This window comes from Telopea speciosissima, chromosome 9, assembly GCF_018873765.1.
Source record: "Telopea speciosissima isolate NSW1024214 ecotype Mountain lineage chromosome 9, Tspe_v1, whole genome shotgun sequence".
NCBI lineage: Eukaryota > Viridiplantae > Streptophyta > Magnoliopsida > Proteales > Proteaceae > Telopea > Telopea speciosissima.
The window spans coordinates 8,651,312-8,794,817 of NC_057924.1; the positions used below are offsets into that span (position 1 = coordinate 8,651,312).

The 143,506-nt window shown below is 39.0% G+C and overlaps 10 protein-coding genes, 1 long non-coding RNA gene and 2 pseudogenes across 14 annotated transcripts; 4 read left to right on the forward strand and 9 right to left on the reverse strand.

Annotated features, from left to right (window-relative positions):
* Window positions 1-2,513: 2,513 nt before the first annotated feature.
* On the forward strand, window positions 2,514-13,284 carry LOC122640757. 3 transcript variants are annotated; one of them, XM_043834005.1, is made up of 4 exons: window positions 2,514-2,701; window positions 5,951-6,119; window positions 9,674-12,220; window positions 12,257-13,284. In XM_043834005.1, exons 1-4 carry the CDS (start codon window positions 2,588-2,590, stop codon window positions 13,213-13,215), a joined length of 3,789 nt encoding a protein of 1,262 aa, XP_043689940.1. In that variant the 5' UTR covers window positions 2,514-2,587; the 3' UTR covers window positions 13,216-13,284. The 3 variants fall into 3 exon arrangements, with proteins under 3 accessions (XP_043689940.1, XP_043689939.1, XP_043689938.1); XM_043834004.1 differs by having other exon boundaries at window positions 9,674-10,865; window positions 10,896-13,284; XM_043834003.1 differs by having other exon boundaries at window positions 9,674-13,284.
* A 1,500-nt stretch (window positions 13,285-14,784) lies between these two features.
* LOC122640760 (organelle RRM domain-containing protein 2, mitochondrial-like) lies at window positions 14,785-21,461 on the reverse strand. The gene is made up of 4 exons (XM_043834008.1): window positions 21,098-21,461; window positions 16,789-16,857; window positions 16,605-16,711; window positions 14,785-15,104 (listed from the first exon to the last, which is right to left on the reverse strand). Exons 1-4 carry the CDS (start codon window positions 21,381-21,383, stop codon window positions 15,000-15,002), a joined length of 567 nt encoding a protein of 188 aa, XP_043689943.1. The 5' UTR covers window positions 21,384-21,461; the 3' UTR covers window positions 14,785-14,999.
* LOC122640761 lies at window positions 18,297-25,469 on the reverse strand (annotated as a pseudogene).
* Window positions 25,470-27,048: 1,579 nt separating this feature from the next.
* On the reverse strand, window positions 27,049-29,531 carry LOC122640759 (60S ribosomal protein L8-like). Of its 2 annotated transcripts, none has more exons than XM_043834007.1 (2): window positions 29,037-29,531; window positions 27,049-27,451 (listed from the first exon to the last, which is right to left on the reverse strand). In XM_043834007.1, the coding sequence occupies exons 1-2, from the start codon at window positions 29,470-29,472 to the stop codon at window positions 27,102-27,104; spliced, it is 786 nt and encodes a 261-aa protein (XP_043689942.1). In that variant the 5' UTR covers window positions 29,473-29,531; the 3' UTR covers window positions 27,049-27,101. The 2 variants fall into 2 exon arrangements, with proteins under 2 accessions (XP_043689942.1, XP_043689941.1); XM_043834006.1 differs by having other exon boundaries at window positions 27,050-27,447; window positions 29,033-29,530.
* A 13,155-nt stretch (window positions 29,532-42,686) lies between these two features.
* Window positions 42,687-58,151, reverse strand: LOC122638603 ((3S,6E)-nerolidol synthase 1-like). The gene is made up of 13 exons (XM_043831467.1): window positions 57,912-58,151; window positions 57,708-57,737; window positions 55,043-55,060; window positions 52,641-52,846; window positions 49,483-49,503; window positions 48,943-49,000; window positions 48,752-48,841; window positions 45,245-45,512; window positions 44,294-44,666; window positions 43,992-44,210; window positions 43,577-43,715; window positions 43,077-43,331; window positions 42,687-42,983 (listed from the first exon to the last, which is right to left on the reverse strand). The coding sequence occupies exons 1-13, from the start codon at window positions 58,149-58,151 to the stop codon at window positions 42,687-42,689; spliced, it is 2,214 nt and encodes a 737-aa protein (XP_043687402.1).
* A 6,763-nt stretch (window positions 58,152-64,914) lies between these two features.
* On the reverse strand, window positions 64,915-65,684 carry LOC122639521 (nuclear transcription factor Y subunit B-10-like). The gene is made up of 4 exons (XM_043832387.1): window positions 65,561-65,684; window positions 65,369-65,374; window positions 65,156-65,230; window positions 64,915-65,050 (listed from the first exon to the last, which is right to left on the reverse strand). The coding sequence occupies exons 1-4, from the start codon at window positions 65,624-65,626 to the stop codon at window positions 64,928-64,930; spliced, it is 270 nt and encodes an 89-aa protein (XP_043688322.1). The 5' UTR covers window positions 65,627-65,684; the 3' UTR covers window positions 64,915-64,927.
* An 11,496-nt stretch (window positions 65,685-77,180) lies between these two features.
* On the reverse strand, window positions 77,181-79,533 carry LOC122639517 ((3S,6E)-nerolidol synthase 1-like). Its single transcript, XM_043832383.1, has 6 exons — window positions 79,286-79,533; window positions 78,788-79,166; window positions 78,482-78,700; window positions 77,932-78,070; window positions 77,568-77,822; window positions 77,181-77,474 (listed from the first exon to the last, which is right to left on the reverse strand). The coding sequence occupies exons 1-6, from the start codon at window positions 79,503-79,505 to the stop codon at window positions 77,181-77,183; spliced, it is 1,506 nt and encodes a 501-aa protein (XP_043688318.1). The 5' UTR covers window positions 79,506-79,533.
* A 6,246-nt stretch (window positions 79,534-85,779) lies between these two features.
* On the reverse strand, window positions 85,780-88,421 carry LOC122638604 (annotated as a pseudogene).
* A 10,007-nt stretch (window positions 88,422-98,428) lies between these two features.
* Window positions 98,429-99,891, forward strand: LOC122638605 (putative beta-glucosidase 41). Its single transcript, XM_043831468.1, has 7 exons — window positions 98,429-98,503; window positions 98,629-98,744; window positions 98,844-99,067; window positions 99,158-99,189; window positions 99,279-99,381; window positions 99,453-99,561; window positions 99,689-99,891. Exons 1-7 carry the CDS (start codon window positions 98,429-98,431, stop codon window positions 99,867-99,869), a joined length of 840 nt encoding a protein of 279 aa, XP_043687403.1. The 3' UTR covers window positions 99,870-99,891.
* Window positions 99,892-102,781: 2,890 nt separating this feature from the next.
* Window positions 102,782-104,247, reverse strand: LOC122639518 (pentatricopeptide repeat-containing protein At1g55890, mitochondrial-like). Its single transcript, XM_043832384.1, has one exon. It carries the CDS (start codon window positions 104,194-104,196, stop codon window positions 103,039-103,041), a length of 1,158 nt encoding a protein of 385 aa, XP_043688319.1. The 5' UTR covers window positions 104,197-104,247; the 3' UTR covers window positions 102,782-103,038.
* A 5,728-nt stretch (window positions 104,248-109,975) lies between these two features.
* Window positions 109,976-111,398, forward strand: LOC122639520 (xyloglucan endotransglucosylase/hydrolase protein 9-like). The gene is made up of 3 exons (XM_043832386.1): window positions 109,976-110,210; window positions 110,531-110,631; window positions 110,742-111,398. The coding sequence occupies exons 1-3, from the start codon at window positions 110,033-110,035 to the stop codon at window positions 111,342-111,344; spliced, it is 882 nt and encodes a 293-aa protein (XP_043688321.1). The 5' UTR covers window positions 109,976-110,032; the 3' UTR covers window positions 111,345-111,398.
* A 5,293-nt stretch (window positions 111,399-116,691) lies between these two features.
* Window positions 116,692-129,573, reverse strand: LOC122639519. Its single transcript, XM_043832385.1, has 4 exons — window positions 129,132-129,573; window positions 120,816-120,954; window positions 117,287-117,380; window positions 116,692-117,191 (listed from the first exon to the last, which is right to left on the reverse strand). Exons 1-4 carry the CDS (start codon window positions 129,512-129,514, stop codon window positions 116,818-116,820), a joined length of 990 nt encoding a protein of 329 aa, XP_043688320.1. The 5' UTR covers window positions 129,515-129,573; the 3' UTR covers window positions 116,692-116,817.
* Window positions 129,478-136,156, forward strand: LOC122639522. The gene is made up of 3 exons (XR_006329524.1): window positions 129,478-129,549; window positions 131,932-131,941; window positions 136,147-136,156. It is a non-coding gene; the product is annotated as an uncharacterized LOC122639522 (long non-coding RNA).
* The last annotated feature ends 7,350 nt before the right edge of the window (window positions 136,157-143,506 follow it).

Sequence of the window (143,506 nt, forward strand, 5' to 3'; positions counted from 1 at the left end):
TATGTTCATCCAGTGCAAACAGTTTTTATTCGTTTTTCTAGTTATGAACTGAATCGCACCATATAGAGACCTATGAAATCAGAACCGTCATTTCTTTGCAGTCCAATTCGGTTTGATCGTAAACAATGTGGTGCTTTTCCGGTTCCATTTTGGCACCCTTACGTATGACTAAGGGTGTCAATCGTTGGTTTGATCTGGTTTTGAGCGGGCTAAATTTGTTTCAGTCAGTTTGGGTTTCGGTCCGATTTCTTATCAGTTTTTATTATTGATTTGTAATCTGATTACTATTGGGTTTGGTTCAGTTGGTCCGATTCTTGGGCCATAGAATACCTGGACAATCTTCACTGATATCTTACATGTGTAAGATCCTTCTTCATTTGTAGTCTTGGTGTGTGTAAGATCTTAGAACCGAACACATATGTATTTGGTTGGTCTGATTTGGTTTTGGTTTCTATAATTTAATAAAGGGAAACAGTTTTCTGTACGGGAGTGTGGCCTACGCCATCACTCCCATGTGTCTATCTCTCTCCTTCTTAAAACAAGGGGCATAGATGTCTTTGCATAAGGGTGTCAATACCCAATCTGAACCAATGAAACCGGCCCGAATCAGATCGGACCGAACTCTTAATGGTTCGGGTTCGGTTTGTTGATCCAGAGAGGTAAACAGTTTGGTTTGGTTTGGGCTAGCCCAACGGTGCATCGGTAGCCCAAACCGTTAGGCCCGAACCCAAACCGTTAGGCCCGAACCCAAACCGAACCGACCTAACCCGATAAATGAGTAAATCAGTAAATGCCTAATGCCCCATTGCCCCCTAAATGTGTTGTGATAGTTTCTCACTTTATCTCATATCCTTTGTTAGTGATTACCCAACCAATTGTATCCATAGGCCATAGGACATAGCATACAAAGATGCATTGTATTTGAAATATTTTATGTACTTAAAGGAGAAAGAGAAGAAAAATTAGCACTAACCGGACCTTACTAGTTATATAAAACCGGTATCAAACCGAATCCAAACCGATATCAACCCGTTATCATAAATCGAAACCGACACGAAACCAAACCGCACCGAAACCGAACATTTCTTAATGGTTTGGTTTCGATTTCTATAAAAGTTACACCGAAATCGAAAAGCCCGAACCGGCCCGTTGACACCCCTATCTTTGCACATGGGGAAGAGAGAGACATAGACTCATGGGAGTGTTGGTGTAGGCCGCACTCCCGGACTAAGATCTTTTTCCCTTTAATAAAATCTCAACCCGAAACCAATTATTAAGGGTTCGGTTCAGTTAGATCTATATGACTAAGGGTGTCAATTGGGACGGTTCCTGGTATTTGGGATGGGACGGTACCGGTACCGGTATCAAAAGTGCCAATCCCAGTACCGTCCCATTTAGTTAACGGGACCAAACCTAGATCCCAATCCAGATTACTAGCGGGATGGGACGGTACCGGTTCTTAAATGGTTCTAGGCACTGTAGAAAAAGGGAGAAGAAGTTTAATTGTTTCTAACAAGGCAGGTTTATTGGTGTTGTGGAATTTTTTCACTTTCATGAAATCTAAGTTGTCTACTACTTTTTATAAAGCAACTTAAATTATGAAATCATAGTTTTACTTCTTCAAACTCCCTAAGATCACATGTAATAAGTTTTTTATTTTTTTAAATCTAGAGAAGTCCTACAAAATGGAAGAATCTCGTTGTGTTTCCTCTTTGACTTTCCCAAACAAAACTCTATTTATCACACATGTCACATGGTATCTAGTATGGTATGAAGTACGAAGTGCCAAAAGGAAGAATCTGGTAAATGTAGTTGGTCGAGGGAGGAGGGAGTAGCACTGTAGCAGGTTCCGTGAGGAGAGACTTCAAGCTATGGCTGTTGACCTGTTGTTCCTCTTCATATTCAAAAGGCAATTAGTGAAATCTTAATGAGTCGCAATTCTAATACCCTTTCTTTTTTTTTTAAAAAAAAAGGATCTTATATACTCTTTCTTTTTAAACAGTACTAGTAGTTTCGGTACCATCCGGTACCTAATTGGTATTTCGGTACTGGTACCATTGGGAGTTCTGTCCCAGAACCGTCCCATCCCATTTATCATTCGGTACCCAAATCAGACACCAGTACCGTCCCATTTACTAATGGGATAGTCCGGTACTGGGTTTTAGCGGGATGGTATTGGGACGATTCCTGGTTCTGATCCCAAATTGACACCCTTATATATGACATCGATTTTCGACCGACCCATTGGCGAAGAGATTCTCTCTTTAGGTGAAGGAAAACTTAATCCGTATAATACTCACAACTTTTTATGTTGACAAAAATCGCAAATCAGGGGATTGTTTTCTCATTCCCATCCAATGGTTGAAGGCACGTTCGTGCACCACATACGGCCGTGCACGAAAACTTTTGTCAATCACAAATGAGTAACAGACGAAGAAGCCACAAAATAGACGACAAGGTACGATTTCACGGAGAAGAAAGGTCGTTCGCGAAGTGATTTTCGTTTTCTCAATCTTTGGGCTTTGGGTATTTATTTTTCTTCATCACCCTCGTTTTCCCGGCATACCATTTTTCTCTGCCGACGAAGATGTTGGAGAAGATCGGATTGCCGGCGAAGCCTTCTTTGCGAGGAAGTAATTGGGTGGTCGATGCATCTCATTGTCAAGGATGTTCTTCTCAGTTTACTTTCATTAATCGGAAGGTTTGTCCTTTTTTACTTGTTTGATCTCACGATTCAGGGAACCAACTAGGAATTGTTTTCTGATTACTCATATTTCCTATGAAACCCATCTTGCAAATAAAGTTGTTTCTTTTCCTTCGTTTTGTTTAGTGGACTGATTCTGATTAGGAAATCGAATTTCTCTCCATCGTTTTGATAACAAGTATAGTTTCTATAGACCATAGCATTTAAAACTTGGTTTTTATATCTTCTATTGGTAGCCTTCCTAATTTCGTTTGTTTTTTTCTTCTCTGTGAATCGATTTCAATGAGCATCTTTTGCATTTTCTTTGTATTTGTACTTGGTGAAAGGTTTAATTTTGCCTGAGGTTGAAATCAGTCGAGGTTTCAACATCAATATATAAATCTCTAACATCTAAGAAATTGTACAGTTAAATTTATTAAGTTTTCCACAAGCTTTTCTTTACTAAGTAGACAATTTTCATGTTTTTAAGAAATATTTCTATGCAGTGTAGACTTGTGATCCGTGGATAAAGATTTTCTTCATGTTAGACCTGTTGTGAACCATTTCCAGTGACTTCTATGATACTCATAGCATCCCAAATGGTTTATATATAAAACATTAGACATATTCCCAAAATTAATCATCCCTTAGATTGCATATTGAGGAATTCACCTGTCATTGAGTTGCTCCTTTGTTGTGTGGTGGTCCATGGTATGGCTTAATTGAAAAGTGGAGAGGAATTCATTGAGCTGTTCTGTGAGTGGAATAAATTAACAGTTTCATGATTTTGGGAAGTAGATTTGATATAGAATGACTCTGCCATATTTTTCTTTTTAACTTTTGAATTTGAGTAGATTTGTTGCTGACATTATAGTGCTTTTTACCCCAACTAGTTGGGATAAGGCTTTGTTGAGTTGAAAAAACTTTTCACAGATCCTATACTACAACAACAACAACAACAAACTCAGCCCTATCCCAAAACTTAATGGGGTCGGCTACATGGATCCAAACAAAACAAATTAAGTGAAAACTGAGTTCTAACCCAAAGGGAAAAGAGAGATGGGGAAAGAGAAGAGAAATGAAAAATAGAAAACGCCAATAAAAGATGGAAATAAATAGAAAAATGAAAGATGAAAGATAGTAGGAGGAAAGAGGCACAACCCAGCACGACAGGAGTACCTCAGCTAAATGGGGTCTGTTACATGGATCCTTGCCCTCCAATAGGCTCTACCCAAGGTCATACTTGGTATAAGACCTAGACTATGCATGTCCTTTCTCACCACTTCTCCTATGGTCATTTTAGGCCTACCCCTAGGTCTTTTAGCTCCTTCAATCGGAATCATATCACTCCTCTTTACTGGGGCTTCCCTAAGCCTCCATTGAATATGACCATACCACCTTAAGCGACTCTCTCGGAGCTTGTCATTGATCGGGGGTGATTCCCAAATCCGCTCTAATATGTTCATTACGTACTTTATCCTTCCCTGTTTTTCCACACATCTATCTTAACATCCTCATCTTTGCATAACTTATCATTATGACACTTCTTAAGTGCCCAACACTCTACCCCATACATCATAGCCGGTCGTACAACAGTCCTATAAAACTTTCCTTTATGGTTTAAAGGAATACGTTGGTCACACAACACTCTGGACTCACCTCTCCACTTCATCCATCTCACTTTAATTCACTGTGAAACATCATCCTCTATGTCACCTTCTTTACTTATGGTTGACCCCAGATATCTAAAATAGTCACTTTGCAGTATTTCTCTTTCCTCAATTTGCACTATATCCGTATCCATCATAGTGTGATTAAAATTACACATCATATACTCCGTCTTTGTTCTACTAATCTTAAAGCCTCTTGTTTCCAAGGTTGACCTCCAAAGCTCCAACTTAGAGTTAATCTCTTCTTTTGTCTCATCCACCAAAACGATATCATCAGCGAAGAGCATACACCATGAGACCTTGTCTTGAATGTTCTTGGTTAGATCATCCATGATAAGCGCAAATAGATAAGGGCCTAAGGTTGATCCCTGGTGTAACCTAATCGTAATTGGGAATTCTTTACCCTGACCTACCATAGATCTCACACTAGTCACCACGCCCTCATACATATCTTTAATTACATCCACATATTTACTTGATACTCCTCTCCTCACCTGAACATGTCTGATTAAATCTCTAGGGACTCGGTCATAGGCTTTTCCTAGGTCAATAAAGACCATATGGAGATCCTTCCTACTATCTCTATATCTTTTTGTGAGCCCCTCAATAAGTAGATAGCTTCTGTCGTGGATCTAATTGCCACAAAAGCCAAATTGGTTCACCGAGATATGAGTCTCTCTTCTCATACGGGCTTCAATAACCTTCTCCCAAAGTTTCATAGTGTGACTCATAAGCTTAATGTTTCTATAGTTATTGCAGCTTTGGATATCACCTTTATTTTTGTAGATCGGGACTACAATGCTTCTCCTCCATTAACAGACCCTATCTTAGCAATAATTTTCAGCACATAGTTTTAAAAGACAATCCTACAGGAATTGATTCAATTAGGACCATTTTCAAGGATAAGTGACAACTCCTTATAGCTCAGGTATTGTTGTGGTTTAAGGTACTGTATGATGAAACTTTTTGGTCGAGAGTTTACAGTGAAGTGGTAGATTCTACTACTCTCTAAAGTAGAAGTTTCGTGGTAAATTTATGTGGTAATATGACAATATTCTCTTAATTTTTTCTGTGTTCTACTTCTAATATGCAAACAGTTAGATGCACAGTGAGACGTTACATGGGTGTATTGAAAACCTGAAGTACTTGGTAAATTTGGTACAATAATGTTGTAGCTTTAACTTGGATATATAGCCATCTATTATGCATGTGTTTACCCTAACTTGCATCAACACTACCTTATTTCTATTCCTTATGTACTTGGTTATTCTGGCTCAAAAACTGGTAATACTTTAATTATGAAGGAATCAAGTTAAAGAAAAACTGAAACTCCTGTAGTTGATTTGGGGATCACAAAAATGCATAGATGTTGAGAGGAGTCAATGTCCTAGTCTTCTAGAAGTGTTAGATACACTGTTCCCAACAGTATTTTATTTGGATCAGTTAGGTCCAACATGGTTGTAGATGCTTTACTATCAAATGTGGTAAGGATTCTCTCACTGGTTTAGGCTTTCAGCCGGTATTTTAAGAGAAAATTTAGGTTGGCCTTTTTAAATTTTACTTTTTATTTCTGGATGTTAATATTCTGGATTTTCAGCATCATTGCCGCAGATGTGGGGGCCTGTTCTGTAACAGCTGTACCCAGCAGAGAATGTTTTTACGTGGCCAAGGTGACTCGGCAGTTCGGATATGCGATCCTTGTAAAAATCTTGAGGATGCTGCACGATTTGAGATGCGACATGGCCATAAGAATAGAACTGGAAGAGGTCTGTTTAAATAACTTGATTCCTGAGTTAGTATAAGTCATGCATATTGAAGCCTAAAATCTCTGTTGAAATGTGTTTTAATATTTTAATTTTCACCTGTAAATTTTATAATTTTGTTTCTATTACATCCTAGGTACTTCCAAGTTCCAACACACATTTTAATGTAGTTGTTCATATAATAGATTTGGGGGGGGGGGGGGGGGAAGCATTTGAAGGAGATAAAAATCACCAGGCTTATTGTCAGGCATGAGTTGCCTTTATTCTTCATTGAGTATGAGGAGTTTAGGGACTTGATCTCTTCTTACCTTTTTCCAGATTACTCCCATATTAGCCGAAACATATAAATGAATTAGATTTTGAAGTTTTACAGTATGGAGAGTAAAGGAATCAAGGATTTGCTTAAATCCTTTAATAGGAAGTTATCTCTAACTAGTGACTTGTGGACATCCATCACCAATGATGAATATATTTCTTTGACTGCTTTTTTCCGAAAAGAAAAAAAGAATTGTTGTTTCATATTAAATCTAATTATTTAATGGTTGTTTTTTGAGCCCAAGCAGTAATCTAAAGGTGGCTGGGGGTTTGAGATTTGTCTGGCTATGCCGTCAGGGAGAGTAAATTAAACCTCTGGCATCATTCAGAAACATAAAAAAATTTCAAGTTGGGCTACAGGCGCCTCTTTTATTAATAATTCAAGCAAAACAGCAGACTGGATCCCTCCTTGTATGGGGAAGGAGTTCTCTTTAGAATATAACAACAACAACAAACTCAGCCTTATCCCAATTTAATGGGGTTGGCTACATGGATCCAAACAAAACAGAGTAAGGAAAACTGAGGTCTAAATGAAAAAGGCGGATGAAGAGGAGGGATGGGAAAAGGGATGAGAAATGTAAAATGGAAAATGACAGATGGAAAATAAAAGAAAAAGAAAAAGAAAAATGAAAATAAGAAGAAAGAGGCACAGCCCAACAAGTCAGGAGTAATCTTTACAATATAGTAATCCTCAAATTAGGAACTGAATACAAAATAGAATCTCATTTGGAGGTACTTAACAAAATAGAAACAGTCACTAAATTAGAAACTATTACTATATAGAGGAGAATCTAAAGAAAAATAGATGTTATTAAAGTCCCCCACGCAAGGACTAAGAAGATGGAGTAGTTTGCCTCATCTGGCCCACGATAGTGGACCAAAGGCCTGGCTTTTGGCTGGCTGGCTGGTTGAGTGGGCTGAGCTTGATGGGCTTGCTGGACCTTTCTTCTCTTCCTCTGATAGATTGACGCATGAAGAAGAAAAGGACCAAAATTGAATTCAGTAAAATTTATTGTTCATGAGTTACTGTTCACGTGAACTGTAAGATGGGCCCCCATATGGACATCTGGCATGCGAAGGAGTATATAAGCTGATTTACCTCCTATTTTAGTTACTTTCTATTTCAATGTAATAGCTAGTTAGCTAGATTTAGTTTCTAATTTCAGTTTTCCAGATTTAGAAAATAGGATTGTGATGCAGGACATTTGGTGGCTGCTCCTACTAGCCCTAGCTGAGGCCCAATTAGATACTCCCAAGAGATACCATCTCAGGCCCAAGCCCAAGCCCTACCAGCCCTGCATTTAATTTTTATTTAGTTATTGCAGTGTAGTTAGTTTTATTTCAGTTTATTTTACAGGACCAGTTTCTTTTTTTCTTTTTTACATGTATTTCAGTTTTCATTTTCAGTGGCAGTGTGGTGGGCAGTTATAACCACCCCACAGCAAGTATGTAGACATTTATTTTCTTTAGAAGGGCTACTACAGCCTCTTTGAGGAGAGATGAATGATGGAATAGAAAAAAAAAAAGGATTCTGAATCTTCTTCTTCGCCCCCCTTCTTTTATTGGGTTTCTCTCTCTTTAATTCTTTTTCCTTCTTTAAATCCCAAATTCTGCTACTACATCTCCTTTCTTTTTCTTCTCCCTGTTCTTTTAATCCATCCCATCAGATTGTCTTTTATTTTTTAGAAGTTTCCAGTTTTCCCATGCAAGGGAGGCTTTTGATTGTAGCTGATTTTTGTTATTGTAAATAAAGAAGGGCTGTATTCAGCTTCTAATGAATTTGAAGAAAAGAAATTAAGCTTTATGCTTGGCTGTGAGATTTTGCTGAGAGTCAATTGCTCTGAGAGAGAGCTATGGTGAGAGGCCATGGGTGAGAGACCCTTCTATCTTCTCTCCTCCATTGCCCTTCTTCCCCTTTTCTGTTACTTTCTGGATTCAATAAGGCCAACTGAGGCCTGTTCTGAGGCTATTGATTGATCATTGATCTCTGAAGTCCTCCAAGTGCTGGTTCACAGAAGCAGGAACTCCACACCTGCAGACTCCAGATCTGGAAGATTTCTCTCAGCCACTGCTGCTGCTGTAACTCTGCAACTAACCATTGAAACTGAGAGATATTTGGGGCACAACAACCCCTTATTTTTACAAGTCTGAACCAGTACCTGTACTTGAGTTGTGCCTGTGATCCTGACTGGGGTTGGATAGTTCTTATCTAGCCTTACATTATCCTCTCCCTAGCTACATCAGCTCTCCTGGGCTTAAAATGACAGATTCTAATGTAGGACTGGTTCACAAATAGACAACTAGGAACCTATATCTCATAGGATCACTCTATACTGACAGCAGTAGGTTACAGCATGTAAAACCAGCAATAGGAAAGTAAGAACAAACCTAACAAGCAGCTAAAATAGGGTCTTTGATACTTAGGTTAACCCTAGGCCTGGTAAGTATACTGTCAATAATAATTAATGCAGTTAAGATTGTCCAATTGGGTCCATTGGGCCTCAGAAGACTGTGTTTGAGTTTGTTAGGATACGTAATAGCTAGATAGAATTCTGTTTTGAGTCTATTTACTTTATCTTTGCACCTAAGGGTTTAAAAAAATGGTTCTCGTATGATCTGGACTCCAACAAGAAACAAGTGGAGCCCATAAAAATATGTACTGCAACCTTATGCAAATTTGTTTTGATGTAAAACTTGTTAATTTGACTTCACTTTAGGCTATTTTTACTCTCGCTTTCATAACTTGATCTCAATTTATTTGATCGATTAAAATTTTACACTTAAGGTCAGCTTGTCAGAAATGAAGTAAGTTAAAACAGCCAAAAGTGAACATAAGGCAACAAAATTTTACCCTTTACTTCCTAACAGTTCATTGAATTGCTTCTCTTTTTTCTTTTTCCGTATCACTTTTCATTTCGAACCAACCGGGCCTTGACTACACTTCTAACCAAACATAGCCTTAAGGTTCTGTTCTTCTGTGACGGAACTTCCATGTGATTACTTTTTACTCTTCGGCTCCTTTTCTTTTCCTTCTCTACCATTTAATCACCTTTTGACTCATTTCTTGGGAATTTTTTTGAAAACCTCCTTTTGTTTGATAGTAAAAAGTTCCTTATGTTCTGATGTGGAAAAGTCCCCTCTTTATTTCTCTGGTATATAGATAAACACCAAAAGTGATATGCTAAATCTTCATATTAAATTGGTTCAACTTCTAATGTTCTCTTCTCCTCTCATTTCTTCAGGTGGCCCAACACTGACACCAAAATATGAAGATGAATTTCTAAATCAGATTCTTGACAGTGATGGAAAGAACTCATTGCTATCGGGACAAGAATCCATAATTAAATCGACCTCTATGGGAAGTGCATCTTGTTCAAGTCTAAATGATGAAGCTTTCACTCAGGATGGGGAAGGAGGTTTATCTAGGAGTCACTCTGTTGATACACATGGTAATGCTCTGAGTGAGACAGGATCTACCAGCCCAGAGGAGTTGCGTCAACAAGCACTTGAAGAGAAAAAGAAATACAGAGTTCTCAAGGGAGAAGGAAAACCTGATGAAGCTTTAAGAGCCTTTAAATGTGGCAAGGATCTTGAGAGGCAAGCTGAAGCTTTAGAAGTTACATTAAGAAAGAAACGCAAGAAGGCCGTTTCTTCTAGTAGTCTGGCTGATTTCCAGAAGGTGAAAGATGACTCTAATTCTAAAGAATCTGGCAGAAAGAGTAAAGTTTCTCCTCAATTAGTTAAAGAAGGAAAGGTTGACCTTACTGCTGAACTCAGAGAACTGGGATGGTCTGATACAGATCTTCATGATGCAGAAAAAAATCCACCAAAGATGAGTGTGGAGGGTGAACTGTCTGCTCTTCTTCGAGAAATGCCTCGAAAACCTAATTCAGGTAAGGCAGCTGGTAGCATTGACAAGTCCCAAGTCCTTTCTCATAAGAAGGCGGCCCTTATGTTCAAGCGAGAAGGAAAGCTTGCAGAAGCCAAGGAAGAACTAAAAAGAGCTAAAGTCTTAGAAAAGCAACTCGAGGAACAGGAGTTATTGGCTGAGGCTGATGATTCTGATGAGGAGTTATCTTCTCTGATCCATAGCATGGATGATGAAAAACCAGATGATTTCTCAATTAGCATTGGGCAGGGTCTTGGTTATGGCTTTAATGACGTTGTTGACATTCCTGATAATGTTGGTCTTGATGGTAACTTTGAAGTGACAGATGAGGATATGGATGATCCAGAGATGGTTGCAGCCTTGAAATCATTAGGTTGGGCAGAAGATTCTGAATCTCATACAGTGCCACAGACTACTCCGAGGGACAGGGAACTTTTACTAAGTGAAGTGCTTTCTCTGAAAAGAGAAGCGCTTAACCTAAAACGGGCAGGTAATGTTGCTGAAGCAATGGCACAGCTAAAGAAAGCTAAAAATCTTGAAAGGGAACTTGATAAGTCCCAGTTTCAAGATGAAATGGTAAAGGGTTTGACCTCGAAAACTGCTGAAAATCCATTGAAGACAACGGAGGTGGATGCAGGAACTAAGGTTTCACACGATATAAATCCTAAATTCCCGCAAAAGAGTAAATTAGTGATTCAGAAAGAACTTCTGGGTCTGAAAAAGAAAGCCCTCACTTTGAGAAGGGAAGGACGACTAGATGAGGCCGAAGAGGAGTTGAAGAAAGGAAAGGTCCTTGAACGCCAACTTGAAGAGATGGAGAGTGCATCGAAAGTGAGGTCCACTGAGACGAATGTTGGTGGCAGGGACTCTGAACCAGCATACAAACACCAAGACATATCTTCAACTTTGGTTCTTGGAGAAGAAGGAGATGAAGAGGATGTGACAGATCAAGATATGCATGATCCAGCATTACTTTCGCTGCTAAATAATTTGGGATGGAAGGATGACGAGATTGAACCTGTGAGGTTGCCATCGAGACCTGTCAAACAGATTGTTGGTCATTCTGAGCACATCACTGGTCCATCTGAAACTGAAGCCCCTTTTAGAATCCCAACTGTGGGCCCAAGAAAAAGTAAATCTGAAATGCAAAAGGAACTCCTAGGCTTAAAAAGAAAAGCCCTTGCTCTTAGACGCCAAGGAGAGGCGGACGAGGCTGAGGAAGTGTTAAGAATGGCAAAGGTATTGGAGGACCAAATGGCAGAGATGGAAGTTCCAAAGAGTCAGTTGCCTGGTGACCTTAATAAGGAACCTGCTGGTGCTGGATCTTTGATTTCTGAAGAGAGACATAGAAACAATTACTCTGTGCCAGAAAATAGAACCACTAAACTCCCCCTGAGGAATCTTGTTGAGGATGAAGATAGTATGACAGGAGATATGCATGATCCAGCATTTCCTTCAGTGTTGAAGAATTTGGGATGGAATGATGATTCTGAACCTGTAAGGATGCCAGCGGAAGCTTCAAAGCAAATTGTTGATCATTCTGGACATGGCACTGGCTCTCCAGTAATCCAAGTCTCTTCTGAGATCTCTGTAGTGGCACCAAGGAGAAGTAAAGCAGAAATCCAAAGGGAGCTCTTAGGGTTGAAAAGAAAGGCCCTTACCCTTAGACGCCAAGGAGAGGGTGAGGAGGCCGAAGAAGTCCTGAGGATGGCAAAGGTATTAGAGACCCAAATTGAAGAGATGGAAGCTGCAAAGGAAGTCCCGGTCAGCCCTAAAAAGGATAAGGAACAGGATGGTCTAGTTTCTTTGGCTGTGCAATCGCAAAACCAAAATAAAAAAGCACAGGAAACTTCTAGGCCAATATTAGATGAGTCTCCCACTGTGGAACTTTTTCATCTGGCTAATGAAGAAGTGGCAGAACACTTGTACCTTTTTCCTCAATCAGGCAAATCTCTAAACCCAGTTGATTTGCTCACTGGGGATAAGTGGGAAATCTCTCAATTACCTGCTGAAGAATTGGAAAGTAAAAGAACCATTAAGAGTACTGACAAGGAAGTTGGAAGCAGGGATGCAGTTGGTTCAGAGATGAGAGAGAAATCAGTTCCCTTAAGACCAGCCCATGAAGTGAATTCTGTTCTTGAGCCCAATCTTTATAACAATAACAGTCATCTGCAACAAGAGATAGTGGCTCGCAAAAAAAAGGCAGTTTCTTTGAAGAGAGAGGGGAAGTTAGCAGAAGCTCGAGCTGAACTGCAGCAGGCCAAGCACCTAGAGAAGATTCTAAAAGAAGACCATACCCAGGCCGCTGCAGGCCCTTCTGGTCCTTCAGTTTCTACTACAAATGATGCTTCTGTTAGGCAAGAACAGCGCAAGACATCAAATCAAGGTCCAAAAGCAATATCAGGTCGTGATCGTTTCAAGTTGCAGCAGGAATCCCTTGCTCATAAACGTCAAGCTCTGAAGCTAAGAAGGGAAGGTCGGATACAAGAAGCAGAAGCTGAATCTGAATTAGCTAAGGTTCTAGAGCTGCAGTTGGAAGAATTATCTGGTCAAGATTCATTGAACAACAGTAAATCTATCAAGGAGCCAGAATCAGTGGATGATATGGGTGTAGAGGATTTTCTTGATCCTCAACTTTTATCTGCCCTCAAAGCAGTTGGGTTGCATGATGCTCACGTTGTTTCTCAGGTCCCAGCAAAATCAGAAGCTACTAAACTGAATTCTAGTACGAGGGAAAGCTCCTCCAACCAAGAGAGAAGTCAACTGGAGGAGAAAATCAAGGCAGAGAAGGTGAAGGCACTTAATTTGAAAAGGGCTGGTAACCAAGCTGAGGCCTTGGATGCACTTCGGCGGGCCAAACAACTTGAGAGGAAGCTAAACTCTTTGGCTTCATAGCTTAATAAAATCCTATTCTGTAGTGTAATTTAATGTTTTTAAACACTTAAGAATCTGTCGAAGAAGGAAGGGGAATTTCCCCTGAGCTTTATTTGTAGACAAAAGAAAATGGGAGAACGAATGTATGAATAGTTACAGGTTTGACCAATGTTTGCTTTTTAATCGAAAATAGATGAAGTCACCATCCATATCTTCATGCCGCAAAATAAAAGAAAAAAGACGAAATGATAAAAGGGTTGAACCGTATTATTCTATACGAGTATATGACCATGTTTGGTAACATGAACTAAACATAGAAACGAGTAGGAACCTTTACACACAAGACCATGGTTTTAACCTTTTAAGCATAAATCTAGAACATCTATGATATACCAGTATGCCATAGTAACATTCAAGTACATAAACGTGCTCTATACTCAAATTAAGCAAATAAGACCAGGGTGTTAGGAACCGGTATCAGTATCTGATATGGTATGGATGTGGTATGTCTTGATGAAAAATGTCGTTTTGATCTGGATTCGGTATTCATATGGTCAATATGGATCGGTATGGGCGATGGTATATTAGTATCAACGACGACCGATACCATGAACTAAAAGGGTTCTCTTCTACTTTGGCGAAAGTTCGAGCATCGAAGGATTAAACGAAAAAAAACATAAATTTAAAAGGGTTCTCTACTTTCGTTTTGAATGAAGGAGGAGCCATACAACAGTGAATCTTGGAACTAATCAGTGATGAATGATGGATCACGTTTGTGGACATGAATTCAGTTATCCAAAACCAAACCGGGTTTTGAAGTCGAACAGTATTGGGTTAGTTTCTTTGGGTTTTGAATTCAGCACGTTTCTCTTCCATTTTCCAATCCAGATTGAACCGATATGCCAGGTCTGGCCCAAATAAACCTTAATCGGATTAGTTTCTTTGGTGTTCTTTTCAGCTTACAACGACTATAAAGAGGCATCCCCAGAGATGTTTATTCGGACTGGTTTCTCTGACATTCTATTGAGTTTTGAATGACTACGGTTGATGTTGCTAATCCAAACTATTGCATGTATACAAGCCTCTATAGACCGGTCACATTTTGAATTTCAAGCAGCAGTTCAGTCATATGGCCAACTTTACATTGCAATATTGCACTCTTTCCTTTGTAGTTTGTACTTGCGATGGCCTAATCAGTCAATGGAGCTCTTGTTTTCAAGGAAAACTTAGAAACCTCCATTTAATTTGAATCTTGGCTCCTTTTTTAGTTTGAACTTTGAATGGCATAACCAAACACGATAAAAGGTGCCATTATAACAACCAGAAAATTTATTCTTCTCAGATTTCAATTGCTTCCAAGTAAAAGACACAAATAAAAAAACTATAAATACAATCAACATAATTTGACATTTTATTTAAAAGTTTTCCTTAAAAAAAAATTAAGTAAAAACAAACAAGATCCTAAGAAAAACCAATTGAGTATTACAAGAAGATAAAGAAGTAACCCAGAAATAAAAGACCAATTGTTTTTCTATTAGAATTCGTATGCTCTCCCGTTTTTCTAGCTTAGTTTCACGGTGTAATAGTATGTTGTAAAAAATGCTAACCCCACAATCATAATAAATAGCAAACACAGAGTCCCAACACAATTGACAATACAGTTTGATGGAATGCAATCCTAGTCCTCAATCAGTTCAACTCGTTCAATGCCGTCCAGCAGAAGATACTATGCCAGGTGATAGGAGACATTTGAACTCTCATAATGCAAAACATGGGGATGAAAAGCTTGCTCACTTTCAACTGCGTCAAGGACGGCCAAATGGAGGAACTCCAGCATTCTCCAAAGGTGGCGACGAGGGTGGTTCTCTAGGTCTTGCATACTCCGCAAAAATAACCCATCCATCAAGAAACTAGCCAACACAAATACCAAAAAGATGATAATTTGATAATTGTTAGTAAATCCGCACATATTGTAAAACTAAGCAATATGCAAATCATAAAAATGCATCACATTTAGATCAACTTATTATGGCCTGGCTTTCATAAGATGGTTTGGGTTAGGGTTAGCAATATCCGCTCTCATCTGACAGCCTCTTTTGATGTGTACATGTTCAAATATAAACTTAGTGGCAGACTAATTGGGTTAAATAAGGAGTATCCAGATCTTACTCCAATAAACCACTCTTCAGTATTTTATAAGTTTTCAACTAATTAACATCTTTAATGTTACTAAGAGCTCAAATTAGGGCTGCAACAGGGTCGGGTTGGGCCGGGCTTTATAGAACCCTAGCCCAACCCTGAGTCCCCTTTGCTGGGCCCAGATCCAACCCGACCCAACCCTGACTCAGAGCCTGAAAAATCCGCCCTTAGGGTCGGGCCGGGCTGACCCTGATTGGCCCTAATCATGGGGAGGGGGAAGGAAATGCATGGGCTAGAATGGGCCGGGGAGAAAATTATCAATTTTACGTAAAATAACACTATAATAAAATGTATTATATCTCTTATTATCTTTATATATAATATATTATATAACAAAATGTGGGTGATGTTTAAAGTTTATAATATATATATTATATCAATATATATATTTTATAGTACAACTTAAAACAGGGTCGGGCTGGGCCGGGCCAGGCTTAGCCCAAGGCCTCAACCCTGACTCAGGGCCAAATATCTCAGCCCAGACCCTGTTTGGGCTCAGGGCAGGCCAGGGCGGGTTTGGGCCGACAGGGCCAAACTTGCACCCCTAGCTCAAACCAATTTTGGTTGGCCTCAGGTTGATCATACAGTCCAAGTTTTCTTACAACTACAACTTGCTCAATTATTTAAGTGCTGCTAGCTTTACCATTTAATTTTACTAAGAGCTCAAACAAACTTTGGTTGGCCTCAGCTGTGATCATACAACAAAGCTTTCTTAAAACTACAGTTTGCATTAATTATTAAGTGCTGCTAGCTTTACCACTAATGTTCTTTAACAACATTCAATTACCAATGTTTCTACAATTGTTTGAAACTGGTATCAATTGACAGGCTATTGAAAAAGACATTCTTGACCTTTTCTTTCTCAAAGACCTACTTCTTGAATCTATTTAAATAAATGTTAACATTTCACTCCTTAACAGAGCTTCCAAGAGACATACCAACCACTATTTTTCAAGTGGGTTTCTAAAGTACAAAATGAGGGGTGTACAGTTAAAAACTATGGTAAAAGAGGAAATAAATCTAAAGATCCCCAAAAGTCCATGGTATATCCTGTAATCAGATTAAAGGCACATAGTATCTTCAGCCAAGAACAGATAAAATCTTTTTTCAGTCTAGCCTGTAACTTCAGTTGTATGAAAATGAAAAACCTAAAGAACGACATTATGCACTCATCGCCATCAGTGAAGTAGATGTTTTTTATGTTATGTTACCTTGCCATCCATGCCTTCTATACCTTTTGCAGCCTCTTCTAAAGTGCCATAGCGAACAAAACCAAACCCCTTGGAATATCCTGAGACACGGTCCGTCACAACTCTGGCTGCAAATCACAGATAGATTGAAGCTCAATATTCAATTGACCAATCTAAAGAATACTTTAGGAACCAAAAAAATTACCATGAATCACTTGACCAAATTTTGAGAAGGCATCTCTAAGTCCTTCTGAAGTAGTACGTTTGCTAAGCCCTGCAGAAACATCATCGATGAGGTTAGAAATGTGAGTTAAAATCACTTCATAAATTACAAGCTTACTTTAAATGGGAGAGGAGGAAAAAGGTCATGTCTTGCCATCATATGACATATTCATGTCATCCCAAGCAATTAAAGATTAACACATGAGAACAACGAATTCTGAAAGAGCAAGTTAATGGCCATACTACAAGAACATACAACACAGTGGAATAAACAAAGAAAACAGAAATAATGAAGTCCCAGATGGATTAGGAGAGAGAAAAGCAGCTGTTCTGGTTATATAAGAAATCATAGTAGCACTAGGCTTGCAGAAAAGTGGAAATTTGGGCACTGGGTTCCGAGTTTGTGGGATAAAAAACATATCACTGAAGGCAGAAAAGATAGAATTTAAGGGTTCCTAGTTTGAAACTGTAAGAAGTTCAAGAGGGGAAACAGCTAATCTGATGAGATGAATGAAAACATTGATTAGCAGTATGGAACTTAGGTTATGGGTTTGAAGAAGATGAGCATGTTTTGGAGATAGTTCTTTGATGTGTTGAAAGAAAAGTAAAGGAAACAAGCTGATAGTGAAGGAATATTTGAGAAGAGAAACAGAAGAGGGGACAAATATCTTTTCGAAATCTACCTGGATACTGCAGGAGTCCTCATACACACAACGAGGTTATGAACCTGAAGAGAGAGCTCTTAGCTGTAAACTTCAATTTTATTTGGGTGAGAAAAAAGCTTTCTACTACACACAGCTCTAATTATATGTCACTACTAACTCCTAATAAAAACAGGACTGATTCTTTTAAACTATAATTCAAAATCGCAAACTACAACTTTTACTCAGACTCTAAATAGCTAGACACATAAATAAACAATCCCAATACAAAATTGGATCCCATTATGGAAAATACATTTAAAAACCACTAAGCCCCATGGCCAGAAATATTACAAACTATCCTGTAAAGGTAATCTTTGAAAAACTCCCTTTTGACAGAACCCAATTAAAGAACTATTTTAACCCAACATACTTCAAACTAAATCTTATGACCTGAAATAAAAAAATACCCTACTGGTGAGGCCACAAAGAGAAGGGAAAAACGCAACACCAACTCCACCCCCAACACACCCCCCCCCCAAAAAAAAAAAGACGGCCAAAAGTACATGATCCACCATCTTAATTCTCAGCAGAATTTCAAATGGTTGTCTACCGTCTAAGAAAGAGGTAGCATGTACCTGGGGAGTGCTATGGTTTAGGATAATGGAAGGAGCGAACTTGTAGGGGAAAAAGGGTTGGCTTTACAGAGGAAGCCTAGCCTCTTGGCTTAATTGAGGAAGCTGTGCCTCATTTCAAGAGAGATAATTTCGGAGTTCCCGAAAGCAACTTCTTCCTTCTTTACTACCAATAAATAGAGCCTTACAACTCCTACTCCAATAACTTCTGTAATTCCAATGTTCATACAAATTACCTACACGTTACAATAACTAATCATAACTTCTCCTAATAACTTATCCTACCATAACTACCCACAACTCAACTTCCCATCTACACGTAACATTCCCTCCCCATTTGAAAATGTCGTTGTCCTTAGGGGCGAACAAAAGTGGTTGTGGTGAAGCCGGATATGCACCCAAACTACCAAGATCGCCTTCTAAATATTGGGATGAAGGGGCCCCAACTTTATACCCCTGTTAAGGCCAGGATCATATGGGAAGGACAGGTTGAGTGATCGATAGGGCTTTTCCCAAGTATCATTCTGAAATTGATGATGTGGTGGTAGTGCAATGGCGATTCTACCATTAAAACCAGAAAACAAAATCTGATTCTCTAAGTCGCTTTGGATAATGAACCAACAGGGAAATGAAATAGTAACCTTGAGCTAAATTGTTCTTGTCCGTGAAATTGTTGAATACAACATCAAGAAGTCCTTCATAGCCTCCATCTTCAAGAAGCCATCCATAGTCATTCTGATTAGAACGCTCTTCTAAGGGTTGTTCAAAGGACGTTGCAACGTTGTCAAACCTTGTATGTAAGAGTTGGCGCATCTACATTTGCTTGAACATCCATTATTGGCTGGCCCTTATACTACTCATCCGAGCTTCAATCAGTTGAAGACATTGCTTATTGGCCATGCTTGGCTCTATATTTTGAGTGGACGCTCTCAAATTTTTGCCGACCATGAACTCAGTGAGTCAGTGTTGGGTGGTTGAGTACTCAGCCTCTCCAACAACTCATCGAATCTCGAGAGAATTTTCTGTTGTCCTTGAAGTATACGAATATCTCCTTCCAGTTTCTCCACCCTCTGATCCATAACCTGCACTGATTCCAAGCTGATATGTATGCAGGTGTTCCTTTCTTACCTATCTTGATAAGATGAATGATAGAGAGAAAGTGGGGAGTCAATACAAGGCTGAGGTGTTGTAGGAAAGTGGGAAACCTGACCTCTCTACTCAAAGAGTAGTTGATTAGGGATCAAAGTCTCAAGAGAAAAAATTTAGATAATCAAGCCTATTTCTCAATTTATTCGTTACTATCCATTTAAATAAAGCATCACAAACGGTTACAATAACTATCCCACTTCAAAATAACTACCTTAACCCTACTCCCATGTAACTTACCCACATACAATAACTTTTCTCACTACTCCCAATTAGTTACAACTCCTACTAACTTGATCCACTACTCGCATGCAATAACTAACTTAAACACACGTAACATCTTCCTTCCCCCTCAAGATTTGGTCTTGTCCTCAAGACCCTGATCTAGGAATGGCCTTGTTCTGGGCTTTAAATCTTCCCATGTAGCTTCTACAGGAGTAATTGCTTCTTCATCAAAAGCCTCAAGTAAAAACAACTTCTTTTACATCGATGTCCAGGAACAAACTTCTCATTGCAGCTATAGAACAGACCCTTCGTGTGTCTCTCTTGCATTTCAGCAGGTGACACTCACCGAACTAGAAGAGTAGGGCCATTGGAGGTTGTCTCCTTGTTGGGGCACATTGCCGTTGCAAGAAGTTGTGAGCTTCGTATAGACGGGCTAACCCAATAGCAACAAATATGGTTAAAGGTTGCCCAGCCAAAACGTCTGCCTTAATGTTGTCTTTTAATCCATTGATGAAGCAACTAACTTGGCGATTGGGAGGAAGATACCCCACCTTGGTTAGTAACCTTTCAACTTGGTATTTGGTCATCACTCGAAGAAGCAAGAATCGTTAAAGAGAAGATTGTTAAAGAAAACAAAATTTTTAATCTTGATTCGATATATCATGGAAATTCTTTGTGTTGGGTTTTAGGCCCGGTTAATGTGGATTGATTTATTGGGTCAACATTGAACCGGGTCCACTAATTGTGGGATTAACTAACCCAGTTTATTGTGGGGTTAGACTAGGGTTAGGGATTACTATTATATATAGTAGCCCTAGGTCCCTGTCGTCTGCCAATTCAATTAATCGTAACTTTGCTCACGGAGTTACAGAGGGAAATAATTATTGGGGAAGACGGGAGAAGTCTTAGGGCGCAGTAGAAGCGATGATAGATCTTTGGAAGATCCACTGTTCATAAAGCTTGGATCTACTAAAAACGAAAGGGAAAGGAATGCGATGAGTTTTTTTTTATTTATTATTCTCATGGATTGTATTCTATCATTCATGAAAGAATTAGATTAATCATGTAATTCGTTATGGAACTCTAACACTTTGGGCTACAAAAATAAAAAAATTCTTTGGGGTGGAACAAAATATCTCTCATTTCCCCTTCGAATATATTTTACTTTTTAATTTCCAAAAGAATGTTGTTCCCATGATCCTGATTCAGTGTATGCTCCTATCTACTGATTAAAGAGATGACTATCACGAACGAAGTAATCTTTTATTTTAATCACATACACGTGAATATTAGATGCCTAACCCAACTAACCCTTATCTTAGCTATTGGATTTGGTCACGAATCCTATTCATCCATTCCATTCTACAAATGCACGACTTAGCAATTGGCAATTAATTAGCACCGGAAGTTGAAGGGGAAAAAGAAAGATAACATAATTCTTTCCAACCAAAACAGCAGAAGATACTGACAAAATTGCTAAAACCAACATGGATACGAGCAACACTGATCACGTAACTGACACAGTAATTCAATTTTCAATAAAAACCAGGGAGATCAGATAATGATCCTGATACGATATTTAATAAAGACTGTAAAAGAAAATCAATAATGAAGCACGGTTAGGGGAAGAATGAGAGGAGCGTGCCTGAGACGAAGAGGTTCGTGGAGGGCTCGGCCGCAGGAGGAGCTGTATTAGCAGCGGTGCTGGGCGGAGGATTGAAAGCGAAGCTCGAGAATAGTTTTCTCATTCCATAAGGTGCCGCCGCATCTGCTCTCATCGCCATTCCTTTGCCTGAGACGAAGAGGCTCGTGGAGGGCTTGGCCAAAAGAGTAGCTGTATTAGCAGCGGTGCTGGGCGGAGGAGCGAAAGCGAAGCTCGAGAATAGTCTTCTCAGTCCACGAGGTGCCGCCGCAGATGCTCTCATCGCCATGCCTTTCTCTTTCCTTACCACTAAAACCTCTCACCCTCTCCTTCCCCCGCAACCAAACCAAGCCACCCAAGTTGGGATTTTTCAGAGAGGAAAATAACGAGTGAGAGCAGAGACCTCTTCTTATATGGCGAGACTGGAGGAAGATTTTAATGGGATCGAGATCAAATTACTTATTTACCCTTGATTCTAGGTATAATTGATCATGCTGTTAGTGAAAAGACAAAAAAACCCCAAGAGTCCCAAAAGTGCAACACATATGGGCCTGGGCTTCAGCCTTCAGCTGATTCCGGATTCTCTAACCATGTGGAGTAGCAGCCCCACATGCTCGAATCCAGCTCCTCTCTAGGGAGCCCAACGCCGAGGGAGTGCCTAGGGGGGCAGTCGATCATCGGGATGTGTGCAACACAACCCAATGGGTGGAAATCCCCTGAGCACTAGGCTCCCAGGAGAAGAGCTCAATCCCACATGCTCCACCCTTTCTGACATAAAAGTCAGAGGGGGTCAGATGGATGGAGATTCTATTTCATTGGCCCTCCCTCATATGGGATGCCATCTCACATGGATACAGGATCTAGACTCGGTTTGGTGGATGTATTGGTCTCGACCCATATCAATATTGTTCGATTGTATCCGATGCGATTAGACCATTTTACCATCAAAAGTATTGGTACCATCGATTTTAAATCATTTTACCCTCCAACGATATCGATCCATCGATAAGATACTGATACCTTGAACTTGTGCGTGCGTGTTTCATCGTTTTAAAAATCAGAATTGGATTAAACGAATCAGTCGATTTGAATCAGACGGAATCTGGCCAATTCTTGCTGATCCAGATCAGAATTGGATTGGAATCGGCTGAACAGAATTAGGAGTTCAAGCACAACTGTTATCATATGAAATCAAAACAGAGAATGTAAAGAGATGGATGAAGCTGCTTATATCTCCCAACTGCTAGAAATCACATTGACAACTCAAAAACTGAAACCTTCCAGTCCTTGATCATCTGTGATATAAGCGAAAAAAAAAGAGAGTAAGGAACCGATGCAATGATGCTGTTTATAATACTTTGTCTATGTATACTGTTACACATTTACATTTATCCCCAATAAGGTTTGTGTAGCTGAAGCCATATCACATTTTTATTGACTCTCATGACACTGAAAGTAAACCATCATCAACATGCTTTGAGTGAGTTACAGGGCTCCCAATAGTAATAAGTTTAACTATCAAGGACAATTCATGATCCTTGCTTTTGTTGCTCTCTGAATCAAGTCCATCTCCATATTGGTATACACAAAGTGATGTTCGGGCAAGATTTAAACAGAATTGGACAAATTTGTGGGAGAATGGAGATTTAGTGATGGGTTTGTTCATCAATTTCCATGTCTCCATGATTCTGTCTCTGATGATTTTGTGGGAGAAACTTTATGCTCATGCATGTAACAATGGATTGATGATGAAACATCGCCTCTCTCTAGCTCGGCCTGCATTGAACCCAAAAATTTATTTTCTTTTGTGATTTACTTTATCAAGATTTCTCAAGAATGGAGAGAAATAGAGGGAAGAGCAAGGCACCGATGAAGTGGCTAGATCATTCGATAGCCGAAAGATCATGGAAGGACCAAATATTAGATCTGGGTTGCTCCCCAAGCATTCACGTACTTCCTCTGTAATCTCTTGTCCTGTTGCAAAAAAGGCATGGACAAGAAATACTATCCCAGAAGATGAAACCCATCCATTCTTCAAGTACTCCTCTGTAGATGGGGTTGTTCTTGTTTGATACCACTTGGGCTTCCACAAATATTGCATTAATGAAATCAGCTCACTGAGACAAAATGAAATTGGTTTTTAGTAAATTAGATCACAAGTTCCATAGGATATCCCAACCCTGTTCCTTGAGAATGTCATAGGCCATTTCATTCGTGGTATTGAAGAGAGCTAAGAAAGACATCTTGATGTAGTCAGGAAGTTCTTTCATTGCCGGCAAATCCCATCTGAAACAAAATAAAAAGGAAATCATTGTTGTAATCATATATATACTTGTGATATCATGACCACAGAGCATATCAATCCAAAAGGATGTGGGGGGAGGGGGGAAGAAAATCAGTCTTGAAAATGATAATTTACTCAATTTGTTAACTAATACTAACCACTCAACTGCAGCAGTGAAGAGCTCAAGTTCATCTAGAGAGCCATAGACATCATAAATGTCATCTATTATTAGAACAAAATTCAAAACTTTAATTAGCCAGTTCCTACAACGCTCATACTGAGGCTCATAGGTAACCCCCATGCTCCACAAGAAACTCTCCACTAGCCGGTCCCTTGCAAAGCTCAATCTCTCTACTAAACCCAGATTTCTCCACCATCTAAATATCACATCAAATTATTCAATTAGTACATGCCACAGTAAACAGAGAAGTACAATGACAACCATTCTACAGCTTCATTGTTATTTCAAAAACCTCATAAATTGAAGAGGAAACATTTCATGGAGTTTCTCCATTATTAGTACTACAGGTAATACCTACATGAATTGCATGGTATTTTAACTCTCTACCATCATCCACTATTTCTTTGGAACAGCAAATCACATAATTGTTTAAACTAGGTTCAGCTTTGGGTGAACTTGGATCCAATGCTCAAACTCTTTAGACCTATGGCTTTCCATAAGGCTATGACAATGAAAGGTCAAATCCAAAAGATAGTCATAGGGTTTTCTCTTTCTGTGAAATTACCAATGCCTTGGGGAATATTGAACAGGATTACTAGGGTGACTCAAACAGAAATCCTTCTCTTTTAAGTTTTAATTGCTCTAGTATATTAGACCCACCATGTCTTAGTCTTACCTTGATGCATGTCTGAGATTTCTCTGATGAACTGCTTACACCATGTTGAAGTTCAGCTTAGCCAATTCAAGAATGATAAGATTCATATCCTCTTCTCCCTGGTATGCATCAATATACCACCTAGTTTCTGGCCTAAGCATTCTCCAGTGCAGGGTATCCTCCAAGGAGTGTTTCACTAGATCCTCAAGATCAGAGTCTTTTTAGTCCTTTATGTCTTCAAGATGTCTATTAGTGAAGTCTCTAGCCTCATCCAAGATGCTCTCACCTTCTGCACCCAAGTATGAAGCTTCATACCAGCTCAGCATTCCCATAATGTCATCACAGAGTGACTCCTTCAACTTTCCCTTCTCGTCCAAAGACTACATTGGGGGACCAGATACCCATATTGCCTGAGGAGCCTAAAATGGAGAGCTGTTGCATATAAATCATCCTTGATCCATGAATCTGAGTTGCTGTCGTTGTAAATCCCTTGCCGGCTTCGATCAATATCTTTCTTGAAGAGGTATTCCAACCCTAGCCTTTGAAAGACATCGATCAACTTAAGCTGAGCCTAAGGTTCAACCTCCTTGTTGAGCATAACCCTTATATCTTCTATCAGTTCCTTAGCTCGCGTTTTGAATGCATCATCCTACATAATAATGGACTGTTCTGTGAGTGTTAAAACTTAGGCAGGGCATACCAGAGTTGCCATGCCCCACCTCTAATAGGAAAAAAATTTCCTGCTACACTTGTAGCAGGAATGTTCCTTCTACAAGGCTCGCAGCCAAGGAAATGGAATAATTCACTTCCCCTTTGGATTCATAAATACCCTCCTAGGTTTTAGTATTTTCTAAAATACCCTTTAAGATTCCATTTCCTTGGCTACCAGCCTTGTAGCAGCAAAATTTCGTCCCTTCTAATACCACTTGTTAGGATTTGGGTAAAATTTATCCATAAAGGCTAGCTTTTAAAGAGAGGGTGTCCGCCTTAGAAGTCTTCATAGGAAACCAATGTGAAGAAACTATGAAATCTAAATGGGTTAATGATAATAACCACATAACCAGTATTGTAACAACTCGATGAAATCGTAGTCCCAAATGGTAGGTTGGTAGACAACTGATGGCTTAGTTTCTTCTGCTTGGAATTGGATGCTAGCAACACATTGGACCTGCAAATTCGATCGCACACTGCATGGATCTCTGAGTATGACATACCGAATAGGTTGCAGAGAAACAGGGGAGGAGGGAGGGTTCAAAGCATGAAGATGAAGAGACATTAATTTTTGGCTATTCTTTTGTTCTGCTTTAGTGCTTTAGCCTGAAACCTGATTTGGACCATATATCAAACATGTATGTATAGAGAAATATTGTTGAAGAAAACAAATTAAAATAGAATTTATTTCTGCTAGAGAAAATAAAAGAAGGTTGAACGTTGTGAATTGTGATGTTGATGGGGAATTTCACATTTACCACAAAAAATTTTAGATGAAAATGCAAAACCCATATCAAATCAACAATAATTCTTATAGTTAGAATGATTAAGTAACGGATGCGTATTAGTAATGGTGAGAATACAAGCTTTTGAGTGGTGATATTTACCTTTATGTTAGATGTGGCTTAAGAGGAAGGAGAGAGCTACACAAGGGACTGAGATTTAATGGCTGATTGGAATTTAGAAGTGTAAGAGTTGAGGTCCACGGAGTATGAGGAGCCAAAAATGTCACCCTCCGAAGCTAACTGTGACTTGGGTTCATCTGGAAGCAAATGATAATTTTTATGGTCATTAACTGATCTCTTTGATCAAGTCAGTCTGAACATGGATTTAGGTATCGGTATTGTATTGATCATATCGATCATTAATATCAGTATCATATCCATATCGATCATCGATACTGATACATATCAGTTGATATGATTGAAAATTGTTTTTTATACTAGAATCGGCCCGAAAGAGGTATTGGTATTAGTATCTATACGATGACGGATACCACCGCCAATGCCATGAACTAAAACTTTGATTATGAGGTTTCAAGAAGTAAAATTGAATTTAAATCTGGCAAATGTTATTAATCGATTCTAGAACATCTCCTTTATAACTCACCATATGGGTAAGCCACTAAATTTTTTTTTAAAGTAACAAAATATAATTAAGAATAATATGAGAAACTCATGGCTAGAGCATTACACAAAATACACAATCATGGATCAGAAATAGGCCACACCAGCATAGACGTCACTGATAGAACCCTCCTCGTCAGCGAGTCAACCAAACTGTTATTCTCCATTGGAGCCAAAGTGAAAATACACTTTGGGGAAGATGAGGGAAATCTGATCACTTGACTCTTTAATTTTAGTCGGTTTTGTCACGAGCATTTTGATCATTAGATTCCTGAAACTAATGTGTCCAACGTTGTAGACTAACTGATCAACTAAAGTGTTACAATGTTGGGGACACATGTAACGTTGTAAAAGTTCATTTGGACAAATGGGCATTTTGAAAGGAGAACTTGACAAAAACCCAAAAAAAATTCTTCGTTTTCTTGTCCTCACGAAAGCACCTTTAAATACCTACCCATAACCCTCGAAGAAATGGCTCATATCAGTATGCTGGAGGCAGTAACAGGGAAGCAAGGTGAAAAAGGCCATGAAAAACTCTCAATTGGGGCTTAACCATAAAATAGTACAAATCCTAGGTGTCACTAAAGAAGGAATCAAAATTTAAAAAAACAAACCTTAATCATAAACTAAAACCATAAAAAAAAACACTAAAACCCAACACCTCAATATATCGTTTCAGATTGCTAGCTGCTAGCCGGAAAGAGTAAGAAAAAGGTGTCGAAAACATCACAACAAGAATAACATGGCAAAATAACCGAGAGAATGATCCACTAAGTAGTCTTGTCTGCTTTGGCAGCTGTTGCAGCAGCCTGTCCTCGGAGACGACCAGTCCTCCTGGCTGCAATGAGACCAACCTTTTGCCCAGGAGGAGCATCACGCCGAACAGTACTGGCATGACCAATATGTTGGTGGTTACCACCACCATGGGGATGCTCCACAGGATTCATAGCAACACCACGAACCTTGGGCCAGCAGTTCCTCTTCACTCGGTACTTATGATAAGCATTTCCTGCCTTCAACATTGGCTTCTCAGTCCTTCCTCCACCAGCAACCTGTCCTACCATGGCCCGACACCCACTCGGTACAATCTTCTTGGATCCAGAAGGAAGCTTGATCCTAGCAACACCAGGAAATCCAGAAATGAAGTACTATGGAGAGCCAAATAACTCAACATCAATATCACATGAAAATCTGTTGCCCTCAGGATCAGGGTGAAGCAGCGAAGAAAACTTAAGGTTTTTAGCACTTAACTAAAGTTTAGAGTTGAGGCTTTCTTCACATGCATGGTGTCGATCTCCTTGGGTGCAGAGTGAATCCTATGTTCATATCATGGGTTCAACATACATTTAATCAACAAAGCAAGATGTGTGTGTTATGTCAATGTAACATAAAAAAATGGTGCGAAGATCCCAGATCCTTAAAGGACTTCAAGCCCCAAGTCCCCATGAAGGTGTGTGTGTTATGTCAATGTAACATTCACCAAAACCTTAGACCAAAACAATTTATTGTTTGGCATCAGCATACTCCTCTAAACAGTTATTGTTTCCATCACACACTAGTGCAGGATATGCCCTCAAGAGTGAAATGGAACAACATTTCTGTCGTCAACACCAAGCAGATACTAAATGTTCAAGAAATTTTTGACTATTTCCAATTGAGCAAACATGTAGGTATATCTTCCAGAATGGAATCCTTCAAACAGAGCATTTCATGGGAAAACTACTGTTGTTATTCAGGCTGGTATCAAAACTATTTCTTTAGAGCAGAATTACCATTTTTCAGCAAACCAAATCACTATTACAGTGTCCAAACTGAGATCAAACAACCAGCCAGAAGGCACATCGCCTAGAAATTTAAGGGTAATAACATTATCAATTATATAATTTTAGCAATACATGTGTGGGCAACTGAAGCTGACATAAGATTTCCTGTTTCCTAGCTCCCAGGCCAAGTACCCAGATTAGATTATCTTCTCAACATAGTTGTCCAGGCGGCTAGGCGACCTATGAATCATGGAGGGGAGAGAACCAAGGTGACACCAGCAATGCGACTAGGCGATGCCTAGGCGACCAAAGTGCCCTTCAAGAAAAGGGAGCCTGGACAACTATGCTTCTCAATCAGTTGAGTATTTCAATTGACTACACCACCATATGTTTCATAAAGCATGTAAACCAATAATTTTAACCTACTATGCCATGCTAATGTTAGATACTATTTGTTTTTCACTTTGAATCTAACATTTACCACCAGAAACAATATAACAAGGGAAGAATTTCGCAGCACTTGCACTTCCAGCCTCATGTTCATAATGCAGCAATACAAAATTTTGGCCAACAGATAGCTCCGTTCAGATAAAATCTCACCAAGACACCAATTATAGGACACATAATAATTCCCTAGAACCATGTATCAACAGCAGCGCCATTAACTCTTCCAAGGATACTCAATATCAACTAATCATACCCTCTAGTGGATCGGTTTGGAGAGAAAATGACTCAAAACTAACTAGAGTAAATAAGCACATCAGCAATAGATATTTGAAGAACAAAATAACTAGATTAGGGCTTAGGCGGAGTTAATACATGTGGATTTCAATGAATAAGAATCAAAATGAAGAACAAATAACTAGAGTCAAGCATAGCAGTAGCACAAAGAAATGGAAACAATCCGAAACAATAATAGAACAAATTAGGTACCATACCTACTCGTCCCGTTATCAGGGTTATGACTGATAACAATGGCGTAATCCCCAGAGGCCCTAGCGATGACGCCTCTGTCACCCACATGATGTTCAACATTGCAAACAACGGCACCTTCAGGGATGGATCGAAGAGGGAGAACGTTGCCAACCATGAGATTGGCCTTCTTGCCACAGTAGACGAACTGCCCAGTATACATACCCTCGGCGGCTATGAAGAGCTCCTTCTGGTGCTTGTATCGGAAAGGATGGCGGAAGGTGACTTTGGCGAGAGGGGCACCTCGACCTGGATCGTGGATGATGTCAGTGATGACACCCTTGAGGTAGCCATTCCGTTCGCCGAAGTCGAGGCTTCTGAACCTAGCCGGTCCCTTACGATGGTGGGTGTGAGATTTGAACACTGATCCAGCACCCTTACGCTGGGCTCTGATAACTCTACCCATCTCTCTCGCTCGCTCTCTCCCTCTCTCCCTCTCTCCCTCTCTCGTCCCTCTCTGCTAAGGGTTAGGGTTTAGGGTTTCGAAGAGGCGAAAGGGTAATGGCGAGACTATATAGGACCATAGGAGGGGTCAAGCGGCATTGGCTGAACTCATTATTCCCATTTTGTCCTTCACTTACCATTTCATTTACATATGTAACTGGGTCGAGCAAGGCGAACCAAAACGACCCCGAAACGGCAAACCCGACCCAGGCTAGAACAAAGACTTCAAGGCGAGGTTACTTTATACGGAGCCAAGTTTGGCCAGTCCAATCTGGTCAATGCTCATGTTAGGGAGTTCTGATCTTTCGCACATACATGTGGTTGCCTCTCAGATGCACGTTTACTTGCACGTACATGTAGATGATACACTTTCCATTTAGGAGTCGGGAGTCAGATCAACCAGCATAATTAGGGGTTTAAATCATGATATCGGTACCATAGCAATCATTACGATACAGATACCAATATAGATATTGATGCGGATATCAACGACAACAACAACTCAACTTTATCCTAATCAAATGGGGTTGGCTACATGAATCCTTTCAAAACAAAATATGGAAAGGAAAGTATGAGGGATGAAGAATAATAATGAAGAAATGAGATGAGGAAAGTGAGAAATGTAAAGTGAATCATTGCCCTCCAAAATGCCCTATCAGAGGTCATACTTGGCACAAGACCTAGACTATGCATGACATTTTTCACAATCTAACCTATGATCATTTTAGGCATGCCCCTAGCTCTTTTAGCCCCTTCAATCGGAATCAGATCACTCCTTTTTACTGAGAAAGTCCATGAACATGGCTAAACCACCTCAGACGATATTTTTGGAGTTTGTCCCTGATCGAGGCAACTCCCACATTAGCTCTAATACGTTCGTTCCTCACTTTATCCTTCCTAGTTTTTTCTTACATCTATCTGATATAACCTTTTTTAAAGCCTTAAAGGAATGTGTCGATCGCACAGTACTCCGGTCACACTTCTCCACTTCATCTATCCCATTTTAATTCTTTGTGAAACATTGTCATCCATGTCACCTTCTTTGTGTATGATAAATCCCAAATATTTATAATAGTCACTTGGAGGTATCTCTCTCTTCTCAATTTTCACTATGTCATCATCTCTCATAGTGTGCCTAAAGTTATACATCATATACTCCATTGTCTTTGATCTACTAATCTTAAAACATTTTGTTTCCAAGGTCGATTTCCACAACTCTAACTTAGCGTTAATTCTTGTTTTAGTCTCATCCACTAAAACAATATCATCGGCTAAAAGCATACACCACAGTACCTTGTTTTGAATGTTCTTGGTTAATTCATCCATGATAATCGCAAACAAATAAGGGATTAGGGTTGAACCTTAATGTAATTCAACAGTAATTGGGAATTCCTTGTCATGGTCTCTTTGAGATCTCACACTAGTTGTCATATCATCTTTTTAATTATATCTATATATTTTCGTAAAAACATACAAGATTAAATCTTTAGAGACTCTATCCTCCCCCACCCCCCCAAATTGACACTCTTACTCCAAGCCAATAAAGATCATATGGAGATCCTTTTTCCTAGCTCTACATCTTACCATGAGCCTTCTTAGTAGGTAAATAGTTTCTATCGTGGATCTACCTGACATACAACCAAATTGATTCGTCAAGATATGAATCTCTTCTCAGATGGGCTTTAATAACATTTTCCCAAAGTTTTATAGTATGACTCATTAGTTTTATGCTTTTATAGTTATTGTAGTTCTGGACATCACCCTTATTTTTGTAGACCGAAACTACAATGCTTCTCCTCCAATCATCTGATATTTTCTTTGTGATCATAATCTTGCTAAATAGTTTGGTTAACCTATATACCCCACATACTCTTAGGGCTTTCCACACTTCTATAGGGAATTTCATCTGGGCTTGGTGGCTTGCCTACTTTTATCTTTCTTAAGACTTCTTTAACTTCCATTACACCAATCTTTCGTACATATCTATGATGTGTGGTGTCTTGATAAATAATTTAGTTAGCCGTTCAGTCATATTCGAACTATCTCCATTTAGAAGGTCACAAATATACTCATCCCATCTCCTTGCAATGCCCTCATCCCTTATTAACACTCTTCCATCCTCTCCGTTTATATATCTCACCTGGTCAAAATCTCTATTCTTTCTTTCTCTCATTTTCGTTATTTTATAAATATTTTTTCTATTTTCATTTTGTTTAGATTAATATAGAGATCCTCATATATTCCTTGCCCTAGCCATCCTCACCATCTTCTTGGCCTCGTTTCTGGCCTCATTATACCTTTTTTTGTCTTTTGTTTCATTAGTCCGTTGCCATGTCTTAAACCTCTCTTTCTTGGTCTTGAAGGTTGCTTGGTCTTGATCTTGGTATAGGTCTTGATACCTCTACTACTATCAAGACCTAATTTTGGATAAGATTCAAGATCAAAAAATCATTATTTATTGAGTAAAATGTAACAGTGCGATCCAACCTACACCTTAAACGCACACCTTAAATGCACCATCCAAATCTAAACCGTTGATTTATAATATAAAATCCTAATCGTTCATTCATTTTAAACTGTAAATCAATGAAGCAAATTTTACATTAAGGGTAAAATGTATGGTAGACATTCGATCGTAACCATTCATTCATCATCATCTTCTTCTTCGTCCTTTCTCCTCCCTGCGTTGCCTTCACTATTTCTTCCATCAAAATCACCAATTACTTCGGGGAAAGACGAGGTTCAACTCTCCCTCTCTCTTCTCTCCATTCGCTATTTGAAGAAAATGAATAACCACAAAGGAGACCGATGGACTTAATTACTATCATGTTCATTTCTAATCAAGTTAAAAAGGAAAAAACAAAAATCCCCGATTAGCTCCAATTATACTCCTTTCATTTTTTCCTTTTTATTAGATTTTTTTTTTCGAGACAAGAGTTTCTTCTAAATGGACATTTCTTTTTTAACATGGATAAATTTTAGGGAAATTTATACCACCTCTGCTTGCCAAAATGATTAATAAGTAAACACACTCCGTCAGTTTTAGAGATTTTATAACCAATATACCCTTGATATGATAGAATAACATTATTGTCCTCCTCTTCTACTTCTCCTTCTAAAACCTAATCACAACAACCATCTTTCCCCACCATCTCCATTTTCTTTACTTATCTTCTAATCTGTGAAAAACCAAAACCACTTATTCTCAAAACTTATTTTTTTCTTATTGCATTCCATCCACCTCCAGTCAGGAATAGAAACCATGATAGAACCCCTACTTTCTATTCCCATTTTTTCTGAATCCCAAACCGTGAACAAAACCCCAGCTCTCGTGCTTCAATTTCTCTCTGCCATTCTAAAAATCTGAGTTGTTGCTCCAAGTTTAGTCGGAGGGAGAAAGGGTTTGAGCGCGCGATTCAGGAGGTTCAATCACTGTGATTCTACCTGAAGCAAATCTGTCTTCCATCAGTGCCGCACCATTTTCTCCCCAGATCTGAAACGAAAGATCATTATCTTCTAAACAAAGAATGTCCCCCATTTTTTTCCAGGGATCTTTCTGTCTTGTGGCATGTTGTATCATTGGATCATGCATGAATTAAGAGGAAAATCAGAATAAAAAGAAATTCAGAATTAAAGGCCAGAATGGGTAAAAGGAATACTCTTTGAACACATTTTGAAGATGCCAACCCGACAAATTTCCCACTTCTGTAAGAGCTCTCCTCCAATTATTCACTCTATCCATCTCCTCCTTGAAACACTCTTCGTGTCTAGCGAATGCCTCTGCTAAGCTCTCACTCTGTTTCCTAACATCAGAAGGATCCACATCATAGAAAACAGGAAGAACAGTCTGATCTATATTTCTCCTGCAATCCATCATCTTCACCAGCTCATCGAGGCACCAACTTGAAGAAGAAGATGATGGAAACCCTTGATTCTTCTATGGATTTCACCATGTATGACTTCATACCCTCTGATTTTGTCCCGAGTTCATCATCATCGCAAATAGTTTGGATCCCAGCTTGCACCAAATTCGTATGGAGTTGATCGGTGAAGTTCTTGTCGGAATCCTCACCTATGAAGCTCAATAAGGTCTCGTGCTTCCACCGACGGGAGAGGAAAGTAGCAGAATTTCCTCGGCTCCTCTAGGCAGCCATGAAAAGCGAGCAACAAATATCAGAAATAAGATGCAAGACTGCCACTTAACAAGTTGTTCGCAGCCTCTATCATTTGTTTTGCTTTATTTTCATTTACTTGGGTCTGTAATAATCCCTCATCCCCTTGTTATTTGGTTCATTCTCTTGCACTAGTCATCCATTACTCATCTTCATCAAGAACCATTACCGCTGGAAACGAAGCCAAGATTGTCTCCCTCAGGTAATTTCTTCCATTTTCTCTGTTATTTTCTTGAGCACGGATCATGTGTTTGTACAAGTACCGTCCAATGCCCTCCAAGTCCAGTCACATGGAATCCACTTCTCCAATGGGTTCCACAGTGGATTCTATGTGACTGGTCATAGAGGGAATTGGACGGTACTTGTACAAGGACACGATCCGGCAGCCTCCGTAGCAGACTAGCAGATCTCAGTATCAGCTTCTTCTTTTGGTTTATTCTTGCAAAAAATTAGAAATAATGGAAGAAGAGGTTTGTTTCAGCGGGAAGGGCAATTTGATCAATATATGTTAAATTCTAACGTTTTTAGTCCTAGGTTAACAGAGTGGGTTTATTTATTAATTATTTTGGAAACAGAGATGGTATATTATCCCCACCACCCCCCCAAAAAAAAACAACACTGGTATGCCTAAATATCCAAAAGTCACAGGTGGATCTGTATTTAGGCCTTACCTTAAGGGAGGTATATGAAAATTTTATTCATAATCAATGTGTGAAACTCATGGTAAGAGTAGAACACTTCTTCAGCGCACTCCTTGCCAGGGAGTCAACTAAGTTGTTAATGGGCACATAACTGAAAGTACAAGTAACTAAATTAGAAGATAAATACAAGTTGTCTTCTAGAATAGAACGAATTATCAGAAGCAAATTTGTAGCATTCCTCTGGAGATATGTTACCACATCCTTATTATCTGATTGGAATAACCATAGTTTCACCTATCATGGAAGTATTGAAAGAGTTAAGGAAGAAATAGCAAATAAACATAGTCCAAGATGCACCATAATCTAAAAGGTCAATTGTTCTATTTAACTCTCCCTCCCTAAGAGAGAGAGAGAGAGAGAGAGAGAGAGAGAGACAGTGAGGAAACACAAGTATAGCTTCATTTCCATATGAGGGACCAATTACTGAAAATTGATAGACAATATTAAGGTAAATAATCTCAGCAGTATTCGTATCACCTTTGCACTTCCCAAGTCATCCCATAAACGAAGAATTGTGGCTGGGCAAGGGCAAGACATGAGAGCTGGGCCTGGACTCTGTTCCACACGATCTACAGTCTCCTTGGTTATACCTTCGCCCAGGAGAAAGAAGCCATGAAGTAACACCACATGGACTCCTGAGCTCACCACCCCATTCTCCAGGTAATCCTTCGCCTTGGGTTCTCTGCTTTGAAGCAAACCATTTTGCTTCCACAAGAAAAGCATCACAAAGGCTCCTCCACTACACGAAAACAGATAGGCTAAGGTTACACATTAACATTATTGCATTCAGGGTTGGGTGGCGGTGAAGAATTAATTGAAGCTCACCGCCTTTTTAAGTGAGTGAACAGGGTTCCACCCATGTTCTTTGAGGACCTTAGCAGCAATTTCATTGGTGATTTTGTCAAGAACCTTGAACAGATTTTCAACCTACGGCCGCTTGGTCGCCTGCCTGGTTCCCTGACTTCATTTTGGCGGCTAGGAAGTTGTAGTTTTGAGATTTGATATCTAGGGTTTTGGGGGACTCTACCTGGAATTGTTTTTGTTGTCCTTCTTCTTTCATATGGGCTTCATTGTAATTGTTTTAAGCCCATGTGGGTTTTTGTCACCTTGTTTCTTGATGGCCTTATGGGCTTGTGTTGTAGTCCTTAATGGATTTTTACTTCCCTTTTGGGGCTTTAATACATTTTACAATCACCAAAAAAAATAAAAAAGAATGACAAAAAACGAAGATCATGTTAGAATTAAACCACACAATCAACATGACTAGCACCATTGAACATGAAAATACGACAATCAAAAATTTGATAATGAACCCATACTTGGATCCATATCGTTTGAAGGAGACGATTCTCTTGCACTTAGACTTTGTTAGTTGATCTTGTCTGTTCTCTTCTCTGCGACGGCTAGGGTTACCAAGTTATTGCATTGCTACCAATTTATTGAATGAAAGCAATGATCAACCCTGTTATAAAAAATAATTAATGTCTCTCCCATAAGAAGGCCCAATTGCTAATAGACTCGTTTATTATTTACACTTTAAGGTGGTTAACTAGAAAGCCCATTACCCTGAGAAGAGGATTCATTGAGAAATCATTATTCTCATAGAGACCATGTCGGGTAGACGATAGAGTAAGCAAGCTTTGATTTGAACTGAGCCAACTCTACTTGAGGAAATCCATCACCATCCATGAATCATTTGTCATAATAGAGTGAAATTCCAAAATTAACCATTCACATGAAGAGAAATCTGATGGGGAATGCAGTGGATTTGGATCCTCTGCGGCCTAGGGTTGAGCAACCATCATGTTGCGCTCAACTCATAGGCCGCCACATGGAGACGAGCTCAATTCAAAATTTCAAAACTAGTTTCAAAATTCAAAAATGTTAGGTCACCGTCTACCAACAATTGGATTTGCATCTAATCCACGAGGCAACCTGTGAGTTAAGCGTAGCACAATGCTGGCCGCTCAACCCCAGGCCACAAAAAATCCAAATCCAAATGCAGTTGTATCATCGTAGCTACTCCAACTCCACATTTGGTAAGGGTATCAAGCTTTGCAACTCCCCTATCAACATAGTAATAGGGAAAGGAGAAACCTTTTATTCCACAGATCATTGTAGTCTTGAATTCCAGCTCATTGAATTGTGAGACTCTCACGGTGAGAGTGATATGTAGAGGTATAAAACCAATTGAGTATTCAAATTTCAAACTCAGAATGACAACAACAGACGTAACACATTGCCTAGCCTTAGAACGTTTCAAAGTTTCTAACGCCAGCACCACTCCAATGACATCACCAAGGATTTAATTAGTTCAAGACATCACAATATTGATATTGCTATATGGGACGTTTTTGTTCTCTTCGATTCTGACACATAATTTTTTAAAAACTATTTTACCCTCTCTGGTTTTTGTATCTCCGAACAGGTATCTTAGATCGAACTGGTATTGATACAGAATCAATTATAATACGAATTTTTATCCTCCCAAAGTGCGGTGTACTGCCCAATGCCCCTTTAAAATGCATCACGGTACAATTCACTTAAGAGAGTTGTTATAATTCATATTAGATTTTCATCCTCCCAAGATGAATCGAATTATTTTTTTTTTCAATTGATTTATCCAAATTGGCAACCAAGTGATGGCCATAGTCAAGGGTGGTTGGGGGTTAGAGCTGGGGTCCGAGCTGGACCATGGCAGAAAGTTACAACATGTCGTACATGTGAATGTGAGGGGCAGAAGGATACAAACAAGTCAGCATTCTAATGGAAACACCGTTCGGTCGCTCTCGCAGGAAAACAAAGTGAAGAGTGTCTTTTTTGAGACTTGAGAGTTGGATTCTGTTAACGAGATTAGCGCACAAGGAACCCAAGCTACGTTTCCTAACATGGCAAGGAATCTTGGGGTTATCCGTGACAGTCTGAGTTTCCTATCTAATAACAATTCATGTTTATCTTCTAAGATGTACAAGGCTCTATTTAAGCATAATGAATTACCCTCAGGAAAAATAAGTTGAGTGAGGGATTACCCCATGGAGTAGGTTTCCATCTGAAGGAACCGAACCACGTTATCTCTTTGTGTTCAAGCTCTTTCTTCCTCTCTTTCTTCTTCGTGTGTGTGCATTGTTATCGCTGAACATGGTATCAAAGCAGTCCTTCTCTGGGAAAGCTTTGGTATTGCTCGTGTGTTGACGTAATTTTTTGTCGCCTTGGTGCATTTGTGCGTGCGCTATTGCCGCATTATTCTTCCATCTCCTATTGTGGAGTTGTTTTTTCATGGAAGGATCATCATCAACAACGGAAGGCACTAAGTCTTCCACACCCGAGACTCATAATCATCTCACTTCTGTGATCTTCAATGGTCGAAATTTCCTTCCATGGGCTCGTGCGATTACGGTTGCGCTTGGAGGACGATCAAAGCTTGGATATATTAATGGCACAATCAAGCCTCCTGATCCGAAAGATACCAAATTCGCTGAATGGCAAGCCAACGATAATCTTGTCATGTCTTGGATCTTCAATTCCATGGATTCTCAGATTTACGAAATCTTCGCATATTCTGAGACTGCTAAGGCTCTATGGGACTCTTTAAATAATATGTATGGACAGACCAAGAATGCTTCTCGTGTCTTTGAACTTCAGCAGGAAATATCTCACATGGAACAATCATCTGGACAGACCTTCACTGAGCATCTCGGAAATTTGAAGCGCAAGTGGGATGAACTGCGTCTATATCGTCCTACCGCTGCTTCCATTGACGTGTATGTGCAACGAGAAGAACAAGATCGCATATTCCAACTTCTTGCTAGCCTTCGGCCAGAGTTTGAGGACTTACGCAGGCAACTTCTTTTGAGTTCCAGTTTGCCATCCTTTGCCTCAATTTGCGCCACGATTCATCGCGAAGAAACTCGTCGACAAGTGATGCAATCCAAACTTGGTGAGTCTTCCGAAAATTCTGTTAGTATGGCTAATGCTACTATTTCTTCTCAAGGTAATCGGTCTGCTCCTACTCGTGGGCGTGGTGGAAAGAGCCGTGCTTCATGATATCACTATGAACATTGTGATCGAGATAGGCACTCAAAAGAACGTTGCTAGATCCTTCATCCTCACCTTTGCCACAACAAAGATAAAGGATCGGACACCAAGAGTGAAGCAAATATTGCTTCACAGACCATGACTTCTGATCTTCAAACGTCGCTTAGCCAACTGGTGACACAACTGCAGAGTATTCTCAAGCCTAATGAGAATTCGGCTTCTCAAAATAATGGTGTAACCTCTTCGATTTCTAGATCTAGCAATTCGACTCATGTCTCTGGTAACACTTTTGCCTTAAACACATCTTTAAATAATTGTGGTTTTAATGTGAATAGTGGGGCCACCCATCACATGTGTTGCTCCTCTCATATTTTATCCAAGTTAAGTGATAATTCATCACACTCTCCCATCACCGTGGCTAATGGAACTCATGTTCCTATTAAAGGGATTGGAAAGATTGATTTATTTTCTAAGACTGTTGGTGGATTATTCGTCGCCTCCTTGTCTTGTAATTTATTATTGGTTAGCAAGCTAACCACTGAGATGGATTGTGATGTCATTTTTTCATGCAACAAGGTCATTTTTCAGGACCGACTGACAAAGACGAAGATTGGTGCAGGTTGTTGCCAAAATGGTCTATATATTCTTGATTTTCCAGGTTCTGCTTTGGCAACTCAGCAAAATAAAAATATGACAGGACAGCTATGGCATTGGCGTTTGGGTCACCCATCTAACCGGGTGTTACAGTCTTTGAATTCTTCTTTATCCATTGATTCTAGTAACTGTGAGATTTGTCACTACTGTAAGCAACATAGATTGCCTTTCTCTTCCAGTATTGGCATTTCATCTAGACCTTTTGAACTTGTTCATTCAGACGTTTGGGGGAGAGCTCCCATTGACTCTCGTGATGGTTTTAAGTATTTTATTACATTTATAGATGGTAATTCACGTACCACATGGTTATATTTGTTGACATCTAAGGCTGAAGTACTTGCTATTTTCCAAGAATTCTGTAATATGGTTCACACACAGTATGATACACATGTTAAGATTTTATGTATTGATAATGGGATAGAGTACACAAATGGGCCTTAACTGCTTTTCTCAAAACACACGGCATTCTTCATCAAACGTCGTGTGTTGGAACCCCACAACAAAATGAGGTTGCTGAGGGGAAAAATCATCATCTTCTGGAGGTGACACGTGCTTTCCTTTTTCATGCCAATGCCCCAACCACTTACTGGTCTGATGCTATTTTAACCAGTTGCTACTTGATCAACCGACTTCCCAGTAAAATTCTGGATTTTAAATCTCCCATGGAAACTCTTCTTGGTCAATCCATTAAGTTATCTCATCTTCAGGTTTTTGGCAGTATATGTTATGTGCATTCTCAGCATGGTAATAATTTTGAGCCTCATCCTCGCAAGTGTGTTTTTGTGGGATACTCCTCGATCAAAAAGGGTTACAAATGCTATGATCCCACTACTCGGAAGATGTTTATCTCTCGTGATGTTGAATTTGTTGAAACTCACATGTTTTTAACTGGCAGGGATCAAATTCAGGGGGAGAACTATGACTATAGTCAGTTTACTATGGAATTTATCCCACCATTACCTATTGTTGAAAATGTGGATCAGAATGTGCCTGAAAATGTGGATAAGAATTTTCAGAATTTACCCAATGAGACCGTTGCTCAACCTATCAATGGAGAAGATGATGATACTAGTCATGTCTCTGGTGGAGATACCACCCTTCCTCCGGTAGTTCCTCCTGTTCGACGAACTACTCGAATATCCCAACCATTTGTAAGGTTACGTGATTTCTCTACCTATCATGCTACCACTTATCCAATTCAGACTTTCATTTGCTATGACAATATTTCATCCGAGTTTCTTGGTTTCTTGTCGAACATTGAGGACCATAAGGAACCAAATAGCTTTTCTGAAGCTAAGACCTCCCTTGTATGGGTCAAGGCAATGGATGAAGAGCTTAAAGCCCTTGCCAAAAATCACCCTTGGGATATTGTCTCTCTCCCTGATGGAAAACGACCTATTGGATGTCGTTGGGTGTATAAAATTAAACACAAAAGCGATGGTACCATTGAAAGGTACAGGGCTAGGTTAGTTGTAAAAGGATACATCCAAACCTATGGAGTGGACTATAAGGAGACTTTTGCCCCTGTGGTTAAAATGAACACTGTCCGCGTTCTGATGTCTCTTGTTGTCAACTATGATTGGCCTTTATTCCAAATGGACGTTAAAAATGCCTTCTTACAAGGGGATCTCGAGGAGGAAGTATATATGGATGTGCCCCTAGGGCATGCCTTAGAAAAACAAGTTGGAATTGTGTGTAAGCTAAATAAAGCAATTTATGGGCTTAAGCAATCTCCCCGTGCCTGGTATGGGAAGTTGAGTTCGGCTCTTGTTGCGGTCGACTTTAAAAGAGGTGAGTTCGATTCATCTCTATTTATTAAATGAAATGACAAGGGAATTGTGGTGATTCTTGTTTATGTTGATGACATAGTCATCACAGGTGATGATCTTCAGGGGATTATGTCTCTTAAACAATATTTGAGTAACAAGTTTGATATTAAAGATTTAGGCAAACTTCGATATTTTCTTGGAATCGAAGTTGCCAGATCCAGTAAAGGGTTGTTTATGTCTCAAAGAAAATACACTCTTGGTTAGTTGAGGGAAACCGGTAAACTGGGTGCCAAGCCGGCTGATACACCGATGGATTATAGCAGTAAATTCATCAACAGTGATAAACCTTTATCTGATTGTGGTAGATTCCAAAGATTAGTTGGGCGGCTGATCTACCTAACCATTACTAGACCTGACATTACATATGCTGTCAGCTACATAAGTCAATTTATGTATGCTCCTACTGAAGGTCATATAGACCTCATTGATCGGATCTTACAGAATTTGAAATCATGTCCAGGAAGAGGTATTTGGATGAGAAAGAATGGTCATAATGAAATTATCGACTATGCTGATGCTGATTGGGCAGGGAGCCCTATAGATAGAAAATCTACCACTGGTTTTTGCACATTTGTTGTTGGGAATCTTGTTACTTGGAAGAGTAAGAAACAGAGTGTTGTGGCTCGTTCAAGTGCAGAGGTAGAATACAGGGCAATGGCTTCTGCTACAAGTGAATTGGTTTGGCTCCAACTGCTCCTGCGAGAACTTGGTTTGATAACATCACACAGCCCCATGAAGTTGTTCTGCGACAATCAGGTGGCTATTCATATTGCCTCGAATCCGGTTTTCCATGAGAGGACCAAGCATATAGAGGTTGATTGCCATTTCATTCGGGAAAAGGTTCAAAACAAAACTATTGAGACGCCATATGTCCCAAGTGAAGACCAGATTGCTGACATGTTTACTAAGGCGTTACCAAAGAAGTTGTTCTAAGAAATGTTGTCCAAGCTGAACTCAGAAGACATGTTCGTTCCATCTTGGAGGGGGAGTGTTAGCGAGATTAGTGCACAAGGAACCCAAGCTACGTTTCCTAACACGGCATTGAATCTTGGGGTTATCCGTGACAGTATGGGTTTCCTATCTAATAACAATTCATGTTTATCTTCTAAGATGTACAAGGTTCTATTTAAGCATAATGAATTACCCTCAGGAAAAATAAGTTGAGTGAGGGATTACCCCGTAGAGTAGGTTTCCATCTGAAGGAACCGAACCACGTTATCTCTGTGTGTTCAATTTCTTTCTTCCTCTCTTTCTTCTTCGTGTGTGTGCGTTGTTATCGCTGAACATTCGAAAAAAATTATTTCATTTCCTTATGTGCCAGCTTTGTAACAGGAATATAGGAATAAAATTTCTACTTTTGATGGGAAGAAAGAAATAAATCATTTTTTTACCATGTATGTGAGACCCATCACCTTCACCACAAGTCATTATATTCATGGAAACCACCTGAATCTTACAAGGTTGGTAGTTCTTTTAAAATTGAATGAAATTCCGGAAAAACATTTGTCCTTTGATCAAAATAAAAATAACCAAGATTTAAAAAATAAATAAATAAATAAATACTTCAAACAGTGAAATCTAAATTTTCATTATCTTCCGTGCATTGAAGTGGCATCATATTACTTACCCTTTTTTATTCGTTACATTAAATGATTTTTAATAATAAGACAAAGAAGATTCAAAGAAGATTACAAATTTTCATTTAGTGACAACAAGATAAGAGAGAGAGAGAGAGAGAGAGAGAGAGAGAGAGAGAGAGAGAGAGAGAAAAGTATGGCTTCATTTCTAATACAGAGGAATACTCTCACGGAGCAATGAGTTAATATACTCTTCAAGAGCTGGAAGACGTTGATTATCATCATAACCATACATCACTTTGACCATCCTTGCAGAATTAAGTGAGACCCTCATAAGAGAGGGTGAGAAAGAGCTCCATTCTAGGGTTTCCCGGTTGAGTTGCTTCCATGAATCTGAAATCAAATCGAAAACATGTTCTCGCGCACTCTCCATTGAAGATCCCTGCTTATGGTCCTTCAAGTAGCACTCCAAGTATGATCCATCATGTCCATCTTGCTCCTCATCCTGTTTACCAATCCATATTAATTAATGACCAATTACTAAAAATTGGTAAACAATATTAAGCTAAACAAGCTCGATAATCACTACTCGTACTACCTTTGCACTTCCCAAGTCATCCCATAAACGAAGAATTGTAGCTGGACAAGACATGAGAGCTGGGCCTGGACTATGTTCCACACGATCTACATTCTCCTTAGTTATACCTTCACCCAGGAGAAAGAAGCCATGAAGTAACACCACATGGACTCCTGAGCTCACCACTCCATTCTCCAGGTAATCATTCGCCTTGGGCACCTGCTTTGAAGCAAACCATTTTGCTTCCACCAGAAAAGCATCACAAAGGCTCCCCCACTACACTCAAAACAGATAGGGAATTAGGTTGATTATGTTAGGTACTGCATCGGTACGCCAAAAGTTTCAGTTCCAGAGCTGACGAAACACATAAATCAGGTCTTTTAATTTATTCCATTCTAGGCTAGTCCAATCTAACGATCATACACTAGAGTGGACCCCATCAGACACATATATAACATGTGTTAACATTAATATTATTGCATTGAGGATTGGGTGGGGTGAAAATTTTAATTGAAGCTCACCGCCTTCCTAAGTGAGTGTAATGGGTTCCACCCATGTTCTCTAAGGACCTTATCAGCAATTTCATTGGTGATTTCGTCAAGAATCTTGAAACAGATTTTCATGTAGTTTGGTAGTCGCTCAATGGCAGTGGGTTCCCATCTGCAAGGAAGAATAACCAATCCATAAATAAATAATCTAGTAAAATCATCATACTAAACTGTTTATAAGTTGATTATTTTGGATACATAAAACCCAATACAGATCCTCTATGGCGCGTTGTGCGGTCTAGACACATCGTCGCGTGTAATGTCCACCTTACCCCTGCTCGGGCAAAGCGCTCAGGCAATGGTAAGGCGGACATTGCGCGCAGACCACTATGGGCAGCGCCCCATAGAAGATCACGATCCCACAAAACCTAGTGTCCTTAATGCCTACTTGTTGATTGCCGCAGTGAATGGAAGAAGTTCATCCAATGTCCCTCGAACATCGAAAATATCATCTATCACATAGACAAGTGAGATGATTTTCGTCATCTCAATTCTATGCTCTGAGAACTTTGGATCTGGAAGGACCACCATGGGCCACATGTACCATTTTAATGGTTGGTTTCTAGCAAACTTCAGCTCCTCTGATAGACCCACTTCTCTCCACCACCTGATCATATATACCAAAAACTTTGTAATTAGTACTCTTACTTAGAAATCAAACAAATTAAAACGACCAGTACTGTAACTTACTTGAAAATCTGAAGGAGTTCAAGTCGATTTATGGATTGGACAATATTAAAATCTATCTTCCAAAGTTGCTCTAAGAGACCCATCCATCCATACGTGCCATGGAAATTTTGGAGATAGCATTTGCTTTGGAATCTAGCCAAGCTCATGTGATAGGGATTCTCCAGGGTGTCCTTTACAGCTCTAGCTAAATTTGGTTGGAGGTTCATTAGGGAAGCATTAAGATGCATCCGAGCATAGTCATGTGCTTCATCGAGAATCTCTTCTTCCTTGAATCCGAGGTGCGAAGCTTCGTATAAGCTCATCAATCCTCTAATGTCTTCTCTTAGTTCTACTTTGAAGTGTCCCTTCTCATCCATGAAGCTACTAAACACATCTGTTCCATGCACCACCAATCAATAGATCTATACTTGATGATTAGTATCTCTTCTTATTCTTATAATTAAGGAAATTAACACCAGTAGTATTTTTATTTTTTTTTTATGAATAAAAAATTATATTCAACGAAGCACAGAGAAACTTTCCCTTCAAAATAATCGGAGAAAGCTCCACAAAAGAACACTTAAAAAACCTACAGCCAAAGCAAACTAAAGGGAGACTACCCAAAGAGGAACTAAAAGACAAAAGCAGCCCCAAACAACCTATCACGCAATTACAAAGTTGATCTTATTCTCATTAAAATTATAGGGAGGAATGGGAGGAACCACCCATCTCCCACTATGATTGGTTGGAGCAATGGAAGAAGCCGTCTTATCAATAATGCCTAAAACACTGCCATCCGATCTTGGATATCTCCAAGTATTGTTGACTAGATCAAAACCAAAGGTCCCCCACTGAACCCACTTCTACTTCATTGTCAAAAGTGCTCTGAGTTGGGATAACAACAACCCTATCATCTACATAGAATAGTTGCATAATTTAGTATAGAGTTTGTTAATTTAGGGCAAAACACACCTGTAGGAACCAAATAACCAGCTTGCCTCAACAATCGAAAGTAAAGTGCAATGTCATGCAAATTATGATCCCCAAATGGGAACGTGCCCGAACTAAGGCTTCCATAATGCTTAGCTAGGGCTGTTTTGATATCTTGTTCGAAGTGATAATTGATACCCAAGCGTTGCAATGTGTCAATCATGATCCTACGCTCTAATGGGTCTTGAAGTTCATTCAGAGTCCACTTAACTTCCTTGCACTTCTTAACGTGCTTAATCCGAAGCCCATCCTACAAAAACATAAGTCATAAGTGAGTTGATATCGAAGCGAAGTATTAGAATGAAAAATTTATAGGAGTGATGAGTTGCAGTGCTTGCCATAAAATCGAGTGACGGTTTGGCGTCGAGGTTGAGGGATTGGATGGTGGCTTCATTGTATGCGTAGGCAACAGATCTGTGAGGAGGAGTAGTACTTGAAACATATGTTCTAGCAGAAACTTGGGTGGTGATGGTGGAAGGGGATGAAATGTTACTAGAGAAGGCCATATGAACTCCACAACTTTAAGTTTAAAGTATTGAATAGAAGGAGAGAGGGATGAGTCTCCAGGAGTAAGGGAGGGGCTTAATTTATAATGCAAGAAGTATCGCCTCTGCCTAGGAAAGATTTGTTTCTCATAGGAGGATAATTCTCAATTCCCCCCCCCTCATGCAAAGTGCTTAGGCAGAGGTAAAATGGTCTTTGCGCACGACCCTATGTCTGCATAATCAGGACGAGCAGCTGCGTCGTAGAGGATTCAAATCCAATAATTCTTCATATCTTCCAAAAAACTAGCTGAGAGAAAGATTCTTCTCATGTAGTCAATCGTCAACTCTCCCCCAAGTCTCTCTAAGAAAGGCACGGAAGAATGAGTAATGGTAGGGTAGGGTAGGGAAGAACTAAAAAAGTTATACCTTTGAAGATACTCACAACGTGTTGTACGCATGAAAAGGCTATAAGGACCCCCATAATCTGAATCAGAGGACTACTTTAGCCTCTGCTTGACCGACGAGTATGCGTGGGATCCACTCGTACATCAATGATTAAAGTCGTAATGGATCAGTGCACTAGAAGAAGTGGACATTACTTAATAAACGAAGGGTGCATGTTCTCTATGAGCACATCTGGGCGCAGGGTGCACCCAAACACATGCAGCGGGACAAAGATAGAATTTGCGTTATTGACGGGGGACGGGTTTGCCATTTCGGCCACCCCATGTGTGCAGAGATATTTATCATATAAAGGAAGGGTAATTATCATCCACTTGTTTTATTTATTTATTTATTTTTTTTATAGAAAAATACTCTTGACTTGTCAATTTATGTTATTTCTGATTGTAACTGACCTAGGTCCCGTCCCAACTGTCTTTTTAATTTTTGATGCTAATTACAAGCTCTTGTTTTTTAGATTTAAATTCATAAATAAATTTAATTCGGCTCTAATTTGGCTCTCCTCCAACCATGGCAGGAAATGGAGGATCCAACCCAACCAAAACAATGGTGTTTGGTTCAGTTTACAAGCGGGCCTCATCCTATGAAATGACAACTCCTCCTGCTCACTTTTAGCCTGGATTGGATCCCTCCAACTCCCTCGCCGACCTGCCCCGCCACAGTGAGAGCCAGATCCTAAAACCCAAAAAAAAAAAGCACTGGCGGGAAACACCTTGGCGTGAGGTGGTGCCAATGGCCCCACTACCCATTGAGGCGCCTTATCTCCACCCTTTCGGTTTGTTCTTGATCCCACCATCACCCTACGGGCCTTCAAAGATTGAAATATCCGGTTCTTGAAAGACACTCCTCCTGTTTAGCGGATTGGATCCTCCAACTCCCGCCATGGCGGAAGAAAGCCGTTCCATTCGACTCTCCTCCGACGTGCCGGACTGGAGGATCCAGCCCAACCAAATGAGAGGTGTTTGGGTCATTACACAGGCAGCCCCTCTATTTTGACTTGGCTGGGCTGGATCCTCCAGCTCCCGCCACAGCTGGAGGAGAGCCAGATCCTAAATAAGTTTGCCCAAAAAGAAAAAAGAACTAACCACCACTCAAATCATATGGTTCGGGGAAACACCTTTTGGCGTGATGGTGGCTGCCAATGCAGTTGGGCGTTCCCTATCTATCTCCATTGGATGTTAGACGTCCTTATTTTCTCCAACCCTTTTGCGGATTTGTATTCTTGATTTCCCACCCATTCAAACCCTACACCTGGTGGTCCTTCAGTAAGATTGATTAAAAATAAAAATCGTCTGGTTCTTTGGAAAATATATAAATCGTCAAGGGTCATTTTCCTAACATTTCAAGGTACATGTCTTGGAAATTGACTGGCCATAAATGTTAGTTTCTTAAGGAAGTCGTTCATGTCCCTAAAGAGTTCCATCTGATGACAATGAAGCTAGGCTAGGAAATCCTTCCACTGATTTTATTTAGAAATAAATTTTTTTTTTAAAAGAAATAATGATACTAGAGTCGAAAAATAAGGAGAATGCATGACAAGCTCTTCAAGATCAAGGTTCAAGAGTATGGAATGGGGGAGGAGATCGGTTCCAGTTGGATCGAAATCAATCAAAATCAGTGGAAGCCCTAGAAATCAAATCAAATAGAAGAAGCAAAAGTTCTTCAAAATATTTGATTTTTTTCGAGTTTTTATGTTGTAAACTTGGGAATCTTCCTACAACCACTACAAGAAAAGGCGTTTTTTGCGGCGTTTTGTAAGTGCCGCCATAGCTTACAAAAACGCCGTTATATGATTCAGCGGCATTTGTAATAAACGCCGCACATATGTCGTCAAATGTACCGCCAGAAATGTATCACGGCGTTTATGAGATATGCCCGTGTAGGTATACTTTCGCCGACGTTTGTTAGTAAATGTCGTCATATATACTCTATCACCGCGTTTTGGAACACGCCGCTATAGATTGGTAAACGTTGATATAATATTATTTATTTGCGGCATGTTTACATAAACGCCGGGAAAATACCCTATGGCGGCATGTCTTAAACGCCGGTATATGTTGCTAAATATATGTTGTTTGCGGCAGTTGTTTATAAACGCCGGTAAAACATATGGCAGCGGCGTTTCTTAAACGCCGTCATATATGGTGGCTTTTATTATTGCGACGTTTGTTAAATAACGCCGTCAAAAGTAATATTTTTTTTTAAGAATCTTTCTGTCTGGCAAAGACAACCTCGCATGACCACCCCTACCCCCCTATTTCATATATAATATATATTCATTTCAGACCATAAAAATACACATTAATCCACAAAACAGTAATTTTACTAATGCCCAACATCTACTAATATGAAATACCAAACATTAAAAAAATATTAATTCAATCTCAACTTAATAAGAAAAAATGATAAAACCCTCTTGGTTCACAACCACCAACAAAAAATAACTGTATTTAGTCCATTCTAATTATCAACTACAAATAACAAAAGGGAAAAATAAAAAGAAAGGCTCCCATTGATCGACTCCAGGTCAAAAACCTCAAACAATATATCTTTCAATTCTTAGTGCATTAACATAATATGATTTCACATACTCCTGGACGATATTAAGACCCTCAAATTCTTCCCTATAGTCCTGCACATCAGTAGGAAGATGGGTAACCATAAGACAAAGAAATCGATTTATGCTAAACTAGAAAATGGGTTAACATGAACTTCATTGTAGTTTTTACTCACCTTTACAACGACACAAGAGGAGCAACCAACCACCTCTCGACCTTGCCATCGAGTCAATCTTACGCAACGGCATAAGAAAAAGAGAAACACAAAAGAAACAATCTGTTAGTGAAATGTGATGTTACAATGCCATTCAATGTATTTTAAAAACTAGTTAGAGCCACAATCAAGGTCACTCAACTGCTTTGAAGATGGGGGAGAAAAAGGACAAGCAGAAAAGGGCATAAAAATCCTCTCTTTAAGGGAATAGAGTTCAAGTAGTTCTTAACTTCTGTTTTAGGATATGATTATGAGTATTTTTTTTTTTTTCTTCTTTATATAAAATTGTAACCCATTGAACATACTTGAGTTGAATGGATTGAATCAATTGTTTGTTTAGTATCCGTGGTGCATGTCCCCGCTCAACTCGGTATGAGCTATTCATCACAGTGTGAACTCTTGTTCTTCTCCATTCTAATTTCTTCTGTCCTCCTTCTTGCCTTCTTCTCGTACTTCTTCCTCTTTACTTCTTGGCTTATCGATTCCAAACCAAGCACATACCTTTTTCTGTCAATTTCCAACCTGCATCATTTGACAATATCTTATTCATATTAGTTTGGTCTCTTATTAGATTTGGTGTTTATGTTGCTAATCTCTCTTGAATCCTAACAATAGTCTAATATTTTTTATCCTTATCAAGATATATGAATTACAAGCAACCAGACCTACGATACCTCCTCTAGCCTTATTAAGATATTATTTTCGCCTGGAAATCATAAGTAGACCCAAGCAATTCTATTTTGAAGTTACTGATCCGACTTAATTAGAGTTACCTAAGTTTAGACATCTTTTAGAACCCCTGTTTATTTACGTCTCTTCTTCCCCTCTCTAATTTCTAAAATCAGTAAATTATTCCCTCATGAATACAATCATTGGGTAGTGTTTAGCAAAAACAGAAAAACCATTTTTTTTAAAACTGCATTAAAATTTTTGAATCTATTTAGTTTCTCAGTTTTCTTCAAATCCTTCAATTAGATCCTGGTCCTACGTGTGGTCCTATCTTCTTTTTTTGATAACAGCTGGTTGTCTTTAAACTGAATATAAATAGTAGCTTATCAAGATGTACAATAAGGAAACGAGAAACTGCAGACATTTCCAAAACCCCGTTGCACAAAGATAGGAAACTTAAGAAGTGTAGAAAGAGGTAACCATATAGTCCGAGTTGTATAAGTGTCGAATGATACCAAATTCTGAATTTCTAGTAACTACCACTTTATGGAATAGAATATGTCGAATCCAGGAGTTTTAGAACAGACTACATACCCAGTACCCTGATTACTGCCTTCTTCAGCATAAGGTTGAGATTTTGACTCTTAAAGCTCTCACCTACGACTTATGGGAATCAAGAGTGGTTATGAAAGAGACATGATGGCTTATAAAGAAAAGCAAAAAAAGGCAGTATATAAACAGAAGGGTGGGGGGGAGGGAACTGAGTTGAGAATGGAAAATCTACTGTCAAGCATCCCATTCTTTTGGTTTTTGGGTGAGGATTTCTAGTTTTCTAGTAGAAGTATGAAACGAGCCATCAAAACCCATCTTCAGCTACTAACAAGCAACCAAGAAAGGCCCTTGAGAATATCAAGGTAAAAAAGTTCAGAAGGGGAAGGACGGAAGCATATTGAACTATGATAGGAAAAAGCTAATAAACAAAATGAGCAGAAAGCACAGGTTTAAAGAATCTATATCTAGAGAACCAATTAACAAGAACTTGATACTTCCAATTTTTGCCATCTTGGAGAGTCTCATATCATTCATGCTCTGCGTTTTGGAGAGACTTAGAATGGATAAGGATAGAGAAATAGATTGCCTACCATGGCAGGTGAATTATCATCATAATATAGTGAAGGGTTCAATGTCATCAAATCAAAATGAAGAAGGATTTTAAAGTCATAACCCCTATAAGCAATCAGATTAAAAAGAAAACATTTTAATCTGATGGTGGATTGTTGTCATTCAACCCATATTGTTTCCATAACCAAGGAATCTCTTGGCAATAAATAGCAATTGTATTAGCAATCATCCCCTAGTAAGCTCCAGAGGAAGGGCTTTTTGAAACAACTCATTAACCAATTCACTCACAATCAACATTCTAGATTGCTTTTTATTAGTCTCTGCTACAAGCTACTCTTCATGAGATCAAGGAGTCCAATAGCTGACAAATACTGTTTCATCCTCCAATGAAACTACGGTTTCTGGTACACAGGAAATGAAGAGAATATAATATGATTCATGCAACTCACATTTCTTCTTGAGGAAGAAGCTAATTAACATCACTTGGATGCTCACCTCTTTCCCATACATACTGCTGATCTTAAATCTAACGGTCAGTTGTTTATGTTGATATGGCCAGATCTGAATCTAGATCTAATGGTTCAGAATTTAAGCAATAATTGTCTGATATAAATAATTCTTACAACAAGAAATCAGACATAAAAAAACCTAAGTATTTGAAATTGATGGATTAAGTTGATTGGAGAGAGTTGATGGGTGAAGTTGATTGGAGAGAGAGAGAGAGAGAGATAAGTCTTTCCTGAAATAGGATTTGAGCTTTAAACCAATGGATAAGATGGAGAAGAAAAGAAGATTAGTTTAAAGAGAAATAGTAGGAGCAAAGAAGGGGAAAAGAGTAATAGCTGTAGGAGGGGAATAGAGAAGTTAATGAGAGGGAGATACCAACTTAGAGCAAAAAGGATGAAGAGAGCTATTGTGGTTGAGAGAGAAATATCTTAACCAAGCCAATTCATTCCACTCATACCCTTATCACTCTCTTACTCCAAGGCCGTGTTTGGTAACACTCACTGAAAGTAATTTTATTGTTTTCTAGCTCACAAAAGCAGATTGTAAGCAGAATTGCATTTGGCAAGCTGGTCTGTTTTTCTACTCGGAGAAAGTAGTTCTGGGTCAAAAACTGCTCAGTGAGCACATTTGGCAGGGCAAAAATTTATTGCTTTTACTGTTTATGAACACTTCCGTCAAAAGAAAAAACACGACTTTATCCGGTCCCCACTCCCGACTCCCTCGCCCTCGATTCTGTCGCAACACCACCATCTCCTACAATGGTGCTTTCACCATATAACTAAAACACAGCCGAACATATCTGAACAAAGTAGAAGCTCAGGTCTGAAACCAGCGAAGGAAGGAGCTAGCAGCAGAGAGTCAACTCAGAAGCAACGAGAAGGAGAGCAGCGGTGATCAAACAAACAGAGAAGAATGCCAGAACGATGATGGGGTTCTGATCCTAAAAAGAACATTTAGATAAAAAATGAAGCTAGACATTCAGATCTGAAACGCAACAGAACACTCAAGAAAGCAGGAACGAAGCAAAGCCCCATTACTGAGAGAAATATGTAGGGAAGAAGAAGGAACCAGTTCCAAAACGAAGTAGAACACTCAAATCTGAAACGAAACTGGAAACGCAGCAGGAATGATTAAGTTCATAAAAGAAGAACCAGGGAATCAAGAAAGAAAACATTTAAAAATAAAAATAATGTTACAGAAATATATAAAACTCTCTTCAAGTGAATGAATAGGATTAAAGCATGGAACCAAAAAATAAGACCAAATAAATCTGCTTAAATCTCAATAAACGAATACAGAAATAATTTTCTCAGAAACTGAATGGAAGAAAATAAAGCAACCCGGGTTGAGTCTTACCATACCTTAAATTTCTGCTTATTGCCTTTATCCCTAAATTGTTAGTTCCTATATTCCATTTAGACTCCATTTGTTCCAAGTAAAAACCCCGGAAAAGAAAAATTTTGAGGTTAAATTTGTTTGAAACATATACTGCCAGAAACAATGCAGCCATGGTCTTGAAGACACCACTTCCTTCCATTGATTTCACATTTTGTTGGCAGTACACTGCCTATTCAGAAAATCTTAAGCATTTTAGTATTGAAATTAGAGTGTTTTGCTTCATGGTTTTGATAGTCTTGGAAAAGATATTCACTGGTACAAGGTAAATTGTTTTGCTACATTGAGAAATTCAAACTAGCCATCATGTATAATCTCAATAACATGAGATCTCTTAAACCAACTTTCCTAAATTAAAAGTAGGAGTAAATAATGAGATAGCACTTTAATCTCTGATGTTTGTGGGGGACAGAATCAATTTTCAAATAGCTTAATAATCATTAATAGATTTAGAGGATGGGAGACATGGGACCCTCTAATGAATGGAAACTTAGAGAAACTAATACAAAAGAAGAAAGAATAGAAATTCAAGAATAGAGTTACTGCTAAAACCTAGGTATTATAGAAAGCTACAACTCAAAATTAAACAAAATTGTTGAAATTTAAGGGTAGAAAATGATGTTAAAGTGAATAGTAAATACCATTCAACATTAGCTTTAAATAAGCTCAAATAAATGTCTAAAACAAACCCAGAAAGAGGACTATAGAGCTATTGGTGGTTGGATCAGCAAAGGGTATCATCCACAGTGTTCATGTTGCTTTGAAATCATTCTTCTTAGATAAGACAGCTTATTGTGTGAGCCATCTTGTTGGAAAATGAGAGACCACTTCACATTGTGCTTCAAGAATTATCAATTCAAGAATTATCAATTCAAGCACCAGAGAGGGAGGGAAATCAAGAAATGGGATAAAAGTGATTCTCTTGTTAAGAGTCAAAGGCTGTAATCTGAAAGTATTTCTGAGACATTTCAGCTAAGGCAGGTGAGAATTTAAATGAACTGCAGAAGCACAAGGACAGAACAGAGAAAAAGGGGCATGGTGGGATGTGGATGTGAATGTAGCAGCCCACGATTCATCATCATCGACTCCAAAATCAGTCAAATAGTGTTCACATTGAAGGACATGTGAACTCACTCTCCTCCCTAAATCTCAGAAAGAAACATTGAAAGGGAAAGAAGAGAACCCACCATTATCATCATAATCAATAGCCATTACGCACATCTCCACTCAATTTCATACATGAATCCAAAATCCTTTTCAGGCCTAACAATCCAAAAAAGAAAAAGTTTTCAACTTTTCTCTTTTCGTTCTCTCTCTCTCAAGGATACAACAACAAAAGGTCAGTTTAAAAGGAAAAGAAGAATTAAAACTTCTAATTCCTCTCCTATTTTACCCTTTAATTCGATCCTTTTTACACCAAAATTGAGCAAAAGTCACTACAAGAAATTGGTTCTACGACGGCGTTTTTAAACGTCGCTATAGATCCAAAAAGCGCAGCCGTATGATATGACGGCATTTATACTTTGTGCCGCAGAAATGTCGGTGAAGGTACTGCCGTTTTTGTACAACGGCGTTTTTTGGGAGTGACTGTGTAGGTGCCTTTATCGCGGCGTTTTCTAATAAACGCCGTGGAAGATTTCCTACAACGACGTTTTTGGAAGTGCCGCGGTAGGCACTGAATTTCTAATTGTTGCGACATTTATAGTAAATGTCGGGATAAGTATACTAAATCGACATTTATAAAAGTGCCATCATAGACAACAACTTTTTAATATTGCGGCATTTGTCAATAAACGCCGGTAACTGGGGTCCTCGCTTTTTGTTTTTGCCGACGTTTATAAAAACGCCGCTAATATGGTTTTTTTTTTTTACAAAAATAGCTTTTATAGCTAATCCATTAACCTGTTTCAAATATAATAGATTCATCCTACCACCTATTTCATATATAATACACATTCATTCATATTAGTCTTTTCGATCACTTGTTTCATATAGAAGACATTAATCCCACAAAATAATGGTTTTACTAATGACAAGATAAATTGAACTATGTAAATTATCCATTAAACATAAAATAAAAACAGTGTCTAAAGTACTAAGGTTCCGATACTGCAAAAAGAGGAGATCCCCTCCTACACAAAATCCATAGTTTTAAGGTTCAGATATTGCAAAAAGACAAAAGGTCCCCTCCTACACAAAATCCATAGTACCAAGGTTCCGATACTGTAAAAAGACACAAAGAGACCCCCTTCTATACAAAATTCATAACCCAATTAGCAAAGAAAATAATATCAATTCATGGATCTTTGAAGCCACCAAAGTTATATTCCCAGTGAGGAAACCAAGCCCAAAAGTGAAATTCCAAGACCTGAACACCATCTCCATCCTACACAAAACCATCAAATAGCAATATAAACTAATTAGTAAGACTAAAGGTGACAAGAGGTATGCACAAGTGCCAATAACAAAGTAAACAAAAAATTATGGGGACAGATAAACAATCCAATCAACCATCCTTCACTGGCTTGTATAAATAAAACCTCTTGACAGATCTTTACACTCAAGCCCACACTCAGCCTTGAATTGTGCAACTTTCCTAGATGTTCTTAACTGGCTAATTAATTACTACCTCCTGACTTGTCTATTTCAAACCACAGTTTGTTTCTTTCCTTGTGGTTTGCTCCTGAAGTGATTGAATAATGTTAATTATACTATAAGATGGGAGATATGGCTTAATTGACTACAATTGAGCAATTTTAATTATTCTGTTAGAAGAACATTCCTTCCAACATATTTCAGCTATTGGATTGCTTTTTGAAGTCTATACTGATATAGGAGACATTTTTAAGCTTTACTTACCAACACTAATTGGTGCTTAACATAACAATTATAAGAAAATCTTTAAACCATATTCGTGATTTTTCTTTAATAGATATTGAAAAGGCTGCTGGAGTTTACTAAGTACCCGCTTGATAACCTTACTGGTTGGGGGCATAATAGGAGACTGTTAGTATCTCAATAACCAGGGGTAAGCTGGGCTGATTTCAAGGTCGAGCAGCCCTATGGTTTCAATGGAGTTAAGCAGCAGGATGGGTTAACAAGAAATGGTAGAAGAGATCTGAAGTGAATGGAGAAGAATACATATGAACTGAGGTCTAAAACCAAACTTTAAAACATAGCAATCACAGGCAACATAAATTACAATTGAATGACATTTTTAATGACTGGAATAAGATTAAAATAAAATATATGAAAGTAGGAACAGCAGCCAAAACAAGGTATGAGCTCAGAAGTCATAGGGATTTTCTTTTTTCCTTTCCATCCAAGCAAACTTTTGCTTGCATATGGCAGGTCTAACAGAAGTAGCTTTTTTTGTAAGAAGTGTAAAATAAAGCTTGCTATGAGAAAAACCTGAAGAAGATTTAGAAGGGTTGTTTCAATAGAAGTAAATTCAGAGCATTAAATATGGAAGCCATTATCAAAAGTAGCAAAGCTTAAGGTGCCGACAACCTTATAAGATAGCCAATATTTTACCATCATATGTATACCACCCAAGGGCAGTAGTACTTGGATATTATTACTTCCCTTCTTGGCCTACTTCATCAAGGAAAACCTGTATATATCTACTATAACTAATAAGATCACAAAATACTGTGGGTGGGTTGAAGAAGAAAGTTGCAAAATTAAATACAAGAAATGCCATGAAAATGCTCAAATGCAAGTGTCAATACAAGGGTTATGCAAGTGTAAATATGATGGAATGAGGGATGCACCCTTACTGAAATGGAAAAGAAAAGTTCTTAAATGCATCAGGTTGTGTATTGTGAATAACCAAGCACATACCCCCCTTGCTGCCCTACACCTGAGCACACCCGCCCCTTGCTGCCCATTCTAATCGTTCCTTCTTGAATTAAAGCTTGTCTCAGGGAGAAGTAAGCATTAAAAAGTAGCATTACTTCCTATTGAAACCCTGGAATTGCTTACATAGAGACAAGAATCATGCATCAATCAAAAAATGCTAAGAATACCCAAATGCCTAGCTATTTTAGATTCAATGAAAATCAAGGAAATAAATGCATTTACATACACATGCACACAAATACTAAAATACGAAGAGAAAGATGAACCGGAGGTCCAAAAAAACAAATCTAACACAGATCATACAATTTTTTCAAGATAAATCAGAAATAAATATTCTAATAATGCTCTTTGTTCTTCCTACTCTTTAATCTTCTGTTTCACCATGTTTCTGCCTTAGTTCTTCCTACTCTTTATTTTTTTTTTCTGGTTCAATAATGCTCTTTTCTTCTATTTGCATTACCATGGGTTGGACCGAGTTGATACGACTCTAAACCCCCCAGCCCAAAAGACCTGAAACTGTGGGAGATCATTCCCCTCCCAAAAAAGATTCAAACCCATGATTCCTGGTCTTTACAAATCTCACTACTGTTGCATCTTTCCAACCTGCCATGTCTTGTGATTGTGTTGAACCAGTCCCAGTCGAAGCCTCTCCATTCCTATCTATAAATGCTATTCCAGGTTTGAATCAACCCATTAGGTCTAGGCGATCCCATTGATTGATTTACAGACCATTTTAATTAGAAATTAGAGGGCTGCTATTGAAAGGAGAAGGGTGGGGCGGGATTGCTGGGGCGGGGGATTAAGGGAGTGGTTGGTTCCGTCGGGAGAAGGAGGAGGAGGAGAGAGAAGGATGTTGGGTTATTCATTTAACTTTTTTTACTCATGTGGGGGTTTGGTAAATTTTTTTAAATCAAGTAACTTATGAATGTAAAACATAATTTACTACTACTGATTTTGTAATTTTTTTTTTAATCTAGTAGATCTAGGAAATTCCCGCTTTTGATAATTAGCTTCTAAATATCATTTAATCTTAACTGGAACAAGTATGTGGTAGCCACTAACACACTCCTGCTGCTCAGATTGCCTGAACGAATCAGCTGAGTTGATTGGAAGCCAGAAGATAGCTTGGAAGTTGGGGAACTAAGACAGCTTGAAAGTTGTGGGGAACTTACCTGACGAATGGGCAATGACTCAGTCCTTGACTGTTTCAGAATTCTTGAAATATTTTGAACTCATGAAAGAGTAATAGGAATTAGTACCCCAAAAAAAAACAAATAGAGTAATAGGAATGAGGAGATGGGTCGAAGTCAAAGGTCTCATGAACTCTATCTATGGGTGTGCAGATAATGGACCTTAGCTTACTGCTATTGCACAACCTGAATCAAGCTTATCCCAGGGCTTTTTTGAGGTCCCCTGGCATATTCTCTTCCTCGTAACCTTTCAACGTCATCCCACCGGCCAGCATTTGTGTATATGTTTGCTAACTGTACCTGAAGATCATCATTTTCAGGTCCTAACTTAATAAGTTGCTTCGGGGACAGCTCTGCAACTGCTGTGTCTCCTTGAACTGTTGCAGCCCCAAGCACTCTTCCTACAAGGCATGTCTGCCTACCCATAGTAGAGTTTTAATCCTTGCTGCCCTGCCTAGAAGGGGTGTCTAAAAGCTGTCCAAAATTTGAATCCTCGGAATTCTAGCTGCATTGCTGCTACTTGCTCTACTACTACTGTATTGGAATCTTATCATCTCTCTCATTCACTCACTCACTCACTCACTCACTCACTCATCAACTCGATCAGACTCAACTCAAGAAGATGTAATGGTTGCTGGCTTCTTGGTCTGTGACTCTCTAATAGTGTATGTATTATACATATATACTCGATCTGAAGCTCTCTCAATCATATCTATCGATCTCCAACATAACTTAATGTCAAAAACCCAGAAAACTTAATTGCATCAAAGTATCAGTTCTAGTACTACAACATTAATATCTCACACATGAAAGGATATTTATATAGAAAAACCAGGTATATATAGGAGAATCCATATAAGGTTACACCCTTCATGCATGAAAGATCTCCAAGGTTCAAGTTGATGAACAAATCCAATAAGGTCAAATTGGGATTTTTCATTTTCAATTGAGTTGCAAGCAAGTAGCAGCAATGCAACAGCCATGTAGTATCATCAATTCATCGTTACAAAGGAAAAAGAATAAAAAGAGAAGTATCTCTGTAGAAGAATTAGTAGCAGCCAGCAACATCATCATTAGTCACTATAAATAAATAAAAAGTAGAGAAGAAGACTATCAAAAGAACCCAAATCAAATTCAAAACTTATCCATTCAACAGTTCAAATGAAACTCAAATCTTGACAGTACTGAAAGCTTACCTGTACAGATAGACGGTCAAAAAATAAGCCAACTTATGCAATGGCCTCAATTATCAGCTGTTCAAATGAATGGGTGAGCAAAATCAATATATATAGTACTTCAAATAAAAATTAAAATAAAAAACCAACAAAATTTTATAATTTTATAACTTACATAAGTGAGTTGAACTTTCCGAACTACCTCTACCCCGAAGTATTTGGGATAGATCCGCTACAACACGTTTCAAATCAACAATTTCTTCCTTCATCATTGCAAATTCTCTTTGTCTTTCTTATTTCTCCCGTTTTTCCTCAATATTTCTTTATGTAAGGCCAAGAGTACTCGGCTTTAAGCCTAGGCCTACACCGCGCACTCGGCCTGGAAGATCAACGCCAAATGCTTCCACGAAAAGATCATTTTGGACAACACTCATCTCTCTCATTTCTGGGGGCAATTCTTCCAATTTCTCGTCAAACTTATCCTACAAACCAATGTATAACAGGTTAACAACGGACATTCCAATAGATACCCAAGAATATGCATAAAATTTATAAACATTATTAATCTTGACAAATACTTACTATGATATCTGTTGTCACCTGATTTATGTAACTGCCATCTCTCCTTTGGTGGGTTTTCTTAAATACCTACACTCTAGTAGGATCTGCACCATCAGGGTGTTCAACTCACTGAACAAGAAGATATGATGGTTAGATCAAATATAATCACATCCATTTATGATATTACCAAATGTTCATGAGATGTGCATAAGAAAATTACCATCTCGTGTGCTACTTGTGCGAAACCCTTCCGGCCAGTTGTATGAGACACTTGTTGGTTCTCTCTCCTATTTTTGTTAGCTATAGATTTTGCCTATCATATATCAAACCCATCATTAAAATATGTGTCATGCTTAATTAAGTAAAATAAAATTAGGTCAATTCATTGTTTAAAAAATATATATATTACCTGTCAGTCCTCAGATGTCCACTTCCCTATGAGGTACGCCCATTGATCAGCTGGAATGTCTACGGGATTAGTAGGGCGGGGAGCATTATAAAAATTAGGATATTTTCTCTCTGTCTCTTTTTTCAGAGCTGCCTTGAAATCCCGCCATGAGTGGCTCATTCTCATGAAAATAACACGTTGGGCATCTTTCGAAACATTAAATTTTTCCTATTAAACAAATTCAATTAGTACAAGTCTAAACCCAAATAAAAAATCAATACTTACCTATGAAATTAGGTTAATCTTATAGTGAAAATAAGATGGGATATCACCATACCTCAATTTTCTTCCACACATCTTCTTTATGATGATTCAGAACCTTTCTCCAGTCAAGATAGTTTAATGGTAGTAGGGTTGGGATCCTAGCAAGTAGTCCAGAGTATGTGGATGCCTCAGCTGCATTAGTGCCAACTACAATGTCATGCTTGTCTAATTCCAAATCTTTCTTAGTAGAGCTAGTCCTTTCATTGATAGAAAGGCCTCTTGTGCGCCCTCTCTTACGACCTACAATTAAAAAATGTGACGGTTTTAGTGACTAATGTGCTGTCCAATTAATGCAATCAGCCTAATTATTAAGTATTCAAAACTAGAAACCGAATGTTGTACTTGTAGATGACGATGACAATGATGCATTAGGGTCCCCAGAACTCTGTTGCTCAGCCATCACCTAAACATGCATTGGAACAAAATCACAATTATAGTAAGTATATGTGCTTGTCAAGTGCAAACTTAAAACAAATAAAGAGAAGTTAAGCACAATAAGCACCTTGCCATATGATGGTACCGTAACTTTCATAATAACCTATAAAAAGAGAAGGCCTAAAATCAATCATAAATTGACTATCAACACAAGAAATCAAATCAGAAGCAGCTTTGGAAACTATCGAAATGTAGAATAACAGAACAACTCAGGCCTAAAACCTATGATAATTATAGCAATTAGAAAAAGGAAAATAAGACTCCATAAAAGACACCATTCTGGCATCACTATTTCATGCTTCTATATGCATGAACACTATTTTTTTTTTTTTTACATATATGCCCATCAAATGTGTTGGTTGTACAAGAGGATAGACGAAATTTGGCTGAGAAACAAGCTGAATTTGAATTGATGAAATTTGAATTGTAGATACAACCAAAACTGATGTCTGGAGCTTTGTTCATCTCTTGTTTTATCTTTGCCTCTCTCTATCTCTTTCTCTCTCTCAAGTCTCAACACAACCTTTCAAGGAGCTTTTCTATAAGAATGAGAGCCTCCAACAGAGTCCTCTATTCATTGTAACCGAATCTTATGGAGGGAAATTTGCTGTTACTAATGGACTGCCAGATGTAAAAGCCATTGAAGCTGGAGAATTGAAGTTTAAACTTGGAGGTAATTCAAACTGAATCTTTTCTTAATATCAGAAAAGTTTAAACCCTTTAGGTCTCACCATCACCAAACTTTGTAATTCAACTAGGACTGTTTTGATCTAATTTTGTGTGTTTTTGGATATTGTCTTTAGGTCTCACCATTACACCTTGTAAGCTGCCATTACAATCCTAATTAGTCCATTTCAATTCCCTTTATTGTATGCATATATGGGTGTTCTCCTCATACTTTCTATCTTCAGTTACTTGTAATGGATTACAGTGCAAAATTAAATTGTCCATTAACTCAAACTTTCCTTAAGCCCTAGCCAACAACCATCATACCAAAACCTAACCCCCTAGTTTTACTGCAAACTGTACTTTTTACTTTAGTTTTAATCCTTTTCCCACCCAAACAATTACTTTTCCTTCTCCTAAATTTGCCCATCTAATTGCTATTCTGGTTATTTTAGGATTGTTTTTACTCTCAATGGATTAAAAAGCTGATTCTTTGTAGGACCATAGTTCTATATGCGATGTGGGATGTCCAGTGGTTGTCAAGCATCAAATTGGTATGAAAACTTTAGTGCGTGACTTTCCTACATCACTCCTCCCCCTCATGTATTTCTAAAACTAATTAAAATTTTAGTTTTGCATATAATTCAAAACATCAATGAAGCAAATACAAGGAGAAAGAACGGTAACGAAGAATAAGTAAACATAGAATAGAAGAGGAGGAATAATGAAGAAGGATAAGGGAAAGGAGGATGAAACACCTGTAGATGTCCAGTGGTTGTCAAGCATCAAATTGGTATGAAAACTTTAGTGCGTGACTTTCCTACATCACTCCTCCCCCTCATGTATTTCTAAAACTAATTAAAATTTTAGTTTTGCATATAATTCAAAACATCAATGAAGCAAATACAAGGAGAAAGAACAGTAACGAAGAATAAGTAAACATAGAATAGAAGAGGAGGAATAATGAAGAAGGATAAGGGAAAGGAGGATGAAACACCTGTAATGATGTAACGTGAGAAGAAAGGGGAAGAGAAGCAATCAGCTAACATGAATAGCATGATAGTAGCTCTCAGCAGCACATTAAGCCATAAAACTTTATTCAAATTCCAATCAATTTTATGTCTCCATAACTGGTTACATATATAAGGAAAATAAAGAAAAGAAATCCTAAATGGTTTCTAAAACTGGAAGCAAAATTTATTCAAACACTATCTCTATGATTCTATCAACATTAATAAAATAATAAATGAAATTACAAAATTACCCAAAGAAATAAATTCCTATATCCTACATTTAACTGCATCAATGTCCCTCCTCCACAGATTTATTTACCATTATACCAAGATTATGTCTTCTTCTTGTTCAAGAACTTGGAACTTCCAACTAATTATGCAATTGCCACTACCTTTAAATTCGGAACTGTTTAGTGCTTGGGTGGGCCAATAGCGACACATAATCAGGATTTTGGAACTCAGGGTTCCATTAAAACCCCTTAAGAAACCAACCCTTGACCTTTCTAATACTTTCTATCAAAGGGAACCCTTTTAGCCCATTTTGAACATACTTCCAGCCCTAAAGAAAACTTAAGTAACCTACTAATCAGATCCACAGGTAAGGAACCTGGTCTCAAAGAACCTGCATGCCAAATTCCTTGGTTTTTACTCTTTAGCCTCCAATCCTTTGGCTATGTTTAGCTTCCCAGCAAGTGAAATTTAAGGAATACGAAGGCTCCATCTGTTGGGAAAAGTGAAGTGAAATAAAGAAAATCCTCAATTCTCCTTGTCATGTTTGGTTGTCTACCAAGCATATTGCCAAGGGAAGGGTCTCTCTCTCTCCCTCTCTCTCTCTCATCTACAAATACGATTAAGGCAATGAAAGGAACGATGGCGAGTAGCACTGGCGTTGGTCGACAAAATTTTTGAACCATCGAAGTTTTGCACACCTTAAAATATAGGTGGGTGACAAGGAAAATCTTAGTCCCTAAATAAATCCCTGTCCCTAGACACAAGCAACCCAACATAGCCTTTGGGTCTCCAACAAACATCAGGAATTCTTCTAGGTCCTGTAATAACATATTATCAATAACAAGAGATCACCTCATAGCAAGGTGTGGGTGTCGATTCGGAAAATCCCCAAAAAATATACATGATTCTAGGACTAGGGGTATACAGAACTTTTAAAAAAAATTATACTTATTATTAGTTATCTTAATATTATAAAATGTTATCAAACATATCAACTTTAAATGTAAAAAACAAAACTACGCCCCAAATAAAATATTACATTATCGACTCTTATTTCAAAACCATGGTTTGTAAAGAGGTATAATATGTTACCAAACGGTGGCTTATTGTTAAGGTCAACAGATTGGCCATGGATTCAGGGTCTAAAATGAATCCATATATAAACTATGATCATATATGGTTTTATGATCTAGTATAAACACATGTTCATACATATATAAACTAGATAAGCAAATCCATAGATAAACACAGAATGAATCGAAGCAGAAACAGAGAGAGCGAGAGAGAAAGGAGAGTTTAAGATTAAAAAAAAAAAATTTAAAACAATAGAACTCAACTACAAAAACCCTAAACAAAAGAATATTGGACAAAAAACTTGAAATACTAACAACAGATCAAACACAAGAACTAATACTTTATGAGAAATCAAAACACGTAAGAAAAAAGCAGAGGAGAAGGGTTGAATGCGATCGAACCTTGTGGGACTTGCGAGAATTGGTATGGCTGATGAGAATCTCCAAAATCTTTTACTAATAGAATGCCTCCAATCTATTACGTACCTGGTGAAACACCAGGCTACTGTCGAATTCACCAGCTCAACTAGCAATAGTTGCCGATTCACCATTTCTCTGTCGTTTGAAAGAGATTTCAGAGAGGTTTGACGGTTGAGAGAGGAAAAAGATTTGAGAGAACTGATCGACTCACCGCTGCTCTGGAGTTTGAAAATACTTTTGAGAGAACTTTGAGAGAGAGATGGAAAGAGTGGGGGAAACGAAAAGGTTTTTGAGAGAGAGATGGAAATTAAGCGCGGGGAAGTGAAAACGAATTGGGGTTTTTTTTTTTTGGAAACCTATTATTTTATACGGCGTTTATTTATAAACGTCGTTGTATTGTGACATACAATGGCATTTTATTGAAAACGCCGTAATAAAAATATTAAATCATTATTAAATAGTAAGCTACAGTGGCGCTTGTTAGGGAAACGCCGCGAAAACTAATTTGTTTAACGGCGATTGTGTACAAACGTCGTTATATATTCATATATGACGACGTTTATACCTAAACGCCGTTATACCTTTATATATCACGGCATTTTTAACAAAATGTCGGTATATCTTCATATGTGACGACATTTGTAGAAAATGCCGCAATAGCTCAACCCAAAGTGTCGTCGTTGCACCAATTTCTTGTAGTGAGTATGATCAGATAAGTTTGGATTAACTAAAGCTTATCATCTTAATATATATTGATTTTCCTACTGTACATTCTACTACCATCATAAGATTCACTTGGACCAAGAACCTAGAAGGCTGGAATGTATACTAGATACTAGCTAGAGACGCTTCAGGAGAGACAACTTACTCCGGTTAAAAGAGAAAAATGTGTTACATTAGAAATTAATATAACTTTTTAATGTCTGGCTTGATCGGAATGTCTATGTTGATCTAAATGCTGAAATAGAAACAGAGGTAAAATTATTACTTGAGAATTCATATAGCTCACTCCCTGTGTGAAGGATTCCTGATGAGCAATCTGTGAAATTTATTTACCAGGCAATAAATACACCACTGTAAGCATTTATACGTAAGCTGGACGACGAAGGATTAGAAACACAAACTTAAGTGGAGAATCCATTACTTGTGCATTTGGACCAGGTTGAACTCCAACAACATCCCTTTTATCACCACTCTTTGTAGATCCCTTGGTATCACCCTATCAGAACCATAAATAGACAACAAGATGAGTAAACCATTCCAAACAATGAAAAAAAAAAATACAATGAACAGATGTCGGAGGACAGCAGAAAAACGAAAAAGAGCAGAGCTACAACATAAAGGGGAGAAAAAATACCTCCATCTACCGCAACACGTCCATCCACAAAAATCAACCAAGGAAAAAAGAAAACATCAACGAGTTAAACTTTCCAAACTAGTCAAAGAGCACAAGATTGGAGATCGATGAAAAGAATAAGCAAACACAAGTGAACATAAAAAAGAAAATTCAACTAAACAAAAACCCCATAGAAGAAAGTTCACAAATTACCTCTCTGTTCCTATTCAGATACACCTTAAGGGGATCAATATAATCTTCGAAACCCAACGTCGCCATCGCCCAGAGCAGATCATCACCATTAATCGTCTTTCTTTTTTCTCGCTGACATTTATCGCTTGCCCTAAACCACCGACGGGAGAGAAAAATAGAAAGAGATCAAAGAGGAATAAGAACAGTAAGAGCTTACTACGTACCTCAGAGTAGGAGATGTTCCTCGAGCGGGAGGCCGAGAGCAACACCACCGTCGGCCTACAAGATGGTGGAGCTCCTGGCATGGTAGCCGGAGCAACACCAACCCTAGAATCGTCCCTTGATCCTCAATCGGCTGTTTTAGCCCCAAATGGTCCACAACGGCTGCAGCGGGAGCGAGGTTGAAAGAGATTTGAGAGAAATCCGACAGAAAATGTGAAGATTAGAGAGGGACAGAGGGACGGTGATCAGTGCACAGGAAGTGAATAGTTTGGGTTGTCTGCTGAACCACAAATAGTCCAGAGCTTGCAGCGGAAGCAAGAGTGAAAGAGACTGTGAGAGATTGAGAGAGATTTGAAGGAGAATGAGAGAGATTGGGAGAGAAACGTGAGGAATTGGGATTTGAGGGAGAACCATCGTGATAGATTGAGAGAGAAACGTGAGGGATTGGGATTTGAGAATTTAGAGAGGGTATCTTAGCGTGCAGCAAGAGGCGGGAAATGAAGAGAGCTTGGAGTTTTTGTGCGAAAAAAAGACATTATATTCAGCGGCGATTATTAATAAACGTCGTGATATTGTACCCCATATAACGGCATTTTTTACTAAACGCCCGAAAATACATATGTAGGGGATAAATATAGTATGATACTACGACATTTACAAATAAACGTTGCTGTATTGTTACATACCCCGGCAATTCAGAACAAACGCCCCCAAAGATTTATGATACTACGGCGTTTATTTGTATTGTTACATACCCCGGCAATTCAAACGCCCCCAACGATTTATGATACTACGGCGTTTATAAATAAATGCCGTTGTATTGTTACATACCCCGGCAGTTCAAACCAAACGCCTCCAAAGATGTATGTGTAGCGGCGATTACATATAAACGCCATGATTTCTACGTATTATACTTTATATACCGACGTTTGTTAGTAAACGCCGTCGAATATTCCTATATGACTGCGTTTATCGATAAATGCCGCTAATGTCCGTCTAAAAATGCCGCGACAGACCCTTTTTCTTGTAGTGAACTGATAAACTTTATTGATTTTCTACTGTTAACGATAAAAAATAAAAATCATGTAAGAATTAAACTAAGCAATCAACATGGCGAGAACCATTGAACAAGAAAACACAACAATTAATCAAATATATGATAATGAGAAGATGCTCTTGCTCTCAAACCGGCCTTCTTAGTTGATCTTGTATTTTCTCTTTTCTATGACGGCTAAGGTTAGCTACTAATGGGCATTGCTACAAATTTATAGACTAAGAGCAGAGACTACTTGTAATAGAGCACAACTAATGTCTCTCCCATAATAAGGCCAATTGTTAATAGACTCACATATCATTAACTTATATTTTACGGCATTAACTGAAAAGTTCACTTCCTATATTGGGCTCGATCCAACCAAATCCACCAATCAATACATTTCCACTAATCCAAGCCTATACAATGACTGTTTTAGCCCATTATCAAACATGATTTATCACCAACTTAAAAAAATAAAAGGTGTAAGAAATGGGCCAATCTTGATTCGAATCAGGTGAGTCAGCTGATCCGATTCCCCCAACCCTGTTTGAGACAAGACTTCAAGTTCATCCCAAAAACACCTCCAGAAAGACAAATTTTGTTATACGCATAATTGTAATAACGACTTCATTATTATTTTGATGTCCGCATTTACAATTGACAACATAGGATTGAACTGTAAGTGTCGTGGATAACAATGCAGGCATACGGAGGAGGGGGATTTGGTTAATCAGTTTCAATCGGATGGAGGTTTTTTGGAAGATAATCGAGTGAATGCCGGTTTGGGCACTGATATAGTGGAGAAATGCTCCGTTTGTTTAGGTGGGGTGGGAAAATGCTGATGTGGCACTTCAAAATCCCACCCTAATCTTGTTTGGTTAATTTGGAATGGTGAACTTACAAAAGCTCAATAGACATTATTAATTGTTTTGTCTGCTGATATGGTAGCTCAAAATTTCATCCCTTTTGGTTAATGTTCATAGAAAAAGTAACTTCACCTCAACATTTTTACTCCAACAAAATCCCACCAACATGTGGGTCCCATCTTCCTGACAATCCCATCCCACCTTCTCCTCTAAAACAAACAGGGCCTAAAAGAGAAAACACCAAAAGCCATTAAGGCTATCCCACCAAAGAAGAGATCCTAGTTGAAGGGACTAAAAACAAGCAACAACAAAGTGGGGAGGGACCAAACAGCAAATCAAAGAGGATACAACAAAATTGGGGAAGAGGGGAGAGGAGGAAACAAGGACTCAAGGAGCAAAGATAATACAACAAAATTATGGGGGTGAGGGGGGAGAGAGAAATAAGACGAAGATCCCATGAATAGGCAAAGATGTCTACTTCTATTAGCTATCTGGGCAAGCTACGCTGTTAATTAAGGAACATTTTATTTCTAATTTCATGTCCAAGATCTGATTAAGGGGCAATTGCTATCACTACCCTACACTGTTAATTAGCTATCTGGGCAAGCTACACTTCTTTTCTGAAACTACCCTGCTTTTAAACTTTTACATCTCCTTCTACCCACATGTTTTTAAATACCCAGATTGTCCTTCCTTTTCACCTAGTAACCTGCTAATCTATTTAATCTACCAGTCATCTTCTACAAAGCACCCACCCGCTTTTACTCTCTCCAGTTTTTTACTCCATTCGGTTATTTTTTTTTTTTGTTTATTCTTCAATCTTTCTATTTAATTAATTTTTTATTCAAAATTTCATCTTCATCGTTCTTCTTCGAACAGATCATGGTTCTAAGTATCGGTATCGTATCACCCGTAATGGGTGATACATACCGGCTTTGCTAGTCACCGATACCGATACCGATACCGTATCAGTAGCATGGTACGAACAAGGGGTAAAATGGTCAGATAACTCATTCCTTAAGGAGATTCAGTGGTAATTTTGCTCGATACAGCCGAACCAGGCTGATACTGTATCGATTTTGCAGGTTACCAATACCTGTTCTGATACCGTGCACTAAAACCATGAAAGAGATCGACTCTCTTTTTACAAATGGCAAAAAAACTAAACGCTAATCAGAATATTACTACATATTACATAAAGATCCATAATACAACCAATGCTACGATCGTTAACCATGCGAACAGCATAGCACTGGACGAAACTGTTGTGACAAGTAGCCGTTGGGGAAATCTCTACAAATGGTGCAATGGGCAAGAAATTCAGTTTACAAACTCTGAGGCTAGAAGGATTTGTCTTTGGAACAGCTTCCTCAGCATACCAGGTTCAGTCCAAATGAATTACCCCCCCCCCCCCCCCGCGGCAACCTTATGAGAATATAACAATGAATGATATGATACTTACGACGTATTGTGTGGTAGTTTGAAGGAGCTGTGCATGAAGGGAATAAGGGAATCAGCATATGGGACACTTTCACACAACGACCATGTTTGATCCAAGTGAAGAGAACAAGTTCGTCCAATGTCCCTCAAACGTCGAAAATATCATCTATCACGTAGACAAGTGAGATGATTTTCGTCAACTCGATTCTAATTAAGCTTTGAGAACTTTGGATCTGGAAGGACCACCATGGCCCACATGTACCATTTTAGTGGTTGGTTTCTAGCGAACTTTAGCTCCTGTGATAGTCCCAATTCTCTCCACCATCTAATCATATGCCAAAAACTATGAAATTACTATTACGGCCTTTTTTTTTTTTTTTTCATTGAATAGAAATATATTAAAGAAGGCAAAAACAAAAAAGTTGGTGATGATACAACAAAAACAAGAATAGATCATCTCCACATACAAGCGCAGGTGAACATACATCTCAGAGCCAATCATATTTTAGATTTTATTTCTATAAAAACCCTTCCTCCCCTTGTAAATGGCAAAAATAGGATAGGTGGTTGAGTCTTACATATATGTTCACCCATTGGTACGTATAGAGAAACCGAACTCACAAAAACTAGGGGAGGTGAGAGAAAAAGGGGAGGACCCATGAAGTGGCAAGATGCATATATATTCCTCTGAGTGTCAAGGCAAATAACACAATTGTGAAGAATTTTATTTTTAATCAAGAAAGAAATTGGGTCCTAGATCTGTTTAATGGTATGAGAGGAGGATGTCCATCTTCTTTTATATTTTTTCTATCAGATATAGTAAATCACTGCACTGAAAACCAACTTTCCAAGAGTGTCACAAGAAGTTTTACTATTAAAATTATCAGATTCCACCTCCAACATTGTCAAAGTTAAGGATAACTATAGGCTTAGGCCAAAATTTTCTAAGAATATATACCATCATTCTAAAAAGATTAAAGAATAAATGATCCACGTACAATTTCAACCAGTATTTTAACTTACTTAAAAGTCTGAAGAATTTCATTTCTAAAATCCATCTTCCAAAGTCGTTGTAAGGGACCCATCCATCCGTATGTGCCATGGAAACTTTGGAGATAGCGTTTGCTTTGGAATCTAGCCAAGCTCAAGTGATAGGGACTCTCAAAGGTATCCTTTACGGCTCTAGCTAAATGCGGTTGTAGGTTCATCAGGGAAGCATTAAGGTGCATGCGAGCATAGTCATTTGCTTCATCGAGAATCTCTTCTTCCTTGAATCCAAGGTGCGAAGCTTCATATAAGCTCATCATTCCTCTTATGTCTTTTCTTAGTTCTACTTTGAATTGTGTCCCTTCTTATCCTTGAAACTGCTAAACACATCTGTTCCATGCACCACCAAATGGTTAATTAGAAAGAGAGAAAATATGATAGGAAAAAAAGGAGATAAAATAATTTTACGGACGAAACTTGACATCTTTGGTTTATTTGAATAAGCTCACACCCTACTTGTTAGAGCATTGTTTAGGACAATACCGCCTTGTTCAGGATGAGCTTCTTGTGGGTTCTCAAATCAAATCAAGGTTCAGATTGGTTTATCCATAATTGTGTTTTTGTATTTCTTTTGTTTCCCTTTCTGATGGTGATGCCAAAGGTGGGGAATTTTTTTTTTCTGGGGTGTTTGTCTTTCTCGAAGCTCCTTGTATGCTTTGATTTTTTATTCCTCTTAATATACATGAATTTTTAGCAAAAAAAAAAAAAAAGGGCAATACCCACCTATAGGAATGCAATAACCAGCTTGCCTTAACAATCGGAAGTGGAGTGCAATGTCATGCAAATTGTGATCGACAAAAGGGAAAGTGCCCGAACTAAGGCTACTTCCATAAAGCTTGACAAAAGGGAAAGTGCCCGAACTAAGGCTACTTCCATAAAGCTTGGCTAGGATTGCTTTGATTTCCTGTTCAAAGTGATAATCAATGCCTAGGCGTTGCAGTGTGTCAATCATGATCATACGCTCTAATGGATCTTGGAGTTCATTCAAAGTCCACTTAGCTTCCATACACTTCTCTACGTGCTTAATCCGAAGTCCATCCTACAAGAGATATATAAGTGAGTCAATACCAAAGGAAGTATTAGTTCAAATGAAAAGGGAGTGATGATTTGCAGTACTTGCCATATAGTCTTGGGAGGGTTGAGGGATTGGATGGCGGCTTCATTGTAATTGTAGGCAACAGACGTGTGAGGAGGAGCAGTAGTGATTGTGGAAGGGGATGAAATGTTAGCAGAGAAAGCCACATGAATGAACTCCACAATGAATTCCCACGTGAACTTCAAAGGATAACCCAAGAGGATGCGATAGGTCTCCCTGTAATAAGAACTTAAAGTGGGGGGGTTTGAGCTTGTGAGAATTGGGTGCTCTTAGCCTTTATGGCAAGGGTTGGGGTAAGGCGGGAATGTCCCCCCCAATGTAGTTTCTTTCTATTCCTGAATTTTAATAAAAGTCTAGGGGCTGCCCCGGGTCCTAGAGAATATTCGGGTTAAAAAAAAGGGGGAGAGAGATGAGTCTCCAGGAGTAAGGGAGGGGCTTAATTTATAATGTAGTATTGTAGTAGTATTATCACATCTGTCTAAGGCTGTCAAAACCTAAACTGAACCGGTAAAATTGGCTCGGCCCAACCCGATCGAGCCTGATCCAAACCGTATCGATCCCTTAACGATTCGGCTTCGGGTTTTGGGTTTGAACACAATTCTTTTTCTACTCAGTTCCGGCTAAACCGACGGGCCACCGATTGTCCTACCCGATAGGACCGAACTCAAACCGAACACTAAAACCAACCCCCAAACCCTAAAAACTCTACTTAATTCCTATCTAAAACCAGCCTATACCCAGGTTTCAAATCGAATCAAACCAAATTAAAACCGATATCACAAACCGAACTGAACCCGAGTCCAATCCGAATCGAAACCGAAAAGTCTTTATTGGTTTGGTTTTGATTTCCCTTAAACTCATCGAAATCGCAAAAACCCGAACCAAACCGAATCGGCCTATTGACACCCTTACATCTTCCCATGAAAAATTAGTTTCTCATGGGCAGATTATTCTCAGGTCAATCGTCAAATCTCCTCAAGTTTGTCTAAGGGGAAGAAAAATTTTCGTAGGTAAGGTTGTAGAATTGCAGAATTGATAAGGATAACCTACCCTAAAGTAAGCAAGGAAAGAGAGAGCTAAAAAATGCTATGTAAAACACGATTACAACGTGTAGCATGCATGCGTGAACAGGATATAAGGATTTTCCCATAATCTAAATCAGACAGCTCGGGTTGATCGACGTGTATAGGATCTGAGAATGGATCCCAAACGTACAGTAAAGATCAAAGCCGTAATGGATCTGTGCACTGGACGACATGTACGTTGCTAACAAACGAACTAATCTCGACTTTTCAGTTCTCTGACTATTGGGGAGACTATGGCTATCCGTTATCCCTGTGGCTCGGTAGTGCGGCAGTACTAGTGTGGATGTCCGACACGTAGCAGTTCGGATATCCAACAGTCTGAGCTCACCATAGTCAATGAGCTTGAACCGTTGTAAGTCTGAACTGCCCATGTCACAACATCCATAGTAGCACTGCGGTATTGCCGAGCTATAGGAAATTAGAGAGGATAATTTTCCCTACGTCACATCATTTCTTATTTTTTTGTGATGGATCACACCATTTCTAGGTCATCCCTATTGTTTCCATTCCTTTATTATCATTCGGGTCTCCTAGAGTCCTAGGTCACACCTTTTTGATTGCTTGAACAGATTTGAAAGAATCCAACAACAAAGAACTTATTTCACTCCACGACAACTCCTCCAATACGCTCCTCCGCCCCCCTCCCTTTTCAGTTCCCGTCTCCTCTATTGTTGATGATACATACGGCAGTTTTCTGTTTTGTCCTTCCAGGAAACAATTTGGCTACAATCCATGTTCCTACAGCCCCCAACCCTAGGCGCGAACTTGAAATAATGAATAATCCCTTTCGTTAGAGTGTCATTTTATTCATACCCTAGAAATCAGGGAAGGCGTGCACTACCGATAATTTGGAAAATAGTATGATCCAATTTCACTTCTTGGCTTCAACATTTATGTTTTTTCAATAACTCGATTAGGGGTGTAAAAATTGGAATTGAACCGAGTAAATCAATTCGAACTGAAATGACTTGGACCAATCGAATCGATGTATTAATGAACATGTTTTAAATTGGGGTATTACAATCTTGAAAACAAACCGAAAATCAAAAGAATCCGATACCAAAACCGAAATAAGCTAAAAAACCGCACCAAAACCAAAACCAAATCGATCTACCCCTATAAGAAACAGATAACAACCTGAAACCATTAAAAACTTTGATTTTTTCATAGTTTTGTATAAATATGTAAATAAAACCGAGTCCATTTAATTAACTTGGGAATCTTCCTACAAGAGATAAACTTTCATTATTTTCTACAACTTTACTTACTAAAAGAGAAAAATAAGAATGACAAAACCCTGGCCGTATGGCTGGCTGCTGCCCCCCTTCTCCTTTCTCCTTCTCTCTTCCTCTCTTTCTTCTTCTTCTTCTTCCTCCCTCCCCCTTTCTCCACTTTTTCTTCTTATGTTTGGTACTATCTGCGCTGGTTGAAGCCTTTCGAACTGTAGTCACTGGTTGCTCGTTCTGTAGGATCACCACCTGGCAGGTCATCTCTTCTGCTAGGCCTGTCGTTCCCTTGGTTGCCGACCCTTCTTGGTTGACACCCCATCGAATCCCAGGCTCAATTTGGCAGCACCTACTCAGTAGCCGCTTCACTAGGCAAGCTTCTCCATCAACTGCTCGTTCGGTTCGGCTTCTCCTTCGTTCATCAGCACCTCTACCATTGTTGTCTGCATCACCGGTGCTTGCAACCTACCACCGCTTGGTCGCCTGCCTGGTTCCCTGACTTCATCTTGGCGGCTAGGAAGTTATAGTTTTGAGATTTGATATCTAGGGTTTTGGGGGACCCTACCTGGAATTGTCTTTGTTGCCCTTCTTCTTTCATATGGGCTTCATTGCTATTGTTTTAAGCCCATGTGGGCTTGTGTTGCATTGGACATGCCCATGTGGGCTTTTGTCTCCTTGTTTCGTGATGACCTTATGGGCTTGTGTTGTGGTCCTTAATGGACTTTTATTTTCCTTTGGGGCTTTAATACATTTTATAATCACCAAAAAAAAAAAAAAATGACAAAAAACGAAGATCATGTTAGAATTAAACTACATAATCAACATGACTAGCAGCATTGAACATCAAAATACGACAATAAAAAATTTGATAATGAACCCATACTTGGATCCATATCATTTGAAGGAGACGATTCTCTAGCACTTAGACTTTGTTAGTTGATCTTGTCTGTTCTCTTCTCTGCAAGGCTAGGGTTACCAAGTTATTGCATTGCTACCAATTTATAGAATGAAAGCAATGATCAATCCTGTTATAGAAAATAATTAATGCCTCTCCCATAATTAGGCCCAAGTGCTAATAGATTCACTTATTATTTACACTTTAAGGTGGTTAACTAGAAAGCCCATTACCCTGAGAAGAGGATTCATTGAGAAATCATTATTCTCATAGAGACCATGTCGGGTAGACGATAGAGTGAGCAAGCTTTGATTTGAAGTGAGTCAACTCTACTTGAGGAAATCTATCACCATCCATGAATCATTTGTCATAATAGAATCAAATTCCAAAATAAACCATTTGTATGAAGAGAAATCTGATAGGGAATGCAGTGGATTTGGATCCTCTGCGGCCTGGGGTTGAGCAGCCATCGTGTTGTGCTCAACTCACAGGCCGCCACATGGAGACAAGCTCAATTCAAAATTCAAAACTACGTTCAACATTCAAAAATGTCAGGTCACTATCTATCAACAATTGGATTTGCATCAAATCCACGAGGCAGCCTGTGAATTGAACGTAGCACAATGACCGTTCAACCCCAGGCCACAAAAAATCCAAGTCCAAATGCAGTTGTATCATCGTAGCTACTCCTACTCCACATGTGGTAAGGGTATCAAGCTTTGCAACTCCCCCATCAACATAGTGATAGGGAAAGGAGAAACCTTTTATTCCACAGATCATTGTAGTGTTGAATTCCAGCTCATTGTGAGACTCTCACTGTGAGAGTGATATGTAGAGGTATAAAACCAATTGAGTATTCAAATTTCAAACTCAGAATGACAACAACAGACGTAACACATTGCCTAGCCTTAGAACGTTTCAAAGTTTCTAACGCCAGCACCACTCCAATGACATCACCAAAGATTTAATTAGTTCAAGATATCACAATATTGATAGTGATAAACCGATACGGATTGACTGTATCGGACGTTTCTGTTCCCTTTGATTTTGACACATTATTTTTTTAGAACTATTTTACCCTCTTTGATTTTTGTATCACCGAAGAATTTTTATCCTATGCTGTAATTGTACGGTGCTCTATTGCATCGTACGGCGTTGCAGAGGCCATGTACACTTTGTGGGGTCCGCTGTGCCACATGACTTCTACAACACCGCACAATGCAATACAGCACCATGCTGTAACAATAGAGGATAATGATTCATCACCGAACAAGTATCTTAGATCGAACTGATATTGATATAGAATCAACTATAATACGAATTTTTATCTATCTCAAAGTGCAGTGCACTGCCCAATGCCCCTGTAAATTGCATCACGGTACAATTCACTTAAGAGAGTTGTTATAATTCGTGTTAGATTTTCATCCTCCCAAGATTAATCGAATTATTTTTTTTTTCAATTGATTTATCCGCGCTGGCAACCAAGTGAAGGCCATAGTCAAGGGTGGTTGGGGGTTAGGGCTGGGGTCCGAGCTGGACCATGCCAGAAAGTTAAAACATGTATGTGAAAGTGAGGGGCCAGTGAGATAGGAGTGGCCGAAGGATACAAGCATGTCAGCGTTCTAATGGAAACACTGTTCGGTCGCTCTCTCAGGAAAACAAAGTGAAGAGTCGTTTTTAGACTTGAGGGTGAGATTGGGCTGAGCTAATTAAGTTTGTAACCTCTTTTTTTTCCGTACTGGGTTCGACAAAATATATTTCATTATCTTGTCTGGCAGCCTTGTACCAGGACATTCATGCTACACGTGTATGAACAAAATTTCTACTGTTGGTGGGAACTGGGAAGAAAGAAATGAACCATTTGTTTTTAGGTTAGATACGTGTATCCCCTAAAATGCATTCAATATTTTTCATACCCCTTAAGGTTATGATAAGTTCATGTATCATCCTTAAAAGGTCCACATATCATTTCTATTTTACCCTCTTAAAGTCATTTAACGTCTGATAAATAAGTCCATATCAGACGTTAAATGCTAAAAAATGATTAAACTATCCTTTCTTTTATATTTTCTAAAATTTAAAGACTTAATTACTGTGACCTATTTGCTAAAATTTGAAAAGATCAAAATGCCCTCATCTTCCTCAAATCTTCATCTTCTTTTGCAATGTAGATACTCAATACTACCACCATCACCACCACCCACCTCCAGCACGCTCGTGTTCACACCCGTGATAGATACACCTGACATTGTATCACTATCTTCCCTATTCTGAACCACGGCACCAACATGAATCCTACCCCTGCCATTTTCATGAACCTTAGGGGATATGAGGAATATTAGATGCATTTTAAGGGGGTAAAGTAGGGATAGTACATGGAATTTTTACCATGTATGTGGGACCCATCACCTTCACCAAAAGTCATTATATTCCTGGAAACCGCCTGAATCTTACAAGGTTGGTAGTTCTTTTACAATTGAATGAAATTCCGGAAAAACATTTGTCCTTCGATCAAAATAAACATAACCAGGATTTTAAAAGAAAAAAATAAATACTTCAAACAGTAAAATCTAAATTTTCATTATCTTCCGTGCATTGAAGTGGCATCATATTACTTACCCTTTTTTATTCCTTACATTAAATGACTTCTAATAATAAGACAAGGAACATTAAAAAAGAGAGATCGACAGAGAGAGAGAGAGGAAACACAAGTATGGCTTCATTTCTATTACAGAGGAATACTCTCATGGAGCAATGAGTTGATATACTCTTCAAGAGCTGGAAGACGTTGATTATCATCATAACCATACATCACACTGACCATCCTTGCAGAATTAAGTGAGACCCTCATAAGAGAGGGTGAGAAAGTGTTCCATTCTAGGGTTTCCCGGTTGAGTTGCTTCCATGAATCTGAAATCAAATCAAAAACATGTTTTCGTGCACTCTCCATTGAAGAGGCCTGCTTATGTTCCTTCAAGTAGCACTCTAAGTATGATCCATCATGACCATCTTGCTCCTCATCCTGTTTACCAATCCATATTAATTAGTGACCAATTACTAAAAATTGGTAGACAAGATTAAGCTAAACAAGCTCGATAATCACTACTCGTACTACCTTTGCACTTCCCAAGTCATCCCATAAACGAAGAATTGTGGCCGGGCAAGACATGAGAGCTGGGCCTGGACTCTGTTCTACCCGATCTATAGTCTCCCTAGTTATACCTTCGCCAAGGAGAAAGAACCCATGAAGTAACACCACATGCACTCCTGAGCTCACCACCCCATTCTCCAGGTAATCCTCTGCTTTGGGCACCTGCTTTGAAGCAAACCATTTTGTTTCCACCAGAAACGCATCAAAAAGGCTCCTCCACTACACAAAAGCAGATAGGGAATTAGGTTAAGGTTAGGTTAAGGTTCCACATTAGCATTAATTATTGCATTCAGGGTTGGGTGGGGGTAAAGAATTAATTGAAGCTCACCGCCTTCCTAAGTGAATGTACGGGGTTCCACCCATGTTCTTTGAGGACCTCATCAGAAATTTCATTGGTGATTTCGTCAAGAACCTTGAAACAGATTTTCATGTAGTTTGGTAGTCGCTCGATGGCAGTGGCTTCCCATCTACATGAAAGAATATTATTCATTACGTTAATCAATAATCTAGTTGAATCACCATATTAATTTTAGGGTTCTACGGGAAAGATGGAAGTAATAATTTCACATTGGATGTGAATAACTTGATGTGGAGACATATAGGTACTTGCATACCATCTCTCGTCGGACCTTTATCCTCTCAAGTCTGCTGCACTTGCACTCGGAGGAGTGTTTTAAACAAAACCACTTCAAGGTGCACTACCCGATGCACCTTTTAGGTTAGGTGCATTGAAATGGACTTGAGGTGATAAAATTCCTCTCCCCTCTTCTTAATTGGTTAGTTTTTAAGGATGAGTTCTACCCGGCCTAGTCCCTAACAACTAAATTGTTTTAGTTCTCTATATTAATTAAAGAAACCCTAACATCATTAATGCCTACTTGTTGATTGCATCAGTAAAGAGAACAAGTTCGTCCAATGTCCCTCGAACATCGAAAATATCATCTATCACGTAGACAAGTGAGATGATTTTCGTCATCTCAATTCTAAGCTCTGAGAACTTTGGATCCGGAAGGACCATCATGGGCCACATGTACCATTTTAATGGTTGGTTTCTAGCAAACTTCAGCTCCTCTGATAGACCCACTTCTCTCCACCACCTGATCATATATACCAAAAACTTTGTAATTAGAGTACTCTAGCTTAGAAATCAAACAAATTAAAAAACGACCAGTACTGTAACTTACTTAAAAATCTGAAGGAGTTCATGTCGATGTATGGATTGGACAATATTAAAATCCATCTTCCAAAGTTGCTGTAAGAGACCCATCCATCCATACGTGCCATGGAAATTTTGGAGATAGCAGCATTTGCTTTGGAATCTAGCCAAGCTCATATGATAGGGATTCTCCAGGGTGTCCTTTACAGCTCTAGCTAAATTTGGTTGGAGGTTCATTAGGGAAGCATTAAGATGCATCCGAGCATAGTCATGTGCTTCATCGAGAATCTCTTCTTCTTCCTTGAATCCGAGGTGTGAAGCTTCGTATAAGCTCATCAATCCTCTAATGTCTTCTCTTACTTCTACTTTGAAGTGTCCCTTCTTATCCTTGAAGCTACTAAACACATCTGTTCCATGAACCATCACCAATCAATAGATACAGGTGAATGGTTAGTATCTCTTCACCGTCTTATTATTAAAAAAACAAAACAAAAATTAATCTTAATTTAATTAAGAGAAAACCTACCTGTAGGAACCCAATAACCAGATTGCCTTAACAATCTGAAGTGAAGTGCAACATCATGCAAATTATGATGTTGGCTACTTCCACAAATTAGCTTGTTGGCTAGGGTTGTTTTGATATCGTGTTCGAAGTAATAATCGATGCCCAAGCGTTGGAGTGCATCAATCATGATCAAACACTCTAATGGATCTTGAAGTTGGTTCAGAGTACACTTAACTTCCATGCACTTCTCTACGTGCTTAATCCGAAGCCCATCCTACAAGAGGAAAGGAAGTATATATTAGTTGGAAATGAAAAAAATGTATATAGCCAGAGGAGTGATGAGTTGAAGTTCTTGCCATATAGTCTTGTGAGGGTTTAGAAACGAGGTTGAGAGATTGGATGGTGGCTTCATTGTATTTGTAGGAAACAGACATGTGAGGAGGAGAATTAGTTCTGGAAACATATGTCCTTCCAGAAACTTGGTTGGTGATCGAGGAAGGGGATGAAATGTTACCAGAGAAGGCCATGTGAATGAACGTACTCCAAAATGTTCAGTTTGAAGTAAAAGAAAAGAGGGAGAGAAAGAGAGAGAGTTGAGTCTCCTAAGGAGTAAGGGAGGGGCTTAATTTATAATGCCAAGTAGTACTATCGGGTCATTTTCCACGCAACTAGGAGAAATCCATTTTCGTATCGGGTATCCGTATCCGTTTAGCAGTATCCGAATCTGTCAGAAAACTAAACAGATTCGAATACGGATAAGCTATAGCTATCTGAAAAGCTATATATATTTACATGTAAACCGATAAAATATCTGATCATATCCGTGTCCGTATCCATTTAGGACTATCCGAATCCATCCGAAAACTAATCAAATGCGGATGCGAATATGACACTATCCCAACTGAATCCAATTTATTTACGTCCCTAATTATTATCAGGTCAATGGTCAAATCAGTCTACTCTATGTCCCTCTTTAAATGAAGGGGAAGAAAAATGTTCTACGTAAGGTCGTAGAATTGCAGAATTGATGAGAGGAAGGAAACAAGATACAGTTAAGGATGTGAATGGGGGAAGAAAACGGTTACAACGTGTAGCATGCATGCATGCATGAACCTGATATAATTAAGGATATTCCCGTAATCTGAATCGGACTACAAGGGTGGACCGATGAGTATGGATCAAAGCCGTAATGGATCTGTGCACTGGACGACATGGACCTAAGACACACCTTATCTAGGGCACCCGTCTTATTTTTCCAAGCCGGCCCCCGGTGCCGTGTCCTCTATTCTACATATAGAGGTTAATAGCATTGTTGACTCTTCCCTTATGAAGGCATTATTTGCATGACTTTGAAAACAGTATGATCCAATTTCACTCGACCCCAAGATTTAAGTTCTTTGGATGTCTCGATTTAATCAGTCATTCTCTTGAACTTCAATAATCGTGTCGTTTGTAATAAAAAGAAGGGAAAATTACGCCGCTACCTCTTGAGGTTTATCCTAAATATAGGGTAATCCCTTGTGTTTCTAAATTATACAGCCACACCCCTTGAGTGGTCGATGTCAAATAATATAATGTAAAATACCAACTTTGCCCTCTTCTAATGTCATTAACCAAAAATTGTTAAATAATATAATATAAAATGCCAACTTTGCCCTCTTCAAATCCTCTTTCCTCTCTAATTCTTTATTCTTCTTGATTTTCTTCTTTTTTGGCTTCTTCTCCTCCTTTCGTTGCTTTCATTGCCGCCATTCCGGCCAACCCAACAGCTCCAAGCTTCTTCCAGGTACAAAGACTGGAGCGGCTTGAACCCAAGAGCAGATGGGTTCAGAGGATGAGGAATGCAGAATTTCAGGAAGTGCCATTTAGTGAAGATGCAGTTTCAGAGGTGAAGAACATGCTTGACGAGCACGCAGCTGGGTGGGGATTGAAGAAGGAAGAAGTTGATCTTGTGCTTACATGGAAGAGATGAAGAACATGCTTGACTCTACAAAGACTTGGGTTCAGTCATTGAAGGGCTTATCAGATGGTTTCCGTTTTATCTACTTCATCTGGCACAAGGGGAACTAAGAAGAGAAAGAAAGGGATCAATAAATAGCCCAAAAACCTGAAACGCACAAGAAAACACCAAGCAACTCTGTCCAATGTGATAAAATGTATGTTTTATGCCCTAAGATTTCACACATAAATGTGCTCATCAGACCCTACCAGGATCGAGGCCTCAACCCAGACCCGACCCGGCCTTGCCAGGGCCAATAAAAACTAAATCTGGCCTGGTCATGTTCGGGCTCAGTTTCGGGTTAGGGCGGGTTCGGGTTGCTCGGGTTTTTTTGACACCCCTGCTTAGGCAAGGCGCTCGGGCAGGGGTAAGGCAGACATTGTGTGTGATGATGTGTCTGGCCGCATAGGCCGCTATGGGCAGCGTGCCATAGAAGATCACGATCCCATAAGACCTAACGTCAGTAATGCCTACTTGTTGATTGCCGCAGTGAATAGAACAAGTTCATCCAATGTCCCTCGAACATCGAAAATATCATCTATCCCATACACAAGTGAGATGATTTTGGTCATCTCAATTCTAAGCTCTGAGAACTTTGGATCTGGAAGGACCATCATGGGCCACATGTACCATTTTAATGGTTGGTTTCTAGCAAACTTCAGCTCCTGTGATAGACCCACTTCTCTCCACCACCTGATTATATGCCAAAAACTGTGAAATTAGTGTTATTGTAGCTTATAAATCAAACAAATTAAAAACGACCAGTACTGTAAAAAACAACTTACTTAAAAATTAGGAGGAGTTCATGTCGATGTATGGATTGAACAATGTTAAAATCCATCTTCCAAAGTTCTTGTAAGAGACTCATCCATCCATATGGGCCAGGAAAACTTTGGAGACAGCAGCGTTTGCTTTGGAATCTAGCCAAGCTCCAGGGTGTCCATTACGGCTCTAGCTAAATGCGGTTGGTGGTTCATGAGGGAAGCATTAAGGTGCATACAAGCATAGTCATGTGCTTCATCGAGAATCTCTTCTTCCTTGAATCCAAGGTGCGAAGCTTCGTATAAGCTCATCAATCCTCTTATGTCTTCTCTTAGTTCTACTTTGAAGTGTCTCTTCTTATCCTTGAAGCTACTAAACACATCTGTTCCATGCACCACCAATCAATAGATAAAAATCTTATAATTAAGGAAATAACATGATTAGCCAAAGAACACAAACTGAGAATGAGAACACCAGCCAAAGCCTAAAGGAGATCACCCAAGAGAAACTAAAAGACAAAAGCAATCCCAAACAACCAATCACGCAATTACAAAGTTGATCTTCTTTCTCATTAGAATTATAGGGAGGAATGAGAGGAACCACCCATCTCCCACTATGATTGGTTGGAGCAATGGAAGAAGCCATCATATCAATAATGCCTAAAACACTGCCATCCGATCTTGGATATCTCCGAGTATTGTTGACTAGATCAGAACCAAAGGTCCCCCACTGAACCCACATCTACTTCATTGTCACAAGTGCTCTGAGTTGGGCTGACAACAACCCTATCATCTACATAGAATAATTGCATAATTTAGTATAGAGTTTGTTAATTTAGGGCAAAACAAACCTGTAGGAACCAAATAACCAGCTTGCCTCCACAATCGAAAGTAGAGTGCAATGTCATGCAAATTATGATCCCCAAACGAGAACGTGCCCGAACTAAGGCTTCCATAATGCTTAGCTAGGGCTGTTTTGATATCTTGTTCGAAGTGATAATTGATACCCAAGCATTGCAGTGTGTCAATCATGATCATATGCTCTAATGGGTCTTGAAGTTCATTCAGAGTCCACTTAACTTCCATGCACTTCTTTACGTGCACATCCTACAAAAACATAAGTCATAAGTGAGTTGATATTGAAGCGGAGTATTAGAATGAAAAATGTATAGGAGTGATGAGTTGCAGTGCTTGCCATAAAATTGAGTGACGGTTCAGCGACAAGATTGAGGGATTGGATGGTGGCTTCATTGTATTTGTAGGCAACAGATGTGTGAGGAGGAGAAGTAGTACTTGAAACATATGTTCTAGCAGAAACTTGGGTGGTGATGGTGGAAGGGGATGAAATGTTACTAGAGAAGGCCATATGAACTCCACAAATTTAAGTTTAAAGTATTGAATAGAAGGAGAGAGGGATGAGTCTCCAGGAGTAAGGGAGGGGCTTAATTTATAATGCAAGATTTGTTTCTCATAGAGGAATAATTCTCAATTCCCCCACCCGTGCAAAGTGCTCAGGCAAAGGTAAAATGGTCTTTGTGCACCACCCTGTGTCTACACAGTTAAGACGAGCAACTGAACTGTGTTGTAGAGGATTCAAATCCAATAATTCTTCGTATCTTCCAGAAAACTAGCTGAGAGAAAGAATATTCTCATGTAGTCAAACGTCAACTCTCCCCAAGTCTCTCTAACAAAGGCACAGAAGAAAAATTAGGAAGACCTACCCTGTAAGTAATGGTAGGGTAGTTATATCTATGAGAGATACTCCCAACATGTGGTACACATGAAAAGGCTATAAGGATCCCAATAATCTGAATCGGAGGACTACTATAGCCTCTGCTTGACCTACTAGTATGTGTGGGATCCACTCGTACATCAATGATTAAAGCCGTAATGGATCAGTGCACTAGAAGAAGTGGACATTACTTAATAAACAAAGGGAGCATGTTCTCTGTGAGCGCATTTGGGCGCAAGGTGCACCCAAACACAGAATTTTTATCACCTATGGTTCCCCTGCCCCCGTTACAGTTCCCTAGTACCTCTAATAAAAGGGGGTAGACCCCATCCGGGCAATGTGTTCGGTCAGGGGGTGAAATGGTCATTTTAGCTCTCCTATGAGAGAAACCGCACAATCATACCAGTCAGCGAACCTCAGGAGATAAAGGTCCCCCAAACACATGGGATGGATAAAGACAGAATTTGCGTCATTGACAGGGGTATGGGTTTGTCATTTCGGCCACCCCATGTGTCTGGACGTACCCTGCGCCCTAGTGCAGAGATATTTATCACATAAAGGAAGGGCAATTACTCTCCACTTGTTTTATTTATGGGCTCATGTTCTCTGTGCCGCAGCACAAGCTGCGCCCAAACACATGGGTCTGCCACACAAGGTGGCAGGGTGGTCATTGCACCCACCCCCATGTGTCTAGACGCAACCTACGCCTCGGGTATAGAAAACATTCTCCCATTATTTATTTATTTTGATAGACAAATACTCTCGACTTGTCAACTTAAGTTATTTCTGGTTGTAACTGACCTAGGTCCCCGTCCCAACTGTCTTTTTTAATTTTTGATGCTAATTACAGGCTCTCACTTTTGAGATTTAAATTCATAAATAAATTCAATTTGGCTCTCCTTCAACTATGATGGGAAATGGAGGATCCAACCCAACCAAAACAGTGGTGTTTGGGTCAGTTCATAAGCGGGCCCCACCCTATGAAATGATCCAAACACCCCTCATTTGGTTGGGCTGGATCCTCCAACTCCTGCCATAACTAGAGGAAAACCAGGTCCATTCAACCACTCCTCCAGCTGGGCGGGAGTTGGAGGATCCAGCCCAGCCAAATGAAGGGTGTTTGGGTCATTTCACAGGCAGCCTCCCTGTGAAATGACCACCCCCTTGTTTTGACTGGGCTAGATCCTCCAGCTGTGGCTGGAGGAGAACCATATCCTCGATAAATTCGCCCAAAAAGAAAAAAGAACTAACCACCACTCAAATCAGTTGGCTTTCCCATCTCCATCGGATGTCAGACGTCCTTATATTCTCCAACCTTCTAGCGGATTTGTATTCTTGATTTCCCACACATTCAAACCCTACATGGCAACATGTGGTGGTCCTTCTGTAGGATCGATTAAAAACGTATTGTTCTTTGGAAAATATATAAATGGTTAAGAATCATTTCCCTAACATTTCAAATGTCTCTCACATTAAATCAGGTATGTGTCTTGGAAATTGAATGGTTAAAAACCATTTCCTTGCACACATCAGTACTATACTATTACTGCAACGATCAAATTGCTTACGGACAAATTCGGGTTAAATATGCGTATCCCCTAAAATGCACCCGATATTCCTCATGCCCCTAAGGTTCTGACAAGTCAACATATCACCCCAGAAATTTTCACGTACCACCCCACTTTTCTCCCTTAAAGCCATTTAAGTCCACACCAGGCGTTAAATGCTAAAAGAATGACAAAACTATCATTTGTTCTATCTTTTCTAAAATTTAAAAAGATCTAATTGTTCTACCCTATTTGCTAAATTTGAAAAGATCAAAATGCCCTCATCTTCCCCAAATCATCATCTTCTTTTACTATGTAGATACCCAATACTACCACCACCATCTTCATATCATACACTCACAATGATTTTTGGGAATAAGATTATAATTTCTCGCTTCACTATTTTAGTGACAAGAAGATACACCCCAGACAGAGAGAGAGAGAGAGAGATGGGAAACACAAGTATGGCTTCATTTCCATTACAGAGGAATACTCTCATGGAGCAATGAGTTGATATACTCTTCAAGAGCTGGAAGACGTTGATTATCATCATAACCATACATCACCCTGACCATCCTTGCAGAATTAAGTGAGACCCTCATAAGAGAGGGTGAGAAAGTGTTCCATTCTAGGGTTTCCCGGTTGAGTTGCTTCCATGAATCTGAAATCAAATCAAAAACATGTTTTCGTGCACTCTCCATTGAAGAGCCCTGCTTATGCTCCTTCAAGTAGCACTCCAAGTACGATCCATCATGTCCGTCTTGCTTCTCATCCTGTTTATCAATCCAACCGTATTAGTGACCTATTATTGAAAATTTGATCGACAACATTAAGCTAAACAAGCTCACTACTCTATTAATTACCTCTGCACTTCCCAAGTCATCCCATAAACGAAGAATTGTGGCAGGGCAAGACATGAGAGCTGGGCCTGGACTCTGTTCCACCCGATCTACAGTCTCCTTAGTTATTCCTTCGCCCAGGAGAAAAAACCCATGAAGTAACACCACATGAACTCCTGAGCTCACCACTCCATTCTCCAGGTAATCATTCGCCTTGGGCACCTGCTTTGAAGCAAACCATTTTGCTTCCACCAGAAAAGCATCACAAAGGCTCCCCCACTACACTCAAAACAGATAGGAAATTAGGTTGATTATGTTAGGTACTTCATCGAAACGTCAAAAGTTTCAGTTCCAGAGCTGACGAAACACGTCAATCAAGCCTTTTAACCTATTCTATTCTAGGCTGATTCAATCTAACGATCATACATACACTAGAGTGGATCCCATTAGGCACATAACATGTTAACATTAGTATTATTGCATTCAGGATTAGATGGGGCGAAAATGTTAATTGAAGCTCACCGCCTTCCTAAGTGAGTGCATGTAATGGGTTCCACCCATGTTCTCTAAGGACCTTATCAGCAATTTCATTGGTGATTTCGTCAAGAACCTTGAAACAAATTTTCATGTAGTTTGGTAGTCGCTCAATGACAGTGGGTTCCCATCTGCAAGGAAGAATAACCAATCCATAAATAAATAATCTAGTAAAATCATCATACTAAACTGTTTACAAGTTGATTATTTTGGATACATAAAACCCAATATAGATCCTCTATGGCGCATTGTGCGTGTCTAGACACATCGTCGCGTGTAATGTCCATCTTACCCCTGCTCGAGGCAAAGCGCTCAGGCAATGGTAAAGCGAACATTGCGTGCAGACCGCTACGGACAGTGCACCATAGAAGATCACGACCCCATAAAACCTAGCGTCATTAATGCCTACTTGTTGATTGCATCAGTAAAGAGAACAAGTTCGTCCAATGTCCCTCGAACATCGAAAATATCATCTATCACATAGACAAGTGAAATGATCTTCGTCATCTCAATTCTAAGCTCTGAGAACTTTGGATCCGGAAGGACCATCATGGGCCACATGTACCATTTTAATGGTTGGTTTCTAGCAAACTTCAGCTCCGCTGATAGACCCACTTCTCTCCACCACCTGATCATATGCCAAAAATTATGTAATTAGAGCACTCTAGCTTAGAAATCAAACAAATTAAAAAACGACCAGTACTGTAACTTACTCAAAAATCTGAAGGAGCTCATGTCGATGTATGGATTGGACAATATTAAAATCTATCTTCCAAAGTTGCTCTAAGAGACCCATCCATCCATACGTGCCAGGGAAACTTTGGAGATAGCAGCGTTTGCTTTGGAATCTAGCCAAGCTCATATGATAGGGATTCTCTATAGTGTCCTTTACGGCTCTAGCTAAATTTGGTTGGAGGTTCATTAGGGAAGCATTAAGATGCATGCTAGCATAGTCATGTGCTTCAACGAGAATCTCTTCTTCCTTGAATCCGAGGTGCGAGGCTTCGTATAAGCTCATCAATCCTCTAATGTCTTCTCTTACTTCTACTTTGAAGTGTCCCTTCTTATCCTTGAAGCTACTAAACACATCTGTTCCATGTACCACCACCAATCAATATATACTGGTGAATGGTTAGTATCTCTTCACCGTCTTATTATTAAAAAAAAAAAAAAAAAAAAAATTTAATCTTAATTTAATTAAGAGAAAACCCACCTGTAGGAACCCAATAACCAGATTGCCTCAACAATCTGAAGTGAAGTGCAACATCATGCAAATTATGATGTTGGCTACTTCCACAAATTAGCTTGTTGGCTAGGGTTGTTTTGATATCGTGTTCGAAGTAATAATCGATGCCCAAGCGTTGGAGTGCATCAATCATGATCAAACACTCTAATGGATCTTGAAGTTGGTTCAGAGTACACTTAACTTCCATGCACTTCTCTACGTGCTTAATCCGAAGCCCATCCTACAAGAGGAAAGGAAGTATATATTAGTTGGAAATGATAAAATGTAAATAGCTAGAGGAGTGATGAGTTGAAGTTCTTGCCATATAGTCTTGGGAGGGTTTAGAGACGAGGTTGAGAGATTGGATGGTAGTTTCATTGTATTTGTATTTGTATTTGTATTTGTATTTGTCGGAAACAGACATGTGGTGAGGAGGAGAATTAGTACTGAAAATATATGTTCTTCTAGAAACTTGGTTGGTGATCGAGGATGGGGATGAAATGTTACCAGAGAAGGCCATGTGAATGAACTCCAAAATGTTAAGTTTGAGGTAGAAGAAAAGAGGGAGAGAGAGTTGAGTCTCCCAAGGGTAAGGGAGGGGCTTAATTTATAATGCCAAGTAGTACTATCGTCATTTTCCACGCAACTAGGAGAATTCCATTTCCGTATTGAGTCCGTCAGAAAACTAAACAGATTGATGCGGATACGGATAAGCTATAGCTATCTGAAAGACTTTATTTACATGTAAATAGGTAAAATATCTTATCCATATTCGTGTCTGTATCCATTTAGCACTATCCGAATCCGTCCAAAAACTAATCAAATGCGGATGGCAATATAGCATTATCCAAACTTAATCCAATCCATTTACATCCCCTTAATTATTATCAGGGCAATCGTCAAATCAGTCTATGTCCCTCTATAAAAGAAAGGGGAAGAAAAATGTTCTGCGTAAAGTCGTAGAATTGCAGAATTGAGTGTGATTTTATTCCTACTCTATATATAGGGAGAGGTTAATAGCATTGTTGACTCTTCCGTCAAGAAGGCACTATTGCATGACTTGGAAAACAGTACTTATACGTCATAGGGAAAATATATAAATGGTTAAGAGTCATTTCCTTAACATTTCAAATGTCTCTCAAATTAAATCAGGTATATATGTCTTGGAAATTGAATGGTTAAAAGCCATTTCCTTGCACACATCAGTACTATACTATTACTGCAACGACCAAATTGCTTATGGACAAAGTTTTGTGTTAGTTTCAGCGGATTGGGTTGAAATCTGAGGTCATTCATGTCCCTAAAGAGTTCCATCTCATGACAATGAAGCTAGGGAATCCTTTCACCATAGGTGTAGGTGAACTGAAATCCTTCCATTGATTTTATTTAGAAATAATGATACATACTAGAGTCAAAAAATAAGGAGAATGCATCACAAGCTCTTCAAGATCAAGGTTCAAGAGTATGCAATGGGGGATGAGATCGGTTCCAATTGGATCGAAATCAATCAAAATCAGTGGAAGCCCTAGAAATCGAATCAAATAGAGGAAGCAAAAGTTCTTCAAAATCTTTGATTTTTTCAGAGTTTTTATGTTGTAAACTTGGGAATCTTCCTACAAGAGATAAACTTTATTGATTTTCTACTATTAACGATAAAAAAAAATAAAAATCATGTAAGAATTAAACTAAGCAATCAATATGACGAGAACCATTGAACAAGAAAACACAACAATCGAATATATGATAATGAGATGATGCTCTTGCACTCAGACTTTCTTCGTTGATCTTGTATTTTCTCTTTTCTATGACGGTTAGGGTTAGCAACTAATGGGCATTGGTACAAATTTGTAGACTAAGAGCAGAGACCAGCTGCAATAGAGAACAACTAATGTCTCTCCCATAGGCTAAAGATAAGAGACCAAAAGCCATAAAGGCTATCCCATCAGAGAAGAGACCCTAGTTGAAGAGACTAATTAAATACAAGCAACAACAAAGGGGGGAGGGACCAAACAGCAAATCATAAAAGAGGATACAAAAATATTGGGGAAGGTGGGAGAGGAGGAAACAAGGACTCAAGGAGCAAAGATAAATAGATAATACAACAAAATTAGGGGAGGGGAGGGGAGGGGAGAGAGAAATAAGACGAAGATCCCATTAATAGGCAAGATGTCTACTTCTATTAGTTATCTGGGCACGCTGCACTGTTAAAGAACATTTTATTTCTAATTTCATGTCCAAGATCTGATTAATCGTGGACTACAAAAAGATTTGAAATGCTCCTATGATTGGTCTGAGGTTCTTATACTCCTTTCTAATTATAAATTTTAGGTAGGCTCAAGCTCATTCTAAACCCAATGGATTTCAATGAGAATTGGCCATGGAAGTCATTGAAGGGGCCAAGGACTCCTCTTAGATATAAAATATGTTGAGCTATCCACGTATAAGACAAAAAGAATAGTCCCACATCAGATATGAAAGGGGACGTGGGTGGGTTAATAGGTACTTGGACACCCTCTCCTTAATGACTAGCTTTTGAGGATGAGACCCAAGTTTCTAACAAAATAAACCATTGGTAGATGTACTAAGGACTTTTAGGGTAGTTTTCATACAAAATTTAAAAATAATTTTCAGTTTTACTTTCATGGTCTTTGACATGAATCATGTTACAATAGGTTACAGTTTCCTTAGTAGGATTTTTTTTTGTATTTCTAGCTACTTCTTGCATGATTTGGCTGTAGGGGTTTTTTTTATTATATGAATTTAAAACAGTTTTTGTTTAGGGTCACTTTTGTATTCATTTGTAGATTCATGATGTATTAAGGATTTTATGATTTTTAGGTATTTTTTTAATAATTATTTTTCATATTCTAGCTTTTTGATAATTTTTTCGAATTTTTGCACTACTTTTTAAAATTGTTTTCTAAGTCAAGGTCAGGCCAATTTGTATTGAGGGATCCACATCTTCTACTTACTGTAGTGGTACTTCCATCCTACTTCCCTGGCTTGTTAGTGCTCCACCTGATTTTATAAAGATCCAACGGCTATGAAAAAATGAATTCAAAAAATCTTAAATTTCACCTGAACCATGTCTGAACCAACATAAACCCCAACTCAGTCAAACCAACCCAACCGATTCTTAACCATCAAACCGAACCACCAGGTGGTTTTCAAAACCCTAACTTGAATCCATTTTGTTCAAAGCCTTCTTCCCAAACGAAGAAGGAACCGCTGTTCGTGCTCTCTTCTCCCATGAACATCAAACCGCCTAAGATCGGCTGAGATCGCAAAGTTTAGGGAGACGTTTCAAAGCCCTACCACTATGGCACCGTCTCAGTATATTCAAATCCATTCTTCTCCTCTTCAAGCTCTGTAGAGCATCTTCCGTGAACCAAGCTGCTCTATCTGGGAAGAAGGTGAGTGCGCAGAGTTCTGCCAACTTTTCCTCTTCTTCTTCCGAAAAATCAGAGTTCGAGGAGACGTTTCAAAGCCCTTCTTCTCTTACCACTACGGCACCTTCTCAGTCTGTTCAAAGCCATTCTTCTCCTCTTCAAGCTCTGTAGAGCATCTTCCATGAACCAAGCAATAGAAATAGAAAGTTTAGAAACAAAGTTATCTATACACATTTCAGATGAGAGACATCAGCCCGCCAATTTCGAAGATCAGAATTCCATAATGCAAACTACATACTGCTCATTTAACAAAAACTTAAAAAGTGGAATTGGTGTAAGGTTTACTGCTGGAAATCCAAATTGAGCAATGCTCAAGGGTGGGGAAGCTCACTGATTGTACGATATCCGACTAGGCAATATAACAATAATAGATCTCTTCAAATCTAAAAAGAGGGAGAAAAAAAACCACTTTCCCTCCACAAGACCTTTCAATTGCAGAACTCAAAGAACTGAACACCTTGGGATAACGCTCTTCTCCAAGCTAAACCCGAGAATTTTTGGGTTCCTCATTATATCTGTCGATTCCCAAACCAATATTTTTTTTTTCCCTCCAAAGAAATCCATATGGCTCATAATCTTCTTTTCAGACTGTCATAAACCGATAATACCTCCTAAATGCCATGAGAATCTTATTTTCAGAAAAGTCCCACCTTCAATATGCCTTCAATTTCTGCTTCCATGTCGATTTGTTCATTGATGCAAACCCAAAGAGAGCAATAATAAACAAGTATTTTGAAGGGTCGAAACCCATTTGCTGAATATCCTTGAAGTATCTGTTTGAACAGTTAGTCTAGGTACTCATTTTCTCAAGATTGCAATATTTTGAGCCACATTCTGTATATTACGATTGATGTAATGAGCCCGATGCTTTAGGTCGATAACAACATTCTCCATAGTCCCAACTCCCAACTAAACTCTTGAAGAAATTAAAAGCAGGAATGATTTTGTTTTCTAAGCTAATGAACAAAAAACCCTTCAATCTTTGGAGAATCCGTGGTTTCTGAAGAGGGTAATAACCAAGTCTCGTCCAGTTCCCTCTGCCCCACTACCCTCTCATGGTTCTGCAACTTCGTTTTAGGGCTTTGGCTTTTCCATCGAAATGAACTAGGGATCTGAAATGGAGATGGTTATAGCTTGATAGGGCTTGCAACAATGTTAGACAGCTCCGCTCCTCTTCCTCGTCCAGTTCCCTCTGCCCCACATCCCTTCCCTCTCACGGTTCTACAATTAGATTTTAGGGCTTTGGCTTTTCGATCAATTTGAAATGGGGACATGAAATGAAGATGGGATTAGTTTGATAGGGTATGGTTCGATTAGGAATAGACCGGTCGGGTTGGGTTGTTTATGGTGGTTCAAACATGGCTCAGGTGAAATTCAAAATTTTTTGAATTCATTTTTTCAGAGCCGTTGGATCTTTATAAAACCAGGTGGCGCGTTGACAAGCCAAGGAAGTAAGATGGAAGTACCACTAGAGGAAGTAGAGGATGTGACTCCTTGTATAGAATCATGTATATTTAACGTAGGACTTAGATTCTAATCTTAGCGGCTTATCACCATAAAAAGAGAATTTGTCGAGAAGTCATTGTTATGATAGAAACCATGTCGAGTAGATTATAGAACAAGCAAGCTTTGAATCAATATCAAGCTCTACAACTCTCCAGTTCATTTAAATTGATTGTGACAAGAAAGGAAGAGTAAGAGATTAAAAAAACGTACATCACAAACCATTTTTTCAGTTTATGTCGAAATTAGGGTTAGGACACAAAAGCAAGGTTCTTGCACATGAAAATGATAGTCTCCCCCAATTGTAGATGCAAACTTGGAATAATCCCTTTCTCTTTTAGGTTCACAAATATCTTCTTAGGTTTTTGAATTTTCCAAAATACCCTTCTCGAATCCAAATCGATGCCTACATTTAGAGTAGCAGGAACATAGCTACAACCCGGGCAGCAGCCAATTTTTGCTCATGGTAGAGGGAGGTCTTCCCGCATATTATTTTGTAGAAGTTTCCTTGAACCTCACTTGAAAATAAGAGTACCATGTTATTTACGTGCATTGGCCGAGAGATTTCTCAAGATTTTTATTTTTTTTTTTAATGAGAAAAGGAAAGTTTATAAACAAACAGAACCACAAACTGAATAATAAAATACAAAAGAAAATTTGCCAAATTAGTAGCAAGGAATTTTTATCTTGTCTTGTTACCTGCCCGAATAGGACCATCTAGTCCCCTCATAAGGGGTGTGAAATGACGACTTCATCTCCCTCAGGCAGTGTGTTCAGGTAGGGGGTTAGGTCATCATTTCACACCTCCTATGAGGGGACTGAACGATCCTATTTGGGCAAGGAACAGGAAACGATAACGATTCATTCTAGCTATAAATATTTTGAATGTGTCATCGAGACTTCTCAAGACTTTGAGTCACCTCAGATCCTTATACGTGAAAGCTTAATGTGCGGTCGTAACGATATATGTTCTTTTGTTTTGTTTGATTCTATAAATATTCCTTCATGATGTCATTATCAGTGTTTAGATGAGCATTTTTTTTAAAAGACAAAAAAATTTGCCATCACAAAATCGTACATAAAGAATCGTTACTCTCCCTATACAGGGGACCGGAAATAAAGAGTAGTAAAAAATAGAAAGGAATCTAGTAGTTATTCTCCACATAGGCTGGCTTTCTTTGTTAACAATTTATAGAAGGCGAAAGTTTTCATTCACTAGGAGGGATTGGTGATGTAAGTATGAAACTAACCCTCCCAACATCCGATGGTATCGATTCACAATGGGTGAAGGGAAACTCGGTCCTTAGTTAAAAAGTTAAAAAAAAGGGAACCGTAAATATTGTAACTGTTTTTCTCACAACTATGTCCACATTTCAATCTCAAACTCTTCTTAGTGGTTGGAAAATTATCTCCTCTAATTCCCCCAGTGCCTGTAATAAGAGGGGTTGGACCCCACCCGGGCAGCGTATTCAGGCAGGGGTAGGATGGTCATTGCGTCTCCTCTTATTACAAGCATTGGGGAGAACTGGGCTGGGTAGGGAACTGGAGGAGACAAAGATCCCTTAGTGATCTCTTTCTTAAGCAGGCTTCAACACTCACCCAACCAGAGACAAGGCACTGTAGGGCTGTAAACGAATCGGATTCGGCTCGGATAGTGCTATATCCGCATCCGATTAGCTATTGGACGGATTCGGATAGTGCTAAACGGATACGGACACAGAAACAGATTAGATGTTTTATCCGTTTACACGTAAATATAGCTTTTCAGATAGCTATAGCCTCTCCGTATCCGCATCCATTTAGCTTTCGAACGGATTCCGATAGTGCTAAACGAATACGGACACAGATACGAAAACGGATTTCGGCTATTCATTTACACCCCTACAAGGCAATAATCCTTTAAGAACTTCCCACATCCTGAAACGTCTACTTTGATCCTCTTTACAGACCCGGGCCCAGCCCAACTTCAGCTCACACACGCAATTTTTGGGCCCAATCCCGGCCATCGTATGAACACTGCCCCCACAACACACACACAAAGTAATTTTGGGTGGGCTCCATTTATTCGAGCCCAAGTTGCACCTTTAAAATGCTTAGGACAGGGTTGGCAAGAGACCTTGACCTGCAGTCCCTAGTGTCAGCTAAGGATTTAGCTTCACCCTTACCTGACATGGTATATGGATAAGCAATTCTATTACTAAGCAGGTTACCGTGTAAGACTTGTTGTGTTTAATGAAAATTTTCAATTATTTTTCTAACCCACAGTGGGATATTTACCAGTATTTATAAAATTTCTCATTATTCACTAATAGAACTAAATACAACAACAATAAAATCAGTCTTATCCCAACTTAATGGAGTCGACTACATGGATCCCAAAAAAAAAAAACAAGAAGGCGGCAGGGGGGATAGTAAGAGGAAAGAGGTACAACCTAGCATATTGGAAGAAACTCAGCTAAATAGGGTCAGCGACATGGATCCTTACCCTCCAATTGGTTCTGTCCAAGGTCATACTTGGATCACTAGTAGAAGATAAGCCAAAACTAACCAAAATATAATACCAATTATATTATCTACAACCCAATAAACATCAAATAATACAGGATTATATAGGGGTTCAGCTTTTGCCTTTGCTTTGGCCCTTGGGTAAGAATTGGGCTTGGGAGGGTGTGCCGGTGTGGGCTAGACCTAATATTTATCATATGTATTTTTTATTCATATAATAGATAGATAAATGAGTAAAACAAAACCACCTTACCCAAATTTTACCCTTTACCTAAGTGGAGGGAAGTCTTGTCTTTAGCCCACCCATTTATTTACCCTAAAGCTGCATTTGTGTTGCTTTAAAATAGTTAAAAAAGGGTGTATCCAGTGCACAAGGCTCCCGCCACTGCAAAGTCTGGGGAAGATTATAATGTACGCAGACTTACCCCTGCTTTCGCAGATAGACTATTTTCAAAAAATATTTTAAGGGATATTCGTTAAAAACCAATATAAATTTATATTGTGATTGAAAAATAGAAATTGTTTTTTTGAAAAGTAATACAAGAGAGATAACAAACAAAATTTATTTCGAAATTCAAAATGCTGTTTTTTCAAAATAGTGATGGCATCCATAGAGAATTACACCCACCTCATCATATGGTTGGATTCTTTCCCTAATTTAATCATTGTTCAAATGTGCATATTGATTATGTACAATAAAAAATACGAAATCGATTTGGAATTAATAGAATCAACTAATTTTGATCGAAATCCACTTGTCCTAATTCCAATTCTGATCGATTATTTATTAACCGATTCTGAGCCTGGCCGATTTTGCTATAATTTGAATCAACATTAATGAAGATTGATCACGTACCTGATTCGGGTAGTTAGATTTTAAAGTCCTGTTCCTTCTACCAACATTTATGAATAAACAGGTACGGTGCCTTGAAGCTCAAAAAATGTGATCATATGTTATCTAAACGAACAAACAAGTATCGCGTGTGTGGGTTTAGTCCCACATCGGGTGTGTGAGTGTGGTGTATGTTGTGTATATCCACCATTCCATGATCCTAAAAGTCAATTAGTTTTTTAGGATTGGTGTATGATTTGTGTGATTACACTTTCATCAAAAAAATATCCCGTGTGGTTAAGACACCCTTTTTCTTCCTCCGAATACATTTTATCCTTTATAAATTTAACTCTTTAAAACTCTGGAAAGCTTTGAATTCACCAGGAAATGATTTCTACAATGGGCATCATTCTTTTATTGCTCTCAGTTTCTGGCCTGTTTACAAACTCATAAGGCTATCAGCAGAGCTGATTTGCCACAAGGATTTGTCTTTGGAACAGCTTCCTCAGCATACCAGGTTGAGTCCAAATGAATTCTTTTTTCTTCTCTGTTCTTTCATTTTCTTTCCCCCTCCCCCCGCCCCCCCCCCCCCCCCCCCCCCCGGCAACCTTATCAGAATATAACAATGAATGATACTATGACGTATTGTGTGGTAGTTTGAAGGAACTGTGCATGAAGGGAATAAGGGAATCAGCATATGGGACACTTTCACACGACGGCCAAGTTTGATCCAAACTCAATAACTCTAACATTTAACATCATCTGATGAAAAGATTATAGCCATCAAATAGCGATGAGCTCTGTTTTATTGAGCTATCTGTACATTTTGACAGGGAGGCTATTGGACTTCAGTAATGGAGATACAGCCGTGGACCAATATCATCGCTTTCAGGTACACATTAAAAACCCAGAATTGTATCCGTATCAGTCCAATCAAAATCGGCTGAGGAATCTGTAAGAATCAGCACCAATATGTCCTAACCATAGTTTTTGAAGCCCTGCTTTCAGGTGACTTCAAGTTAAGCACTAATGGGGTTTACAGGTTCTTGCCTTGTATGTTTTAGATTTAACAGAAAGGATGCTATAGATGTTGGATATTTTTGTTTTTTTTTTTTAAAAAAAAAAAAAAAAAAAAAGGCCCAATAAATAACATTTAACTATAATATTTTAGTCAAAGAAAAGCCAATTATAACTACTAAAATCCCATAAGCAGACCGATGTAGACTTGATGAACGACTTGAGCATGGATGGTTACCGATTCTCAATATCATGGTCACGGATCTTCCCAAGTAAGATCTAGCTATACCATACATGACTTCGATAATCTATTTCTTCTCTCTTCTCCATAGGTCTTCTTCTATTTCTGAACCTTATCCTTCCAGATGGGACAGGAGAACCTAATCCAGAAGGTATTAATCACTACAACAGCCTTATAGATGCTCTGCTAGAGAAAGGTCTCTCATTTCAACCAAACACTCCTCTACCTCTAATATCCATGAAATTTTTTTATTGAAGTCTCAGGAGTTTTTTTCCATCAGGAATCCAACCGTTTGTGACTCTGTATCACTGGGATCTTCCACAGGCACTTGAAGATAGAAATGAAGGATGGTTGAGTGAACAGATAGTGTAAGCATGCTATAGTTATAATTACTGATAGATGTATTTTAAATAAATGCAACTTCATAGTATCCATCTCCTGCAGACAAGAATTTGTGCACTATGCTTTCACCTGTTTCGAACATTTCGGAGATAGAGTTAAGCACTGGATCACCTTCAATGAGCCTCATAGATGTGCGATTCAAGGTTACAACACAGGGCTTCAAGCTCCTGGGAGGTGCTCCATTCTTGGCCATGTGTTCTGTAAGAAGGGCAAATCATCAACAGAACCATATATTGTTGCCCACAATATTCTCTTATCCCATGCTGCTGCTTTTCATACCTACCAGTTCCACTTCAAGGTGACAAATCTTCCAATCTCCAATCTAAGACTACTGAAGCTGTGGAACGGTCTAGGGCCCTTATGACACACCATATATCTCATGAAAACAGAATGAGGCTGCACATTTGAGTGAGCCCTAACTAATAGACTTACCAGGGTAAAGGTCGGCCTGATCAGATGACTGATGATTCTATAAAATATATGGTCTTTAAACATGTAAACCATGAAAAGGAAATCAGTAGAGCTCTAGAAAGCTCCAAAATAGTGCAAAGATCAGATGGTCAAAGAAGCAAACAGAAATGCACACTGTTGGTTTGCAATCTGTTAGGTGGGATCTAACCATTCCCCCTGATCTTCTGATTTTGAGAGACATGGTGAGGTATTACCGTATTAGGGCCCTAGATCCATGTACAAGTACTGTAGTTCTACACACCTTCTCTCCCCCCCCCCCCCCCCTTTCTGCCCCCCTGCATACATATTAACCTTTTTGGCTGTTTAGGAAAAACAAGGAGGCCTGATTGGAATAGCACTTGATGTACAATGGTACGAGCCAATATCTGATACTGATGAGGACAAGGACGCTGCACAAAGAGCTATGGATTTTGGGCTCGGATGGTAAACTCTCATAGAATATCTATAGATTCAAGTCAAAGACATTTGGCTGGTAATAAAATTCAATATGGATATATGAATGACACAAATCTATGGAAGCAGGTTCCTAGATCCCCTTTTCTTTGGTGAATACCCTCTTTCAATGCAGGATCTTGTAGCTGAAAGACTTCCTATAATCACAACTGACATGTCACAAAGTTTGGTCGGGTCACTGGATTTTGTAGGCCTAAATCATTACACCACATTATATGCCCGAAATGATAGGATCAGGATTCGCAAACTGGTGTTGCAGGATGCTTCGTCTGATACAGCTGTTATTACAACCTGTAAGACTCTAAAGCAATTCCCTGCAAGTACATTTAGCATTCAAAGGACACGTTGAGTCACTACATTGGTCTTACATGTCTTCAATATAGCTTCAAAGGGTGGAGTCGCAATTGGAGAAACAGTATGTTCCAAATTGTAATCAGAAACTATGGTTCATAATATATACAAAAGCTACTAACTAAAGATTGTCCACCTGGATTCATCCTTCAGGCTGCCTCCCCCTTGCTGCACATTGTTCCATGGGGTTTTCGGAAATTGGCTATATATGTGAAGGATAAATATGGGAACCCACCAGTTATTATAACAGAAAATGGTGAGAAATCTTACCTTAGGGACTAAACCTCATACCCTTTAAAATGACATTGATATGGTTCATGGATGCAGGTATGGATGATTCAAACAACCCTTTTATGTCCTTAAACATAGCTTTACAAGACGACAAGAGGATAAGCTACCACAGGGACTATCTCTCTAACTTATCTACTGCTATAAGGTACCATTAAATCTCTTCTACCACCCTTGTTAAGTCCTTGTGGTTATGCCATTTATGAAAGCTACACACTAAAGAATCGGGCACTCAAAGTTGCAAACATAACAAAAAAGGGAGTGTATGTAAGCAGGCAAGACGGCTGTGATGTGCGTGGTTACTTTGTATGGTCATTACTTGACAACTGGGAATGGAACTTAGGATACACCGTCCGCTTTGGACTTTACTTCGTCGACTACAGGAACAACCTCACAAGGATCCCAAAGGCTTCTGTTGAGTGGTTCAAAGGTGTTCTCAGACAGCCAGAAACGTGACCTCAGTCACTTGGATTTATGAATGAATATCCTTTCACATCAACCATAGGCTGTACTAACATTATCCTCAAATAATATTTCCTTTTCATAGAAAAGGTTCCTGAATCTATATAAACAACAATAACAATTTACCAATACAACAGCTGCAAAGGCAAGTGGTTTGAATTGTGAAGCTCTTTTGCCCACACAATTTCTAAGTTGAGCCAAGAAGATACAACTGAAAGCAAGTAAGTGCAGTTAAAACAGCAACTAGTTGTTAAGCTACACAATTTCTGACCCTACTGACAGCACTAACCCTTGGGGGAAAATTACACAGGTGCTTCTCTCTCTCTCTCTCTAGATGGGCAATCATAAGACCAATCTGATGACAGCAAAATATGCAAATGACATTTTTTTACAAAAAACAAGAATCTTCCTTGGCACCAACTGCTAACTGCAGTTGAAAGAGACAAAAGTAAAGGCAATTACCAGGACTGCACCTGAACTTCAAAAAATAAAATAAAGTTACCAAACACTTGAATATAACTAAAACTGATAGCCAGAAATGAAACTGACTAGACTCAATTTTGAGACCACGCATAAATGTTAAATCCAAAATTCCATATAAACCCAAATTTAAGAAATCGAATAACTTCAAAAAAGCAAGTTGAATAGTCTCATCATTCCAAACACACCTATTTGACCTCTTTGCATTAATGTGATCCACTATGCCCAACAGTGGCTCTAGGTAAGCCCCACTTAAAACACTCTTTTCCCAACTCCAATAGAGTAGCTTCCTCGGCTATTCTAAAAAACTTTCAGCAGCTAATTTGTTGACAGCCAGGATATCGAGGACATAAACTCACACATGGTGATTGACAAGATTTAAATTTAGGTGCAATATTAGTCAGCACATGCCCAATGACGAATCAAACGGATTCTTGGCAAATTATCTCCTCTAGAGTACAGGCACATCCCCCACCCCCACCCCCCAAAAAATAAGGCTGTTATGAGTATGGAGGAGTTGTTAGAAGATGGTATGGAACTTCAATAGGCCAATATTAAAGTTTGAATTGAAGAAAACTTGCAAGGAAGGGGATTTCAATTGTGACAATAGAATGGGCTTGTGAATGTAATTGAAGGGATGAATGCTCAATCCAATGAACAATGGATTCTCTCATCTTATTAGAAGTAATATTCCCTAGGTTTTTTTTTTTTGCTTCAATAAATGCCAAGATAAGCCAATGAACAACACCTTCGTCCACAAAGGATGAGAATTCCTTTGTAAGATGTTTCTATAAGTTTCTTATGTTTTTCGTAATTTCTAAGTTGGAACTGTCCACCATTTTTCGCAGTTGGAGTTTGAATTCTACTCTATTCTTTCTCTTTCGTTAATAAATTTGTAATTTGGAAAGAAAAAAAAAAAAGTAAAGGGGAAAAACCATAGCAACAGTTTAGGCAAGCCTTCTCTACTCTCTCAAAATTACATTACTTCCCTACAGTTTTCCGCAGAACACTCCAAATCTGCATCTATTACAACTAACACCCCAAGACACCCACCCTCTTTAAGCCCCTCCTTGCAATGTAGTTGCTGGACCAATGATGGCTCCATGTGTGCAGTTCTTACAAGGGCAAACAGCATGGACCTTTTCCGGATATTTTAAAGAATTTTGAGCAACTAATCCCTAGACTGCTCTGCTCCACATCAAGTTACAAATAAAATCCAAGCAACAACTTAGCAAACCCTTGTTCTACTGGCTAGAAACTAAAGAAGTCCCCTAATTTCCAAATAGATTGACAAGTCATCTCTCAACTATATCCTTCTCTATCCATGTATTCTACTCTTTCTTGACTGTTCAGAAGATAACATGATCAAAAGGGGAAAATGTTCTTTCAAGCCTGCCATTTTTCAGCCATGTGGACTGATGAATTGGAAGGTGCATTGGATGGATTTGGGACCGCCAATAGGCCACCTGTTAAATCTGGTGGTCTACCATGTACAGGCTTTTCCCCTTACTTTTTTAATGGTTCTTGTTGAGTTCATGTGGAGTTCACTTCCTACAACTTTTATTCTTTTTTAAACCTCTATGATGAAACATGGAAATGTTAGATTGATCAGAAATTTTGATCATAGACATAGGACGATGTGCACTACACGTCCACCAAATTTGAGCCCCAACCAAACTATCATATGGCAGTTAATAAAAGCATGATGGAATGGGTTCTAGGTATGGGCGTGCCTGATCAACTAGTCATGACCTTTATGCAAAGATGAGGTTGACTTAGTAGTTGTCCTCATTAAGAACTATTGGTGGGCAACAACTTCCTTCCATGCATAGCACATGTGAAGTATGAACCTCAGAGACATTCTTGTGCCTACTGTGGGTAAATTCATAAATACCCATACACATTTAGCAATGGACTAGCTATTGAACATACAGAAAGAGCTATTATTGTAATTTCTGTCAAGAAAAAAGAAACATTGTTTAGGAGCCCCTTTGACATCATGAAATTGCCAGGTTTTTGTTCTGTACACATTCTTGTTTTTGGAAACTGATGAGTGGTTTGGTCATTAGCTTTCAGATGAAGTTTATCAAGTTACTCAACAGAATAACAACTTCTTATTTTCCATTAACTTTGCTCATCAATATACTTCTTGTTCCATAATTTTTGGTATCAACCTAATTGAGTTACCTCAGGGAATCATAACTTCTATTGCTTAAGTTTTTTATACACATACAAAACCTCAACAGCTCCTTCCCAGAAAATGTGCTACCATTACTAAATACTAAAGACATTATCTTTAAATTCCAATGTTAATAGCCTCCTTTCCTTGTCTAGAAATATAAAATTGAATCTATACTTTTACTATCAACTGAAGAAAGAAAAAAAAGTGGATAGAAGATTGAAAAGATAAAGCAAATAAAGCAATGAATAACACAAACGCGTACCCTTCTTTTGCTTTTCAAAGTAACAAAAAGGAAAAGGGGAACACAATCTGTGATTGGATCAAGTCAATACCAAGCCCAAAAGGACAGAAATTTCAAATGAAAGACACTTTGTAATGACAACTATAAGTAAATGCATGAAGCAATAAACCCGGTTATATCATCAGATTTGAGAGACATTAATTAAACCCATGATGGCGAACCTAACTTACACATTGAACATGGGGTGAATTGCGGATTCATTACCCATCAGAAGGCAATTTCAAGCTAGATTTTCCGTAACATCTTTCCTTCCCAAGCTCCACAAGCTCCTTTGCTCCATCAAACTTCGACTCCTTGACTAAGCCATCCACCACAGTTTGCAACAACCCGACATCCAGAAAGCATCGACGGTTCAAACTTTCCTTGCAGAGCTTAAGAGCGAGATCGAAATCCCCCTTCTCACAAAGGCAAGGGACAAGTGTCTGAAAGGTCGATAGATTTGGCATGAGATCATTTTCATCTAATTCACTATAAATCATTTTGGCTGCCTCTAAATCCCCATCATTGCAATGTCCTTTAATCAAAGAGTTGAAACTATGTATATCAGGTTTTGGTCCCTTTGTCTCTAATTCTTTAACTAACTTAACCACCTCTGATGTCTCGCTCCCAAGAACAAGGCCGCGCAGCTTCGCATTGAAACTTCTAATATCAGGAACGCAATTGATGTTCTCCATTCTAACCCAAATCCTCTCGCCATCAGAGAATCTATTATTCTCATAAAACGCATTCAGAAGCGTATTAAAGGTGACCAAGTTAGGGGTCACGCCATTCTTCTCCATCTCATCTAGAAACGCAAGTGCGGAATCAAGTGAACCCATCTCACAGTAAGCTCGAATCATGATATTGTAGGAGTAAACATCCGGTTTAATGGACAAACTGGAAGGGAGCTCGCGGAAAAGGGGCTCGGCCTTATCAAAATTCTTGGTATCGACGCAAGCCGTGAGGAGAGCATTAAAGGACTTCACTGTACGCTGGCACTTTAGTTCGGGCAATTGGTCGAACGTTTGAGATGCTTTATCAAACATGCCCGATTTGCCATAAAGAGAGATAAGACGTATTGCGAAGCCTTCCTTCCCGATGTCATCATACTTCTTCTGGTCTTCTAGGATTTCTTCAATGTCTGAGAATCGCTTAGCCGAGGCAAGGCGACGAATTGTAACCTCGTATACGCGGTGCTTGCAGCGAAACCGGTAGGACTCGGAGGACTTTTTGAACTTGTTGACAAGGGAATCGAAGTTACGTTCTTTGAAAAGGTCGTTAACAATGGTCTTGAGATGTGCTGAGGTCCTCGTGACCACGGTGGTTGCAGAGGGTGTAGCGCAGAAGTTGCGGTATAGAAGACGAAAGAGAGAAGTCATCCTACCTCGCCCAGAGGTTTAGGGCAGTACATGAAAATGTAGATAGGGAAGGATTCTGTTATACGCTTGAAACTTTTAGTTTCGGGGTTTAGGGTTTAGACTTTTAGGTTTAAGTTGTCTATGGGTTTTCAACGCCTAGTAGAGCCGATAGAGTACTTGATGGCTTTAAAAACCAAAAAACAAGGAGAAAAGGTCTCTATGGGGAAATGTACCCTCTAAGCCCAGATACGGGGGCCAAAATGATCGCGCCCTGTTGATGCCGTCGCACATGCTTCCATTGGGATTGGGTTCTTCTGCTGTGCGGTACGGTGTCTAGCACACATCCAACAGCTGGGCTATCACGATGCGCACTGGGGATGAAATAGGGTTGGGTTGGGTTTGAGTTTTTTAAAACCCCAGTCCAACCCTATGTCCTCTTAGCTCCGCCCAAGCCCAATTAGGCCCTAAGTTGGGTTGAGATATCTCAGTCAGGTCCAACCCTTTCGGGCTCAGCCCAACCCAGTCCGGCCCTGATTGATCCTAATTGGGCTGGGCTAGGCCGAGTTGGCCTTGATTGATCCTATTTTTTCGACCTTAACTAACCCTATTTTTTTTCCATTTGCATCGTCCTATGCTTTTAAAAAATGAGAAACATGTAATTGGGTGTTGGTTTGTTTCATACTTGATTGACTATTAGATTTTTCTTTGGGTTAAAAAACTTAGTCCAATTTTAAAATTTTAAGTACTTTCAGTCAATAGATAATTAGGCTTTTCTGGTGAACCATTAGATGATTAGATACTAAACAAAAATTGTAATATGCAAACACTAAATTGTAAAACATAATCTACCATAGGACCGAACCGGTCCAGCCTCAGCCTGAGGCCTCAACCCTGGCCCAGCCCGACCCTAACCCGCCCTTAGGATTGAAAAATCTAGCCCAGACCTTGTTCGGGCTTAGGTGGGTCAGGGCAGACTCAGGCCGACAGGGCCAATCTTACACCCCTAATGCGCACACTAGCAGGCATCCCAACGCACATCGTGGCACCCAACCGTTGGGTGTGCATTGCCTTCAATTTGGAAGCAAGGTCGATATTGTTAAAGATCAACTGATACATCTGATCGGGTTCTGTTTTTTTTTTAAACCATGCTTTTCACTTAGGATTTAGACTTTATTGAGAGGGTTGCCTTATGACACAAATGTGAAACACGAGAGTCAATCCCATGACCTCTTGGCAAGGTTCAAAATCCAGGTATCAAAATCGGTATCGGTCATAGCCGAAACCTTTTCGGATCGGGATCAGATCGGTACAAATCGATCAGGATTGGTCAAAAAACCCCCAAAATCATTTTTTTCTTTTTTACGGATCGGGTCATGTATCGGCCAGAGTTGGTGGGTGTTGTGATCCCGGGATCGGATCAGTTGATATTATCCAGCCCGGATTGGTCAATATCGGTCAAGATAATATAAAAATAATAAATTAAAAAAAAAAACTTAAAAACTTTGAAAAAAATAAAAAAATATTCAGTCGGATCGGATCGGTCGATCCAACCGAGTTAGCTGATCTAGGGAACGATCCAGTCAAACCTTATCGTATCAGTCTAATCTCGGGATCGACCTCGATCGATACCGATCCAATCCGACCATTATCGGCCGATCCGATCCAAGATTACGAACCATGCCTCCTGGGGGCATGCACTCTACTGGTAAACCACCGACCACCTAAGCTAACAGTTGTTCACAATAGAAATCATTTTTCAGATTTAGAGTAAGGGCAAAAATGTCAGATGACTATACATTAAACTTAGGAACGTGTTTGCAATTTCTTTCTTCTTTGAACGTTTTGGTTGGCTAAGAACTAGAATCATTCTCAAGGTGATTAATGAAATGTCAGATTATTCTAAAACCAGGAATGTATTTTTAAGCTCTTGTAGCATTAGGATTCCTTGTAGTTAATATATATAACGCAAAGGATGATTTTTTTTTTTTTTTTTGGGAGAAAGTATTCATTCAACACGCACTGAAGATTCACGATATCATCCTAGGATTCACAAACTCCATATGGTTTTAATATAATTCCCAAAATACCCTCTCAGCTTAACGAAAACTTGATCTTTTTTTTCTGTTTTATATTTAATCTTTTCCTCTCCCCTTTACCCCAGGTGGGGTGTCCTGTCACTCTTGTGTCCCTATTTGTCCTGTGTCAATTCTCATTTCTTAATTAAACCGCAAACGTAATAAAGCGAAGAAAAAAAATTTGCTTCTACATTTGTAGCATGAATGTAATAATTCACTTCCTCCAGTGGATTTATAAATATCCTTCTAAATTTTAATATTTTCAAAAATATCTTCTAGATCCCATTTCCTTGGGTAAGAGGGACATTCACCGATTTTTATCCGTTGCTATAACTGCAGCGCTACTATACTCATTGTGCGACACTGCAGATGCCATGTGTGTCATGTGGGGCCTGCTATGCACACATGACAACTACAACGTCTCACGATGAGTATAGCAGCGTTGCAGTTACAACAACGGATTAAAGTCCATGCTACAAGAGTAAAGCAGTCAAAGCCTCAAGCGGGCGGGGCAAAACCATAAAGCTTGAGAGACAGATTGAATGATATGGTTGGGATATATTTATTTCAAGTACGTATATTTATCCATGATTTTGATTAAATAAAAACAATCACGTTTTTGCATTAAAGTGCTTTAATTGTTTTCTCCCAACTTTTCTTTTCAGTTTTTACTATTACTTGTTATGTCATCTGGCAGTAACGGAACAATCTTGTGTTTAATTCTGTGCTCCCCAACGCTGGGAAAACCCTTCTTAGGATTAACCAGTAGTTGGTTGATCTGAATATTCCCCCCCCCCCCCCTTAATCACTAATATATCCTCCATCACCTCTTTGGATTTGGTGCCCTCTATTAATCCTTTTTCTATGTCGAATTTGGATTTACCTAGTTTAGATTTTCCTATTTTGTTATGTGCAGGATTTTACGTCAAGGATGTAGATAAGGATGGATGGGTTTTTGGTTTTTTGGTTGATGGAAAACTTCTATTTCTTGCTATTGATCGTTGTAAAAACAGTCATTTTTTGGAGCCTGAGCTCACTGGTATCCTTTCAGCCCTTGAGTCTGCCGCTAATAGAGGTGTGAAGCTGAAAGAAGTTTGGTGTTCCAACTGGTTGTTACTAGGACTTCTTCCATCTCCATGCCTTTCACCGTGACCGCTCGAGGTGTTGGATTACTGTCTAAAGATATCTGATAAGTCTGAAAATCTTAAGTTTAGGATTAATCCTGATGTTAACTTTAGCAACTGGTTTTCTAATTTTCTTCTTACGGCTAACCACTTGCCGTGCTGTTTAGAATCAACTTGCTGTACGAACTCCTGTATCTAATTTCTCTCTTAATATATTTTCTTTTTCATAAAAAAATAAATAAAAAAAAACTTTTCTTTTTCACATCCTTCAATTCCAAATCTAGTCTAGTCCCCCACTTACGTAGTCTGTCCGTACATGAATCCATTAATTCCACTCTCGCATTATTTCCCCCTTAACACATCCATTAATGAAACATTAATTCTATTCATTAAAAAAAAATTTAATTCCCACTTTGGCATTACTCTCTCTCTTACCATAGCCATGAACAAACTCGTGAGATTTTTGGGCTGCCCAAGCGGGCATTTCTTTTTGTTTTTTTTGTCAGTGTTGTTGCTAAAATCCAAAGACCAAAGATCAAAGAACAAAGACCAAATGAGGTCGGAGGGAACTCTGAAGAGGATTTTCTAATGCTTTAGTCAGTACTCTGAGCTACAGTAATATGAGTTAGAAAATAAGTGAACAATTAAGGTTAATAATTGAGAGTAGTTGATAATTAATGAATAATTAAATGATCTATCTCGTACTGGGCCCTCCTGTATATGGGAAAGGCCATGACAATAGAGGAGGGTCCATCCCTCTATGGCGGTGAGAAAGTTGAGGTAATATCATGAAGACAGCTATGCTCCACCTATTTTGACTTGATCATGCGTCGACCACTCATAAGCAGGTCGAGTTTATGCATATAAGTAAGGATGCAAAAGCCATGGGTATTTTGGTAACTTCACTTCCACCTCATAGGTCCATCACTACTCCACACTTTATTTGATTGAAGGAAAATAGTCTCACACCCTCTCATTGGTGTGTTTTATCCATTCGAAGATTATGGAAAACCTCTACCCATTCTTTTAAGGGAAAATGATTTTTGTGGAGAGCATGGTACCCGCATCGAGACATATGGGGAGCAAAATGACTACCTCACCCCCATAAAATATGAAATGATGCTCCTCTTGATGCTTCCACGCTCTCCCAGCCCACATGAAACACTTTGCCTTCTTTTAATATGTGAAGAGCTGATCTGGTCAACTCAAAAAGTTGAAACAATAGAAGACCCTTTGGATTGCCCATATATGATATGGCCAAATATTCTGTGTGTGTGCCGGGACATTGAATAAACAATTTTCCATGCACTAATAAGTTTTCATCATTTATCAAGAACAAAAAAAATCATTTGCAATTCCTTCATCTTGTGGTACCTTGCGGTTTGGGTCTGAGAGCTTGACACATGTAAAATGCTTCATCAAACGGTGTGAGCTCAATTGACCCTATTTTTGTTTCTTTCTTTCAATCGATCGGGTCTAATCAGCCTTCCCCACTTTAGAACACTGTACTGTGATCAATCTGTTTAAATAATAGGGCCTCATATGCTAGGCATGGTTCCATTTATAAATGAGCGATCAGATATCAGTCCTTAATCAGATTTCCAATAATCGAGCTAAATGGGTCTTAAACTGATTAATGACACATTTATATATAAATGGGCATTAAACATGTCGAGCTGAGCAAAATGGACTATAAACGAGTTTTAAACATGTCGGGTTGGATTGGACTATTAGTCGATCGATCTCGGCCGTACAACCGTCAAGTTAGACCCTTGCACTGGAAACAACCGACTGTTATTCGGGCCGGCTCAAGTCCAATATGTTTAGTAAATGCACCTAGCCGGTATCGGGTATTCCCGGTCGAGTCGGTCGGACAGGCCTGATATTGACACCCCTACCAAGACCTTAATGGGTGCAAAACCTCTCCATGGAATAATGTGTCACGTGTAATAACGTATGGAAGACGACACATAAGATTAATGATGAGAGAAGATAATAATAAGAATCCTATGCCAATGCCAACTGGCTCCTGAATCCTGACATCAGCAAAGTTAAAAATCGTACTGTCCTTTCCTCTTCCACACACCACACTCTCACCCCTCAAGTGAGACTGTGAGAGGGCAAAAAGAGCTGCCCTTCCCATCACCTACCCTTCCAAAGTTTGCCCTGTCCTTCATTTTCACGCCTACTGTCCTTACTCTTCCTTATTATTGCCCATCTGCCAACTGGACTGTCCTTATTACAGCTGTATTATTCTACTTCCCCCGTTTCTATTGGTTTGGTATCTGAATTCTGACATTCATCTTTTCAAAACAACGACAGGTCGTACAGATTACAGAGGTTTGGCCCCCACAATGCCAGCCGTGGCCAGCTAAGTGGACGTGGCAACGGCTAGTTCCAGATATTTTTGGTATTTCGTTTGAACGCTCCCCTCCTGCTCTGTAATCCTACGTGGCCTACGTGTTATCTTGATTTACACACAATTGTTGATGATGTGGCAAATTACGTGAGTGAGTGAGAGTGGATTCAAGATTGGCTTGTCAGGGAAGCCAGGGGCTATAAAATGCGGCTCCGTCTTCCACACACTGTAGAGTCTAGCAGAAGAAGGTTCAGAAATCAGGGCTTCCGATTGGAGAAGATAATCTCTTTAACTCTCCAATGGCGGTTTCTCCTGCTTCTTCGTCGGTCAAGTTCTTGTTGTTTAGCGTGTCTATTGTTGTTTTGGTTGGGTTAGTGAGCACATCGACGTTCGATGAGCTCTTCCAGCCGAGCTGGGCACTGGACCATTTCATTTACGAAGGAGAGCAGCTTAAGCTTAAACTTGATAATTATTCTGGTTGGTTCCGTGTTCTTTTCATCGTCATTTAATTTTCTTCTTCTTCGATTTCTAGTCTTTGCTTTTGATCATGCAAATCTGCTTCCCGCATTGTTGCTATTTCCTATCTGAAGGCCTTGTTCTACTAATTTTCCGCTGTCTCTGTTATGTTTTGCTCAGATTCTCTGTTTCGGGTTTTTTTTTTCTTTTCCATATTGAGTCTTTCTACTCAGTTCCTCGTCTGGTTATTTGGTTTGGTCTGTGTTTGAACTGTTTTCATCTGAATTCTTCTTTGTATAATTCTTCTGCATTGATTGACGAGGCTGTGATTGTGGAAATAGGTGCTGGATTTGCATCAAAGAGCAAATATATGTTTGGGAGGACAACAATTCAGATCAAACTCGTTGATGGAGACTCTGCAGGAACAGTAACAGCATTTTATGTAAGTACTATAGAACTCTTAGTGAAATGCATATTATGCGTTTGATGTTTTGAGAAATTTCTGTGTCTTAGAGCTTAAAGTCCTACTGTTTCCATTGCGTGCATTCACAGATGTCATCGGATGGTCCAAGTCACAACGAGTTCGACTTCGAATTTCTGGGCAACACGACCGGCGAGCCTTACCTGGTACAGACGAACATGTACGTGAACGGGGTGGGAAACAGGGAGCAGCGCTTGAACCTCTGGTTCGATCCCTCCAAAGACTTCCATTCCTACTCCATCCTCTGGAACCAGCGTCAAGTGGTTTTTCTAGTGGACGAAACGCCTATACGGGTGTTCACAAACAAGGAGAGCCAAGGGGTTGCATTCCCAAAGAATCAAACCATGGGTGTGTACAGCTCAATATGGAACGCCGATGACTGGGCAACACAGGGAGGAAGGGTGAAGACGAACTGGACACATGCTCCCTTCGTTGCTACTTACAAGGGTTTCCAGATCAACGCCTGCGAGTGTCCCGTCTCTGTGGCTGCCGACCAGAATGTGAGAAATTGCAGCGCAAACGATAAGGGTTACTGGTGGGACAACCCAGTGATGTCGGAGCTGAGTTTGCATCAGAGCCATCAACTGATGTGGGTTCGAGCCAATTATCTTATCTACGATTATTGCACGGACTCGTCGAGGTTCCCTGCCCCACCTCCGGAGTGTGACCACTGACCACGGGACCATAGAAGGAGCAGGTTTTGGGGTCTCAGTTAAGGGGAGGGGAAACTTCACATCACTCTGTAAAAAAGAAGTAGAAGAAGAAGAAAGATAAACATGAGCTCCATGTTCCTTTTTCATAATGAGTAGAAAAAGATTAGATTTTTATTTGCTCTTGTAGAGATGTTGGAAGTTATAGTCCTTAGTTGGTGCTTTTATAATCTTCAGAGAAATTGAACCCCACGGAAGAGTAATCTCCATTGAATATCTGTGAGGTTTTGGATTTAACCCACCAACATTTCATTCATTCATGGCTGAAAATTCTGAAAAAGCTTCTTCTCTTTCAATAACTCCTGGATACGACGGGCTTCTTCTAATTAAGTTCTGGGTTTCTGATAAGGTCTTGATAGATCAAATTCGTTTTTCCTTGCACAGCCTCTGGAACATCCACTTCGGCTGCAACCTCACACATCACCCACACCTGTTGGTTCCGTTCGGTTAGGAGTTTTGTTGAGTTCTAGTGCCATTAAAGTTAAGGGTCTCGTTACCTTTTGCGATTGGTGTGTAGTTTGTGAGATATTACTATTAAAAAAAAATTAAGGGTGTCATTGGTCCGGTTCTTTAATGGTTCTAGCTCTAAGAGGTCAGGATTAGAACCATACTAATAAGCTAATCAGTTCACAACATGAGATTCAGGATCATTAACTAATGGGTGAATTGGTTCTGATTCCTAATTCATTCCAAGCAGTCCAAAATTTTTATAAAAAAAATCCCTAAGAGATGCTACATATATATTCAACCACAACAACTCAAGCCATTTCTCATGCTCCATATATTCAATAATATTATAATAAGATTAATTTCAATCACATGAGATATGTAATTCACCATCAATTTTTTTCTCAAATCAAGAAAATAAGGTCTCACCATCAATTTTTTTCTCAAATCAAGAAAATAAGGTCAACCGGTCGGGTTCGGTCGGTCTCGATCGGGCCTAGATGGGCCTCACCAATTTTATAGCCTGCACCGTGTCTGACTGTTTAGGCGTTTGGGCTTGCATTGGGCGGACATGGTATTGTTTAATTTCGATCGGTCGGTGTTCGGTCTTTAATCGGGGCAGCCTTATTTAAGGTAAACGGATCTTAAACAGGCCTCGGTTGGGCTAATAGCATATTTAACTTTAAACAAACACTAAACGGGTACTAAACGGTGTGGGCAGAATTTTTCAATTTCAAAGAAAGGATCGCAGTGATAATATCTAGTTTTACTTTGCTATAACCACGAGTCCGCGAGTGAAAAAGTACCCAGGAAGCAAGTTTTGTATTTCTTACGAGAGTTTATTAATCTGCAATACTGTATTGCTGTGGACTGGCTTACCAAAAACACCCCTCAAAAAGGGAAAAACCCTTTAAAGCATTAGATAACCCCAAGCCAATCTGATTTATACTCTCTTATACAGATCACACAGATGTAAACAAATGCCAAAAAGTAAAAGATCTAGATGACAAAACTATCTTATAAAATAATAGATTCATTATTAGTTTGGTAACTTTCTCTTCTTTCTTCTTCTTCTTGTTCTTCTCTCCCTTTGCCGTGTGACTGTGTGAGACTCAGAGACTATCTTGACTTTGCGAGACTGAATAGAAAAAAAAAAAAAAAAGGTGGAATTTGGAAGGTAATTAGGGTTAATGGTTACTCAGTCATTTAGGAGGGTTAGGTCGTTAGGGAGTTGGAGCGTTTGGGCCTTTTGGCCATTTGGAGTCTTTGGACATAGCCGCACCTTGGGCTTGGGGGGTAGAATAGGTAATATATATCGGGCTTAGGGGGTCAGGCTTAAGCGGGGCAAAAGGGGTCGGGCTCGGTCGGGGTTTTAATTGGGCGGGTTGATCGGGCACCCGACGGTGCCACCTCTAGCACCGGAAACGACCGTTTATAAACAGTTCGGTTCGGTTCGGTCTTTAAACGGTCGGGTACGGTTGGGTCAGCCGGTGCGGGCCTGGCATTGACACCCCACCCTCCTAAACTAAGATTATTTTAAGACATGTTCTACTACGTTAGCATTCCCAAATGGACCTTGAAATTAAAAGTTGAATTTTGATTATTTAGTAAAATAGTATACGGGACAAGAGGTACCAGTCAAAATTAAAAAACTAAAAAAATAAAGGGTTTGACCTTAGTTATCATAACCTTAGGTCTTAAGAATTATATAATATAGGGTTAGGATGTGAATTTGTACCGGTTCCGGTTCTAACTGTTCCTAATTGGTCTATCGGTTCTAGCTGTTGGGAGACCAATAACATAATCGACAGATCCAGAATCGGACCAATAACTTAATTAGTAGATTCAGAATCAAACCAAAAAGCTATTGGGTGGGACAGTTCCGGTCCAAGATTGACACCTTAATTAAAATTTTCTAATTTAAGATGGTCTGATTTAGTTCTTCATTTTTAAGGCATTCATTTACTATTTGGAGAGCTATGATCAATTCTCTTCTCACTCAAGAGTGTTTTCTTCAAAGAAACATGTCTATTTCTAATTGTTGTTTTTGTTGGAACGCCATTGAACGTGTGAACTATTTATTCTCTTCATGTCTCTTTTCCAATTCTATTTGGGGAGATATCTTTTGAAAATTATTGTATTCTCCTAGGTTTATCCTTTCTTTTGTTAGAGAATGGAGGTGGATCTTGAAAAACTTTAATAGAAAACCTCTTTGTGACACTCTTGGTAAGTTGGTTTTCAATGCAATGTCCCATATATCGTGTTCTATTGAGCATATATGGGACAATATCGCTTTTGATATTAGAACTAAAATTCTTCACAAATGTGTTTTTTAAAATGATACTAACATAAATAGACATCTTGCTTACTCTTGGAAGCTTCCTCTTATTTATCCCCCTAATTTTATTGTATTATTAGTTCTTATTTGTTATTTGTTTTTTACCTCTCCCAAGTTTTGATATATCCCTTTCTCTGTTGGCTTTTTTGTCCTCCCTTTTTTATATTTGGATTGTTTGTTTTCTTTGTTTGGAATCTCTCCCTTGGTTTAGCCTTCATGGTTTTAGTGTTGTATTATTTTTTTCTTTTCTTTAATATATTTTTCATTCACCTAAAGAAAATTAAATCAAATAATGTAACTTTTGAAATAATTGCCAATCATGATTCAGTCGCAACAACAACATAGTCATTACCAAACATAACAGTATAAATTATTTAAATTTTTTTACTATATTTCACATTTTGAATCCAAGGGATTTAGATGCAAAATAAAGTGAAATTTAAAAACCAAATACGGAATGATTTGATTAGATTAGCATATCTATAAATGACAATGTTTATAATTTTCTTCTAATTAGTTTAATTTACTTTCCTCATAAAAATTATTGAATAATTTTGAAATTAGCGGTCATCATGTGGGGTAATGCAAACAAAACTTTCTTTACTAGGTATGAAAATTTCACTTCTTTTCTCTCTCTTCAATTTCCCTTACAACCAGAAGGAGCAATTAGTCTTAAAATAGAAAGAGACTATAAGTAGAATTTTCTTTTCTTAATTTTTGATTTAACTGACATGGGAAACAATCAATTCTAGGACTTATTTTTCCATACACTTCTACCCAAAAAAAAAAAAAAAATTTCTTTCCACACTATTTTCTTGGTCAGGTCCAAATTTTTTGTTTCTGTACAGTCAATGGGCCTTGGGTTGGAAATCATGTAGCTTGTGGGCCATATGCACTCCAATGCAGTATATGCAACTTGCGAGAATGGCTCCTACCGAATGCAATCAAAATGTTGGGGCTGAGGTGGTAAATATTGTCACATAACCTGAGGACCATCTAAATCTGCTTGTGGTCGCTTACACAATATATAGCACGAAACCTAAAGGAGTCAACAGATCTTCGGCTAATTACAATCACTACCTTATTCTTGTTCTATATTTACTCAAACTTCTTAACTAAGACATTACCCAAAAAAAAAAAAAAAAAAAAAACTTCTTAACTAAGAGAGAGAGTATGGGAGAAAGAGAGAGGAGATGACAATTGCTTACTCAGTTCTTGGCAGCAACACGCCAACACGGTGAACTCTTTACAGCATTGTTCTCAGCCCTCCCATCCACCAAGCATTACTGGATGGATTGCTCCGGAACCAGGTACAATTAAGGTCAACTGCGATGCAAGTCTGATTCCAAATACATCAACTGGCGGTTTGGGATTTGATCTATCGCAATTTTAAAGGCACTTTTCTCCTTGCTGTCAATTCCTGAGAAGTTCTCTATTGTGGCAACAAGTGAGGCATGCTCTTTTACATGCACTATCTGAAGATTTTGAGGTGGTGTCTCTTGAGTTAGATTGCAAGGATGTAGTTTCTTACCTGTAGAACGGAGTTGCTATTTCCCCAGAGATCTATTTTGGAAGATATCAAGCATCTGTCAAACTATTTTGCTAGTTGTATTTTAACTTATGTTCTAAGGGAGATTAATAACTTGGTTGACTCCCTGACAAGGAGGGGCCTATGGCCCCTATCGGTGATGTGTACAATATTGTGATCTATTTCCAATCATGGTTCTGAGATCTTTGTTCATCTCAGCCATGAGTGTCTCATGTTATCCTTAATAAAATTTCTGACCAAAAAAAATCTTAAATATGTCCCAAGTTGTAGGGTTACATGCCCTTTTATAAAATAAAATTCCTAATCCTATTGTGAAACTGAAATCCTAATTAAACTCTAACCATCTAATCCAAAACAAAAAAACAAAATAAAATTGGCCTCTTACCTTCCTACGATTCTAATAACATTTGTTTTCACTCGTAATAGAAGTGGAGAAGAAGGGAAAGGACACGGTGGGGCTGACCCTTATTTCAGAAAAAGAGTGGAGGTCTAGTTTTTCAGGTTTTTTTTCTTCCCTGAAGCAACATAAAATAAATACACTAGTTATTCTCGGCAATGTTGAGAATGCCCTCACGGTTGGAATTGAGAGCACAACTGAAGTACAACAAATTTTTTTTAATCAGAGGTATTAGGATCACAGTTGAGTGGTTATTTCTTCAAGCTGTAGAAAGAAAGTCAAAAGTTCTCAATCTAATTTCTCTCAAGTAACTTATAAATTTTGAATCATCAGAGAAAAAAAGAGATGAAAATTTGCTTTAATGGAGGAATCAGAATAGAATTTTGGAATAGGAGAGGTTGAGTAAATGTAGGCTAGACATAAGAGAGTAATAGTAATTAATCGAAAGATGTAATAAAACCAAGAAGAGTAAAAGACAATGAAGACAATTTTATGTCATAATATGGTTATGGGATAGAATGAGTTTGTGTACTGTACAGAAAACCTAACAGCCACAATATCATCAAATATCCCAAATGAGTTTTACTGTACAGAAAACCTAGTAGCCATATCATCAAATATCCCAACAGCCAGAGCATATATAGCAAGCAAGTCTGTAAAAATCATTACATTTGTAATGTCGGCTAATTGATAAGTAAATCACTCTCTATCCACGCTTCACCAAAACCACCATAATTACTAATATAACCAATCCCATGAAGCCTGCTGCTGCAGTTTTGTCCTTGGGCATTCCACTGGCACTACCCTTTTCATCGACAGACTCGTTTCCTGCTACCAAACCTCCAAAAAGGCTCTGGATGAAATCGGACATATTCATCACCATTTCCGTCACCTTAAGCTTGACATTCTTCACCTTAAGCTTAACATTCTTCATAAAACCCATGAAGCCACTTTCAGAGCTTCCAGAAGATTTACCATCATCCTCGTTATCAGTGTTCTTTATTGATTCCTGACCATCAAATCCATTATCTCCACATGATTCCTTGTCATTCAAATCCATTTCATCGGGAAGGATACCAGCTAGAAAAACAAAGGAAGCAATGAGAAAGTTGCATTAGAATTTCAAAAGGTTTGGTGAGATAATTGTACAACTAGCAAAACGAATCTATTCTTACTTGTCCGCTGAGATTGGAAGAACTCCACAACTTTCTCATTTTGCATCACGGCATCCCAGACATTTTTGTCAGAGGCAAGCGAAGCAACAGCCCTCTAAGTTTGAAAAAAAAAAGGACAAGCAAAGATAAGAAACATGTGCTAACAAGTGGAGCAATGAGAAAGTTGCATTAGCTGTCATTGTCTTTCACATTTATTGAGTACACGTGAATTACAACATTTAACCTCGTTGAGGGAAAAAAGTGTGTTACACACTAGAAGAGTTAAAAAGCAAGGATACAAATTAGTTGACACTTTAAGGGGTATCAATAAGAAAGATTACCTAATACCCTAAATTTGGGTTGTTATGGGCCCATGATGAGTGATAAAACACAAATTTAAAGTAGTGGCACCTTCATAATTATCTGGAACGATTTAGGAACCCTTTTAGAGTAAGAAACAGAATCAGGGATGAAACAGGAAATAAAATTAGAAACGAACGACTAATCAGGAATTCCATAGAGTCTGGGTATAAAATGGAAGCAAATTAATATAGACGATCTATTTAATAATTAACCAAAGAATCTGGCCTTCGGTATGAATAACAGAACATGGTTGTCTCCAACATCTCTACTCCTAAACCAGTTCTCCAGAATACCTCCCTCCCCTTTGCGATAATACCAGCCCTTCACCTAAGGCTCCAAAACACTTGTAAACGTAGGATTAGGCTTGCAATCCCCAACCCTCTTGAACCCAACTCGTAGCAAACCTAAGTATCAAGTGTAAAAATCCCCGAAATTGACCCAGACGGTAGAATAGAACTCTGATCCAGTACAGAAGAGAGATTTAGAAGTTGAAAACCTAGGTTTGGGTTGTGGCAGTCGCCTATGGAGAAGCAACCACTGCTCAGAATCTCAGGTTCAATAGGACTTGTATGAAGGATCCACTAGTGTATTGTTTCAGTCTCAACAGTAACGCCAAAACAGAGTAATCCCAACAGCAAGATAACTCACCCAAATAAAAGAGAAAAAAAGGATGGGAGATGAATAGAAACAATAAAAAGATAGGCAGTTAAAAAAAGGGTGTACACAGTGCATGAGGCTCCCGCCACTTCGGGATCTGGGGAGGGTCATAATGTATGCAGCCTTACCCCCGCTTCGCAGCGGGGCTATTTGCTGAGACTCAAAACAGTGACCACTTGGCCACGATGGAACAACCTTACCTTGCACCAAGGTCCACGAGAAAAGGATGAAAGGCAGCAGAAGATAATAAATAGAGTGATGAAAATCAGATCTGAGAAGGGAGTTCTGGGATCAAACAAACGAGAAAAGGAGAGCAACCCAATTGCATAGCCCACAGTATAAGGAAATCAAATAATTTCTTTAATTCATTCCAATCTGTAAATCCCGATGGGTTAAATCCATATATAAAGAAACTCAACGACAATGCCCTAATCATAGTCTGAAACTGAACTGAAAACAAAGTTCAAAACTAATTGGACCCAATAGTAACCCCTACCTAGCCCTACTGGATCCCATAAGCCAGGTTTGGACTTGGTTCTTCTCAGCCTGAGTTTCCAAAATGGGTCAAGCTGGTCCAACCATGAAAGTGCAACTGCATCATTCTGGCTTTAGCCGGGAGCTAAAGAATTTCAGGGCATCCCTACAGAACCAATCAGGTCACTCCATACAATTTGGATGACTTGGCCACCAAAATTGTTTCAACCAAACAGTCCTGCCTCCCACCTACTTGAATCCCCTTCCTTTTGGAACCGCTTCCACCACGTCTCCAGTAATAAGACATTCATGGCCATGCTCTATTAACTTCATAATAGAGGAAGAAAGAGGAAATAAAGGAAGCCCTCTTTCAGAGAGAGAGAGAGAGAGATGCAGCCTCTAAATCCCTAATCCTATAATTGGAATTTGGATCAAAGAAGTTGCTGATTAAAGGCCCAGAACAATGACCTTTAACAAAGAAATAGGGACTGAACTGAAAAAGTACTGGATAACTGATGGATAAATCAGAGAATAATAAGAAGTCAATTTCGTGTGAAAGGAGAGAGTCAATATCAACTATGCGGTTATCAGATAGGATAAATAGACTGTTTGCATAGTCTTTTAGAGCCACCAAACCATGCAGTTGTATTAGGACTGATTTCTTAGCTACCTACAAAGGAACAACTGGTCAAGTTAGCAGAACTTACCAGTAGCAGTTAACAGAAGATTAGATACTAACAGAAAGAGTAGAAACAGATAGGATGAGACATCGAAAGGATTAAGGGAGGGAATAAATAGAACTTGAGAATTCATATGAACTGAAGTAAGAAACAAATTTTTTTAGCTCAACAGTAGGTGGAAGTCTATTTCTTTTTTTACTATTATTAATTAAAGAGTCTTCCCCCCCCCCCCCCAAATCGAATGGAATAAAATCACAAATTATTTTGTTTAAAATTGGGGTTGGATTCTCTCCCGTCTCTTCCTCTCCAATGGTTCTACACTTTTCTCTCTCCCCACGATTCCTTTTACTGATACCATGTATCCTACTCTCTTGATTGATGATTTCGTAGGATCAAGTTGGATGTTGATCGCGCGTTGAAGATCCTCCCGTTATACAAAACTCGAGGGCGAGTTTTTTCCTAACAAGGGATGAATAACACAGGAGCATGATCACCACCATTGGATGTGGTTTGATAGTTTTGACAGTATTTGGTTGTGCTTTTGTTTTAAATGTTTTTATTTGTAATGGGCTCAATAATAAAGCACAAATTTTAGAACCATAGGGAATTTAGCCTTTTTTAAATGTCTTATAGGAGGTCCACAATATGTGGAAGTCGATTCAATTTTTATATAAAGAGAAGTAATCCCCCCACCCCTAATCAAATGGAATGAAGTCAGATTATTTTGTTTGAAATTGATTTTGGATTCTCTCTTCCTTTCCAATAGTGCTATACTCTCTCTCCCCACAATTCCTTTTATTCCCCTTCCCGCTCCTCCTGAGACATCTCATTCTGTTGGCTATTGCAGTGCTGGGGCAGACCTGATCTACCTCACATTCTGGTTAATAATTTGCCTGGGAACTAGTCTGCCTCTGTGATTACCTTTTGGGTTATCAGACTGCATCAGGAATACAAGTACATTTTTTTTTATTTGAATAGAAGACCAAAAACAATGAATGGTGATCCTATACTGCACCAAAGGAAAAGGAATATATATTAAAAACAGAAGTTCAAATATTGTACCACATTCAATGTCACCAAAGAGTGCATCCATATCAGCACTAAGTATCCATAATGTTAAATAAGCTCTTGATGGAATGTGCTGAGAAAAGATATATGTTAACCAAGCTTTTAATTAGAGGGGGGGGGGGGGGGAGTGATAGACATTATTCAGAAGAAATATGGCGGCACATGTGAAAATCCAGGCCCTAGAGGTTAATAGTCAAGGTTTTAAGTTCATTCACCTAAGTATAGTTACAATTTTGAGAAAGAAAAAGAGTAAAACCATGCAATAAATGATATTCCTTCTATTGAGGACAATAAGGTTAAGTCAGAACCTGGGCTGCGGAACTCTCTTTCAGCAACACGAATGCCTGGAGGGCATGATTTGGCACTGAAGGTAAGGCCACTGCAGTTTCCTCAGTGACACAAGGTTTTGTTTCTGAACCAACACTGGAATTTGAAGAAAAATACACCCTGGAAATGCAGAAGAAAGAAAAGTCAGAAAGATATGCCTTTTCCTATCACACAGAATCATGTTAATTTGTTACTTGATAATTCAATATAACATAAAATTAAGATTGCTTCTTGGAACATCTTAACAGATTTTATAAATAAGGTAGAAGATCCAATCAGATATGGAAGCATAGAATTTCCAAATAACATAGACTTTACCCCAAAAAATACCTTCCTAAACATCCATAAATAACACATGTCAACTGTGCCTCAACTACATTTTTCACCATCCTATTCCATTATTTTCCAAAGCTGTTGCTCCATACGTAAAATGAGATCAAGTCTTTACTGAGATTCAGACACTTGGGTAGGAAAGCAAGACTCCTTCAACTCGAAGGAAATTTTCTTTATCATGAAGATTGTGATAGGGCAGGAAGCTGTTGTTCCATACCTGCTGATGAATTGAATTGGCTGGGCAGGATTCATAGGGACTCTTCTGTATTGCAGTTGCTTAGCCACCTCTGTGGATCTTTGAGGCTTCGGCTCTTTTTTTGTTGTTATTGTACACAATTATATCCTCTCTTTTGCTGTATTAACAATAAAATCTTTTTCTTACCTACCCCTTGTCCCCTCTCCCAACCCCAAAAAATGCAATTTACAGAATGCACATTTCAATAGTCTGGTCCAACCGAGTTCACTCGACCATTTTATTTCCCACCATGTGCAGCTCCAAGTGCAAATGTTGACATAGAAAACTTATAAAAAAATACACATAAGACTATAATAAAGAAAAAGTATAGCTCCCACAAAAGATGTCTCCTGTTGTTTCATTTTCGTTTTCTTTTTCTTTTTCTATTTTAATAATAAGGGTCTGCTACGGTTAATGTTTGAGTTAAAATAATACCGCAAGCGTATGGGTCAATCGTAGCTACGGGTCGAACACGAGGAGATATACGCCACTCTATTTAACTAACTTAAAAGTAATGCAAAGTGAACCAAATTAAAGTGTTAAATTAAACTAATTAAATTAATAAAAATTAATGCATCCTAACTCATAAGCATCTAACAAAATTAAGGGATTAAATTGGTGTCCTAACACATGAGCATCTAACCTATCAGACTAACGCAAATTGAAAGGAATAAAAAAAAACAGCCACACATAATAACCATATAAAAAGGAATAAGGGAATAAAAGTGCATCCACAAACCACAACCATATAAAAAAATAAAAGAAATAGAGGGAGAAGAAGAAGAAGATAGAGAGAGATAGAGGAAAGGGAGAATGAGATTAAGGGTTTAGAGAATGAGATACCTTGATGTGTTTGAATACTTGAATAAACTCACCATGGCTTCCTCTTCTAAATCTCCATGTCTTGTCATCAACATAGGAACTTAGACTTAGGAAGCTTTAAACTATAACTATTACAACCATTAAACTAGACTTATGAAATCAAAACTAAGAACTTGAAATCAAAACTAAGAACTTAAGCCAAAAATAGGAAAGAAGAGAAAATTTCACTAAGTGAATGAAGTAAAAATTACACTAAAAACTGAATTAAAATTGAACTAGAAACTAACTAAAAACTGAACTAAAAACTAACTTCTTACAACCCAAAGGGCAAGGGGTATTTATAGGGGGAGAGAAGAGAAGGGAGAAGAGGGAAGTGTAGGAGAAATATTCCTAAGAAAAGAGAATATTCTCTTCTCCTTCCTCTTTTACAATGCCTTGAATCCTAAGAAAAAGAAAAAATAGAAAGAAGAAGAAGAGAAGATTGTTTACATAGACCTTCTATTTACAGAAAAGTAAACTTCCACCTAACAAGTCTTCGCTTTTCTTTGTAGATATCTTCTCTAAGAATAAAATCAAAGCATCTTTGATTTTTCAACTTTCCATAGGTAAGAGAATATTTTTCAAAATAAGTCTATCCCAAGTAGAATTCAGAGTGCCCTTGAGAAGTTGGAGGAGGAGAGAGAGTAAGGGTGATGACTAGGATTTCTTCAAGAATAAATAAAATACCCATTCTATCATTCAGGAAACGTGGAGCATGGGATGCTTATATAGGCCTCACCATTGTGTTTCTTGCAAAAATCACCCAAAATAGACCCAAATTTCGTCCAATTTGGAGTTCGGGAGCCCAAGATATCTCAAGTTGAAGTTGGACTGTCCAGAGCCCTCCAAATGGAATCTTTCGGTACAAGAAATGTAACTTCTAATAATTCTGTTAAGGTCCCTACAATCTGAAATTTCGCTTCACTTTGTCCCCAGCCGACTGTCAATAATTACAAATAAACCCCTATAGACCATTTTCGTGTTTCGTTCGAAACGGCCATAACTCTTCGTTTCAACTCGGAATCATGTGCCGTTTAAACCGTTACGAAGCTGACTCGATGGGCTACGCATCCAAGCCATTAACACCTTTAAACACCTTAAAAACATTTCCTTAGCATCATCTCCTCCATTTTCACAAGAATTCACCTAAAACACAAACGCACAAGAAAGCAAGTAACTTTGTCCAATATGGTAAAATGTATGTTTTATGCCCTAAGATTTCACACATAAATATGCTCATCAGATTCCCCACACTTGAACGTTACTTGTCCTCAAGTAAAGCAAAAGAAAACTAATCTAGAATGCGGAAAATCCAAACTCACTTTCGTAGGAATCACGGTTGCACTTAGCATGTACAACAAGCCTTTGAACCCCTAGGTTACCCCTAGTGGACGAGTTGTGTCTCGTGGGTGTTTGCGTGAATATACACCCAAAATTCAATTGTAAATGAATCTGCAAATTTTAATCATAGCATAAGTAGGGACGGTGTACATAATCCCAAAAAGTGTTCAACTAAAGATCAAGGAGCCAAAGGTTCCCCACACTTGAATTTTATCACCCCACATCAATTCAAGTAACAAGTATGCATCAAGTTCAAGGGATCTCCTTATATTTTTCGAACACTACTCACCTTCAAGTAAACCCCCATAGCATCGATGGAACCAAAGACTTAGGCATTGAGTATTGTTGACCATATTTTTTTTTTTTTTTAGGCATTAAGGCAAAAGTTTTTTCTTTCTCAACCACAAACTCTATTTCTACTCCACTCTGTTCTCTGAATGACATGGTGGAGCATACACTGACACCCAAATACTTGGTAGCTCGATTTTTGCATATATCCATAAGACATTGAGACATTGATGCAAGAGTTTTTTTTGAGTTTCCTTCCAAGGAATTTCGATCAAGTCACCCCGCTTCATGAGGCACGATGCCTGTCTAGTCCCAAGGAATTCCACTTTCTTTTTCGTTCCTTGTTTTTTTCTTTTTCTTTTTTTATTCACTTCCACTTTCATGCCTTGCCTTGCCACAAACAAATTGGTCTCAACTACTAGCCAAAAGATCAAAGGGTCCATAAAACACAGAGAGGAATCTAGCCATCAAATGAAATAACGCTTATATTTTTAATTCAATCCCTCTCACGGATACAAACCAATTACCGTCCTTGAAAAGGGATTTTTATTATTTCGCATGCTAGGACACCTAATTCCCTCTTTCTCTCGTTTTGCAATCAAAGAGACATATGCACAAAATCAAACTATTGTCACAATCAAAATTCACCAATTAAGCCCAACATCCCCCCCACACTTAATTCATGCAGTGTCCTCAATGCATGCATAAAAGAAAAAATAAGCACAAGGGAGGAGATGAAGGGGCTTACCGGATATAATCAACAAAGAGGATCATGAAGAGTCATGAGCTCTACAAAAAGTGTTAGGAGCAGACGAAATCTCAATCCATGGCCGATAAATGGAGAAATAGCTTGAGACCCGAAAACACTCGACCATGAATTTTAGTAAAGCGAGAAATAATATGGAAGTTAAGCACAACGAGAAATATTCAATAGAAAAATCTATCCTCATGGGACAGTGGAAAATGAAGGCATTAAAACTCAGACCATAAATTCTTCCCTTCTCTCCCATTTGCAATGTAGAACACCTATCATTCTTTGAAAAATCAATAAAAAACGGATCACAATAAGCATAAAAAGGATTATGAATAACCTCATCTAAATAATCATCAAAAATTGGAGGCTTACTCAAATCAATCCTAGCAATACAACTATCCGCTCTTTGCATAACTTGGTTTGCCAAATAAGAATCATGGAAATATGCTTGAAAGACATTATGACTAACATTGTCCTCCTCAATAAAATCGTCAAACCTAGGAGGTTTGGACAAATCAACATGTGAGACAATGGAATCCTCAAAATGACAATTATCTAAGTTTTCCAAAGAGAGAGGGGGAGATCGAATTTCCTTGGTTTCTATGTTATCATGAAAATCTGATTCTAAATCAATAAATTCACTAGGCTCACTAAAATCAGAAATTTCAGGCAAAAAGTGGACTTCCCCAGGTAGCTCATCAAACCTCACTTCACTAATATCTTTAGGAGAATCAATCTCAACAAATAAATTTTCGTCAAAAGCATCTTGTTGGGAGTGACTCTCATTAACCTCAAATTGGGGTGGTGGACTTTCAATATCATTAAAGCTGGGGATGGGGCGGTTGGTGACTAGGTAATGTACCGTTTCCTCCTCTTGCACCATGGTTGCTCGGTTGAGAGAGTTGTTTCTCCATGGTATTTTGGCTTGTTGTGAGAAGGTCTATGTATTTCTCAAGCTCATTCTCCGGCCTCCTCACCCATGTTTTGAAACTCAAGGGGTTGGTGATATGGTTTAAGGAGAGGTGGCCCATTGAGATTTAATGGAGGATTGGGCATTGGAGGACTAAACTGACCATGATATTGGAAATTGGGTGGTCCAGCTTGGTTATTCCATTGATCCCACTAAAATCGGGATGATCACTCCACCCCTGATTGTAAGTGCCAAAAGAATTGTATTGAAATTGAGGACTCACATTCTCATCACCATAGCTACCCCCATAAAGATTAGGGCATCCTTCCATAATATAGATTGTGCGGGAAGTGACCAATCAAAATTTCCCAAAGCCCATAGTTGGGTTGGGGAGCAAAATTGTATTGGGGTGGTGCAAAATTGTTCTTTATCTCACCACTTTTGGCTTCCCTAACTGTTTAAACATTTCCTCCAAAATCATGGTTGCCTTAGCATAGGTCCATCTTTCCCCCAAAGTCTTATATGAAAGTGTATCTCCCATTATTCTAAATTAACCACCTATCCCAAATTGAGGTCTCCCATAAAAAAAAAGTTTAAAGAAAAATAAAAGACTAGAAAAAAAAAAATACTAAAAACAAGAGGGAGCCCAAGGTAGATAATGCATCTATCCCTCAGAAATCGAAACAATGGTTCCAAAGCTGCAAGGTTGCCATATAGGTTGTGATAGAAGGGAACCCGTATAGTCTTCACGAGCCACCTACGGCGACTCCAAATGGATTCGATGTAGGGTGGAGGACTACTATACGTTTATGTTTCCAAAACTCTCACTATGTTGCTTTCCTGTTATCAAGAGTGATCACCTCCAAAGATAAGTCACATGCCAATCCAAACCACCCAACGAATCAAGGGGCACCAAGATTGGCTGGGTTTGGGCATATGAAGGACTTTAGATTGAGCGCACACTATTTGAAACAGAAGAGTAACAAGAAAAGGTTTTCAAAAACTTTTTTTTTTTTTTTTTTTAAAAGAAAGAGGAGAAAGAGGAGAAAGAGAAGAAACTAAAGCACTTGAATTACTTAAAATCAAAAAATAAAGTGGTCAATAATCTCCCGCAACGGCGCCAAAAACTTGTTTGAGTTAAAATAATACCCAAGCGTACGGGTCAATCGTAGCTACGGGTCGAACACGAGGAGATATACGCCACTCTATTTAACTAACTTAAAAGTAATGCAAAGTGAACCAAATTAAAGTGTTAAATTAAACTAATTAAATTAATAAAAATTAATGCATCCTAACTCATAAGCATCTAACAAAATTAAGGGATTAAATTGGTGTCCTAACACATGAGCATCTAACCTATCGACTAACGCAAATTGAAAGGAATAAAAAAACAGCCACACATAATAACCATATAAAAGGAATAAGGGAATAAAAGTGCATCCACAAACCACAACCATATAAAAAAATAAAAGAAATAGAGGGAGAAGAAGAAGAAGATAGAGAGAGATAGAGGAAAGGGAGAATGAGATTAAGGGTTTAGAGAATGAGATACCTTGATGTGTTTGAATACTTGAATAAACTCACCATGGCTTCCTCTTCTAAATCTCCATGTCTTGTCATCAACATAGGAACTTAGACTAGGAAGCTTTAAACTATAACTATTACAACCATTAAACTAGACTTATGAAATCAAAACTAAGAACTTGAAATCAAAACTAAGAACTTAAGCCAAAAATAGGAAAAGAAGAGAAAATTTCACTAAGTGAATGAAGTAAAAATTACACTAAAAACTGAATTAAAATTGAACTAGAAACTAACTAAAAACTGAACTAAAAAACTAACTTCTTACAACCCAAAGGGCAAGGGGTATTTATAGGGGGAGAGAAGAGAAGGGAGAAGAGGGAAGTGTAGGAGAAATATTCCCTAAGAAAAGAGAATATTCTCTTCTCCTTCCTCTTTTACAATGCCTTGAATCCTAAGAAAAAGAAAAAAATAGAAAGAAGAAGAAGAGAAGATTGTTTACATAGGCCTTCTATTTCTAGAAAAGTAAACTTCCAATTCAACAAGTGTCTTCCTTTTCTTTGTAGATATCTTTCTAAGATAAAATCAAAGCATCTTTGATTTTTCAACTTTCCATAGGTAAGAGAATATTTTTCAAAATAAGTCTATCCCAAGTAGAATTCCAGAAGTGCCCTTGAGAAGTTGGAGGAGAGAGAGAGTAAGGGTGATGACTAGGATTTCTTCAAGAATAAATAAAATACCCATTCTATCATTCAGGAAACGTGGAGCATGGGATGCTTATATAGGCCTCACCATTGTGTTTCTTGCAAAAAATCACCCAAAATAGACCCAAATTTCGTCCAATTTGGAGTTCGGGAGCCCAAGATATCTCAAGTTGAAGTTGGACTGTCCAGAGCCCTCCAAATGGAATCTTTCGGGTACAAGAAATGTAACTTCTAATAATTCTGTTAAGGTCCCTACAATCTGAAATTTCGCTTCACTTTGTCCCCAGCCGACTGTCAATAATTACAAATAAACCCCTATAGACCATTTTCGTGTTTCGTTACCGAAACGGCCATAACTTCTTCGTTTCAACTCGGAATCATGTGCCGTTTAAACCGTTACGAAGCTGACTCGATGGGCTACGCATCCAAGCCATTAACACCTTTAAACACCTTAAAAACATTTCCTTAGCATCATCTCCTCCATTTTCACAAGAATTCACCTAAAACCTGAAACGCACAAGAAAGCACCGAGTAACTTTGTCCAATATGGTAAAATGTATGTTTTATGCCCTAAGATTTCACACATAAATATGCTCATCAGTTAATGATCTGAGTACTCCTCTCCCTGTCTCATGCTTCGGTTTGGCTTGTCATATTAGCATCAAAATCCTATTCAAAACTCTTCCTTTCAATTTTTTACAATCTAAATGTTGGAAACGAATGCACAATCACAAGGTAGAAACCGAGCAAACAATCACACACAACACGAAGAATTTATCGTGGTTCAGCACGAATGCCTACATCCACCCGAGATAACCAGAGAAATTTTCACTAACCAGAAAAAAGCTCTACACCACTTCCCACCTCACAATGTGATCTCCCTTGCTTGTGTCTAGGGTTTGCCCCACAGAAACAACATATAAGAAACCCTAATTGCCACACAATTACATTACTAACCATATAAATGTAATAAATCCAAAATTCAATCCGATATATAGAAGCTCAATAATAATAATTGGGGACTACTACAGAATAGAACACATAAAACCCAACACTAAATGGAGGAAAACTATTCCGTATGTAAAATAACAATTCAGCACATCCACGGTAACGAAACAAGCAGTTTCATCTTCGTTCACAAAAGATTATCCTACAAGTAAATTACTAAAAACCAAATATGAGAACTACTGAACACAGAGAAAGCAATGAATTGAATGTCCTACTAAAATTAGTAAAGATCAAATAGGAGAACAACTGAACACAAAGGAATGAGTTCCATAGTGCATAATAAAAAGCCAGGAAATTTCGAAAGGGAAATAAACGAAGTAGAAATACGAAAAAGGAATTTACTGCTCTAGGGCTTCTTTCAATTCGGAAGTAGCCTCTGTGGCTTCCTCCATTGTTGGAACTCCTCCAAAGACAACTCTAGGCATTGGAGTCATTGAATCTACATGCAGGTCTTCTTCATACAAAGCAAATTCCCAGTCATCGTCCCATAACGGCCTCTGAACAGATGCATCGACTTTCCCATTCTGACTAGAAAGCAAGAAGGAAGACCTCCCTTCTTCTGTGGACACTGAAGAGACAAGAGAAGTCGCAGGCCTTGAAACCTTTTGAGAGGCAGTCGCCATCGACTGCTCTGCAGTTGGCACCAACGGAGAACCTCGCAGACCGCCATTAACCCCGAAACTGGCAACCTTGGTTGCAGCTCTAATGGCTACTCCTCCACCCATGATGGAATCGTCGTTCCTCCTGAAATCCTAGAGAAGTAATTGGAAGATTTAAGGAGAGAATGAGAAACGCCTCGGAAGTACGCAACGCGTAAAGCCGTAAAGTGAGAAGACTAACGGCAACGATACAATCATAGAATAGAATAAGGCGGTTTCGCAATAGAGTTAAAAAAAAGGAGAAGATTGGATATTTCATATTTTGGGTAATTTACACATACCACCCCTGAGGTTTACGAAAGGATGATTTTACCCCAGTTTTGGAAAATTCTGCGTACCCTCCTGAGATTTACAAACGGTGACAAATAAACCCATTCCGTCAGTTTATGACTAACACTGTTAAAATCAAAAGGTAAAGTGACAAAAATGCCCCTTCAAGAAAAGAAAAAAAAACTGCAACTCATCTTCCCCAAATCGATTTGGGGAAGATAAGTTGCAGGTATCCTTGTAAGGAACACCATGGAACTGATCCTGATTCACTCTCCTTCCTTTCCCTCTTCCATTTGCTTTAGGTTTTAACCCATTTGTATCTGTGTTTCTAGCTTTTGCTTTTAACTCTACGATCAGCTTTATTTCTGTTCAGAATCTAGGGTTTGTTAATTGTTACCGTCTTCAAAACTGCAATTTAAGTTCAAAGAGTAATAACTAATGGGATTTTATGCTGCTTTGATTAGGTTAAAAAATTCCGGATTCATGAGATAGAGTTGTCATTCATGCAAGGCGCTGAAACTACGAACGATGGGGTGGATTTGATCCTGTATCGAGCGCAAATGTGAAACCTCCCGGAGTTGAGTTGTGGGCTGTCTTCGATGTCCCCAAGATCAGGTCGATTCAACCTGAAAAAATCTAACCCACACCTTCTCGGGTCCCTTCTGTGCTTCGATTAACTTCTATGTTCGCACAATTTCCTCCCCATCTCCTTCTTCTCCGCTCGGGTTTCCTCTTCTTCTTCCTAATCTTCTTTTGTTTTTTCTGCTCCATATTTTTTTGCACCACAGCCGACAATGGATTTCAGAGAGCTTGAAAAAAAATGATGGCAGCCAATGGATTCTGATTCTGTGTTGGGTTTGGAAAAATGAGAATAAAAGAAAAGAAATAGGGATCCGATGGTTATTGGGAGGGAAAATGGAAAAGGAAATCAAAGACATGATGGGATCAGAAATGATAAATTAGTTGAGGATGGGTGTGGTCATGGCTGGAATTCAATTTGGGGTTTTGCTTAGACAAGGATGCGGGTTAGATTAGAAGTGAAAAGAAATGGAGAGGAGAATCGGTGATGGTGGGATGAGGGTTTTTAGAATGAAAATGATAAAAAAAAATGAAGAGAAAAGAATAGGGATGAAAGGAGAAATAGGGGTTAGTGGAGATGATGGCGGTTTTAGCAGAGATGGGTTTTGAGAGAGGGTCGGTGATGGGGTTTCGGAAATGGAAGATGTATTTGCTTTTGGACTTGGAATCATCTACTGCTTATGCTGCTCTACATTGGAGCTTTCGACCATTCTCAGGTACCCTTAGATATGGTGATCTGCCACGGGAGGTTGTTTTTACTGAGAACCTAACTCCCTGGTTGAAGTTGCTCCCTTGTCGAGATAAAACTGGGCCTGCTGTTCTAATGGACAGACCTTCTATCTATAGCCTGCAACTCATCTTTCCCCAATCGATTTGGGGAAGATGAGTTGCAGGTTTTTTTTTGTTTTTTTGAAGGGGTATTTTTGTCACTTTATCTTTTGATTTTAACAGTGTTGGTCATAAACTGACGGAATGGGTTTATTTGTTACTATTTGTAAACCTCTGGGGGGTATGCAGAATTCTCCAAAACTGGAGGGTAAAATCATCCTTTCGTCAAACCTCAAGGGTGATATGTGTAAATTACCCTCAGATTTTTTTGTATTTAGCAAGAGTGTTAATCGGGTCCGGTTAATCGGTTCGGTTCAAAATCGATTGAAAATATAATGTATAAAATAAAACCGATCCATTTATTAAATGGTTTTAATATCTCAATCGAAACTAATTGATAAAGAATTATGATTAAGTGGTATTATTAGTTTTCAGTTTTGGTATTCGGTATCGTTGTCTATTCGAGTTGATAATTTTGGGTTCAATTGGGAATGAACCTATTTTTGTTGAACTTGAACCCCTTCATCTAGTCTCAAACTGTTATTTAAGAAATAATAATAGATTAAATTAATTTACATGGCATAAATTTACTACTACAAAACATTATAAAGGATATACGAAATGTCAAGGCTAATAGGTTTTTTAATCAATTTAGGGTTCAATTGGGAATGAACCTATTTTTGTTGAACTTGAGCCCCTTCATCTAGTCTCAAACTGTTATTTAAGAAATAATAATAGATTAAATTAATTTACATGGCATAAATTTACTACTACAAAACATTATAAAGGATATACAAAATGTCAAGGCTAATAGGTGTTTTAATCAATTTAGGGTTCAATTGGGAATGAACCTATTTTTGTTGAACTTGAACCCCTTCATCTAGTCTCAAACTGTTATTTAAGAAACAATAATAGATTAAATTAATTTACATGGCATAAATTTACTACTACAAAACATTATAAAGGATATACGAAATGTCAAGGCTAATAGGTTTTTTAATCAATTTAGTATGAATAATTGGTTAAAAATCATATTGGTTCTAAATTCTAATTGGTTTTAATCGATTCAAAACCAATGGTTTATTGGTTAAAAAATGAATCAAATTGTTTAACAAATTATTTTATTTTTAAACCAAAACCAAACAAATTAGTAAACGATTTATTGGTTCCGTTATAAACATTCGATTTTGATTTTCAGTTTGCAATTGACACGATTATGTATTAGAAAACATAACCTTCTTTTGATGGTCCATTATCTTATTCCTAAAAGATATTTTAATCAACATTTTACTCCCAAAAAAAATCTTTTAATCAATGCTAGAAAAGGAATTTTAAAATAACTTGAAATTGTTTCTTGTGAAGTCATTTTCAAGAATCGTTGTCTTACATGTCTCTCCCAAAACATATGTAAAAGAATAGGGTTTTACCCTTATTAAAAATAATGTTTTGGAAAAAAGACCTCTGTCCAGGAGTGTGGCCTACGCCAGCACTCCCATGAATCTATCTCTCTCCTCCCCATGTGAAAAGACACATCTTCCATCTTGTTTTAAGGAGGAGAGGTTTGCACTCCCATACAGAAAACTGCTTCCGTAATGTTTTATACTAAAAGAGCAAAAAAGTAAAATTACATAGGAAAAATATGTACCCCCTCCCCTCTAAGTGTGCCTAATATCAAGTTAGTAATTAAGTTTTTAAAAATATCTACCCCTCCCCTACTCTATAAAGATTATATCAATCGTACCCTAACCGTTAAGGTGTGGAACCCATGCCCCATGAAGGGGTCAAATCTATCCCCACTCATCCCCATGTGGGTAGCCGACTCTCCTAGGTTTTGCTTATCTTGGAAGCAAATGGTTTTGCTTATCTTAGAAGCAAATGACAAATACATTTGTCATGCATTCGAAATTAATGGTTAAAAAATCAACTCTTGCTGGCCAAATGATTTGAGTGGATCGCCATGTCAAATGTCAATGAAATAATTCTTAATAGTAGAATACAGAGCTAATCTAGTGATTCTCAGGTGGTCAAATCTAATATCGGCCACATTCCAATCAATTAAAGCTCGAGTTTTATATACAAGAAGGTCCCCATGATATATTGCTTACCTATCAAATTTGGACTGAATCAGAAATGGGTTTATAATAGCATAAAATTGTGAAAATTCATTGCATTTTGAGAAATAAATGAATAAAAAATATTAGAAATAGTAGGGAAAGGTGCAATTTGATAAGGCATAAAACACCCCACCAATCAGAAGTTGTCACCTGGCCGAACTGAGCTCGGTGGAAAATCGGGCCGACCCGATCTTCGACGAACCTTACTGCTTGGCCGGGCTCGTCGAACACATCCAAGTCAACCAAACGCTGAGCCGAACTCGTACGGGTCGGACGAAGCTGACCTAGTGGGCCGAGCTCTTCGGCCGATCTCTGGCCGCATGGCACGGCAGACAGGTACCAACCCAAAGATCCCCCATCGCGGCTGAGCAGCATGCCCGCCGACCCCACGGTCCGAGCCTATTCAGGTCGGTCTTGATTGGAGCACCATAGCTCGGCCAAGCTCACATAACTAGTGATGACCCTCAAGTCATACGGGCCGGGGCCGAGCTCCTAAGCCGAGCTCTGAGGCCGACCTCCCAGGCCGAGCCCTCCTCCACAGAAGCTACCATAACGTCCCACTAGGGATCGCGGGGCCACGTCAGCACCACCCGAGAATCACAGGATAAGAATTGAGTCACGATCTCATCATGATACCGAATCATACTCCCATGAGGACTCTTACCTTAACAAGAGTCCGACCCCGAAAGAAACTCGCCACTCCACTCCGCTCTGCGGGAAGAACCTTACTAAACAAGGACTCTTACCATATTAGGACTCCTCCAACCGCCTCATCTTCCTCTATAAATACTAAGGTATGGAGTTCTATTGCTCATCTGACTTTTACTAGCTGTTACACTGTTGCACTGGTGATCTAACTTGAGCATCGGAGAGTCCTAGGCCGGAGCCACACCGGCTCTCTTGTGCTCATCACTTGGTCTTTGCAGGCTCATCCGTGGGCGAACCAAGCATCGGAGGTTTCCACACGCAACACAATTATATGAGGGTAAATGATAAAATTTTGAGCAAGAGACCGATGTCTTGTCGTGTAACGTTTGTACCAATGCAGGGGTCAATGAAAACATGCACAAAAGCATAAACATATATGGTGTTTTTTATTTTATAAGGGCATAGCTGTAATTTTACATGCTCCTGTATCAAGACACAGGGGCCTCGGGACCAATTACCCCTTTTTTTCTCTTAAGTTTTGTAATTAAAATTGACATGTGGTTAATCTAAATAATATCATTTCCATTCAATATTTGGATTTTTCAATTCATCCTTCCATGTGGCACATTAGGCTGTCAAATTTAAGAGTTCACTCCAATCATCCTCCAATGGATTAATTCGTAGGTGAATTCCATGAAACAATACCTATTCAAACTTGGGATCGGGACTCAATGCCTATTCAAATTTTAAACAACTAAGTCTTCTTAATTTGATCTCGAATCGAGTTTATTGTTTTTCTTCGATCATTTTTGGATGATGGATATGATACATATCTTTGGTTTGAAAATTGACATCTTAATGGTGTGTTCATTGCGGCGGAACATCTGTAACTCTAAGGCTGTTTTGAGCTTGGGGAGAAATATTTCCATCATTTTGTTGACTTTAAGAATAATTAGAAAATCAGGTTTACTGATACGACTCGTCTTCTCAAAAAATTGAAGACTCGGCCTGATCACTCCGAATCAAAACGAGCCATATTTTTATATTAACATCCACAAAAGTGGGTAACCGCTTTTATCCGATGGTTCATAATGCTACGATAAGAGTCTAGACTCTAGACAAGAGAGGATTTCAAGGCTGATCATGTGCGATTTGGCTCCTGTCCTGCAGTGGCAGGAGCTGGAGCATCAGCAGTTCAGCACCCCCCTGAGATCTCTCCACCTGGCCAGCAATGAATCCAACGGCCATAATTAATAAACTTTATTTTTTACCCATTTGTTTCTCTCACCCGACCAGACTGAGTATACCCGACCCGATGTGTTTCTCTTCTCCTTTCTGGTTTTCTCCATTTTCCGTGGTTGACGTCGTGCAATGGCGACCGACGAAGGACGACGGCGACGGGAACGGCAATGCTAACCAGGTATTTCTCTCTCTCATTTGTGTTCTGAAACCCTAAAACTGGTACATTCCAGTTGAAAAACTCATACCATTTTTTTGTTGCAGAAAACAGAAAATAAAAATCAAACCCAAAAGTTTGAAAAAACAGAAATTGATCGAAGAGAAATCCGATTGTTTCCGCTTCATCGCTAGAACTGAAGATGTAGGTGATGAAGTGATAGCCCACACCATTGAATTCATCCCGGTGTTACAAAAATTGTGATCAAAGGGAATAATCTTCTCGAATTGTATCTAGACGAGCTCGAGATCGATCTGTGGAGATTCAGGCTTCCACCATCGACAAAGCCAGAAATTGCTAATGCTGTTTATGTTGATGGAGAACTAATCGTGACTGTCCCCAAGGGTGTCAGCAGCGACGACTCCGATGATGATGCGAATGAATAAGAAGAAGAAGGTTGGGGTGAGGGAAATGGGGATCTCAGAGGTGGAGTGGGTATTCTTGTCCTTGTACAGTAATTCTTCTTTCCATTCCCATGTCTTCAAAACAACAATAATTCTGTTTAAGATCTTGGGCTGAAATTAAAAAATTGCCTTTGATTGCTTTTGATGGTTGATGCTGTTAAATTTTCTGTTATTTTCTCTTCTTCTTCTTCTTGATCTTTTTTGTCTGTTTCTTACATCCTGCATCTCTGTGCGTCAATTTTAAAGTAATTATGTTGGGGGAAGATCTGATTGAATTCTTCAGAACTGAGCTACGACGGCACGGAAACCCTTCCTAATCCGTCAGGCTGATCTTTCATGGACTGTACCCAGTTTTAGGGTTTCAAAACGCAAATGAGAGAGAGATAGAAAAGGAGAGAGAAGAAAACCTAGTTCGTCGTCGCCATCGCCAGGTGCAGTAGGTCGAGTTCAACAGGGAAGATGCAATGGCTAGAGTTCAACCAGGGAAGATGGAGGTTCACAGCAAAAGGGGCAGAGAGAGGAACTAGGGTTTTGAGATTTAGTCGGGTCGGGTTTATCAAACGAGAGGGTGAGAGAGGAAGATGGGTTAATATTGGACTCTCTCTTATGACCGTTGGATGCACCCCTGGCCAGATGGAGAAATCTCAGGGGGTGTTGGACGCTCCAGCTCCCGCCACTGCAGGACAGGAGCCAAATCCGATCACGTGCCAACTAATATTTGGCAAAACCGATGTTTGATGATTTTTTATTTAAAAAATCAATTTGCCATTGTTTCCTAAGAATAACCAGTAGAATGGGGAAATCTACATGATTAGCCACATTTGACTTTTCTCTTCTCTCCACCCCTGTATTTTATTTTACCTTTATACCCCTAAATTCTTCCAACTTCTTCTTCTTCCCCGTGCCGCCACTCCCATCCCGTTACCATCCCACCTCCCCTCCTCCTCTCCTCCTCTTGCAACTTCTTCTTCTTCTTCTTCAACCGCCTTCATCCCACCCCTAATTTCCTTTTTTTTCTTTTTTCTTCCTTTTTCCTCTGATCACCTGCGCAATGGAAACAGAAATAGGTATCTGTGGGAGTCAATTCTGATCCTTCGGTTTCGTATACGCCAGATTCTTAATCTTTGAAAACGAAGGGATGAACAAATGAGACGGAAAAGTTATTCTTTCAACCATCTTTCCTCATCCGAGGTGAGCGTCGGGTTTTGTGGAACCCTCTTAAGTTTTTTGCCGTCCAACGAGGAAGATGGTATTGAAGAACCGGCATAAGGTTGATCAGCCCAGATGGATAAAGTACTCGAAATTATAAAGAGAGAAAAAGACGAAGATACTAAAAAATGGAGATCGATGATCGATCCTTGTATGGATATACATTTTTTTTTTTTTTTTCTTCTGTTTTTCTTCTATTTTTTAAAATTGTCGAACTCTTTTTCTTTGGACTAAGGAGACGAATTGGTCGTGGTGACGGCTGTTAATGTGATTGTTACCCATTTGAGAAGAAAGACATGAAATCTAACAGAATATCTTCAGTCCCATGGATTCCAATTTTTCCCCTCTCCTTACAATCTTGGCTGAATCATTTCCCTTTCGTAAGAGTGGGATTTCTGGTTTCGTTTATGTTCTTGTTTTGGCTTTAGATCGAAGCGATGCAGTTGACTGTCGCTGCTAGTTGGAATCTGTAGTGTTTGGCTCTGATGTTGACGATGGGTGTTACAGGAGAAGGTGTGGAGCGGAAGGGATTGTAGGGGGTTGCAGAGGGATGGGGATTGTAGGGAGTTGTTTGTGTTAGAAGAAGAAGAGGAGTGGGTGGGGGCAAAAATGTCAAAAAATATAATATAAATGAACACTGAATACTGTTTTGGATAGTTTTGTAAACTCAAACTCAAAACAGTGTATTTTTGTTCATTGAAACAATGAGTGGTCAGTTTTGTAAATACAAACCTAATACTAGCTAATCAGGTAATTTTCCAAGGAATGTTTCCATCAAAGAATGGGGTTTATTCGATCAAGTCTTCTTATCATCATTTAACAAACATACAAACGGATAAGAGGAATCTGGTACCATCAACCTCTACAAACCATTCATGGTCATCAATTTCAGATGAGATTTTGAAGATTATATGGAAGTGTAGTAGCCTACCTGTAGGAACCGCGGCCTCGGGATGTGGGTTCCTCCGCCTTGTGGGCAGGATCCATTAGGTTTCTATGGTCCCTTGACGACGAGGGTTTGTGGATGGCATCGCATTTCGATGTATCAACATAAGAGGATGAGATCATGCTTCATAAATTAAAATAAAAATGGATTCAATACCTAAGATTTGGGTCTAGGATCCGATAGGTGTAACCCCATCTGAGACAAACGGAAAGGACTACATAATTCCATCTGCTTTTGTCAGAGATTCCAAGTAAGTGGTCAGATTACGAGTGTGGAAAGATATTAGCATTACATCTCGTCCGATCAAACCGATCTTTCTACTAGTTGCTAGATGTAGAAGATTCTTCTGTAATAACACGTCTTATATCAACATGCAAGATTAAATTATGATGCATCAAACATAAAGAAAAGAAAAAAAAAAAGGTTCACCTTTTGGGATTGGTGTGTGGTTTGTGTGATTACACTTTCATTAAAAAAAAATAATAATAATAATTTACTATGTACACTAAAGTGAACTACTTTAGTGGTCTACATGGTGTCAAAAATAATAAGAAAAAAAGAGACAAATATTTGCCAAGAAACAAAAGAAATAAAGGAAAATGTACAAAATATGAAATATACGATGTCTCACGGCTCAGGTGGAGATGGACGATCAGCTTGTCTCTCTCCTATCGAATAAAGTAATGACTATGTAAAAAGAGATTTTGTTACTCAAACTTCGAGCAGAGTAACAATTGTATATGGGAATTCTCTACTTGTACCTGGACAAAGCAACGGTTGTATATTAGCCAAATGTGGATCAAGGATTAAGGGAAAGCAAGACTTCGAACCAGAACAACCTTTAGGTAGGGTAATTGAAGGATCTACCAATGGGGAAGGATGATCGAAGCTAGCAATAGGGGGACTAAAAAAGATATGGGAAATGCTCAAAAAGAGCAAAAATGGGAGAAAAATGGGAGTGGTGAGCCGTCCAAGGGTCTTTCTAGCTTGAAAAATGAGGGTGGGGTCACCCCTATTTATAGGGGTAATCTAGTCATTCGCGACGCCGCATAGAGGTCATCTGGCTAACGTAGGCCTATGGTCCCCCCCTCTATGCGGCATGGTGGTTTTTCCGCATCGCAAGGGATTAAAACCCGCATCGCTGCACTTCTTTCCGCGTTGGGGAACTTAGGTGCAAGGGCAATAGTCCGTTTTAAGAGAAATACCGATGTCAATCCGTGTTCTGTTGTTATAATCGCCAAAGGGGCAACAAAATTCAGTGTCCACATTACCCAAGATCAAGCAACTTTTATGGAGGTCATGTGCATCCAGTCTAGCAACTGCAATTGCTTTGTGTCAAAGAGGGGTTGATGTTGATCCTAACTGCTACTGCTGTCCAGAGGTGGAAACAAATCTCTCATATTTTCTTTGAATGCTCTTTTGTTAGAGCTATCTGGTTTGGGCTTTAAGGTTCCACCATATGGTTCTATGACAGTGGCTGATTGGATTAAAGGATGGTCTTACTTCTCACAGTTTGGCAAAACTACTGCAAAAGAAATGATTACCTTAAGTTACATTTATTTGTTGGTACTTATGGATAGCACGTAATAATGCAGTTTTTGGAAGAGGTTCTTGGACACCTGAAGATGTAATACAGGTATCGAATTCTGCTTTCATTGAGTATACACTTGCATTGGCATCTAGAACAGCAAATCAAGGAAAACTTAATAATGAAGAGGTTGCTACCTTTACTGTAGTTCAAGAGACACCATGCACTGATATTGATGGAATAACTACTCCAGTTTTATGGATTCTGCCTCCATCAGACCATATCAAATTTAACAGTGATGCTAGTATATATAGTACTGGTATCAAACAATGGAGTTGTTGGCTATATTGGTTGTAATTCCCAAGGGCGATCTACGATAGTTGTTTCTAACCCTTCACAATTTCTGGATCTAGTCGTAGGTGAAGCGGTCTGTATCCGAGCAGCTATGTTAGAGGCCATCTCAGAAGACTATGGATATGTTATTTGTGAAAATGATAACAAGGGTGTTATCTCTCTTTTGCAAGGTGGTATTGTAGCAGTGACTTTGTCTTTGAACCCTATCCTTGAGGACATCATACATTTGTATTCTTATTTTGTATCTTCTGCTTTTAGCTTTGTTCCAAGGGAGAATGACAACATTGCTGATCCCTGGCTAGGAGGGCATTGTCTGTAGTGTGTAAGATAGTTTGACCCAACTCCAATCCGTGGATTTGGGACATAGTGTCTTTCTCCCCGTGTGCACTCCACGCATTGTATGAATAAATTTCCCTATCTCCTCAATGTAAGGGGGAAACACCCCAGAAAAAAAAAAAGGATAGTGTAACTGAAGCCTTTTTGTCTCCTCCTTCCCCTCGTCCTTCTTCAACCTTTCTATATTTTCTGTATAATAAAATCTACTCCTTTGTTCAGCAGAATAGGTAGAGAGGATGCAGAGGTCGCACTTGCGGTGACCAATTAAAAGAAAGAGAGCTTGAGGGGGCTTTTTCCTTGAACCAACTACCGTCCATATCAGATCATCTACTCGCCATCTCCCCCGTTGCTTTACCCCCTTATTTTTCTTCCATCGATTATTGACCAACCTCCGCTTGCTCTGCAACTAGTTTTTCTCCCATCTAATGAAATTCCAACCCTCTCCTTTTGCAATGGTTCTTGGTGGCAGAGTTTGGACGCTGAAGTACATCTAATCAAACATGATGATTTCTTTCCTTCTCTTTGTCAATCCTTAACCGAATCTATTGTTTTGTCAATCTTTAACCATATCTAAGCATGAACAGAAAGACCTAACTCGGCTGGTTTTCACTTACTCAAACAAAAATATCGAATCGATGGAAAAACAATGTTACTCAGATCGAGTTTGGGCATTTTTCAAGCTTGACTAGTCTTCATGACTCTTGATCAGATTTTATGATTATTTTATTAGATTTGATCGACCCTGTTGAGTCGAAACCCAGTTTCGCAACTATGACTTAAGTAAGAAATTATCAGATTATGATATAATTCTGTATTTCATTCATATAATTTAGATTAGATTACAAGTGATATATATACAATACTAGATTGTTCAAAAGATGTTATCGTGAGTGACTCAAAGTCCTCGCATGTGAAACCGAATAATACAAAGTGGAATATAAAAAGGAATCCTAATGCTAATGAAAGAGTTTTAATGTTAATGAAATTATAATTCCGTTAATACATCCCTCAAGGTGAAGGATGAGTGCATCGAAGCTTCAACTTGTCATCCATGAATTAATTGCGGGTGGTAGGCAAAGCTTTGATAAGACTGTCGTCGTGATATTCCGTCGCGCACTCAGTCCCAACAAAGGGAGCTGAAATGACCTCTCTACCCTGCCCAAACCCCGCCCGGGGGGGGTCCACCATCCCCCTATTAGATGAACTGGGGCACTGGGCCGATCAGCAAACTGGAGGTGATAATTTTCCGAGGTCTGGACTGTGGGCGTACAGTCTACAGAGAAAGAGAGAAAAAGACTAGGAAAATGACAAAAGAGCATGTGAACTCTAAAATAAAGAAACGGCAGAGTACTTTTGACGCTTTGACCTGTTGAATTTTTTTTTTTTACTTTGACCTGTTGACCGGCGTTGATTGCCCTCTTATTCTTTACAGTAGACAGTTAGCAGTCAGGACTCAGGACTCGGGACTCGGGACTCAGTACAGAATGAATGTGAACAGACCGAATGATTTCTCTTTCTCTGTGTGGCTATGTTTGGATGTGAAGAAAGAAAAAACTGAGAGGTCTTTTTCTCCCACACCCCCCCCCCCCCCCCTCCCCAAAAAAAACTCTTCAATTTTAGTATCCATTTTAAAAAATCCAAATCCAAAACAAACAATAAGAGAATTAGTTAAATTTTATATTGGGTATAAGAATTAGTTTAATTCGATATTGATCCAGGTCCTCTCCAAGGAAGCTCAGCGCTTAGGGGAGCATTCAAGGGTTGAACTGTATCACACATATCTCGGCACATGCCTAGAAATATGTGTGTCACAATCCAACGATTGAATGTTCCCTGAACATGTTGGACTCCCTAGAGAGGAGCTCAATCCTTTTTTTCGATTGGTTGTAATCGATTCAACCAGTTTGGATTGAATTATAACATCTATGTAGATATCAGAGAATTTGCTCTATATGTTGAAGGGAATTGGAAATTGGAATCACTCCTTCCTTATGCTTTCTTGTGGGGAAGCAAAGTAAAGTCACAGCAGTCATTGATACACGGCTGTTGCTTTGGGAGAAAACAATACGTAGTTTCCTACCCAAAGGCACGCATACCCGGCCCCACATACACACTCACTTGATACACGTGACAGTCCGCTTTTCCTCATAAAGCCATAGGATTTTGCCTCCCTCTTTCTTTCGTTCTTTCTTTTGGAGCCCAAAAATCTCATATCATCTCAACCATCCAATATTAAGAGAAGTGGGCCCACAGTTGCAGGAGACGGTGAAGCTGACGAGGGCATAAGGAGTAGGGAAAATTGTCACCTCCAGTTCCCTTTTCTTCGGATCGAGATCTTCTCCAGCGCACTTGTGTGTCAGATGGTGCCCAACGTACATCGTGTGATTGGATGACTCCAATCCACACCATTGCACACATCCCAATGCAATAACATGTGGTTCGGGGTCTCCTCAATCCCCTTCATAGAACCAACATACAGGAGTACAGTAATTGTAAATCTTTATCAATTTTCTATGGTCAAAAGAATTCTCTCTTTCCCATTTCTCACAAAATGGCTTTTTTCCCATGAAAACGCAAGCGCAAGGTAAGACCTAGGAAGGCACTCCGGTCTCTTTCTCTGAGATCCAAGTCAAGAAGCTTTTATATATATGGGATACCGGCAACACCATACTTGTATCCTCAGTTCCAGCATATCTGGTGAAACAAGCACAATCAGAAAGTAATTGGCAACCAGAAAGCTCTGTTTTGCATGTCATATAACTAACTGTCTATGATGGCTCGATTTCTTATCCTCTGCTCAATTCTGTTCATGGTGGAGGTTTTGGTAATGCAGGCAATGGCACGAGAGTACCGATTAGTTACAGAATTGAAGCAATTCAAGGCTGGGAGCGAGGTCGACGACCGAGGTACCAGTGCTACCTCAGACCCACCTGCTTCTGTTTCAGTAGAAGAAGAAGACAAGAAGCGGGTGTCGTCGGAAAACGCTGAACCACCCAATTTTCGTTTCAAGAAGCATCACCATTCCTCAGATAAATCCATTTGCGGTGGAGGTGTTATCCTTGGAGGCCTTGCCACCGTCGCCTTCGCTGCTGTTTTCAGCTACATCCGCGTAACAAGAAAAAGGAACCCAAGAACGATGACAAGTGGCACTTTCAGCTAGCTCTGGCCCCGTTCAATGTTATTTTTTTTTTTTCCTTTTTTTTGTTTTTGTTTTTGTTTTCACCTCACTCATCAACCACGCAATTAAATTTTGTGTACAATCGCACCGGCTGGTGGTGAGATCTCAGGAATTCGGATTATAGGTGCTATACCCCCACCAAACATCGTATTTGTAGAATGCTAATACAAGTTGCAGAGTATAGATATGAAGAAACATTTTCAGGAAG

Bases quoted from the DNA above. Each gene is read 5' to 3' on its own strand.
- LOC122640759 (XM_043834007.1), bottom strand. From the start codon at position 29,472: ATGGGTAGAGTTATCAGAGCCCAGCGTAAGGGTGCTGGATCAGTGTTC. The intron at 27,452-29,036 runs GTAGGTATGGTA...TTCCTGGTGTTG, and splicing joins TAACCCTGATAACGGGACGA to CTAGGATCAAGCTTCCTTCT.
- LOC122638605 (XM_043831468.1), top strand. From the start codon at position 98,429: ATGCACACTGTTGGTTTGCAATCTGTTAGGTGGGATCTAACCATTCCC. The intron at 98,745-98,843 runs GTAAACTCTCAT...CTATGGAAGCAG, and splicing joins ATGGATTTTGGGCTCGGATG to GTTCCTAGATCCCCTTTTCT. The intron at 99,562-99,688 runs GTACCATTAAAT...GTATGTAAGCAG, and splicing joins AACTTATCTACTGCTATAAG to GCAAGACGGCTGTGATGTGC.
- LOC122640760 (XM_043834008.1), bottom strand. From the start codon at position 21,383: ATGGCGATGAGAGCATCTGCGGCGGCACCTCGTGGACTGAGAAGACTA. The intron at 16,858-21,097 runs GCACGCTCCTCT...ATGTTTCTGCAG, and splicing joins CACGAACCTCTTCGTCTCAG to GGCTTAGCAAACGTACTACT. The intron at 15,105-16,604 runs GTAACATAACAT...TGTGTTGGCTAG, and splicing joins TAGAAGGCATGGATGGCAAG to TTTCTTGATGGATGGGTTAT.
- LOC122640757 (XM_043834003.1), top strand. From the start codon at position 2,588: ATGTTGGAGAAGATCGGATTGCCGGCGAAGCCTTCTTTGCGAGGAAGT. The intron at 2,702-5,950 runs GTTTGTCCTTTT...CTGGATTTTCAG, and splicing joins TTACTTTCATTAATCGGAAG to CATCATTGCCGCAGATGTGG. The intron at 6,120-9,673 runs GTCTGTTTAAAT...TCATTTCTTCAG, and splicing joins TAAGAATAGAACTGGAAGAG to GTGGCCCAACACTGACACCA.
- LOC122639521 (XM_043832387.1), bottom strand. From the start codon at position 65,626: ATGGCGACGTTGGGTTTCGAAGATTATATTGATCCCCTTAAGGTGTAT. The intron at 65,051-65,155 runs GTAATGGATTCT...TAAATTTCACAG, and splicing joins AACCTGGTCCAAATGCACAA to ATTGCTCATCAGGAATCCTT.
- LOC122639520 (XM_043832386.1), top strand. From the start codon at position 110,033: ATGGCGGTTTCTCCTGCTTCTTCGTCGGTCAAGTTCTTGTTGTTTAGC. The intron at 110,211-110,530 runs GTTGGTTCCGTG...TTGTGGAAATAG, and splicing joins TAAACTTGATAATTATTCTG to GTGCTGGATTTGCATCAAAG. The intron at 110,632-110,741 runs GTAAGTACTATA...GTGCATTCACAG, and splicing joins GAACAGTAACAGCATTTTAT to ATGTCATCGGATGGTCCAAG.
- LOC122639517 (XM_043832383.1), bottom strand. From the start codon at position 79,505: ATGGAAGTTAAGTGTACTCTGAACCAACTTCAAGATCCATTAGAGTGT. The intron at 78,701-78,787 runs GTAAGTTACAGT...ATATATGATCAG, and splicing joins GAACTCCTTCAGATTTTTAA to GTGGTGGAGAGAAGTGGGTC. The intron at 77,823-77,931 runs GTGAGCTTCAAT...GCTTTTGTGTAG, and splicing joins TACATTCACTTAGGAAGGCG to TGGAGGAGCCTTTTTGATGC.
- LOC122639518 (XM_043832384.1), bottom strand. From the start codon at position 104,196: ATGACTTCTCTCTTTCGTCTTCTATACCGCAACTTCTGCGCTACACCC.
- LOC122639519 (XM_043832385.1), bottom strand. From the start codon at position 129,514: ATGGGTGGAGGAGTAGCCATTAGAGCTGCAACCAAGGTTGCCAGTTTC. The intron at 117,381-120,815 runs GTTCTGACTTAA...TTTCAAACTTAG, and splicing joins AAGAGAGTTCCGCAGCCCAG to AGGGCTGTTGCTTCGCTTGC. The intron at 117,192-117,286 runs GTAAGAATAGAT...TTGTTTTTCTAG, and splicing joins CTTCCAATCTCAGCGGACAA to CTGGTATCCTTCCCGATGAA.
- LOC122638603 (XM_043831467.1), bottom strand. From the start codon at position 58,151: ATGGGTAGGCAGACATGCCTTGTAGGAAGAGTGCTTGGGGCTGCAACA. The intron at 48,842-48,942 runs GTGAGTAAAAAC...ACTGATGTGCAG, and splicing joins CCTCTTGTGTCGTTGTAAAG to GACTATAGGGAAGAATTTGA. The intron at 44,667-45,244 runs GTGTGTTTTGCC...TGCATGGAACAG, and splicing joins TGGTTATTTGGTTCCTACAG to ATGTGTTTAGTAGCTTCATG.